General features: G+C 40.2%; 1 protein-coding gene across 5 annotated transcripts; it reads left to right on the forward strand.

Moving 5' to 3' along the window:
- The first annotated feature begins 2,079 nt into the window (after positions 1–2,079).
- LOC137132765 (neuropilin-2-like) lies at positions 2,080–90,849 on the forward strand. 5 transcript variants are annotated; one of them, XM_067515688.1, is made up of 18 exons: positions 2,085–3,169; positions 15,573–15,753; positions 26,133–26,314; positions 34,137–34,364; positions 36,617–36,772; positions 36,852–37,021; positions 40,386–40,541; positions 47,606–47,750; positions 51,463–51,638; positions 51,901–52,074; positions 53,133–53,277; positions 65,914–65,988; positions 66,806–66,970; positions 71,204–71,472; positions 71,615–71,711; positions 72,959–72,991; positions 85,210–85,272; positions 87,091–90,849. In XM_067515688.1, exons 1-18 carry the CDS (start codon positions 3,094–3,096, stop codon positions 87,417–87,419), a joined length of 2,820 nt encoding a protein of 939 aa, XP_067371789.1. In that variant the 5' UTR covers positions 2,085–3,093; the 3' UTR covers positions 87,420–90,849. The 5 variants fall into 5 exon arrangements, with proteins under 5 accessions (XP_067371790.1, XP_067371791.1, XP_067371789.1 ...); XM_067515692.1 differs by lacking the exons at positions 85,210–85,272; positions 87,091–90,849 and adding exons at positions 83,629–83,659; positions 83,774–85,188; XM_067515689.1 differs by lacking the exons at positions 85,210–85,272; positions 87,091–90,849 and adding an exon at positions 79,361–83,622 and having other exon boundaries at positions 2,080–3,169.
- The last annotated feature ends 17,757 nt before the right edge of the window (positions 90,850–108,606 follow it).

Genomic DNA, 108,606 nt, shown 5'->3' on the forward strand with positions numbered 1-108,606 from the left:
GCATTGGTGTGAATTCAGAATGATTCGCAGAGGTTATTGCTTACATTTCCCATCCCAATTCTTCCTGACAACTTTTGGATACTAAGATTTAAGAGACTTTCTTTTGGATCCTGTGTGAAGCAAAAACATGAGCTATGGTTTTAGATTATTTATATTATAATAATTCTTTTGGAAGACTAAATGCCTCTCCGTGGACTGAGAAAGTGTATTTTTGGTAATCTTTAAGCACCGCCGCAGAAACCTAAGTGGAAAACAGTGTGGGTCAGTCATTTTCAAAAGCAATTTTTACTCTAAATCATTGTAAAAGTAACAGCAGCAAAAAGAACTTGTACGGTACTCACAGAGATATACATCTACCTGTTCTGTTTCGCAAATTAAAAATGTTCCCAAAATGTCCATTTGACAGCTCAAAGGAATGTTCAGCTGATATTAGCATGTGAGTGCTCTGCTCTCTCATCACTTGAAAGATTCCAGTGGGCCTGGCCGGGTTTGGTTTCAGTGGAAAGGCACAGGACAAGGGGAAGGAGAGGGGAGAGACAGACAGGTTGTAGAGGTCAAACAACAGGAGGGAACCCAGTGAATGAGTAGGGTGATAGCAACAACTTTATCTCACTCTGAGATACACACACACACACATTAAACTGTCATGGAAACGTAACCTCCAGACCTCCAGAGGTGTTAGGAAACATTTGAATGAACATTTGAATGTGTGCAAATGTGTGTGAGTATTTCACACATCGCTTTCCTGAACTGAGATTAGCAATTTACCTGTCTACTGGTAAATGCAAAGCAAAACTCATTTTTAAAATGATAAAATAGCCCATTTACATTTCCTACCCCCATGATCTGGATAGGGCAAAAAGTTAAATGTGTAACCATACATCCCTGCTAAAGCTTTTTTGCTTTCAGAGACTCTCATGTCAGGAAAGGTCAAGGGGCTGTAATAGATGTCGCGTGAAAAAGCATCAACCCTAGGTGTGATTTTTCTCCTCTATCATAAAGCAGAAAGAGGTTTTCTTTCCATGAGATAGCTCCGTGCACAACATGCTTTTCACGCAGTGGTCAATGGTGAGTTCAGCTGTGTCATTATACCCTGTATGCGTGTGCATCTGTGTGTTAATGTGTGCTGGGTGTGCCCTGGGAAAGGCAGCGTGAGAGCCGAGATCTGGTTCGTTTTCCTTACCACAAGCTTTGGTGTCGCTACAGGCCCTAAAACACACCTCCCACTGACGTCCTCCCTGTATTACACCGCTGGGAGAGCGCAAGAAAGAAACAGAGAGAGGGTGTTCAGCGGGATGGATAAAGAGCAAGATACAGCACAGCATGGTTTAAACCCCAATTGTCTATTCACATGTGTACACAGCATTTACAGCTTATATATCTTTAGCTGTTTATCATTCAACCCCATCCTTGTGTGTGTGTGTGCGCGCGTGTGTGACAGCTTTGTATTGCAGTCTATCCTTCACCCTTGTTTAGATTCTGTTCATCGCTGACCCATGTGCCCTTGGCAAGCAGATTTTTGCCCTGGACTGCAGATAAGTGCAAGCAAGTGCACAAAACTTTTCGAATCTTTGCATCCAGAAGCCTATTAATACCACTGATGGGGAAACTATTAATACCACTGATGTATATCCATGACATGCACATCTTCTGCTTCCATAGAACTCTGTAGTTAATGTTGAAAGTAACTCATAGATTATTAGTGGTACAGTTGTGTTATTAGTTGATAATTACTAATTATATTTCTTCTAACTGATTAGTTAAAACACACTGTTGGTTAGTATTTAAGATGCACTGCAGGTAAACAGCATCAGGCTCATTTTCAAGCTCTCAGCACTGCTATGACGATCCCAAAGATGAGCTTTTTCTGCCCTTTTAACATCCCTTCATTCTCTTTAATAACAGAAAGATAAAAAAAGAAGTGCAAGAGGAAAGGAGAATGATGGGAAGGACATAAAACAGGAAAGGGGAGAGAACATCTTGGTAGAGTGGGAGCGTTATGTGGGAAGGTAAGAAGAGGTGAGGCTAAGAGAGAGAGAGAGCACGGGGAGTGAGAGGGAGATGAAACTGCTCTTTAATCAGTGAGGGGCTGAATGGAGGTGGGCCGAGGTGTCTACTGTAATCCGATACATGCGCGCGCACGGCGTGCCCGCACAGCGAGAGCGGGGACTGAGTGAGCAGTCTTACTCCCTGACACAAACCCGGTCGAGAGCGAAGGGGAAGGAGCGCACTGCCGGAGCTGCCGGGGGAGGGATAGAGAGAGACATAAACTGCATGTCAGCACGCGAGAGAGAGACAGAGGGTGCACAGAAAAGCGTGTTTCGGGGAGTAAGCGCACAGTTTGTAGGAAGAGAGCCGAGAGAGTTTTTCTCCCGATCCGTTTTACGCACGCACGCCGGAGCTGCCTCTTCCAGGAGATCCTGTGTTATCTTTTGCCTAAGAACGGGCCGTTATCGGGACAGTGTCATGCGAGGAAAATCTATGGGGAAACAGTAATTCCTGACTCACGTGCGCTTGCACCAAGTAGATACATAACTTGGGAAGTGAACAGTTCAAAAGGTTTTGGATTATCTTATCTAGCCGGAGAGGAAGGATTCACGTACATTTCCGAGACTTGATGGTTGTCGGCAAATGTTTCTGACTGCTCGTGGTGGTTTCAACCAGTGATTTCTACTGTTTGAAATTCATGACTTTGTGTGTCACCGGCGTTTGAGAGGTCTGTGTTCCTGCGCGCGCTATGACTGACGGTAGCACACAGTTCCTTCTACTGTGCGCACCGAGATGGATTTCGCGGTTATAAAAATGTGTTTAGATTACAACTTTCGCTGATTTCAGAGCGCGGAGATCAGTTTTCAAAAGAGAAAAAGTGCCACAACCTGCCACGACCTAAGCGAACTGCGTATTTAACTTGATATTGCTGGAAAGCCCGGGACAGTGGATTTCGAACACCAGTCGTGTTGCGCTTGAAAGAAACATAAAACTGTGGAAAAGGAGAGGAAAGAGGGACAGTGGACTGCGACGTTTCTTAAAATTAACAGAATAAAACAAAGGAGGATACGAGTTTTGAGTTTTTTCCACATTCGAGGAGGAAAGATGGATTTATTCATATGGCTCTGTGGATGTTTACTGGCTTTTCTTTTACCTCCAGCGGCTAAAGCAGAGGAGGGAGGTAAGTTTGCTGCCCGCTTCACACGCAGGTGTTGGATAATGATTTTTTTTTTTTTAGAAAGGGAAATTTCTCTTTACGGATGTTTTTCGAAAAAAAGTTGTGCTTGCCTTAATCAGGATGTGAGAATTTTCCTTACACATTTTATGACAGACCAGATATTCAGCCGTCACGATCGTGCCAGGAGAAATTGGTTTATTATTTTTTAATAAAATTAAAAGAGGGAGATTCCCGCTACAGGATGCTGTCCCCACTTAACACCGCGCCAGAACCAGTCGTGTTCTGCCCTTGTTAACACCAAAAAGTGAATGAACAAATTAATCACTGATGCTGATCACTGATTTTCTCCAACAAAAGCCTTAAAAGACACTGAGGAGTGTCTGTTTCTCTATGCGGACAATCTTTGTGTCATCATCACCAGTAATGTTTTCATCCTCCCACTACACTGCTGGCTTCACTCCGACCTAAAATAACTCGGTGTCTTTGTATCCATATTAATGTTTCTCGCGTAAAAAAATAAAAACCTTTAACCATCGCCTATACTGTAGATTTTAATCTTCGGCTTAATCAATGTATGTTCTCGAGAGAGCTATTCAATATTGATAAAACACCGTAATGTTTCTGTAATATTCCTACCGGGACTGCGCTCTGTGACATGACAACTCAATGGACTTTCAATTGTGACCTTATCGTTTTATCTATCAATCATGAAGTCTTCCTTGAAAGAGTTTTAGTGAACGACAGGCAGCTTTGGAAATGAAAGCTCCACATGACAGTATGTAGACGGAGCCGTGATTGGAAAAGTGACTGCCGGTCGTGCGGAGATGAGACTGCGAAAGTAACCGGGCTACGGTCTGTCAGTGTACCGGAGGCCAGCGCTCTTCATCCAGACAGCTCCGATTCACTTTCGCCTCCAAGGATGCAGAGGTCTGTCATTCCCTCAGTGGGGTTTACAGCTGCATTAACACCCATCAGCTTGTGCATATAGGAACAAGTTCTGGTGTGATGGAGGGTTCAAGCTGTGTGCATTGCAATCTATAAATGAGGGGAACAGTGCGATCAATGCGCTGCTCTGTTACCTGTAACTTCACTCTTTAGTTTATGTGTTTGTTTTTTTGTGCGCATCCACGCGATCCTCACGCACAATGTGTAACATTTATTGGTACCTGAACTCGTTTTTTGCGCAAAGAATCTCTTGTGACTATTTATTTAAAATATTGGTCTTAATAAGGTATTTATGCACAAAACATCTCAGAGGTTTACCAAGGAGCACCCCACTTCTTTACATAATTTAAAGGCCGCAATTATATTTTGTGATTTTAGACTGAGGGTGCAAATTATGCGAAAGATGGCACACACACATACACACACACACACAAAACCACGATGACAACATGTTAGATTTTTTTATCCTCAAGGTCTGCTTTCTGTTGGGAGATACCTTTGTGTGTTGTCAAAAAGGGAACTGAGAAAATGTAGCTGTGGAGAAGTTGGTCGTTGTACTTTTCATTGATTATTCACTGCTTATTTAGCAAACTAGCAGGGGCTTTACCAGATCTCATGACTTGGATTGGAGTGGCCCCTGTGCCAAATGTTGTTTTGGAGAAACACAGTGCACAAAGAGCACAACTGAGCCATTCTTTGGGACACATTTCACTTTGGTTGTAAGAAAACATGTGTCGGGAAAGTCAGTTTGGGTGATGCCACCTCTAAATGTTTAGATTTTAGAAAGTATTTGATAGCTGCCTACACAGTGGGGATCTTAGAGTCTGTTGGGGACCGAGGCATAAATATGTGCATTTTCAAAACGCTATATGAAAAATACAATAAAATACAACCTCCACCACACTTCACATAGCACAATAACTTACAGTAATACACCGCAGTGATTACTGGTACACTGTCCGAATTTCTTTGCATCTAAATTTCATAACTTAGCATTCATAGCTTGACAGTTAGCTTAGTCGTACACTCTTCATCAGTTACATACAGAAAAAGTGTTGTCCGAGTTAACCGGTTATTTGCAGCCTGTTAGCTAAGCTTACAAGTTGACTTCTGGTGACTCCAGCAAAGCTGGACACATTAAGCAGCTCTGCTAACTTTGTTAGCTAAGTTAAATAAAGGTAAATGTCAAAGTGAACAAAAAAAAAACAATGTGATACTTGTTTATATTATAATTATATTTAATCATTGTTATCTCCACTCACCACTATCTTCCGTTTTTCTCCAGTTTTAGTTTTTTCTCGTCGAGTTTTCGCTGGTTTTCATTGTTTCTTTAGACCTGTTTGGGATCACTGAATTACGCAGAGTGACAGTCGGGGCCCTCTTAGGGGGGATTGTGACGGGTTGTGTCATTGTAAACTTTGCACACAGTCAGTTAGCCCTTGGGGGCCCCCTACTGGCCTGGGGCTCCAAGCAGTTGCCTCTGCATACATTGTGTATAAAAAACCCTAGTAATTTTGAATCTGTCCTGTTCAGGCAGTCAGCAGCTGGTCATTTCATCAGCAGTTAAAAATGACAAAAACCTAAAACAGCAAGGATTAGCGAGGTTGTTATGGCATAGAAAAATTCACACAGGAACTAGTGCTGACTCTAGACATAGCAGTTTCTGTTCCACCTCCTATACCATTAGTCATCGTTGTTTTCTAACCTTAACCACTTCTTGTAACTGTGGTCATTTTTAACCCTAGAAATGACAAAAATTTCCATCGCCATAAAACACTCAAATGTGTCATTATGGCCACAAACTACTCATTTTGATATGAGGACTTGTTGATTCTATTCTATTGTTTTTCTCTGTTGACAATATGCACCTTCATGTTTCTGTGGATTCCCCTAAGCTCTCCTCAAGAGCTACACTAAGACCTAAACCCATACCCATATCCTAACCAGTATAGGCAATGCAGAATGAAGCTTCTTCAGCAGTTAACTTTTACAGATGACTCTGCTGTGTTCTCTCCGGACAGATGAACAAGAAAAACATTAGAAGTATATATATATATATATATATAGAAAGACAAGCGGGCGGCATAGAAGTACAGCGGGAGGAAGTGGTAGAGACAGAAACAGGCAGAGGGAAGAAGCAAAAAGAAGTAAACGAAACGGAAGAATGATTTTTTAGCCTCGTTGTTTGATCCTGTTTCTTCATTCCGTTTGATCACAGCTGTGCCTAGAAGGGAGATAAACGGACATAATTGGCCACTCAAGACCAGCTGTCTGCCTCTATAGTGTCTCCGCTGGAATATGCTGTGGATGAAACAGACTCACTGCAATACAGACGGAGTGTAAGAAGTGAGCTACTGTAGCAGTAATGGGAATTGCCCACCTTTATGCATTAAGGACTGGTTTATAATGCTGTTTTCCTAGAGGCATTCAGCCATCTGATGTGAGGGTAAAAATTCTTCTTTATTTTGGGAAAAAAAGGCAAAGAAAAAAAAAGGTTTAGGTTCACAAATTAAGCAAACTGTGTTTTTTGTCCACACGTTCAAATCTGATTGCATGAGCCAAAGCAGCAGTGTGGGATATAATGAAAAGATTTCCTACTGCATAACATTATGTGGATTATGAGTGTCACTTGTATCAAGCATTTCTTACTTTTCGTCCACAACCTCAACATAAGTAGATTTTCTGTTTGTAATAACCAAATGTTACATTGGTTGTGCTCTACAGTTGGCCGTCAATAAAAAAAAACCATCCATGTTATTTGTTCACACAATGGGGGTATGCCCTGTGTTAGCTCACAACATAATGAACTGACTCACAGTCAATAATGCAGTCATTCTATGTAATTACTTGGCGATTGAAAAGATCAGTTATCAGTCTGAAATAGTGTTGATATTATAACTGCATTTATTTTTTTCAGTGTCATTTTGTGTTTCTGTGGCTTACTCAGCGTATATGATGATTGACAAGCCTACTTCAGATAGGTTATAAATACACTGGCAAATTACGACAAGTCCAAATAACACCATAAGAAAAAATGAGGGAACAAATGCTCTATATTAGCAGAAATATGCTGCAACTAACTACGTGGGCAAAAGGGCAATTAGTGACTCTGTAATCCCCTTAGCCATTTACGTTTTCCCCACAGTTCCTTGTAATTCTTCATAGTTTTTATTCCACTATGAGTCGTTGTTCATTGTTACTGCATTGTCAAATATGTTAAAGCCTTTGTTAGCACTGAGAGCAGGAAATGAATAATGTAAAGTTTATTTATGGTGCTGTACAGACTTGTGAGGTTTCCCGGGCAAACAGTGAAGCTATAAAAACAGAAAGAGTAAACATTGAGGGAGAGTAAGAGAAAGAAATTGAGAGAGTAAAGAACTGTGAAGTGCAAGAGAGAGAGAGAGAAAGAAGCAGAATGGGAGAGCGAGCAAGAGAGGTATAATAGTGAAATAAGAGGAAAGCGGCAGAGTGTGAAGCATCAGTTGAAAGAGGCCACCTGCAGTAAACCTACCCTGGAAGAGCCTTCCTGAGCAAAAGCACATTATTAATATATGCTCTGACTATAATATAGACAAAAAGATTTAGTTCTCTATAATTATAATATACTTAAAGGGATACTTTGATACAGATTGATAGTAGTTTTATTGAAACCACAGGACAAACCTCAAACCATTCTTCCCTAAGGGGCCACATAGGGCCCTTAAAATAGTAATCAACTCAGACCAAAAGATTTCAAACAGACCCTGTACTGTGGTGCTTAACATTGTGTGTGACAACTGAGTATGCTAATCTCTGGCAGGTGACACTTTGCTGGAGACTTTCTTCAGAATGAAATTTATTTTAATTATCTTGCAGGTAGCAGGTGTTTTCCACCAGGTTTTGGGATTAAAGGTTATCCGTATGCATGTGGCGATTCAGAAAGCTGCTGTGTTTTTCTCTTCATTTGCTTTTCTTTTAAGCCACATCTAAGAAAAAATACACATCTCCCCAAAATACACATAAATTAGGCATTAAACTTAAAAAAAAAAATAAAATAAAACGAAATTTGTTAATCAAATGAGAGGACATTAGTGTTTCGATCATTAGAGTAATAGTGGGCTAAGAACAGAGGGGCTGCTCCACTGACATCAACAACCTAGTTTGCAGTGAGCGAATAAACATTAAGCCAATTAACCTTCCGCACAGTCTCTCTCCTCGCTTTCTCTCTGCCTCTCTCCTGTCTGTAAAAGGGAAAGGACAATTAGTGGGTCCAGCAGGATGTTCTAATTACAGTTATCATGTCATTAGTAAACTGTTCTAGTGTCTTCATTGGCCATTGGTAATGACTTGAGTAATTAGAGAAAATAGGGAGAACATTGTGTGTGTGTGTGTATTTGTGTGCGGACGCGTGTGTGTGTGTCATTGTATTATTGTGAAGAACCAGTGTCCTCGGAAGCAGGGGGAGACCATGGAAATCCTTCAAATGAGGATATTTGCCTGTCCGCGCTTGTTTTAAAACCTTCACCCACAGATAAATGTGTGTGTGAGTGTGTGAGTGAGCTTGTGTACTAAGCTCTCTGCTTTCTCAGTAGTCCCTGTAGAGCAGTGCCGTGCAAGGCCACAGGTTGTTTTCCCTTTTCTCTCTCCCTTCACGCTGAATCATCCTGTTGTTTTCCTCTTTTCATGGCACTTCACCTCTCCTTTAATAGCGAGCTCTGTCTCTTTCTCCACGTCTCCCCGTGTCAGTGTTTTCCCTTGCTCTGATTAAGCACCCTCTCTCACCTTCTTTTCGCCCCACTTCGCAACAGTGAAAAATCTCTTTGTTTCACTCGCTCATTGTTTTTTTTTTTACTTTGTGCCTATTCTCTCCTACTCTGTCAATCAATTTTTTTTCTGTCATCCTCATTTTCTCTGCTGCGAAGAGAACAAAGCTCAACAGAAATTCATTCTCATGGCTTGTAAAAATGAATCAATTCACATAAATATTAAAGGGCATATATATATATATACATATATATATATATGCCCTTTAATATGTATGCATTACAAATGCTGATTTCAGTTTTATTTTTACAAATGTCTGTTTTTATTTTTATGCTTTATTTATAGTACATTGGCTGATATGTCCTGGTCTTGTCTTCAGCTTGAGTGTAGCACTTGCCCCATTGGTCCAAGATGTGATTAATAGCAAACTTAAGGAAATCAGATAGCAACATGGGGCCCTTCTGCTCTTCGTGATATCGAAACCAGATAGCACAGGGGTCTTATGAAGACACTTATGACCAAAGACACATGTGATTGGAGCTGATGATGTTATAGAGTGACAGTGTCCAAAAGGAAGAGGTTAAAGGTGATTTTTAATGTTTTGGAAAGCACAGACAAACGATTCTTCTGCCAATCAGATCCAAAACATGTTTCTGCAGTTGAATCTGGAGGCCTAAAAAAACATGTGACACTAAATTGTGGCACACATCATTTACCACAGCAGCCCTCTTCACATTTAAGACTGTTAATAGTTTACTTGTCTATTAGGACTGACTGGTGAACCGTTCATTTAAAATTCTAGTGCTCTAATTGTTCTTGAACATTGTATCTACTTTTTTTACTCTTATGTGTTTTTTTTTGTGTTGCTCTCTCCTCTTTCTCCTTCAGTGAACGTTTTCAGTTATTCCTACTTTATGTTATTGATCTGAAATCGCTCTCTCTGTCTATGTCCACTGTCACATTTTCTATTTACTTTCTAAAGCCTCTCTGATCAGGTAGTCTTTGCTCTTGAGCTGAGAAGCTTCTTCCCATGTCAATGTTTCTTCTGTGTCACACACTCATCCTGTGTCTATGACTATGTTTTAATCATCTCTCAAATTTTCCCATCATTATTTTTGTTGCTCAGATCCTTTGTAGTCCTCCACCATTCCTCTCTGTATTTTGCACACACACACACACACACACACACACACACACACACACACACACACACACACACACACACACACATGCACTAACGGACCCACGCACGCACACTCACGCACACATATACTCCGTCTCAATCTCTCTGTGTGTAGTTTTCCACTGTGACTCAATGCAGGACACCTGGAGAAAAGCACAACCCCACCTGTTTGTGTGTGTGTGTGTGTGTGTAGGTGTACTTCAGTTCTATTTTCTGTCCAGTAATCTTTTGTGAGCTGCTGACTTTCTCTTTTCAGATGATGAGAGACAGATGTTCTGGCATTATACCTCTTTCTTTATTTATTTCTGTCGTCTTGCTCGGCCTCTTTCTGTCTTTCTTTCTCTCTCCTCTTTGTTTCTGTCCATTCCTGAGGTTTCCCAGGTTTCGATGACTAAAAGCTCCTTCGTTTTGATCCAAAGACAACAGTTCAGCCAGTTATTTGTGGTGTTTCTTATATTCCCAGAGTCATATAAAACTGTTTAAATGTAACTTTATTACTTCTGTTTTAGGTTAGTGCTGCTTTTATGGTATTGTAAATGTAAAAAGTGAATAAACATCAATGGGCAAATTTGTACTTTCCCTTTAGGTTTTTATGCAGATGTTCAGATTCTATTGATTGTTAAATTCAGAGACCTGTCTCGAACATGTCACACAATAATTAAAAACTGACACTCATTATACTGTTTTCAGTATTGGAGCCAGTGGAGGTAATCAGTTGATCTCTCAAATAATAGTCTTCCTTTTTTCGACAGTCCCTGGTTAGCAGGATTACTAAACCACTAATGTGTTCATTATCAGCTCTGGCCAAAGGAAAATGAATGCAAACTTCGGTCCAACACATTAGCAAAGTTCTCACAGACTAGCAATTTGATTGCCACAGGCTGAAACACGTCTCTTTGGAGTCACATCAGAGTCCCTACTCAGAGGGAAAATGAATCTGTAAAAGAGCTTAGAAATAGGGTCTAGGAATTTGCATGTGGTGCTTACAAATAAGGATCTAGTTTTGCAAAGAAGCTCCATGTTGAAGGGTGTCTGTCGTTCTGCAAGTTGGAGATGATTGTTTGTGTGCCCCTCTCTGTGCGTGTTGCTGTGCATGCATTTCCATCGCGGTTTTTATTCCATTTCAGTTTAGCTGCATCTGTATGTGTTTGTGTTGAGGTATGCACATGCAGGGAAAAGTTGCTGAATAGGTGTTATGAGGATGCAATACTGAACATGGCGGAGAGCCATAAATAATGCAGTGACCTGTCTCATAGGTTTGCCTGACTGCTTAGCACCGTTTACTGCTGCTTATCTTGCATATATGTGTGTGTGTGTGTCTGTGTGTGTGAGTGTGTGCGTGTGTTGTCTAACTGCATTGATGTCTAAGCCAGAAGGGGATAGGCCATGTTAAGTGGTTTGTGTTTGTGCAATTGCTCTGAATATGTGGTCTAAATACAACATGTCTATGAAGATCACACATGCTCATGTGGTTGAGAGAGAAACTGTTTTATTTGAAGTCTAGGGTCAGGAGGAGGGAAATGCTTGTGCCTTCTGTAATGAAAAGAAGTGTAATAATTTGTGTTGTTTCTGCTTATACTGGTGTTATCTTACAAAAGTACCAGCTTAAAACATATGTTTCAAGCCATGTAGTGGACTGTGATTAAGTACATGTACTGTAGTTGAGTGCTTTAGTGCAGTTTTGACATACAGTACTTGCCTCGTACTTTTACTCCCCTGCATTTCAGGCTTAAGTAATAAGAAATACAGTGTCTTTTATTGCATCTATTATAAAATCTATCAACATCTAATAATGTGTAACAATTCAACAAGTTTTGGAGCAATCTTGTTTATTGTAATTTGATAATGCCTAATCCTGGAAGGATTGAAAGTTGTGCAACGAAGCATAGCAGTTAGTAGTGGAGCAGGGAGAGTGTGCCTTGGGTGGAGCCGGGTTTATTGATTTTCAAGTCTCTTGATAGTCTTTATTTGATGTAGCTTTGAGTAAAATTTAATTTAAAAAAAAAAGTATAGAACTTTTACGATTTTGATGTTGTAGTATGTCTAAAAAAAGGTCTGACTTGACCCATCATCCACTATTAGGTGGACCTCCAAACATGCAGCTTGTTAAAGCAGGATGAGATATATTGCAACAAATGTAAATGATCATTTAAGGGGTGATTTAAATGATCCTCCAAGGCTAAAATGAACTGTTACTTATTCTACTGTAATATTTCTTCCATTATTAACACTGCAATCATCTTTATTGCCTCAGTTCTCTTAGTTATTCTTCTTCTTCTTGCTTTTTGACAGTCGCTCTGTCTCTGTTTCACCTCTGTGAAAATTCTTGACAAGAATTCAGGCTTTTTCCCAACTCAGCATCTCTTCTGTTTTGACTCTCTCTCCTTCTCTCTATTTCTCTCTCTCTTTCACAAACACACACACACACACAAACATTTCTCTTTTTTCCTAGTATAGAGGTCAGGGTGCTGGAGTGTGGAATACAAATTAGCGTTGCTATAGATTTACTTTTGGAGGCTGTATTTATACAGTTTTAGACATAAAGATAGCAGTTAGCTGTCTCTCCCATAAGAAAAATGTTCCACTCCCACAGGATATCAATTTATCACTGCAGGAACTCAACATTATAATGAGTGATGAGCTCAGCACATTTTATTGTGTGCGTGTGTGTATGTGTGGATGTACCAAATGAACAAACAATGTCAAATTAACATAAAATATGTTTAGTAGGGCATCGCAATCATCACTTCAAACTGTGTCACCTTCTGCCCTTTTTTGGACAGTCATTCTGTGACTTTGTTTGTGTTCACGTGCAGAGATTAATCGACCCTTACATCAGAGCAGACACAATACTTCTTACACAAACTGCATGTGTCTCTCTATCACAGAAGCCTTATTCATCAGACACTTGGAGGTACTGTCTTTATCGGCTACACGCCAGAGGTGAGAGAAGATGCGGAGGAGGGGAAGAGGGTAGCCTGAAAACATATAAAAATTGTAGAAATAAAAAGCATGTTACCTACAGAAACAGACTCACACACTTGTGTGGTGAGAATGTAGATTATTGTGCAACAATCTAACAATCCGTCGGCCGATAACTTAAAGAAAATTCGGTTAAAAGTTGATGCAAAAATGATTAAAGTTGTCCTTGATAAATAAGAACAGCCCTTCACTTCGTCTTGCAGGGACTGAATCTTATGAAAACGTATGTTTTTCCTTTAAATACCTAGCCCAGTAACTTTTAAGTCCTAACTTAAAAGTTAATTCAAATCAGTTAGATCTTAAATTTTTCCTTCTTCCGCTGCCTTTCTGCATATCCCAGATTTTTTGTTAGCTAAATGTCGTGCTATAAGTGGTGTTTGGCTGATTCTGCTGGGAGATTCCAGAGTGGTTAAACACTAATCCAGGTGGTGCTGAGATGAAATGCTTCTGGCTTGGTTACATAGGTCTTGTAACTCTACTCCTGTATTACTGTATGTCACCAGGGAGACTGGAAACAGATAGGAGATAGACAGGACTAGTTGGCTCACAGCATGACAGAGGAAGAAGTGACATACATATACAGGGAGGTGATCACTTATTGTGTGCAGACAGCTTGAGGTAGACACTAGATATAGATGCCAAAGTGTCAATCAGATTGTGTGCTGAACTGAACTTCACTTTCATCTTGATTGCATCTATGGTTCAGGTCATACATGCGTGTGCAGCCATGACAAAAAAGTGAGACCTTCTTTGCTCATGTTTGTTTGACCTTTTGTTTGAATTTGTTTTGAAGATAGTGTCTGATGAAATGTTGATGCTGTGTGTGTGTGTGTGTGTGTCTGTGTGTGTTGTAATGTCTGAGTGACTCCTCTGAGAGTAGGTTTACAGTAGCCCGTCTATTAATAGTGTTAAAACATGTTGTTTTCTGCTGAGTAGTTTGACTTGGCCATATCACCACACTCAGCACAGCGGGAATGAATAACACGTCATAGCCAAGAGCACGTACCAAAAAGTTACAAAACTACTCCACACACAGTTTACACAGTTTAGTTTTTTATGTGGTAGATTATTTTGCTGTTTCTTGTAGCACGCTGAATGACACAGCAGTACAGACTGTAAGGGGTTGATTGTGAGCTTATTTTCTTATTCTCTAAACAGGAAATTATTTTAGGGGCTGTTCCCAGGCCAAAGAACAGCGAGCTTTAGACAATCACAGATGCTATATCCTGGGCCATGATGGCCACTACGTAAACCAACAATGTTGTTGAAATTTCACCTTATTTGGTCCAAATGCACAAAAACTAAATCTACTTTGACAAACACTTAAAGTATGTACTGCACTTAATCAGGATTGGATCTGACTTTTGCCCTAGGTTGATATTATATCAATACTTAATTTCGGAGATTGGTTGAGTGTTATATTTTAGGGAATGTAAAATCGAAAACACTTGGGTCTCTTCCTGTAGACTGCAGTTTATTCTGTGCCTTTGTATTGGAAGTGCTTCAGCTTCTGGACTTCATCGTGTCTCCATCATGATGGTTTAAGTTAATTTTTGTGCATCTTGAGTTCAGCTCATTTAAATAGTCTGCACAGTCTATCAAACATTACAGCCAGAATAGTGCACAATAGATGCCATAGACTGAATACAGTGGAGCTGTGTGTGTTATGCCGTCGGGTGTTGCTGATATGGATGAGTTACCCATCTCTGTTAGGGTACATCTGCAGTGGTGAAAGAATGGCATTGTTTGTGACACGATGCAGACGTATGACTGCTGACAAGTGGATCCGCTCTGTGACAGTAACTGAGGCATCTGGGAAGTCATGTATGTATGTGTGTGTGTGTCAGTATTGTCAGAATGGAGTCTTTGTATGACATGATGCTGCATTGACCTTTGCTTCCCCTTTCACAGAGACACATTAACAGACACGCACACACACGCGCGCGCGCGCGCACACACACACACACACACACACACACACACACACACACACACACACACACACACACACACACTTCATTGTTTCTTATATCCTGTCTATGCAAACACAACTTTTATCTGGATTTTATCTATTTTGCCCCCTGTCCCAGTGTCAAATCATGCACAATGGACAAATATGTATTGAATTATTTTAATGAGTTCCAAAAGTGTGTTGGTATCCTCCTGGTCAGCCTCGATAAGCAAACAGCATTGACCCTGATGGTACTCTAGACTCTCTTGATGCTGAGGCTCCAGTTTTTTTTCCTTTGCCTTTCATCCTATAGTTCCTTTAATCTCTGCCATCTCATGGTAAGCTCTTCCCCTGTCTTAGTTATTTTTATCACATTTCGAAAAAATAAGCAACAGCCTTCTTTAATGTTGAACCCATCAAGTGTATTGGAAAAATATTACACTATTTCACTTTCACAACCTGTATTAGATGATTTCCATACATTGCACAAGATGATATAATGGACCCATAAAAATAAACATCTGCATCTTACTTACAATATGTACTGTGCTTTATATATAAGATGAGGTCACCACCTTCTCCATCTCTCTATCCTTGTCTAGCATCTGAGCCATGTGGTGGCTATTTAGATGCAAGTGATGCCGGATACATCACCACACCTGGCTATCCACTGGAGTATCCCCCTCACCAGAACTGTCGCTGGATCATCACAGCCCCAGAACCTTCGCAGCGCATCGTTCTCAACTTTAACCCACATTTTGAGATAGAAAAATTGGACTGCAGGTAAGGATAAGATGCATAAGCTGATTGATGCATTAGCCCCTGGTTTGAATATAGGCAAACAAAGGAGTTTGGAGTCACAGAGCAGACTAAAAGATGTCAAACTAAAGATCCTTTAGTGGTTAGATTGCAACTGAAGAACAAAGTTTAATTTATTTTCCTTCTCTCGAGTTTCTATCTTCACCAGTCTGTCTCTGTGTGACTGTTAGGTGTATTCGGTGAACTTCAGCCCACTCTCCTCCTGTTTCTCTGGCTTTAACTATCTGATAATAATCACAATGGGACCTCCCTTGGTCCCTTGTCACTAATTATCAACATTTAATTACAACACATTAACTGTTCCAGCATGGTTTTCACACTTTCACACAGATTAGAGGATTTGATGTCCATCATTGTTTTTGGCTGTTTGGCTTTTGTTCCAGAGTGAGACTGAATGAATGGCAGTAAGACCGCTTCAGATAAAAATAGGTGCAAAATAGATAAAAACAGCCATGAAAACATACATGCATGTTGGGAAGTAATGGAAAAAAGAAATGTCAAGTACACAAGTACACACACAAATAAAAAAGCATGTACTGATGTTTTATTTTCTTAAACTATCTTTTGCTGTTTGCCTTACTGTAAATGTATTTACTTCCCTCACTCTGTAGGACTGTAACGTCCTACACATACAGTTAGAGGAGACAAAAAAATCTAATGGACACTATCCGTAACTAATGCAAACCAGTCCTTAGTTATATTTCCATTCTGGTTCTTTTCCGTCTAGTTATTAGCAGCCGTATCGATTATAGATTGGCAAATTTCTTCATTCAGATACACCAGAATCATTTAAGATTTTTCTATGTTGGAATTAGCAGATCAATATTTCACTGAGTGACTGTTTGTTGAAAGGTTATAAGGCTTAAAAGAGCTGTGTTTTGCCCTGTTCTGTTTTATAGTCACACGATTTTGTGGAAATGAAAAAAAAAACCAAAACTTTGTCACACGCTCTCAGTGTCCCAGTTTTATTCTACAGTTCTTAGTTTTAGTTCAGTTAAATGAATAAAATGCATTTGTACAGAATCACCCAGTGATGGGGTCAAAGATTATCTCCTTTTGAGACACACATCTGCCTCTTCATGTCTTTTTTGAAATCTAATTCAACATCTTGAATCAAAAGATTTTTTGTGAGACAGTATGGTCACAACAGTGTTGTCCATACGCATCTTTTCTCACGCCTATAGTGCAGCTTTGAGAAACAGAAAACGGCTGTTTATGGAACGAAAGATACACTCAGGCACACACAATCATCTCCTGTTGGACAAAGAGTCATCTGTGTCTCTAGACACAGACTACATTGTGAACAGGGAATATGGTTCTGCTCTATATTTCTGGATTACATAACAACAAACTCATGATACATCAGTCTTTCTCAGACACACACACACACACACGCACACGCACGCATGCACGCAAACACACACACAGAGGGAGAGAGCACTGTTATGAATCTGCATGCCCCAGTCAAATATGAGTTGTTTTATTATGTAACTATGTTGAAGCAATCTAATCTATTATGTTTCTGATTGCAATTTAAGATGGGATCTATAATGCATCACATTTTGTCAAGCACTCTGCTTGCTCTGCAGACAAAATCGATGAAGAGGTGGTCAGAGAGAGAGAGAGGTATTCATTAAGATTCATATGATGTAGCAATTTAAGTGCAGGAAGATTAACATGAGTCCTAAACATGAAAAACAAGAAATCCCTGCTAAATTGAGTATAACCATTGACATTTTTCATAGCGACTTCCCTTTTGCCATCACATGACAGTGTGCCTAGCAGCTCAATCAGGGGCCTGGTGGCTCAGTAGGTAGAACACTGGGTTGGGATGCAGAAGGTTGCGGTATCGAATCCCACCCCATCTGATGAGGCCCTGCCCAGCCATCAAGGGCTACCTTGGTGCTTAGCCTGAATAAAATGGGAGGGTTGTGGCAAGAAAGGCATCCGGCATAAAAAACTCTTGCCCAATCAACATGCCGAACATGTTTCACTGTGGCAACCCCTGAAGGGACATGCTGTAGTTGGAGTTTTTGTACAGTATGTTCATTTGCATTGATGTTCACTCACTATGACGAGGTAATAAATACTTACTTAGGCCTGTTTCACATGAACTCTAGGGAATGTCCAGAAGTTGTCTGGAGTTTCCCTTTCAGACATGCAACTACCATTGGCAGATAGTTCTATAGGGTTCTGTCGAGAAAGTTATAATTTTCATTAAAATCACAAGACACATAGATGCAGTGACCAGGTATTGAGTTTTCCCACTGAATTTTATGGGCTACTCAACTTTTTTGCCTTTTTATCAAATAAAAGTTGTAGATAGTGCTTTTTTTGGTATCACCTTTGTCACAAATGTTTGTGCACGTGTGAATAAATAATTTTACCTTCAGACTGATCCTATCTGTTTTCACATGCTTCCTAAAATTCCACACCATTGATTTAACTGTGTGAATGACAGTTTTACTCAGACAACAAGTTAAGTTCTTTTGGTGACATTTTTTGTTTTTCCAAAGATGTGGAAGACAAAAGCCACTAAAATGACATGTATGTTTTCAAAGAATAGAACTGAAGCACATATGTTGATTAATACTATTACATATGATGCAGAATTATTTAATAGTAACTTAAAAATGCGTCAGGGATGGTTACGGTCGAATGCAGTGCTACACAAACTTTTAAAGTGCAGAGCATGTAGATTTTGGAGGCAGCAGTTGGTTTTTTACTTCCCAGTTTCCTCTTAGCACACTGCTGTCTCTGAAAGCAAGATCTCTATTTGGAGTGCTTAGAAACAACGTGTATACACACACACACACACACACACACACACACTAAGCTGCTAAGGGAAAAGTGCAGAGTCAGGGTCCGTTGAGGGCAGGCTCAAATCATTCTGACAGAACCCTCCTCTCCCTCACTCCCTCCTCTCCTCTTTCCACTGGACCCCATCTATCATCTTTCATTTGCTCTTGGACCTTCCTCTGTCCCACCTTCTTTTACCTCCTCCTCCCTGTCTTCACACTCACATCTCATCTGCTTCTGTCCTCCGCACATTCAGTCTCCTCTACCAGATTTTGTCCAATTTTTCTTCATCTATCCTGCCTGTCCCTCCTTGTCCTTTCCTCACACTCTTCCTTCTGCAATATGCCATCATTATTCAGCATTTCATGAGGAAATACAGACAGGAAGCCATATGCCACACTGTCCTCCCCTCCGCTCTCCCTCTCCTTTCCCTCTCTACCTCTGTGAACTGCATCTATTCTTATCTGTTTATCATTTCTAGACTTTCCTTCAGCCTTTTATCCTTCAGGTTATGTCTATCCATCACTTCTTCTCACCGTATCATCATTTTCTACTCACTCCAGTCCTCTTTTACCTCAGTTCGCACCCAAATCGGATGCTATTCTTAACACGAGAAACACACACATGCAGACAAGCACACACTTACTTAAAGTGTGGGGATTAAACACACATTTACATGGACAAATTTAGAATACACACACACACACACACACACACACACACTGAGCAGTAGGTTTGGGCTCTAAACTAAACTCATATATGGCACAAAAAGCAGACAGGCATGTAGGCAGTTTCACGGTTATGTGGCTTACACAATAAGTATGGGGTAAAGCAGTGAGTTAAAAAGTGATTTATATGACAAAGAAGCTGCAGTCAACGATAATGGCCTTGCTAATGATTTAGACCTTGTCTTTGTACTCTGCCTCAATCAATCATTTAACTTCATGCTAGGTCTGTTTTCTGTCTTCAACTCTTCTCTTCCTTTCTCAACTCTTCTCTTCTAGTGGTGTAATCTGATACTTGCTAATTTCAATACAAACTCTATCCACATACGATACCAGGTAACTAGATTAGGATAGAAATCCAGTATATATGTGATCACACAAGCTCACTCGACTGGTAGGTGGTAGTCCTGGGGACAAAACCAGGAGGAGAGATAGTAAAAAAGAGGGAGAGCGATGTGATGTGACACTAGCCTTAGGGCAGGAGGGGAAAATAAAAGATGGAGGTAGAAAAGGAGACACTATATGACAGAGTAGGAAACAGCATGTGGAGTGACAGTGGAAGTTCAGTTACCAGCTGTGGGCATTTAGCAGCTGCCTGCATGTTTGAATTAACATCACAGTGACTCTACCAGCAGGAGAGTCATGCGTCCTGACAACCATCCCAGCACAAAGCTGAGAAACAGTGTTATTAGAAAGCTACAGAGACCGTAGCCAAAAGAACACTTTGGAAACCAGGTGTATATTATAATAGTTTGAGATTTATTTTAGCTACTTTTTATTATGAAAAAGGAAATCCAAAACTTCCAGGCAGTGATTACTACGGATGCCCACAGCATAGAGTCTTGCATGCATGTACCCCCCTACTGCTGGGGTCACAAGTGTTTTGGCAGTTTGCAGTTGTTGTGAGTGATTATCAGCTGTTAATCACGTATGTCAGCAATCTGCAAGGGCAGCAGCACAAGGTACAGTCACACAATGACTGCATTACACTGGATACATTCTACAATGCTCCATGCAGCTCAGCTTTTTTCTGCATTTACATCTGTCCATATTAAAACGGGCATTCGTTCACCTGCTGAGTATGCCTGAATGAACGCAACATAGCCCGTTTCAGAAAACGAGCAAAGAAGAAATGGCATAGTATTTCCAGTTTTGCTCTGCACATTGCTTATATCAAACACACTAAGAGAGTTTTGGATTGGTTATAGTTTTGGTTTCAAGCATAGAAGAGTAAGAGGGAACAAGCAAAACAAACGTCTTTGTTCTCCAGACACCTGTTTAGATACAGATATATATAACAACATTTCTATCACAGCTCAGTTTTTCTCATACATTAACATTAAGCAACCGGTCTCAAATTTACACACTACAGATTTACACAAACTGCCGTTCAGTCTGGATGGACAACAAAAATGGAGAGACAAAGGTTCAGTTACAGATTTTCTCAGCTTAATTTAGTCGTGATCTCAGGCAACCAACAAAACAATTAAACCAAAAACTTACCTGAAACCCCAAGTTTGTGTTCTTCCGAACACAAAGACACTGTGACACTACATAAAAAAGCTGTGGCTGGTCTGCTACAAGAACATATACGTTTTCCTACATGTTCTTTTCCTATACATTTGTGAGAAAAAGCTTAGAGTGCAAAGCCTGTGCAGGACATTTTAGCCCCTCACAAGTTTACCTTTCACTCATTAGGAGACCAGAGACAAGAGAAAAAAAAAATCAGAAATTTCAAATTTGCTTAGGCTGCAAGGTGGTGATTTTAGAAAATCCACTCACACACTCAGGTAATGCAGGTAATGATGATAATATCAGTGCTGTGATTTACAGACATTCCCTGAGGCCTGGAAGGTGAACCAGATCAATGACTGTTACTGTAATGACTGCATGTGTGTGTGGTGTGTGTGTATGTTTGTGTGTGTGAACGACTGACCCTGATCAATGTGTGTTAAAACCATAATGAGGAATCGATTGGTTGTCTTGGAGACTACTGCTGGACTCACACACACACGCACACACGTATGCACGCACGCACACACACACACACACACACACAGTGTCCATCTGTCTGCAGTAATAGGTCTATTACTTGATACAGTGAAGTCAGTCATGCTCCTCACTCTACTCACACTCCTTTACTACTTGAGTGACAAACGGACTGTAGCAGCTTTTACCATACACACCCTGAAATGCACTAGATTCAGAGTGTTTTAATGTGTTTTCAAACCTGAAAGTCTGAACCAAGGTTCATGTTTTTGTTAAATTGTATACATTAGTTTTGGTATCCTACATCTTAATGTACTGCTGCAATAGTTTCCTCAATGCTTTAAAATACTCTGATATCCATTGTTGCTCATTCTCTCTGAAAAGATTTATTGCATTTGTATGCATTGCTTAAGTCTTTATTTCTTCCTTCGACCTAATGAAAATGAATATTTCGTTCCCTCATCGCCAGAGATGCTTCTGTGACTCATTTTTTAATAGTTTTTTGTTTCTTTTTTCTTCTATTGTTTTTTGGGGTGATAGCAGGGCCATGCTTAGGCCTGCTCTGTGTCATATCTGGCAACCCCAACTGGGGAGCTTTTGTGTGATCACACAGGTATATACTCACACACTTAAACTAACACAGCAAATTGAAGCACATTAGTGTTGGGATCCATTGACATGTGCACAGTTCAGTGGAAACAAAACCTTTTAGTTTGATTAACTGACAGTGGATGACGATAATTTTCAAATAATTGGTAGCAGTGACTATAAATAAATCATTACATTTAAGCTATTATTTTTCCTATTCTGTTTATTGGATGTGTATTGTGTTTATTCCTTTGATATATGAAAATAAGAGGTTGGACTAAAGAAAAAAGATCAGTTGCAGCTGTTGTGCCTTTTGGGAGCCTTATCAGTGCTGCTAGAAGTTTGAAGTTACTACATCCAGTTTATCTCATGCAAGAATTCAGTTGGATTGACAGGGTCATCTTTTACTCATAGTTGACTGTTTCAGTTCCACTGAAAAATGCACACAGTTGGTTTCACTTCCCATTCAGCTACAGTAAATGTACATGACAAAACAACACAATGGATAATAGAAGTTTTTTTTCCATATTGGAAAATCTAACACTGAGCAACAGTTCGTAAAACATAAATCCTACATTTAAGTGCCTAAAGTGGACCGACCCTTAAAGTTAGAAGTTGTTATTTATTTATATAATTTCTTTTGTTAACGCTGTCACACATCACTGTGAGTGTGGCCCCCTGTCAGCTCATGTGTTTGTCTGTAGTGCTACTGTTGTGAGCACCTCTGGTGTTTGAAAGAAATGTGCAGGTGTAAGAAGACAAGTCCCGACCTAAAGAGAGGGAGCGGGAATGTGTGAAAGGCAATTAAGACTAAAGCAGAGGGGAGAAGTAGGAGAAAGGGAAGGGGTGCATCTGTATCCTTGGTTCACGTCAGACAAGCTTTGGAGAGATTTCTCACCCTGACAACACACCCACCACTCAAAACACACATCATAAATCAGATATAATGTCAAGTCTAGTTTTAAGTTTACTTCTAATCCATCATGAATGCTTATCTTTTTTTAATCTGTCCCAGTCCTTGCTGTATGATTTAGAAAAAAACATTAGTTTTATCCTCATTTTACTCATGGAAGCAAAGGGGGGAAAATCCCTTACACAGCTTTTTAACAAGCAGATTTCAAGGAAAAGTGTGGGAGAGACAAATTCAGGATTTTTGTAATTCCCTACGGCAAGCTTCAGCAAATCACTGATTGGATGTGGAGAAATATATTGGGGGTGAGGAGAGAGAGAGAGAGAGAGAGAGATGATGGGAGGTTGTTAGAAGCCGTGTTCCTCCTACACAGATAGATTGGAAACCTCAAACCCTCATAGATCCATCTGACTGCATGGCCACAGGCTCTGTGTTTGTGCAGCTCTCCTGTGTACATGTCTGCTGACTGTGGAGCTGGGTATGTCTCTCTGCTTTCTACTAACAGCACAGAGCCACAGTGAGGGAGGGCTGAAGGGACACCTGTCCCTGTCTGTTTAAAGGGAGGAGTTGGCAGAGTAAACGCAGTGTCGTGTTCTCTCGCAGACAACATTCATGCTGTGCTGGCTATATTTGAAGTCTTTTTAACTGTGTTTGTGGAGCCACGTCTGCACCTGAAAGACGCAGTCTACAAAAAGCTGCTCCTAAATGGTCCCCAAAGTGAAGACAGCTGAGAAATACCAGGTTTGGGCTTTAAGAGTAGACAAGAAAAACTGGGCTTTTGAAAACAATTAGGCTGCTCAGATGTTATGTAACGGTGAATTTTAGCAGTCAACTTTCTGCTAAGGCCCATCACAGTGTGCAGTTGTTGCTGTTATGTTGACATTTTTACAAGCATCAAATAAAGATTTGATTGATGCTTTAGAAGAGCAGCACAGGAATTATTGCTCAGCAGGTTGACAGGCAGCATTGTGAGCTCTGTTCAAATCATTATCTTGTACTCACTCCATTGTCAGCAAAAACACAAAAAAAGACGTAAACAACAACAACAACTAAACCTTGAGTTTGGCTCCATTAAACTACAGAAAGGTGATGATGGAGAGCAGGAGCCACTGGAGATACCTGTCTATCTTGCTCACTCTCTTCCTCCCAGCACTGTTAATAAAGCTGAGTTTTAAATTCACATATTCACAAATTTCAAAATTCTCATCTGCCTCCTCTGCCTGTCTCACACACTGGTTGCTGGCCACTGGTTATTTGCCTGACAGCACATTACAGAAAGCTTCACAGGAAAGGGGGGCAGATATAGAAAAGGAGGAAGACAAAGAAACACAGAGAAAGGGAGGCACTGAAAAGTGAAACACTGAGAAATAATTACAGAAGGAGTAAGCCTGGAGGAGAAAGAAAAAAAGAGATTGTTGGGATATGAGGTAAACAAAATTGTCATTTCAGAGGAAAGGAGGAGAAATCTGTCACAGGGACAAGGCATTGAATGACAAATAATACAGAGGCTGTGACTCGTACATGCGCACATACACACATTGAGGACGCGTTCACTAGTCCATTACCCTAACCTCAACCTACACCTAATTTTAACTTTAATAGAAAATCAATCATTGACAACCGGAAAGGCCCCAAAATTTGCATGCACGCATGCACACACAGATATGAACACATTCTTACAATGCTGTGACAGTGGGTCATAACTGTTGTGAACATTCCATGCACAAAGTCACAAAGCATCATAGGAGGATGGGAGGTGTAGAAACCTCATTATGATAGGGGCTTGTTCACCTGACTGAACACACACACACAGACACGTGCACACAAACTTGAACCTATTAAACTTGAATCAAATCTTATGTGTTCCTTCATGGCAAGTAGCTGAAACAGTTCTTTTCAGGAAGGTATTTTAAAGCCAGACAGGTGTGTTTTTGGCATCCAGACAAAGAGGCAACACTCCTGCTGAGGGTCTGGAGATAGTGCCTAACATTTGTGGCCAGAAAACATGAAAGGAAGAGGAATACAAATAGCTTTAAGTCAGTGCCTTCCTTTTATAGAAGAAAACAATCCCTGAAACCCTTTCTGCTGATGTTCAGCAATTATGTGTGACTTATATACAGTAGTTCTGCTTTTACTGTCCATCTTTCATGGCTTTCTGTATGCATAAGCTGTGAAAAATGCTGCATCACCACCTTAAAGGAATAATAATAATAATAAACTTGAATGGAAAAACTTAGAAACACGCAAAACATACAAAAACAAATGTAGAATATGGCAGAAAATGTGTCACTTTAATTTCAGTTCTTAATAATCATGTTTAGTTAAGACCCATGATTAATGAGTCAGCCTAAAGTGTATCAAGTTTCTAAGCAAAGGAAAAGCAGGAAAAAGCTGAACTGCCCTACATTCATTTTTAAAAAGTGGAAAATGTGAATTTCCCTGTGGATTGAAGGGCCCTTAGGCTGAATTGCAAATAATATTGAATTAGGCAAAGGCAAGGATGTAAACTAGAGCCATTTGTTCCACATTAGTTTTTTTTTTCTTGCATCAAAGGTTGTCCATAGTTTCATTACATACACTCTTCTTCTTAACTTCAACCCCAGAGTAACATAAAGCAGAAGACACAAGGTAGATTTGATGTTGTGTGTATTTCATTACTTCTTTATCTTTAGTCTGTTATTTTTAAAGTATTGCATTCCGCTTTAGAAATATCATTAGACTTGTAATTTACTTTGAGGCAACAACCAGCCAGTAAGTTAATTTAGTTGTTTGTGCTTGGGAATCAGTACACCTTCTAAATTTGAAACTTCCCTACCACACATGTTTTCCTTTCACAAGCCAAAATCCAGCATGTAATCTCCCTTTTACATTTTTTACTTGTGTTTATATTTGCATTATAATGTATTTGTAATCCATAAAATGCTATTCTATAGACCACGAAGCTCATTGCAGTGACAGTATATCATCGTATGATTACAGTGCAGTAACAGCATTTTAAAAGATTTCTCTTTCTATTTTCCACCATCCAGGTGGCTTTTTACGCTCTCCACCATCTGTAAACTACCAGTGTCTTCTGCTGCATTCATTTGAATCTTAATGACACCCATGCTGATAGTCATTCTGTGTACACGCATCCCTCTAGACACTGATAGATGCCTTTTTTTTAATAGGCAAACTAGTGTTATTCCAGTCTAAAACAAGAGCTAACGACAACAAAATTAAAAACATCAAAAAACAAAGTAAAAGCAGCTTGTGATGATTTTTGATTTTTTGCTGTCTTTTACAAAACTCCCAATCAGTACATTGGCTGAGTATTTGTTTCCCCTTTGCAGGTATGACTATGTAGAGATCCACGATGGAAACTCTGAGTCAGCTGACTTACTGGGGAAGCACTGCAGCAACATCGCTCCTGCACCAATCATATCCTCAGGCCCCTCGCTCCACATTAAGTTCGTGTCAGACTACGCCCACCAGGGGGCAGGTTTCTCGCTGCGCTATGAAATCTTCAAAACTGGTAAGTGGACTCCGCTATTTCTGTCTTTTATGTTTTCACTTGCACTTATAAAATAAGGTTGCATTGGACCCTGATTGGCCGAATCTAAAAAAAAAAAACAATATTGCACATTCAGGCATGTTGATGTAAATGTGAAGACCATATTTTGATGTGCAGCCAAAAACAAACATTATCAGTCAGAATATTTCAATTGTTAACAAGAAAGGCTCTCGAACAATGAGATGCAGATATATTGGTTGAAAATTTGAAAAAAGGATATATATTTTTAATATTTTAAAGCAGTTAAAGTTATATTACACTGAGAGTCTTTTCCCCAACACTGTCAAGGGGACATTATCTCTGTAAATGATTCTCACACATGGTCAGGCTTAACAAATGTGAAGAAGATTTTTAGAAGGATCCACCTTTACAAATGGGCCATTAGTATCTGTACTACAAGGTACTCATAGAAACCTCAGCATGCTTCATTAGGCGACCAAGCTCCAGTTATCTCCCTGGAGTCATGAGAGGCAGAGAGAAGACGACAAGAGACACAGCAGAGGACCCTTGAGAGTCCTTTAGGCTGCCCAGGCGAAACATCTCTCCCCTTCATGGCACTTTGTGTGTGTGTGTGTGCCTGACATGGCTCCCCTTCACGCTGCTCTGGGTCAGCCAAAGCGAGACCAATTGAGATCAAGGGCGAGTGACACAGAGGGGTGCATGGTGTCGGCACCACAGCCATCTTGTCCCGTTCCCCCTGAAAGCATTCCACACATGCCTGCTTAATTGAGTCCTGAGCCCTGTAACCCTGACACACAATCACACACACACACACAGGCACGCACTCACACACAGACGCACAACACAGAGGGCTGAGGTTACTGACAAAACATGTGCGGTTGTTGGTGTTTCTCACCTGCTGGCAATGGTATATTGAGATTGTGTGTGTGTGTGTGTGTGTGTGTGTGTGTGTTTTGCACTTGACAGAATCCACCAGGACTTTAAAATAACAAGGGTGTCAGTGTTCACACTGTAGGACAGAGTCACACAGAGTTCGAGATTTGTGAGCGCACTTTAACCATGAATCACTCTTACAATGGTTTTGTGAGAAGCAATTGTTTCAAGTTGCTTTTATTAGAAGAACTCGAACTAATCTTATATTTTTTCATTTCATTCACAACACAAAGTGGGTTCATAATTGCAATATGCTTCTGTGCTTCTAATACACTACAATATTAAAAGATCAAAACAAAACCGGTGCTACTGCAGGATATCACATGATCACAATCCAATTACTTAGTATCTGATGGGCCAAATAAGACTGAAAAGTTTTTCATTATTTATACATTTATACTCAACAAATTCAGATACAAGCTATCCATCCATCCATTACCTTCCACTTATCTGGAGTCGGGTTGTAGTGGCAGCAAGATCAACAAGATAGTCCAGATGCCCCTCTTCCCAGCCACATTTTCTAGCTCCTCTCTTGGGATCTCAAGGTGTTTCTAAGCCAGATCAGATATATAATCTCTCCACCAAGTTCTTGGTCTACCCTCAAGCTCAATCCACTAGAACTGGCTCCTTTCAAAGCAAAGGAGCAGCTGCTCCACATATCTGAACTCTGTATCTATATATCTAAGGCTGAGCCTGGCCACTATACAGATGAAAATTCCTTTCACAATCTCTGTTTTTCAGTCATTACCCAAAGATCATGAACCCTTATGAATTGAGGGTTGGAACTTGTAAACTAGTAAAAAAAAGTGTCCCTTGGAACTCTGTTCCCTTGACTCGTTCTCAGAGACCTGTACCTGAGATGTGGATACCGCTTTCCCCAAACTATCCAACTTTGCCTCCTCCTCCTTGAGGGGCTTGTTTACTGGCTATAGAACATTCTGAAAGTGTTCATCGCCCAACAATATCTGCCTCCAGTCAGAAGTTCTTCTCCACTGCCATATGTGCGTTGCCATACTTTCCTTCCTGAGTAGTCTGATGGTTTGCTGGAACTTCTTTGAGGCCAACTAAAAGTCCTTCTCTGAACTCAACGCAATCAACCACAAGACCCCTATGCCAACCTGAAAGGCCTCCTTCCACCACACAGATGTGGTTCTTTGATCAAAGAGATACAAGCTATTTTGAGGTGTGTCTTACCCATGTTGCCATCAAACTATCGCAGAGAATATTATTGTTTTGTAGCGAAGCTGGTTTTTTAAATTCACAAATTATAAGACTCTATAGGGGACACATAGAGCGGTAGTTTGTCTCTGACTCAACATGCGTGTATTTATATTTGTATTTCGCCTTCTCTGGCAATAATGATGAAGCCATTTGGAACATTCAAGCTGTTGCAATACTGCTAACAAGATCTTGTTATCCTGGAAGGTGTAACTCAACGTCTGGTTGTGTGGGTGACTAGATTTTGTTTGCATGTGTTTTATATGCTGTATCACCCCAAGATAAACTGTCTAAATATGTATTCAGTTGTCCACATTCTGTTCTGGTTAACCTAAAAATAAGGCAAAATGGAAAAAACTCTGTCTTCGTCTCGTGTGTTTCCATGGCCTTCAGTTGCTGGCAGACACACTTGCACTATCAGACATAAAAATTGATGAAGAAACAGCAAGGGAAGGAGCACTTGAAGTGATGTAGTATTAAACACAGCTGTACTTTTTGTGATGCTTTATTTTTTAAATTTCATAATTACAGCTCTTTCAGATTATTGGGATGCAATGATGATTACCTTTGAATATTAAAAATGATATAAAATTTGATTTTCTCATGCAACCAGAAGCTTTAGCATTTATTCATGTCTGTAATTACTTTAGGAGATTCCACTGATTATTCAGCCTTTCATTTTACTTGGATTTGAATCTCTCTCACTGCAAGTGAGAAGCAAAGAGGCCTTATTTACTTTGTAGAGACCATTACCCTGGGCCAGAAATCCAACATTTCCATCTCTGAGAGATGAAAAATCTGAGTGCAAAATAATTTAAACATGAAAATCATTTTTAACATATCACCTTTTTTTGTTAAAATCTTTAAAAACTACAAACAAGGAATCACTGTTTAGAACAAGAACAGAACAGCAACCTTCATTGTCAATGAGCACATATACACCCTTAACACACTTTATCAATTATTCAGTGTGTTTCAGTGTCCCACGTTGCGGTTTTGCTTTTTTCCTCTCAACCCTTTCGTCCCCTTGACTGGATTTTGCTCTGCTCCAATCCCTGCCTGTTACTGGGGTCTGTTTTTTCAAGTAATGGGTGTGTGTGTGTGTGTGTGAGTGTGTCCATGTTGGAGGAGGATGACATCCACTCTGTCCTAATTACTGGACCTCTTAAAGATTAACAGTCCGGAAACAAGCACACATATACAGACTGAAACATACATTTTAACCTTGAAACCCAAAACATTATATATATATATATATATATATATATATATATATATATATATATATATATATATATATATATATATATATTTGTATTTCCTCTAAATTTTATACTCTCATTTGAAAATCGGGAAAATAACATATAGAGATTTAAATTATTGTATATTTTTCTAATTATTATATAGAATACAAATAAATGAATACACTGAAAATGTCAGGGCCTCGCCTAACAAACAAACAAAACAAACTAAGTAAGACAAACATTACACATGCCATACTTGTTTTTGTTTACAGCTCTGTTACTGGATACTGTAGTAAAATTCCAGCCAATACAAACACAGCTACTGGAGTGTGGCAGCCAATCAAATTGTACTGTCTGTGTGTTTTACTGTCTAGGCTTTGTACCTCAAGCTGTTATTGTGACCCAGAACTCGCCAGACACGCAAATACACACACACACACACACACACACACACACACACACACACACACACACACACACACACATGTCAGACATAGAGCATGTAAATGCGCTGATGCAGGCTGAAGGGTTACCCATAAATGTGGGGCAGCAGGGAAATGCACAGATTTGCCTACCCCTAACCCCTACCTTAAGACCCTAATGTTAAACTAACTTTCCAAATTAGAATTCAAATGTTTACCTTAAGAGCACAGGCTTCTGATCTAAATGGGATGTCAGGACTTATTGTAAAATAGTGTGAACGTAATTCTGTGATTATTTCAAGTACAAACACACACACACACACACACACACACACACACACACACACACACACAGACACACACACAGACACACACTCATACTACCTAGGCACTGTAATGCGGAAACTATTGTGACAATCCATCCAATAACTGCTGTTGTTTACATTCTGCCCAGTGGCTTGAGGCACTTCCTCTCTGCTCCTGTCCAACTACAAATCAAGTCAGTTTATTACACAGTGTAACCAATCAGAGTGCTTGCTCCTCCCTCCTTTGGCTTTCATTGAGTGAAGTGGATCCAGATTTTACCCAGTGATGAGGAAGAGATGGTAGAAGTAATGTAATTAATAGCAGAGGTACAGTATAAGTGCCTTCAAAATGCACAATGAGCCTGAAACAGAAATTCAATGGATTTCTGGATCCACAGTGAAGCATACTGTGCCCTTCACTCAAATAGTGCTTACATTGCTCTTTATTGGGCTAAAAACGATTTCTCACTATGCCAAATACAATACTAAAATGTTAAGTGTAACAGAAGAATGTACATTTTTCAGGTGGAAAATATTTGCATTCATGGTGTTGTTTGTTAATATTTGAATAAAGCTGGCAGTGTTTTGACTCATGGCAAACTGAGATCATTCAAAGATCCCCTAATTTCATCTACATGTCAAGCTCCATGAAAGTAATTTTCAAAATATTTCCCTGAATTACATCATCACAGTAGTGCTTAAGTTATGCTATTAGTGAACAACATTGGGGAAGCTAAAGTGATGATTGTCTTGTGACAGTTTGATTTCCATGTCAGCAGTAATTTGGTTGAATAAGGAGTTTACTATTGCAGGGAAATCCCTGCTGTGATTCAGTGACAGAGGTGGAATTATAATGTCAGGAAAGTTTCAGCACCTCGAGCCAACAGCTTAAATGACACTGCAGTGGAATCCAACCAGACATATGGAAAAGCCAAGCTGTGGGGTTTTCAGGAGTTATTGAGCTGTGTGTGTGGGCCTGTGGCATTTTTGCATGTGTGTGTTTGTCTGTGTGTGTATGCTTTGCGACCTCCACACATGTACTAAAATATGTGTGTTTGTGTGTGTGTGTGTGTGTGTATGTGTGGGTGGCTGTGTGTTGGGGTGTCAGGACTGGTAAAAGGAGGGAAGGAAATAATTGTGGGTTTGATCCCACTAATAATTTGAATGAAATGTCTGCATTCCAGCTTACCACACACACACACACACACACACACACACACACACACACACACACACACACACACAGATACACATTTATGTGCAATTCAAATGAATGAAAGCACCCTAGCTCACTTTACAAACACACACTGGGGCAGACCTTGCCCTGTGGCCCAGAGATCACACTGAGAGATAAGCAGTGCATAAGCAGCAGTGCTAGATAACCAATAATACACACACACAAACACACACTTTCCCTAACCTTTCCCCATAGTGAAACACGTGTTTCTTTCAGACTTGTGCAATTTAAACAGATGGGAAGTGAGTAGAAAAGAATAAGAAAAGAAACAGTGGGAGAGAAGGGAATTGGTGGAGCTGCAGAGGATGAAAAGATGCATGGGATGCATGAGGGGATGATAAGAGAAGGACGGCAGGAGGACCCTCCTGAAAAGAAAAGAGAAGTGGGGAATATACCACTTTTGCAAAATAAGAAGAGATGAATGTAGAAAAATGGTGAAAGGTACAAAAGAGAAATCAATAAATGTAGAAAACAGACATCTGTAGATTTTGTGGAGCACACTGCAAGCTGGTGTGAAGATTTCAAACAAAATTTAAATCAACTGCTTTTCAATAAACTTAGGTAGAGACAGGCATTGCACTGGAGGAGAAAGGAGGGCACAATGTTGTGTGTTCACGAACATGAAGTAATCAGAAGAGAATAAAATCGCTGCTGGCAAAATAAGTGGTCAGGCATTCATACACACACACACGCACACACACACACACACACACAGACTATCTGGCAACAGACTAAGCAAGGGGGGCAGATGCAAGGAGAACCCCGTGAGAGTGTGTGTCCTTATGTGTATGTTTTCTTGAGTCAGAGGTGACTGCGTGAGGGAAAAGGTCATAATAACAAGCAAATCACACTAGAAAGTGGGACAGAAAAACAGGCAAGACAGACAGTCTTTATCACAAAAACAAATGTAATGATAAACGGTAACACAGACATACAGGAGGTATTGCTGTGAAACATGGTTAGTGCATGTGTACATTTCTTATATGCTCAACTTGAACACATTAGGCATAAGTCAGTAAAATGGCCATTTAGTGTTAGTATTCCCCACAACTACTGCTGTGTGTGTGAAAAGTAAGGGAAAAAGAAAGGGGGATATGGTAAAAACAACATCAGTTTACTTAGTTGCACCTGCAGATGTCTATTTGATCGTGATTACCAGAGACTTGGTAACATATACAAGTGTTTGTTCCTTACAACAGTCAGGAAACAATATGGTTCCTATAGAGACTTCCAATAAAAGTGTTTTATCTTATTTAACTTTAAGTTTGGAGCTGATGTACGCTGTCAACACCTGCCGTGTAGGAGAAATAGCACACTGCAGCCAGCTATTGTCCTCCAGTAGTGTCCTCACTGCATCTCTTCATTCAGAACACTGCTCTGCTCGCAGACACCCAAACAGACTGGAGAGAAATGGGTTACACCATAAGCGGCTTAGAAAGCATGTGTGTGTGTGTAAGTCTGTCTGTGTGTTTGATCACATATGGCTGGATGGACTGCAATAATGGTCCAGTTGGTGCAACCATATTCACTCTATGATCTGAGTATTTGTGTGTGGGTTTCAATAGTAATAGTATTACAGTAATTCAGAAAAGACGATCCCGAGATTACCCCACATCACTGTGTGTGTATGGGCACAAAAGCTAGAACCTCTAATGATGATACAGTCAACAGATGTCTACATTTGCCCCTTTTGTTTTTCTGTTTGTTTTATACCATCACTGATGCACTTTTGTCTGCTATTTTCTCTTTTTTTGATATTAGGGTGGGGCTGAGGCTTTATTTATTTTCCCATGGCCGGTACGATTCAGTTTTACAAGTGCACATTAGACAAACAAGCATTTTTATTTTTCTATTATGGACATTCAAACTTTGCCTTTCTGCGCCCCACATTCTTACTTTGCAAATTACACAATGTGTTACTGATTTACCACTTCATTAGCTTTTTTGTCAAATTAAAAACCAGAATCCCACCATCCTTATTCCCTACATGACCATTTTGAACTTTTGAACACTCTTGGCAAGATTAGCATTTATATAAACCAACTCCTACTTTAGCACAGTTAAGATTCCGTAGACTAAACCATACTCACATTCACCTTTTCAATCTTTCCTACAAATCACATTAACTGTCTATAAAGTACATGCTGTGCAGTCACAGTTAATCTCACATAGCGATTCTGTCTAATAAAGAAAGCTGAGATAACAACACTGGGGATTGTGAAATTGTGCAGCATGTTCCGAGTCGTCTGTGAGTGCTCATGTACTTTCTTTTGAAAACAGCACCTCTGGGTGAAGTATAATGCCAGTTTAAGATGCTTATATCAGTTTCTAAACAGAGTTTAAGCCTACATTTCCCCAGAAGGGGTCAAGTTTAATGAGTTACATCAACTTCCAACTGCTACTTATGAACATTTTCTAGTTAACAGGTTTTAAAATAGGGTTTGTCGCTTTTTTTCACCCCAGGTTCTGATTGTTCCCGCAACTTTACCAGTCCTTCGGGTCTCATTGAGTCTCCAGGCTTCCCCGACAAATACCCTCACAACCTGGAGTGCTCCTTCATCATCATCGTCCCGCCCAGCATGGATGTCACACTCACCTTCCTCACCTTTGACTTGGAGAATGACCCCCTGCCGGGTGGAGAAGGGGACTGCAAGTACGACTGGCTCGAAGTGTGGGATGGACTCCCAGGAGGTGAGGCATCGATCAGATCAGGATGATCTAAAAAAAAAAGCAAAGGATGTGATGGGTGACAATTGTAATAAAAGTGTTGTTGATGACGATCCTGATGAAAACAGCCATCTCATGAGTTTGTACAGAGCTAAGTGAAAACAACGTGTACTCTGCTTGTGCCTACATCATTATTGACTGAGGTGGAGTAGTGACTATTTTAGCAGCTATGCGTTGGTAGATGAAAGCTAAGCTTACATGTTGGCACCTATTGTGGAGAAAAGCTCAACTTTTCAAGGGAAAAATAAAATAGGAGTTGCTGAGAAGAGGGAGAAAAAAAGGGAGGGGAGAGGAGGAATGGTAGAGGGTTGGGATATTTCTGGTCTAGCTGCAAGAAAAAAATGGAAGAGTTTAGAAGGACAAATCTGAGGCACAAAGACCTTGGATGTAGTTTCAAGGAAAAGAAGAGTAGTGGAAGGGCAGTGAGAGGTTCTCCACTGCTGGGAAGACAAGAACAAAGCAAGGATATGTCGAAATATGTAAAGGAAGGCCAGAGGAGCTCTGGTCTGCCTGCAAACAGAGGACTGGGAGAAAAGAGAAACAGGATGATCTGAAGGGAATTCAACAAGTTGGAGTGTGGAGAGGGAAGATTTGTCTCGGAAAATAAATATTTGCCTTGGGATTTTATTTTAGCTTATGATTATTTTATTTGTGGTTTGTTGTGTGATACTTGCTAATTCTAAGCCATCAGTCCGTTTATTTTACCAAACTGAACAAGATGAAACATCTTCTCAGATGAAAATCAGCCAAGCAAAAAGTGAACAACATTTTTTTCTTCAACCACAAATAGGAATTTTGCCTGAGGGAGGAAGATGAATCGGAAAGATGGTACAATGAAAAGAGGAAGGTTAAAAGGAGAATGGAAAAAATCCTTTCCCAGATGGCTTAAAGCTGCAGTATTCAATTTAAGCTAGCGATACTCAAAATTCATGAACTCTGCTACGCCCACCCCATGCCCTGCTACACTCTGCCCTGTGCTACAGATATGTTAGCTTTGCTATGAAATTAAAATAAAAGAGAATGCTCCAAAACCTAATAAGCAAGCAGAAATATTTGAAATTTTCTTATTGGGTAAACGGGCCAGCCTCACTCAAAAGCATGTTGGCAGTGCTCGATCACAGGAGGCTCTGACAGAACCTCTCCACATTAAAAAACGTTTTGGACCATATTTATATATATATATATAAAATATCACATATTGTTTCTTTAAAACAAGATGTGAAATGAAGTCAAGGTAATATTTCAGTATTAAGACCAACATAAACACAATAAAAAGGGTGTGGTAAAGAAAGAGAATGACAACTGGCAAACTTCTGGTCTGAGTGATAGCGAGAGACTGCAAGAAGGATAGGAAGGAAGGAAATAAAATGAAAGGAGGTTGAGACAGAATGACACAGGAGGAGAATGAAAGCTGACGGACTGAGTTTCACTTTTTGCAGGACAGAAAGAGAAGACAACACAATTTGTATGTGTGTGGTAGAACATACAGTATGGTTTTGCAGGGTTCCGATTTTTTCTTCTCCCTGTTTTCCTCACTACCATCAAGAAAAGAGTTATTACAGTTATTTGCTCAAGAGCCCTATTTCAAATATCCACCCATTCTAAAAAGGAAGGCAAAAATCAATAGCGCTGATCGATAGCCAGCTATTTTCTCGTCTTCTGCCTCCTCCTCCTCCTCCTCCACAAGCCTTCCTGTATGTGTGTGTGCATATCTGTGTGATAGAGAGAGGAAGTAGCAGGATGAATCTACTTTTCTGTGCTCCCACCCCTTCACACACAAACACACCCTAGGGCTCTAAATCACACTCATCTTTCTGTGTTGACACATACAAGTTGTGGTATTAGAGAGGAAGACAGTAGAGGAATCACTTAGATCCTTGGATTTACACACACATAAACACACACACACACACACACACACACACACACACACACACACACACACACAGTATACTGTATAGTACACTTCATAAAACCATGTCCCATCCAGAGATGGCGACAATGGATGAAAAAGAAAAGGATATAAGCAAATGTATAGATAAATGAAGTAATAATAATATTAAAATATAGTATGTAATATATAATAAAATAGAATAAAAAAACATATTGCCGCTTAGTTGAGTGAGACTGAGGTCAAACAATGAACTGCCATTTATGTTGCCGGTGGAATTTACACAAACTTCTGAGTAATCCACTCATTTACATTTAATTGACAGTGGGCCCTCTGATTGGTCGATACTGTGGGATCAGGGTTCCTCCTGAGATCCAGTCATCGACTGGGATCCTCTCTCTGTCTTTCCACACCGACATGGCTGTGGCTAAAGATGGCTTCTCAGCTCGCTACAACATGACGCACAAGGAAGTCAGTGAGAGTAAGTATAAGTTCATACCTTTTTTTAAATTTTAAAACTGGTGAAATGGTCAGAAAAATTTATTTTCCTTTTTCTTTAGCTTTCCATTGTAGTAATGCATTCGGCATGGAGTCAGGAAAGATCACAGATGACCGGATCACAGCCTCATCAAGTTTCTATGACGAACACTGGCTGCCACGACAAGCCCGACTTAATTACAATGACAATGCATGGACGCCCAGTGAAGATAGCAACAGGGAGTACATACAGGTAAGACTGTGCTCTCACCTATATTTAGGAAATAGGTGGATGTTGTGCTGTAGGATTCAGTTGTTCCTTAACTTTCATTCAAATTGTGGTAAATGTCTAGAATGAATAAGTCACTGCTCTGGTCATAAAGGCTTTTTGATGTAAATAATAACTCTTCCACGTGTTTACATGTGCTCATTTTCAGCAAGTTTTGATTATATGGCAAAAATTCAAAAGCCTAACAATCCCAAAATTAAAATTTTTATTCTTAAAAACAGAAGTTGACTCTGCTATAAACAGACTCCACACGTACTTTAGCCACATCTGTTTTTTATTTCCTTGTGTTGACATGTCACACATAATAACTCTACCACAGCTATATTTGTGTCAGTGTATGTGTGCGAATGCAGCAGAGGGTGAGAGACAGAGAGCGAGTGGGAGGTGTAGTGATATCAAGGTTTAGCAGCTAGAAGCCTGGGTAAGGCATTGTTTCCTGTATTCTGTCATAGTGCCAGCTTTGTGCCATTCCTCTGCCAAGCCTGAGTTATGAGGCAGCTTGGGTGAGGGGGAAAGGGAGTGTGAGGTTCACTCACCCCTTAGACAGAAATGGATTTAAACAGGCCAGCGAGGCACTTTTCAGCGTGATGCCTTCTGTAAACAACAGATTATCTTGTTGGGTGTCACCTTCCCATAGCTTCATGGAAGACTACAGCTTTAGTTTGTTCAGGGTCAGTAAACTTTTTTTTTATTGACTCTGAATTGTGAATTGAAAGTCAGGTCTTCATCTTCTTGTTTGCCTTCCTGTTAGTCTTCCTGTGACCCAAGACAATTAGCAACTAGAAACACTTTTGTGGGGTCTCATACCCCAGTCTAGGACTGTTCATTACTAGTTGCTGACTATATATGTTGATTCTCAGATTTGCTGAGTAAAATTTCACAACAATGCAAAAGAGTAAAGCTTTACCAGGCAAAGATAAACCATGATGTTTAGCAGCACATGACGTATTAAACCTGACTTTCTTGTTGGGGCCAGTTTCTCTTCTTTTAATTCACAGATTGCACATCCTCTGTTAACGTTACAGAACAATGTCTCAATCACAGATAGTAACACACAGATGTAGGATAAAAGCAGTGGGTCTGATTGTCAGAAAGTTTATGCCAGAAAAACACAGGAAGGGACTGTAGCCAGGAGGCAGCACAAGGCCAAGGTCTCATCAGTCTCACAATTCCTTCCTGTCTTACTTCCACTGCTGCTGACAGCTTACACTCTCCAGGCCACTTCGCAAATTAGCGGATTCGAAAGATTTTGTGATTTTGTGACATGATTTATTTGTTGAAAAACTCTTTCCACATTTTTATAAAGATGTTCTGAAATTACAATAGCTTTTGTAATCTCCTTAATCCATTAATACCCCCCTGGATTGTATTGTATTTTGGATTGTATTTTTTGTGGTAGAGCTTTACAACTTTATTTTTGACAGTTGGATTAAAATGCTGCCTTTATTACTCTTTTGCTGTCTTTCCATCTCTCTTGGCCACCAGTGTTGTGGTCAGGTCGTTGCGTTCCACAGTTGGTCTCAGCTGTTCCCCTGCGTTAACACCTAGCAGAGAGCAAAGCCCATGTGTGTGTGTCTGTGCATATGTGTTTGTGTGTATGCACACGTTAGCTCATGTCTTGACAAACAGCTGTCATAAATGCCAACGTGCCTCGCCCTTTTGCATCTTGCACCCCTTGGTCTCTTATAACTCTGTGTAAGTGTGTGTTTATGGATGTGTGTGTGACACTGTGTGTTTCTTGATAAGTGCACATGCAGCTAAAACATGCACAGCCATGTTGCCTCCAAAGCCACGCGTGGGGTTTCAATCTCTCTCTAGGGCACCTTTCCCCTCTGTAGCTCACAGGTATAGTGTGCTGCTCTATTCTATTCTATTGTGGGCCAGTGAGGTGTGCTGCAGACTGAACACTGGTGGCTCCGTTATTCTAACAGCTCTTTGATTGATGAGGAATCTTCCTTGGGAAGCCTCAGTTAGCACATCTCTCTCTGTATCTCCCATTTGTTCACCTTCTCTACTTTCTCTCTCTTTTCTCCCTCGCTCTGTACCCTTCCTTTTCTACTAATCTGCTTCCCTCCTCTGTTCCAGACTATCGATTAATTGTCTTTGTGGATCTTGGTCTGGCCGTAAGCTTGCAGGCTTGCGTGTTTGTGTGTGTGTGTAGCAAGTAATCTGAAACACCTGTCCTTCTGACAGATAACAAACGCAGCATTTTACCTCTCCCAGTGTTTTGTACTATACCTAGTTTGGAGACACAGCAAACACATCCACATATACACACATACATATGTACATACACAAACACAAACGCAAAAAAACAAGTTCTGATTAATCTACAGGTTTCAACAGCTCCACTGAAGCAGAATAAATGTTGTAACCTACAGCCAAACTTTTCTCATCTTCTGTTCCTCAGCAAACTGTCTGCAGCCTTGCGTTGTCTGCATCCCCTATTTTTTTCATTTTTTTCATTTAAAATGTCATTGTAATGACAGTTTTGGATCTCCAGTCATAAGGACAACATTATTAATTTAAGTCTAGATCTCTAAATACTATAACTTCCCAATACTACATGTTATACTGAAGATTAGTGAAGAGTAGTGAATACTTTCGGCTTTTAGCAATGTTGTTGTTCCTTGACTAGAGCCAAAATGAAATTTGCAGCCACAAAACGTTACAGGAAATTAATATTATAATCTCTAAAATTTGACTTTGGATCAGTTACTATATATACAATATATATATATATATATATATATATATATATATATATATATATATATATGATATGACATGATCCTCATTGAGGGTGATAAAATGTATTTATATGTATGTATGCATCTTTTTTTAATTAGTTACCGTTAAGACTTAGACAGCTGCATAATTCTGCTTGATGTGCTCGTGTTGGGCACCAACTGTGCATCTAGTCAAATGAAGCAGTTATAAGCCCACATCCAGCACACATTGTTGTCCACGTATAATGCAACCTAGCTAGCAGCATGCCGGACACGTAGCATAGCATCTACAATCAGGAAGGGGAGGTGATTAAGGCTATTGTATGGTAGGAAATTAAAATGAGCCCCAGGTCATTACTATCGATCTGCCGGAAGAAAGACACAGAGAGGAGAGAAACAGAGAAAAGGAGATAGCAAAGGGTAAGGAAGAGTGGTGAAGGTGAGAGTGCAATGTTGATTTGTTCAGGTGTATCTAACTAGTTTAATTTGTTAGGAGCTTCAGCATTTAGTCTAATGGCCCAGCTTGTTTTCATTCTTTAATGTTTTATTTATGATATTTTTACTCTTATTAAACCGTCTTCTCTCCTTCTGTTAAACAGGTGGACCTCCATACCTTGAAGGTCCTCACAGGCATCGCCACGCAGGGCGCCATTTCAAAGGAAACTCAAAAGACTTATTATGTCACCAGTTTTAAACTTGAGGTCAGCACCAACGGAGAGGACTGGATGGTCTACAGGCATGGCAAGAATCACAAGGTAGGTTCATACCCATGGACAAACAAACATATTGCTTTCGCCCCACAGCTGGGGTGGCTAAAGAAAGTATAGATGCTGCTAGGTGACACACATGCCTCAACATGCAGCCACATGGGAGTGGTAGAAAGAAATATGAGATGGAATATATGCAGCAAGAGTTGACCACAAGCCCAAAACTCAACCAGTGTGTGCAATTACAGCCGTTCCACCGCTACTCAGTTGGCTTCATTTAGAGGTTTTAGTCTCCAAGCTCTAAGTGATACTTTACATCATAGAATGCAACTACATTTACACTGTAGTCTGGTTTTCACATCCCATCTGGTTTCCATTAGGAACCGGTCGGAGCTCGGCCTAATGTTGACCAGGTTGGACATGTTTCTGAGCTGCTTGTCTCTAAGGTGTTAAGGCATGATGTGTCATAGGTGTGTGAGCCACAGTTGTGGGTGCCAGATACACAAGAAGCTGACAGCACTGAGGGTCTTTAAAATGGTTGCAACTGCAATTAAAGCAGACGAGCTTTCCAGTGGTTGTAGCTGGTTTTTCCATCACACATATTCTATCCCTGCTATAGTGGTCGCATATGTTTGTCCTGTGGTCTAATGCCACGTCTAGCTTTGCGCTATGAACTCATATTCCTTCATGAACACTAATGCATGCACACACTCACAGATGTATGCTGCACTTACAAATGCTCCGTGTGCTGTTAGGGGGAAATAAGTGGTTTCTCTGTGGATGCAGATCCTATGAGGCTTATAGCTGAAACTATCTCCCAGAGAAGTTATTGGTGGAATAAAACTGTTAATTATAAAGAAAGGGGGTCAGCAACATTAAGCTGAGGTATAATAGAAGGTGGACAAGGAAGCAAGTAAAGCAAGTTTTACAACTATTAAGCTAATACCTGAACAATCAATTACATCTGTCAATCAGTAATTCTCTGCTAATACCGTGCAATGAAACATTAAAATACAACATGTAAAACAGATAAATGATGATGTTTTAGATTGTTGGTGTTACAACCTATAATTCTGCCTGATTCTCCATAACCCTGGAAAGCCATGGCAGAGCTGATAGCCCAGATACACAGAGTGGTGTGTGTTTGTGTGTGAGTGCATCTGCATTTGAATGTGCATGTGGGTGCGTATGTATGTTTCTGTGTTTGTGGAGGAGTGGTTTTTTTAATAAATCAGCTGCAGTTTTCTGGTACTAATATCCCTCTCTTGACTTGCAAACACACGCACACTCACACAGACACACACATGCACATCACACAAATCCAAGCCAACTGGCAAGGGTCTTTTGAGCCATGTGGCCCCCTGGTGATTCAGTCTGTGAAGTAATCTCATGGTTCAGCTCAGGGTTGTCATTCATCGCATTGGATCCACTAATGCCTCATTGGTGCATAATGGATATTAATCAGACATACACTATCTACGTATATACACAGTTTCACATATTACAGGGAAAGATTGAAGAGGAGGTAGAGGGGTGTTATAGCAGAGGCAGCTAAAAACAAAACAAAACAAAGAAAACATGAGGAGAGTGTTCATTTATCTGCTGATGGAACAAGTGTGTCAGCATCTCTGTGCCTAATGTCCCTTCTCAGCTGACACACCTCAGACGGCCAGTCAGCATCGGCCTTGCCACCCGGACAGGCTCTTACAGGGTTGCAAGTGAGACTGTGTGTTTTGTGTTAGAAAGATGCATAAATCACTCAACAGCTACAGCCAAAAAGATCTTTTGGCAGAGTGTTTTATAGTTTGGGTGTGTAAAGTGCTGTGTCTGCATTCACAGGATAATTCAAGGCAATTGTTTTTTAGAATTGAGAACAGATTCTAGATCATTTCATCCAGGGATCAGTTGTAAGGATGTGATATTTTTCTATTTTAATTACCTTAAAGCCTTGTATCAAATTAGTTAATGTGACTTTTGATACTAGAAGTACATACAGTAAAAGTGTGTTAACTCCTTCGTGTTTAACGTGTTGAACCTGCTCTGTCCTGTCCACTTCTCCATCCATCTCTTCTTGACATTTTCATTCACTCACCCCTTCACTTGTTCTCTCAAAACATCTTCATCAATCAATTGCTCCCTCCTTGTGGCCTCTCTTGCTCTTTCGCAATCTTCATTCACCCTGTCCTTCCGCTCCTGCACTGTTTTCCACTGCTCCTCTTTTTTGTTTCCTCAACACTGCATCATCTCTGCTCCCTTTGCCCATATGTCTGAGAAAGTCATCATGAAGTAAACAGGCAAGTTTATGCTTTTTGTGCTTGGCTGCAGTGACAGTTGTGTATGTGTGTAAATGTGTGTGCATGCGTGTGTGTTAACTTGGAAGAACTTCTGAATTTGCGTTTTACGAGCAAGAGGCATTAAAAAATAGAAGGCACATGGAGAGAAAGTTCGACGATAAGTATGAGCACAGCATATATGTACTGTCTCTGCTCCTTCAAATCGTGCAAAGTGCAACAAATACTTGCATAAATGTGCACAAAAATAGATTTACAACCACACACAGGCACACACTCTGTTTTTTAAATATGTGGAACACAGCCAATAGGGGCAGTTTCACTGTCACACGACATCATAGTGATTTGTGTAATCTGTAATGTTTTTGATAATGTCATTATAGGCCTGTTGTGAACCAGATGGGACATATGGAATACATGTTAACTTTTTGGACAGAAGGAGGATGTGATATTCATACAGCATTTGGTCCTGCATTGTACTGACAGGCTGACAAATCACAGATACTCACTCAAGACACCAGGGCTAGTAGTTGATTTTTAGACAATTTGCATTTTAACTTTTCTTCTTTTTCTGCATTAAGAAATTGTCTATTACTTAATTTTACACTACTAATTGTACACTACAGCAGTCATTTCTCCCTTAATGATGAGCAGGTCATGTCATATCGTTTGACTGCTCATAAGACCTTGCACTATATATGGTCTGCATAACCCATATTTAACTCTGTATAATTTAATGAGAATAATTGGCCGTTTTCCACATGACAAGAGAAAACCAGTGATTTTCACTGACCCAAGGTCCGGAGTTAAGGAATGATTAGGTCTCAATCTTCCCTTGGAGAAGTTTGAGCCCTATGTAGTCGAGATGCATTTAAGCTCGATGTGGTACAAATGTCATTACGTGGCCCTCCTGAATTGCTGCAGGCAGTGCTGTCTGTGGTCATTACAACGCTGGACTTCGGCCAAAACCCAAACCTCCTATTCCCACCTTAATCTGTGGGAGGGAGGATGGATGAAGAGAGAGGAATGGAGGAGGGAGACGTGGGTGGAATGAAATGGAGGAAGAAGGATGGTGATGAGAGGAAAGTGAAGGAAAGTTGAAAAAAATTTCTAAAGAAAGGAAGAAAGAAAAACACAAGCAAAAGGTCAACCAGTCAAGCATCGAACTGATAGAGAGAGAAAGAGAGAGCGAGGAGGAACTGAATGGCGCAAAGAGAGGAAGAGAGGTGGAAACCAGAGGGAGAGAAGCGAGGTTCATAGGGGGGCGAATGATTGAAGGAAAGGGGCAGAAGGGGGAAGTGTTCACAGGGGAACCATGGAGCAAAAAGAAAGAGGGATAGATGGATGAATGAAGGCAGGGAGGAGAGGAGGAATAATGAGAATAGCAGACAAGGGTGTTGACCATAAGTCCCTCTGGATAGATCAGAGGTCTCAGCAATACACCCTGGAAAAATGTCAGGAGAGGGGAAAGAAAATAAAATGACAGAATCGAGGGAGGAAAGATACGAGGTGAAGGAAAGGCAGGAGGGAGGGTGAGGTCAAAGGAGAGCGGGAGAAAAGAGTTTGTGACAAATGAAGAAGGAAAACCTGAGAGCAAAAGAGAGAGAAGGGACAAAGAGGGATATTATAAGGGTACCATATGTCATTTGGTTTGTGAGATTTGTGGGCTAGACTGTCACATCCACCAGCACACATTCATATTCAACTGTCAAAGACAGGTTACTTCCCTGAAAGTCTGTGTGCGCGTGTGTGTGTGTGTGTATACGTGTGTGTGTGTTTGTGTCTGTGTCCTCAGACGATAAAATGGGAGGAGATAAGGGACGTTTTACTATTTTATAACTCTGTCCACACACATTCACACACACACAAAACACACTGAGCACGGACATTTGAATAATTCAGTGTGCCTGTCCTGTCTGTCTGACTGACTGTGGCCCTGCAGGTTCATGACATGACCACACACCTGTTTTTTTCCCTTCAGCTGAACATATTTTGTCATGCTTTTGCTATCCTGCATTTAAACTCTAGACCTGGTTAGTTGGCTTTTGACTACAAACCAGAATCAGCTCCCCTGCAAACTATTATTAGTGTATAGAGCAGGTGGGTGTAAGTGAAAATAGAAAGCCGTATTCGGTCCATGGTTTTAACGTCTTAACATAACATAAGAGATAAAAACAGTCTCTGTGTGTGCGCGTGTGTGTGTGTGTGTGTGCGTGCTTGTGTGTGTGTGTTTGTGTCTTTTAGACAGAGACAGGAAGGCATAGAGATAGGTGTAAAGTCAAGCATCTGCTCACAGTGTTCCTGGTGTCAGCTTCCCTCGTCTCTTAATGCAGGTGGAAACATTGGACCATTAACAAACCTGCACAAAACACACACGTACACACACACATAATAACCTGAGCTGGGTTGCAGGTGTAGTCCATTAGCTGATTGTTATTGAAGCCTTTTAGACAGAGCCTCTTAGGAGTGAATTTAGGAGTTTAAGACCTTAGGGATGCTACATATCCCCTTACACCTCCTGACTGTGGATTCTCAGTGCAGAGCCAGGAGGAGGAAGTGTGTTTAATCTGTTGTATTAAGCATTTATTTGTTAAGCAGACAAATAGTTTTTATGTCCTAATTTGGGTGGTTAACACTAGTGAAGGTGATGTGTTAAAACCAAGTCTTCCAACCTAAATGACCACACACTTTGATACAACCCACAGGAGTATCTCATAAAATACTCTAGCACCTCTGTAGCAGTGGGGTCTAGACCTTCATTTATCAGTGAGTTATCAGTTAATATCAGCCCATAGTTAAAGCCCAGTAAATAGCCTATACCAGTATGCTTATTGTCAGTAGGCTTTGTGAGGAGTGAAACTGGAAACATCTAGCAGTTTTAGTAAATATGACACACAGTGTAATGTTAGTTTAGCTTCTGATATTTGTAACATTATTTCTTTTTGGCCTTAAAGATAATCCTCTAACCATAACCATCGCAATTTTCATTATCGAGTTTGTAGCCCTTCAATCAAAGGGATTTGAGTTCACTAGAGAGACTGTAAAACAACAGTCATTAGGTGTATCTGTAGATCAAGCAGCAGCTGAAATGGAGTTTCAACTCTGTTTGGTGACCCTGAAAAAAACAGATAATAGAGAAAAAATGAACACCAGGTTCACAGCCGTGGTCAGAATGTATACAGTCCTCAGAAGTGCCTGCTACACACACACACACGCACGCGCACACACGCGCACACAAGCACAAACATGCCCAATTTAATTGCTGGTAAAGGACAGTGACAAGGTTAGACCTTCACATAAACACACATGTGCACACAAAAGAAATCTTAGTATGTACACTCTTATGTACACACGCAAGACATGAACAAAGATATATACGTGAATGTGTGTGTGTCTATGTGCATGTTTATTGTAAATGTGCTGAAGAAATGTTTCAGTGTGCACCAAGGGAAATCAGAAAGCACCCACCAGCCCCCAACTACAAAAGAGTGAGACTTCATAATTACACTTTTACACACTGACACACACTGGCAGCGACACACACGCACACCGTCACACACACTTGTAATTACACTCTGCTACCCCAATCCCATTAAGTCATTTGGGGCCTTAAGGCATTTTTCCATCATTTAACCAGTCACAGTTTCTGGTATTAAGGCCATTGTGAGGACACAAGTTCACCGGGGCTGACTTTGTATCATACACCCAGTAGGTCATGGGTTCAATTCCCAGCTGGTCCTGTAGCCTGCTCCTGTTCCTGCAAGTCAATAACCCCCTTCATCCATATTTTGTCAGCCTTGACGGTGCCTGCAGTTTAATGGATTGAAAACAACAGGGAAAATGAATTTACACACACACACACACACACACACACACACACACACACACACACACACACACACACACACACACACACACACACACACACACACACACACACACACACACACACACACACACACACACACACAAATACATACCCATTTAAAACAAAGCTAACATCTATAAATGAGTACCCAAGCAAGTAATTGCAAGGCCTTTGGCTCTGTTGAATGAGGTTCACTGCTCTCTGTTATAAACACTATGCTGTGTTTTCAGCCCTGATAGAACGAGTGTTAGAGACACAGAGTCAGTCTGCTGTAATGAAAAAAGAAAAAAAAAACAGGATGGATTTCTTTTCTTAAATGTACAGCACTATATCATCATGGCAGTGAGACAGAACGAGGTGTCAGAGGGAAAGACAGAAAAAAGGGGGGACAGAAAGTGAATGTTATGGAGAAGAGCAGAAGCCTCGCTGTGTTTTCCTGTGGTGAGAAGAGGGATGGCAGAGACTGATAGACAGACATGGAAAGTCCTGGTGTCAAGAGATGAAGAGTGCTCCTGGCCATGTGAGCTTGTATTTAATTTCCTTTTATAGGTATTTGCGTGTGTTTTCAGAGATAATTATTTGTGTGTGCACATTGAGGGGTGACAGAATATGTTTTTCTTTGCTCTCTGTTAGTGAACAAGTGTAGATGATGTTTTCCTGTGTGTGTGTGTGTCTGTGTGTGTGTGTGTGTGTGTGTGTGTGTGTGTGTGTGTGGTTAATTCAATATGAGACATGACATGAGAAGAGAATGCTCTCCCACATACCCTTGATTTACTTTAGTTTGTAAATGTGTAAGAAAGTCGTTGCACTCATTATGTTCGGTAGCCATTTTAACTCAAACCAAAATCATGTTTTCCTGGGTCACTTTCCTGGAAGACTGAGTTCACTTCCCTGAGTCCCTGCCACAGTCCAGTATTCCTAAATGTCCCCTATTCCTCTCTCTATATATACAGGTTTTCCATGCCAATACTGATGCCACAGAGGTGGTCCTCAACCGGATCCCACAGCCGGTCCTGACCCGCTTCGTACGAATCAGACCCCAGTCATGGAAAAATGGGATCGCGCTGCGGTTCGAGCTTTACGGCTGTCAGATTACGGGTAAGAAAGATGAGGTATCTTTTTCTGTGATTTTCTCAGACTTCTGTTGGTCTTTTGGGCCATGTCCTCGTGGGACTGACTCATGTGAAAACACAGAAGTCATCCTGCCAACTTTGTTAGCAGTGATAAACTGACTTATGCAACAGGTCATAAGGTGGGTCAGAGCAAAAATAACTCCCTCATTTCATGGAAAAGAACAGGGAAGTACAGACATTTTTTTTCTCTCTTTGCATTTATGAAATCTAATAATGAACAATTCAGTTAATTCGCAGTCCTTCAATCCATCCACTGTTTCTATTGATACTTTTTGTCCGTTTCGCTGCTCTGCTTCTGTCTCTTTCACATGCATGAACACACCCACTCTCATGTGCACTCACACTCTTGCCCTTACTTTTCATACATATTCTCCTTCTCTGTCTCCCACTCAAACATCACTCACACACACACACACACACACACACACACACACACACACACAAAGAAACACACTCGGTCCTAATAGAATAACACTAGAGTGTGATGTGTGGGTGATAACATCAGAGAGTAACAGGCTCTCAGCTTTCATCTGCAGCCCTTGCAAACAAACACAATTTCAACCAACATAATCAGCTCAATACTATAAATAGATAAAACTTAATTAGACTGTCTGTGTTGTGTGTGTGTGTGTAATAGAAATGGTAAAAGAAAGAGTTTCAATCCATTTCAGTGTGTGTGTGTGTGTGTGTGTGTGTGTGTGTCCCGGCTCCACTGTATCATTATTAGGTTAGGGCCTCTCTCTGCTGCCATCGTAGTGGCCATTGAGAGGGACAGATATGCTCTTATCTGGGAGGGCTATTTCAGCACCCACACAAATCACAATCACACCAAAACAATATGCTATTGTGTGTGTGCCTGCATGTGTGTGTAATAGAGAGAGAAAGAGAGGAGGACGAGGCACGTATCAGGTATCTGTGCCTGCGTTCTTTTTTTTTTTTTTTACCCTATTTTAACATCAGAAATTGGATTATATATCACACTACTTTTGCCATTCTTTCAGCAGCGAGAGCCCATTCAACACATCTTTTGGCCATTTCTGTTTCCCCATGCACTGGCCATCTCTGCTACCTTGTAATGTCTTCCATCCATCATGGGCCTGAGGAAAACACTGGCTTTAAAAAACAGCGATATGCAAAATCTTGACCGTTTCAGATTGGTTGTTGAGAAGGATGACTGACTTTGTTACTTCAGAGGTCAGCAGGGAGAAAACAAACTGTTCTGTTGGAGTTTCAGTAAAATATGAGCATAACTGGCAGAGAAAACTTTATAACCAAACATGCCTGCTATAATGGCCATGCAGTATCATTTCTGTTTCTTTTCCTGCACATAGACACATCAACAAGCACGCACATGAACACACTGCCAGGGGAATGTGATAATGCCCTACACAGGCCTATAATGGCAGACATAAAGTAGTCAGTCAGTGACATGTCATTAACTTAAATCACACTTTTATGTCTCTCGCTCCACTTTTCTCTCACTCTCTATCTATCCGTCTTCACTGTTGCTCTCTCTCTTCTTCCTTTTCATTCTGCCTTATCCTCTGTCCTTCTATTGCCTTTACCAACAACTTCCTCTCTACACTTTTTTCTCCCTCCCTCTCATTTTCCCATCTCTATCCCTTCCCCTAAATCTTCCCTGTACCTGCCTCATTCAACTCTCTCTTCCTCCATCCCTCTTAATCACATTCTACTTCAGCTGTGCAGCACCTATCAATCATTTATTTTTAGCACCTTTATTGTTTTTCCCTAGGCTTGTGTAGTAGTGTATGTGTGTGTGTGTGTGTGTGTGTGTGCGCTGCCGTGTGTATCGTCCAGGTAGATTCTCTGCAGTGTACTTTACAGCTTTTGCCATTTTTTTTTGTCAGGAGAAGCACCACTTTGTGTGTGCTTTTGTATGTGTGTGTGTGTGTGTGTGTGTGTGTGCATGTGTGTGTGGGCTGAACACCTGAGCATGTGTGAGAGGAAGTGTGTTTTAACCTTAACTGTTCAACTACTTTGTGCTACTAATTTGTGTGTGTGTGTGTGTGTGTGTGTGTGTGTGTGTGTAAAAGAGAACATTAAGGGCTCTCATGCTGGTGTGTGATATCTAGCTATTTCTGTTGCTATGATCTCCACTGATGATATTCTCATCGACTCCTGCTGCACTCCTGCATTAAAGCGCCTCCCGAAGCTCCTGTAACAGATGCAAAGAGAAGAAGCATAGAATAAACAATACAATAATAGAATTTTTGTCTGGCTAATCTGTTTTTGTATCTATTACAGAGCTTGAGGGATCTCATCTAGCATGGCTGGAGCTGTTGTTGTTTACTGCTAAATCATTATTTACCATGGCGAAGCATAGCCGCAAACGTCACGACATTAAACATTCATCTCCACGAGGACCCCAAGAATGTCACCATCAATCACCGTCACCCTTCACTGTCAATCTGCTTCCTCTCTCGTTCTCTGTCTGCTAACTTGCACCTCTCTTTCTCTTTCCCATCTTTTCTATTCACTTGCTCCCTTTTCAGTCCACGTTGCCGTTTGACCTTTTTGATGGCTCTTTATTGCCTCCTCGTCCTTTGACCCCCCCTTTCCAACCTTTTATCTTGTTTCTTCCTTTTTGCATTAATTCTCTTTTTCTTTGCCTCCCCTTCTGTATTCTCATAATCTGTTCACCCTCAGAAATAACTTTTTCCCGTATTCATAGCAATACCATATTTTGATGCATGTTAGGCTAAAACACTTATGTCAGTGTAATAAACAGTTTTCCTTTGATCTGCAACATGCTTTCATTTAGTTCTGCCATTTGGGTATTCTCTGGCTCAATTCCCCACAATCAATCCCCTTTAGTAGCTTGGTTAAAATTATGCATCAACTTAGCCTCTACAGGAAAGAAAAATAATGAATTTGTCTGATGGAAAGCAGTTCAGAAAAGCTGCAGAGTAAAACACACAAGTCACTGTGAACGTTCCTTTAACATAAGATCAAATGGTGATACCGTATTATTTCTGATGTTAAGTCAAATTTAATCATGACAATGTTTTACAGGTAGGAGTGCAGCAATCCCATCGGGCCAGACTGTATGTGGCAAACAAGGCTGGACTGTGTTCTCTCATTTAGAGAAGATCCCACAGCCTTTAGAGAATATTGATTATTGTTACCTTTCAAATGACTTTACATTTTCATCACTCCCATCCATTTATAAAGCAGGTTTTCAATTCAGCATCTAGCTTCCTGCCAACCTCTAATTTCATTTCACGTTTCCATTTCACAGGCTCGAAATATAAAATCCATCACAGTAAACATATGGTTAACTTTTTTCAATTTTATGTTGTTGCTGTGTGGCACTGCTATGGTCTTTGTTGTCAGTGCATTCTACAAAGCTCTGTCAACTGTTTTTATTTTAAGAAAAAACAGATTGATATTTTATCTTTAGTTTTGTTAGTTTTTGTTTTTTGACAAGCTCTTGTATTGTGTCCAACCCTGTCTCTAGAAAAATGACATCCCCATGCAAGTAAACCTTTGTAAGTAATGTAATCAGTGGATGACTACATCTAAGTGTAATGCATTTACATTTATGCAGATTTTAGCCCCAGATAAAAGGCAATAATAATGAGGTTTCTTTAATATTGGAAATTTTCCAGTGGTAATATAAAATATTTATATTCCTGTTTTCTTCACTTCCCGTTTAGATGCTCCCTGCTCAGAACTGCAAGGCATGTTGTCTGGGCTGCTGCCGGAGTCCCAGATTTCTGCATCATCCATGAGGGACATCCACGGCTCCATGGGGGCAGCCAGGCTGGTGGCCAGTCGGTCAGGCTGGTTTCCCAACCCAACACAACCCATAGCTGGAGAAGAGTGGCTTCAGGTGTGTTATCAGTGATCGTTTTCACTCTTATATACTGTATGTCCTTGTATATTTGCTCCTTTACTACAGAAACAAAATGTAATGTGAAATTGTATTATTACTGGTTCTAGCTCTGTCAGTTTCCGTGTCAAATATTTTAAACAAAGACTAAAAGAACAAACCAAAACCAACAACCATCAGGAACCACAACAGACAGGGGGATTTGGTATGTGTTATGCAAAAAGTGAGCTATCAGTAAGAATTATATTTGCCTGTGTTGTAGGTGGATCTTGGTGTCTCCAAGATGGTGCGTGGCATTATTACCCAGGGTGCAAGAGGGCTGGAGGGTAGCAGCAGCGCTGAGAACAGAGCATTTGTTAGGAAGTACAAACTGGCGCACAGCTTGACTGGCAAAGACTGGACCTACATCATTGACAGCAAGACTGGATTTGCTAAGGTGAAGAACACACATGCACACACTCACACACACACACACACACACACTGCTTTTAGCTTTGTCATTTGTAGCAAAAAAGGCCATTTTATCACAGCCTCAGCTCGGGTAATAACTCACTGTAATCACCTCATTCCTCATTTTCTTACCTCTGTCTTTGCTTCTCTCCAGGTCCTCTGTACTCTCCATCTCTGCTTTTCTGTTTTTCATCCTCTCGTTCACTCATCCTCTATTTGTCTCTCATGGGTGTTAATTAAGAATGTCTTTCCAGCATCACCACTCGGCGCTGCTGGCAGTTGAACACACTGTGAGACACAGCACTTTAAACTCAGTTCTGTTTTCTGAGACTCCGTCTTAAAATGCTTTAATAGTACAACTGAGTGCCTGGATTTTCTCCTGATGCTAAAATCCTGTTCTCCCTCATCTGCCTGTCTTTTTAAATGATCATCTTGGGAAATTCATCATACTTTTTGTTTCTTTTAATTGCAGACAATAGGAAGACAGATGATACAATTTAATTAATGAAACAAATATTACAACCTTCACATTGTATCTTTTTGAAAGGTTGGTTGCAGCGTAGACAGTTTTCAGCTTGTAATAAGACTTTTGCCAGAGGCTGTTTCAAGCCACCTCAAGAAATTGTTGAAAATAAAAGAAAAACACTTTTTCTTGTTATTTTTTATCACATATGTCATACTGTGCTAGGAAACAATGCTGATTAGGAAAGTTAGACTTTGGTTAGACAAGCTTACCACAGCACTTATGCGTTGGACCATTTGAAATGACATTGTACTTCTCCTGCTGCATTTACATGTTGCTTTTACTGTTTTGTATAAAGTCCTTTATAAAAGGGTGTCATCCAGTGTAACAGGCAACATAATGTTTCTTATGAGTGCATGCAGCTGAGCATAGGAATGTCAAAACTGGCTGGATGACAACCTTAATACTGGAAGGGAAATGCTTTATCCCTGCTTTGCTCCTTGTTGTAAAATAAAATTATGAACACGCACTTTAATAACTCTAACATGTCTATCAACATGCTTTTGCTTTTCTTGTAATAGATTTTCGAAGGCAACGGTCACTATGATACTCCAGAGGTGCGAAGGTTTGATGAGATAGTGGCCCAGTACATCAGAGTCTTTCCGGAGAGGTGGTCGCCTGCTGGGATTGGCATGAGGATGGAGGTCCTCGGTTGTGACCTGCCTGGTAAGTGCACACACATGTGCATGTAAGATAACTAGAGGCACAACTCTAGAGAGACACATATACACGCAAGACACAAATTTCTTGTGCATGCATATGTACTGACGGCTATGGGCTATCAGGTGTGTATGCTTTTAAAGTAAAGATGCTTTTACAGTAAAGATTAAGTAAAGATTAATATTACCCACACGCAAAACAGTCTATAAACTAATGATCCACCCGCTGTGATCAGGAACGATCTCCAAATTAAATGTATGGTGTTGAGGATGTTTTTTTTCTCCATTTCTGTAAATTACATAAGCCATATTATGATCAAATGCAAACAAGCATTTAGAATATGTGTGTTTGTGTGTGTGAGTGCTTTCGTTTCTGCTTTTCATACACAGTACAATGTATGTGTATTTGTGTGTGTGTATATGTGTATGTGTGTGTGCATTATGTACTGAGTGAAGTTAATCATCTTGCTCTATAGGAGGTTAGCAGCAGTCTGGACAGGGATTAAAATGTCTAGGTCATGGGACTTTTACTAGCAGTGACCAGCTGTGTAGCTGCACTATATTGTGTTCACAGCCTAATACGTTGATGAGTTGTAGTTTTAATGAAGGATTTGGACCATTACATGGTCTGCAGAAATGTTTGTTTCATGATCAATTCGCGATCTGTTCAGTTAAAGCTGAGAAATGTCATCTTTACTTTTTTCAACTGTTGGGTCTGAAATATTATCGGCTGAAGGAACTATAGAAACAGTATACAAACTTGGCTTCTTAGTAAATTACTGACAGCTACGCAATAATCTCAGTAATGAAGCATGCAACTGAGCAAAGCTTTCTACATTTATCACTTAACTTAAGCAATAATGATGTGCTACAGAACCTTACCAGAAGCAAATGTATTGACAATAAGCACGTTAAGACTGTAATATTTATTTTCAGTTTCCTGAAAAAAAGTCAAACCCCATATACAGTCTTATTGGAAAAGACAACATAATTACCCCTAGGAACAGTAACTGTACAATTAGCCTATTAAAATTCTGCTTTAATGGCCAACTAATTCCCTCCCCTCTAGTTTCTTCTTTCCTTCATGTGGCATCAGATCTTACAGTTTTATTTAGGTTGTGGCATGTGACAGGTGAAGACACAAACAGAAAATGACACGTACCTGTTCCCAGTGGACATGAAATGGGCTATTGCCTGTGTGTGTGTGTGTGTGTGTGTGTGTGTGTGTGAGAGAGAGAGAGAGAGAGAGACGGAGAGAGCTCAAAAGGGAACGATCCACCCTACATGTGTCAGGAGTAGCCAGGAGGCTGGTGATGATGGAAAGATGGGACATTCTCTACATCCTCACCAGTTACCATGGATGTGTCATGCATAAAAGTCAGACATAACACCGATTTATAGGTTAGCTCAGAGAAAGATTTTGAGATAACAAGCATGGTTATGTATTATGACACATTTCAGACAAAGGCATTGTAGTGAGGGGAACAATTGCGACACTAGTACTGAAACTTTTAACATATTTCCTACATTATCATTCAGCGTAAATTTAAGGCTATTAAAACGAGAACATCCATTTTACAGTTTTCCCATTGCACAGTGTCATTTCAAATTCTACTCTAATTTAACCTCCCTCTCAGTTAACAGCATCCCTAGTTAGAGGACATGAGAGGTTGCATGTTTAGGGGCCATTTTTACCAGTGGAAACATCCTATTTCCATTTGGTGAGTGTAAAATATTAGTACACTGTTATAAAAGCGGTGGATTTAATAAAGTAACAGCGGGACATAAACCTTGACACGAAAAAATTAGGGATGATTATGTTGCTAGTGCAAGTTGTACATCAAGAATGGCAGCAAACAATTTCTTTCTAATGCAGATACATTTTTGGTAATATGACCAGTCATGCTGATTGCAACCTATGTGACTACACTAGCAATGTTTGACTCTGTCCATACCCGTTGCTTGTTATTGTTCCTAATGATATGATGTGCATCATGTCTGTAGCTATTATCTCTATGATCACAGTACGGATCAACCTCTTGGCTATTGGAGTTCACTGATTGTCTGCTGCTCTCGCTGTCTATGTCTGCATGCCAGATGTTTGCCTTCTGGATGTAATGCGTGCATTGCACATGATAACGGTCTATTCCCACTTCACATGATCACCATTGTGACTGCTCCTGCTACCATCCTAGACACCAAACACACAACCACACACAAGGATTATTCTACATATCTGTGGCTTAGAGCAAGTGGATGCTGTTTAATTTCACTTTGTCTGTTTTTTAATTGTCTCCACACTAAGGTGACGTTAGGATAATAACACAGAAAAACGCATGATCTCACCAGCTATGCAGTCCCAGTGATTTTGCTAGTGCTATAAATGAAAGCAATAAAAGAGAAATGCACATCTGAGCAAAGACAAAACAAAATGTTTCTCTTCTTGCTTGTGTGCGCAAGTTGTGCATGAGTGTGTGTGTGTGTGTTTTGAGTTGTAATGAACAATAAAATATTCAACAGAGTGCATCAGCTCCAGTCCACTGAACACAGCTGTTTACACATAAGTCACAGGCAAACAAAATGCACACACATTCAAATCTAGTGGACCACTTCTATAAATTCAGAAACACAAACACAGACACACACACACAAAAGGAAATACATAGGAAGAAAGATATAAAGTCATACAGGAAAAGACCTAACAGCACCTTTCCATTTCCATTCAGATTAAATCCAATCAGGTTGTTTTCTTTCCTCTATATAACACTTTCCATCTTTCTTCCTTCAAAATGGTTCAAGCTCTGTTTTTTTTTTTTTTTTTTCATCAAACACATTTCCCATGAAGTTAGACTGCTTTAAGAGGGGCACTCTTGGTCTCTTTTAAAATTTTTACTATGGGAGTTTCTTCAGGTCACACAGTCAAGCCATAAGCCTCCAGTCTCAGCACTTGTGAGGAAGTGAAGAAGTGATTAAATGAACTGATAAATAAAGCCATAATGCACATGTACACAAAGAGGTCAGTCTACAATGGATGCATGCAATCAGAGTAGCCTTTCTATTATTCAGTGGTTTGTTTCAGACCTCTGTGCACTCTTTCTCTCTCCCGTGGAGCCTAGAAACACGGAGATCTACTGACAGCCACAGTCATGTGTAGGTCACTTGTAATCAGGTGCGGCTGTTGACATACTCTGAAATTTCTGACATCATGGCATCACTGATGTAAAGGTAACAGCATTAAAATAAACTTTTTGTGTTCCAAATTAGTGATCAGCAACCATAAATAATATATAGAGGATTAAAACACAAGCATCCATCTAAGAGGATGCTTGTGTTCCACTTAAATAACAATTCTGTGTACAGTACATGTATAATTAGGGGTCAGGTTGTTTAAAGCTGCAATGTGCTGCAGAAAGCATGCTTTCTCTATTGCACTGAGGATGTCCTTATATGAACATGAATGTCTTTCTTACTCTCTCTCTTCAATAAACACGCTTCATCAAATGACACACAGAAAGCAATTAGAGTGAGTAATCAGAGCTGTACATGTAAAAATCCACTCCAAAGTTTAGCGGACAGTCATAAACTTCAGCAGTCCCTCTAAGGTAAGTTATGTAAGCATCTTTCAAAATTCCACTATTTTTGTGTTATATATAGTGTATATACAGAGCTCACCCCTCTGCCCAGCCCTTCATCTCTGCTGCACTCTGTAATGTGCTGCACTGTATATTCAGGTAGTAATTTTTGAATAACAATAAACAAGAAGCTCCACAGCTTAATAATCATATAGTATTCATTGAAATGGTAAGAAGGGTAAGCGTCACTGAAAAATTGAATGAATATCTAAGTGAATATTCAAGCAATGCTGCCACTGCTGTGATATCAGTCTGACTTCGCTTTTAAATATATTTCTACTATATATATATAGATATGTATATCTATATATAGAGAGAGATATACATATATATATATATATATGAATGAGTAGATAACTTTATATATATAAAATTATGTACTCATTCAGATGCAGAGAATACAGAAAAAGATGTAACTCACATATCATATATCTACTAAATATCAGCTTTAACAAACCCAGAATTTGCTTTTCTATTACTGCTGCTGTATTGTTGTCATATTTTACAAAGAGCTGTGCTGATCTGGCCTCTGGGCTCTAAAACAATTTTCTCATATGGGAGAGACAATCTCAGCTCCCAATTACAATGAAGACATCTCAAATTAGGGATACAGAGTTCTTAGGGGACACACAGTAATGTAGTTTAGCATCTCATTACTGAGTAAGCTTCGCTGCTAAAACAGAAACAAAAGCCAGAATAATATTACAGGACTCACTCTAATCATTCACGCCAACTATGGAGGCAACATGTAATTTAGTTGTTGTAACCCGGACTATGGGATGTGAACCGAGAGCTGCCAAGTTGCCAGTTTTGTTCATATTTTAAATGGCTGAACTATCAAAACATCTGCTATGCTCTCATCTCTTTCACTCCACACCTAGTTGTTGGCAGGCGAGCAGGCACACATGTACACACACACACACAAACACACACACGTACACACCACCTGTTTGGCATAAAGAGGATAGTTTGCTCTTAGTTGTGTAAATACACAGTTTCTCATCTCCACTGAAATCTACAGTTTTCTGGGTGGAGTTGTAGAGGACACTGACAAGTGTCAACGCAGAGAAAAAGCAGCTTTGTGTCTGGAGTGTCCGGGTTGTACATAACAGCTTTATCTTCATTCATCTGCTGTTACTCTCTGGGTCATCGCTCTTCACTTACTGTAATATGAAATTTGGTTTTTACTGCCAAACAGACTCTGTCAGAAGTTACATTTCTTACTGCTCTGTTCCAACAAAGCCACACTGATTAACCCAGTAAGGGAGCTACAATTGGGACTACATCATCCGTGCCTCATTGCTGGTTTCTGCTGCCTTTAAAAAAGAAAGATTTCGCGTTCAGGTAGTTATAGCAAAACGGCTGACCGAGACTGTGTGTCAGTTAGATTCTCTTCACAACCTGTTATTAAGGAGTCTTTGAGTGCCCAGTCAAAAATGGCAGCCACTTTATGCAGCTGATTTGACTGCTGTCACACCATTCAGTGGGGTGTTACCGTTTTTTATCAGCCGAAAGAATTTGGTCAAACCTTCTGCCTTGTGGCAGGATGATGATGAGGTGACATATGGTGGCTGTAGTAAGTATTACAGCATCAGGAGTGACTGTTGGTGGCTTATTGCAAACAGAAGTGAAGTTTGTGGGTGTGAAAGCAGTGGGTTTTTAATTGGGAGAGCAGTTTGTTTTCCTTTTCTAACAGACATGTTTTTACCTTTGACCTAAATTACAATCTTTCCCTAAATCTGTCCCTGATCATTTTTGTGCTTAGAGTTTGGAAGATTGTAGCTCTGCGTTTATTTTGTCGGACGGACCCACCATAGTGCATGAACCTACTACTACTACTACCAATAGTAGCAAAGAATTGCCAAGCACATTCACTGTTTTTGCAAAACACATGTTGACAATGTAGGATCCAGGAAACACACACAAACACACACACATCTATAGTTACAGTGGCACCCTGGGGGGAATGTTGTTTAGACTTCTTGTTCTAGAACATTCTAGAGATGTTCCCCGGTTCCAGGTCTCCAGTCAGCTGTTAAGGTTTAGCCAAGTGTGTGTGTGTGTGTGAGTGTGTGTCCAACACTGCTGATCACTTTCACATGTGAGCCGTGGCTCCCGTCCAGGCACTTTCATGTGATTGGTGGGATGTGTCCTCAGTTACACCCTCTCATCTCTTTCCTCTCCTCCTCCGCCTCTTTTCTTCTCTCTTCCTTTCACCGAAGAGATCAACACGATTAGAAAAACACTACATTTACCAGCAGTGACAAGAACCAGATTGCAAAATATGTTTTAATGAATCAAATAACTAAACAGTGACAATGTAATGAATACATTAATTACATTGCAGAGAAGTATGCTGTAAATTGGAAGCATTGTAGTTGTAAAATGATATATTCAAGCATCGTGACAAATAGTATTCAGAGCACAAACAATGGATAGACATACAGTCCTATCAATTCGTTATTAATAATTAATGTTTCACTTCACTGCAGCCAAAGTCATTTAAGTAACCAGATAGCAACTCAGTGGCTTGTTCTTATTTATCATTTGGGCAAAAACTGACTGAAGCACCCAACAAGCTGCCAGTTTTAATTTATAAGTCGCAGACATGCGACCCTGCTCTTTTATTGAAACAAGTATAAGCACATTAAAAGGAATGGAAAGTAATGTTAGGGAGCGAGGTGGAGTGTGCAACTGGTTGTGGCTACTGCAGTACCAGCTCTGTCTCTGCCCCTTTGACTCCCTCCCCATCAGAAGAATGTAATCACTCCCATCTCCTGCCAAGGCTCCTGCTACAACCCCCCACCACCACGTACACACACACACACACACACACACACACACACACACACACACACTGCATATCTCCTATGTTCTTACCTTCCCTTCTCTCCTGACCTCATTGCCCTCGTGGATTCTTCCCCCTCCTTCTTCTAACTCGCAAACTGTTTCAACCACTCGCCTTACTTTGTTTTTTAATTTATTTTAACCCTCACTTGTCACATCCTTTCAGAGTTTAGGTGAAACGAAGCTGTTGCCAGTACTAGTGCTTCCTAGCTTTCGAATGGCCGGATGCTGTAAAATGTTCATATACAGTGAGGTAAAAATGGAACAGTTTGAAAATGTCAGAATATCCAGCAGCATGTGGTTGTCAAGGCACTAGGGTTCCCCAAGAGACGAAGAGGAAGATGAAAAAGCTCTTGCCCACTGCACTGCATGTTCCAGTGCCAGTCAAGTACTTGAAAATCATGCACACAAGCAAAGAAAGTGCTGGTCTACTGTATAGTGTCATCATGTTCTGTTCACTTCAAGAAAACCGTTAAGTTTGTTTCCTTCTCTTCCTCCTTGAGACATCACACATTGAAACACTTAGGACTGGGCACAGGTTCATTGTGGATGCCTGTGTGTTTATATGTGCCTTTGTGCAAAAAAGCTTGGATTTTTCCAATATAAATATTTAAACTTGGCTTGCCACTTCTTTGCAGTGTTTCCCAGATATCTTTTTTCTCTTTTTTTCTCCCTTTCCTCACCAGTCTATTTATCCATCCAGCCTATGTTACAGTTTTGATAGCTAATGAAAAAAGGCTTACAGATCCACCATTGTTCCTATCACTCCCTGTAATGGTAAGAATGTACTCTATAGTTGATTTTTAGTAGACAGTGAACATTTCCTAATGTCTATAGTGTTAAAAACCACATTGATAAAATGGGTCTGTATATTTTCAGCATTATTCAGAGACACAAAAAACATATTTCATCCATGACCCAAATTGTATGCACAGTCAGTCAATTTACCTGTAATTTCTGTCATGGCCATAAAAGTACTGAGTGGGCACGGGATGTTGTTTAAACCAGATGCATGTAAACCCATCACTGCCTGGTGATCTAGAAAGGTCTGTTCCTCTCTAGCGAACGTAATGGCATACTAAGCTTAATGAAAGCACTTAAATTCATTTCCTTTGTTACTGACTACAGTTCACTGATGTAGTTAGCCATTTATTGCCAGCAGCTTCTTTTTTTATCATCTCAGTTGTCGTACTTAGCTTGACACTTAAGGCTATAATTACAATCACGTACCTTGTGGTGCTTTGTTGCACAGTGTGCTAACGAGCAATTTACTGTCAGTAGTTTTCTGACAGAAAGAGCATCTTTAGGTCTAGTGCTTCTAGCTCATGGCTCTGCTTTTTAATTGTACTTTCAGCTCAAATATGAGTGGCCTTTTAAACCTCAGTCATGTTCCTAATGTTCTCCCACTAATACATTTTACTGGGTTACAGAAACTATCCTTCTCCGTCTAGACATTCAAACTTTGTGGTCCAGTGCAGCACTTTTCATAAAACCAGATATTATTGGTAACTCACTGTACAATGGGCTAATTAGGCATTTAGGCTGGAAAGTTTCCTGATGTAAAGAACTAATTTTCCCACCCACTCATCTACAGAAGAGGGAGTCATAATTAGTCAAGCTACATACAAATCAAACCTGCACTTTTGGTTTTTAAGTACAGTTGTCTGATTTGCCATTCAGATCACTGCTATGATTTTCCTGCAGAAACACTCATGTTTTCCACATTACTTCTCATTTGATGGCATATTTAACAGCTCCGTTCTTGGTGGGGCTATGACTGAAATTCAATTTCACTTACTATGATCCAAGTTTCTTTTTTTAACAAAGAACTCTTTTTCTTGCCAAATCATTACTTACTGTATGTAGCATGCAGGTGTAGAAAGCATTTTAATACAGGCTATTGATTTGGATGAAAATTGTTTGTACAAATAATGTTGTTAAATATTAATGGTGGCTCGTTTTATATTACTGTATATGGTGAAAAAGACCCACACTACACGCATTACCACTCATCCTGTTAGTCAATCACATAGTCACATTAAGTGAAAGAAATGCCACAACCACCCCCCCACACACACGGACACACACATGCACTCATGCACCACGTCACCAGTAATTTGAATAGCAACATCCTCTCTCTTTTCTTTGGACACACACATAAACACACGTACACATATACTGTGTCAGTAGTCATTATTTAGGCTGACAGAGGTAGATTTATACCCAGAGCTCTTTCCATAATTGAACAGTTTTCGTCTGGCCCTGCTCAGTCAGCAGCTTTACAATGAGCCCTGCGGCCTATGACAGTGTCTGTACATACATGTGTGTGTGTGTGTGTTTAACCAAACCGAACACCTTCTGCTGCTCAGTTTTGTGTGTGTATATGTATAAGTATATATATAAGTGTCTGCAGAATTCTGATTTGTTACATCCTGTGTGTGTTATCTTTCTCAATATTACTGCACAACTAAACGCACTGCTGCCTTGCACTTGTCCTCAGTCCAATTCAGTTCAACAAGTAAAATAAAAGCTGCAGAAGCTAATTTAATTGTTTTTATAATAGCTAAAATAACAAATGTTTAATATCTGTAATATCTGTAAACACAGAACCTGATCAAGATGGCGCCAGTGTGTATTGCCTGCCGTCTGCCTTTCTTGTGTTTCATTGTTATTTTTACACTTAGTGCCTTATGCCCAAAATGTGTCATCACTACTAATCTATGGTCGCCAGTGATATGTGGAGAAGCTACAGTTTTATGGCTTAAATCGACAATCAAAACTCCACCACCATCGCTGTCAGATATATCACTCGGTGTTCGACATCTGCCCCACATCTCTCACCATAACAAGGGACAGAAGAGATTCAACTCTGGGCATGATTTCCAAAGTTTGACGCTTGGCTGTTCCATAAAGTTTGGACACGCTTGCAGCGCTCCTTGGAGTACAGCTACCGCTCACTCTGGCCGGAAGTTTCTGACTTCAGGATGCTGTGTATTCATGTCGCCGGCCCCCTAGGATATGTGGAAGGGGTGCAGGGAATCTCTGTCGGCTTATTCGAGTTTCCCTGGAGCCTGAGGACAGCTGCTCAGTTCCCATGGCACTGCTCAATGCAAGATTACTGACAAACAACAACTATTTTAAATGACTTTTTCTTTTCTCATGCTCTGGATTTTCCTTGGCTGAGACTTGGTTGAAACTAGGTGAGAGCAGCGTCTTCTCTAAGCTTCTTCCTCTTGGTTGTTGTTTTTTTAGCACACTGGGGGTTTGAGGTCTAGGTGGAGGCCTGGCCACTGTTTTTATAAAATAACTTTAACTGCCACTTAATACCCACAGATAATTATTTAAGTTTTGAGTTACAGCTTTGTGGTTAACTTCTCTTGCCGTGTTCCGTGTGCTGTGGTTCACCGTCCACCGAAATTTAATACGGACTTTATAAAGAGTTTTCAGAGATTTTAGCCGGTGTCATCCCTAAATATGAAAGCTTCTAATATGTGGGGATTTTAACATTCATGTTTGTTGTCCTTCCAATCAATTAATGATTTTTAAAGTTTGCTGGACTCTTTCGACCTCACTCAGGCCGTACAGAGACCCACACATCAGTATGGACATACTTTGGATCTTGCCATCTCCTACAGGCTCTCTCTGAGTCTGGCATTTCTGATCACTTTCCTGTAATATTTGAGAGTGCAGCCCCCCCATCCGTGAGCAAACCCCAGATCCCAGCCTGCCGCCTTCATCAACTGCTGGAGAATTTGCTGCCGCTTTCACAGGCACTGAGATTTATGCCATGGGGAGTTGGTTTCTCACTCAGGCTCCGAGGATTTTCTCTCTTCTTTTAATTCTACCTGCGCTGCTATTTTGGACTCCGTTGCCCCTTTTAAGGGGCAAAACTTCAAAATCAAGAATAGAACATTGATTGAATGAGACGACATGCACTCTCAGGCAGCTTGCTTAGATTGTGGTTGTTTTCAAAGCACTATATTAATAAAGATTGATTGATTACATACTGATAACAAATATTAAATAAATGCTGATTATGTTGTGACTTCTTTAAATTATTAACTGACCTTTACAGTTGGTACAGAAATGACCCTCATGGATGAAAAGATGAGAGAGGAGGAGGGTGATGAAGCAGATGAGGAAAGGAGAAAGGAGAGGAGAGCATAGACACAGCAAAATTGAATTAGATGAGTGGGGAGGAGATGGAGATGTGTGTGGTCACTAATTAGGAAAATGGTGGTGAGAGGTGGAAAGGGTTATGTTCCCTTCTCCATTTCTCTCTCTCTTTCTCTCTCTCTCTCTCCCCCCACCCAATCCTCTCCATAGGGGAGGGCTAATTACAGTGGTAAAAGGCACCAAATTAAAACCGCGTAATGTCAGCAGCTGGGAGCTACTTATCCTATGTTAATGTCTAATTCTGTGTGTGGACATGTGTGTGACTGTCTGTGTGTGTTTCATGGACAATATGAGAAACCTATGTTTGAGCTTCTGCATACTTTCACAATGAGCACCCCGTGTAAACAGCTCAATAAAGTTATGCGCACAAACAATGCACATTAGAGGAACAGATTAACTTAGAAGTTGAACTGAACTTAAACTCCAAAAACTCAAATCTATGGGACAGCAAAGGTTAGGAATTCACCCTAAACACACGGAGATCACCATGCAAGTCATGGAAACGTCAAGAACAACCAAACAAACAGTAACTCAACAGTGGTCTTAGATTTACTGAGTTAGTGGTTAGAATGAACATAAAATAACACCAGACAGGGTTACGGTACAGGCAGAAGCACTGAAAGCAAAAGATGGTAGGAAAGGAGCAAAAGAAAGAAATACAGTTTTAACAAAGAGAAAGAAAGAGTTGCGGGCAGACAAGAGTACAGGATGAGTAGAAATCAAAATATCCCTCAGGGAGAGATGACAGAAGGAGAGCAAGAGAAAGAGTTATGGAGAAGAAAATTGCGGTTGTGGTAAAACAGAAACAACACCAGATAGGGTTTCACTTCTATGCTGGAGAGGCAAAGAAAAGGAGACATTGGCTTTGTGTGTGTGTGTGTGTGCATCTGTGTGTGTATGTGCGTGTGTGTGTGTGTGTTTGTGTGTGTGTTTGTGTGTGTGTTTGTGTATCAGCATGTGTAAAAAGAGCTTTTTGTGGTGTTTGTGGTTTTGCAAGGCAGAACTGAAGCTGGTTGGAATTATTGTGACAAATGACAGAGGGAAGATGGAGGGAATTTTCACAGCAGAAGGGTAAATGAGGGAAAAGGGGAAAGAAATATTGAAAGGGACGTATTTCGAAAGGATTGGCAGAAACTAAGAGAGAGAAAGACGTAACTTCTGAGAATAGTTTAGTTCCTGGTGTCAGACTTGTGCCACACAAATCCTGACCAACTTTGTTCCCTTACATCAACATATAGACAATTACACAGTGTACTACATAACTAGTTTGTGTGTGTGTGTGTGAGCTGGTAAAGCATTCAGGGACATTTAAGGAATCTTAACCAACAGTAAAAAACTGCTTATTAAGACCAGAAGGTCTTGGGGGTTATACAGACATACCTCACTGCTGACGTGTGAGTGTGTGTGTGTGTGTGTGTGTGTGTGTGTGTGTGTGTGTGTGTGTGTGTGTGTGTGTGTGCCTGTTTTTCTGTTTGATCTATCATACACTAGTTACACACTGCTGCGCGCCAAGGTCAGTTTGAGTGCAGCATCTATCATCATAGCGTTGTGTTATGTGTTGGGTGTGTGTGTGTGTGTGCCAACCTGCAGTGGGTAAAATGAGTGGTGTGGCACAGTCCTTCGCTGAGTGCCAGCTCACTGCGTCAGTTCACTTTGTCACTGCCTGAATCAAGACAAACTTCAGCCTTAATACACAGTCCTGCAGCAGAGTGTACAAACATCATTAGTTACTGTATTACGTCAAACTCTGCTTCTGCTCAAACATCTCAGCTACACTGTGTAAATTATTACAGTTTTACTGTGTGCAGTGAAGCAGCTGTAGAATAAATTGTGGATATTTAAAAAAGAAGAGCTTAGATTTGGTGTGTGTTGGAAATTAAACAAATTTAAATAGGATTAACTCCTGCCAATGCAGCGTGTGATGTGATTTATTTGTCACAGTCAGCTCATTCAATTCTGACCTTTTCCATTTTTTTGTCTGTTGACAGAAGCCACCACTGAACCGGACACAGTGACCCCCACCCTGTTCAGAGTGGAACAGACAACTACTGCAATGAGACCCGGTAAACTAAACACACAGACAGACAAACACTTAGTTTAAACTCCCTTCCAGCATCTCTACAGTCATTAAAAACTACATTTCTTTTCTTCGTGTCTCTACACACACTCTTAAGGTCAAACTCATGATGTCATTGTGCACCACGGTGCCTGTGGGCTTTGAAGTCTGTTAGATTCGAGAGTCCCACAGGAAGCTCTGTTTGAGTGAAAATAAGCTCTCACAGCCAGAAGATCTTGGCTCCTCATGCTCACACACACACACAAACACACACATATTGGGAATATGTTTTTACAGCTATAGGTTGGTAGCTGTCAGGCAAGCAGCTACACTGAAGTATATGTATAGGAATTCCTAGTGCATTTTATAAAGACCTACTCTCTGTAATCTTAAGCGTCATTATTAAAAAAATCCTTTTGCTTTGTATCTACGTGTTGCTTTTTCCCTGCCTGTGTATTGGTCCCTGTCCCTTCTAAACTTACTTTTTTATCCTCCTGTCCAATTCTTTTCTCTAAGCCATTCTCTGTCACACACAATCAGTCTATTATTGTAATATTCGGATTCCTCATGATTTATTGAGATGTCATGAGCCAAAACATCTAAACACAATGGGAAGCTTCCTTAAAGCACTTTCAAAATAAAGAGGAGCCTGCCATTATGCCATCAAGTCTCATAAATGGATCATAAGAAGCTAAAGAAAAAAAGGTTTAACTTTGGCATTTGGGTGAAATCACGCTGGAACTGCTGAAAAGCTGATAATAAGTTGTACTTACTGAAAGTCAAAACACACGCATTAATAAATGTCTCTGTTTCTCATCCCACAGTCACCACGCCGTCCTTGTCTGCCGTATGCGACTTTGAGCAGAGCTTGTGTGGCTGGTCGGCTGATCCCCAGTCAGGTGTGAGCTGGTCCCTGCACACAGCCAGCAGCAGCTCCACTGGACCGGGAACGCATGGAACGAGGCAGGATCTGTCACTGGGATCAGACAGTGAGTACTGATTTGTTAGGTATTAAATATATAGTTACACTTTCAAGAACAAACAGCAAGCAATACCTAACAAGGACCATATAAACGTCCCATCAGAAACCTAAAGTGAAGTCCCCAACCTCAGCGCTGTCTCTTACCTACTAACTGTGCTTTAGATCTTTTCAAAACTTCTCAGAAACTCCACAGGGTGACAACCCACAACACATTCTCATTCCACAGCGTCAAATATTGATGCTTCCTAAGGCGTCAAATAAAAGCAGCACTATTGGACGCTCAAGGAGCATCAACCTTTGATGCTTAAGGGACAACTATATATGCACACAAAAACTGTGTTAGGATCAGGGAAAACTACTTTAGGGAGAGGTTACACAAAGAAACGACAGTTACAGTTAGGCACTAAAGCTTCCTGGTAAGGTCAAGTTAGAATACAAACTACATAAAAACACTTTTATTTTACATTCTACATCATTGGTGTCAAATATTGAAACATTTGGGTTTCCATCTAACTACAGTGAAAGCTCCAAGCATTGATCATCGACACAAACAGGTACCTTAAGCCTCAGCATGTAACGCAGCAGGGATTGATGCTTTTTTACGCCCTGGGAATGAGAACGGGCTGGAACCCATGACATGGTTTCTGGGCAGGTCTTTTCCCTGTAATTAAACATTTGAAATTTCTGAACCTTCATGTGCCCATTACAGCCACATTGAGCTCTCATCTTTCTCAGCATTTCAGAACATTTCTTATTTTTCAAACACAGAAAAGAGAGCTTCATTATGTTGAGATGTTTGACCTTCTTCAGCACAAAGCCTCCTCAAACTAATTAAGAGCAAAGAAGTTGTCCTCTAGTGGAATATTACAGATCCCAAGGCTGGGAGGGAACCACTGACAGTAACAATGATGCAAGGATTTCACTCTGATCTGCTTAAAGTCTGTACGACAACTTAATTGGAGATTATTTTTTATTTTTTCCTAACCTAGTTCGTTACTTTACTGTCTCTGTACTGTGTGCTTCTTCTTTTCCCCTTTTTAGCATTTTTACTCACAAATGTAATCTCATTATCTCATTTCTCTTTGTTACCCTGATGTTATTTCCTTCATTTCATCTTTTCTCTATAGCTAATCCACTCTTTTTCACTTCATGCTACAGTATTTTGTTCCTGATTTTTTTTACTCCCATCTCACTTCATCGCTGCAATCACATCTTTCTCTCCTCCCTGACCTGTCTCCTGCTTCCCCTGGTGCTACTTGCCTTTTTCCACATCTGTCCATCTTTAATAAGACAGCAGGAAGATAACCAAGACTGTTTTATCCATTAAACACACACACTTTAACTGCCCTATCTTTCACACACGTACACACTTTCTGCAGTGTACTACACCCATAAGCCCCCCCCCCCCCCCCCCCCCACACACACACACACACACACACATTGCCAAGAGCAGTCAGATACTGTAAGTCAGATGATGGCTTTGACATAAGTGCTGCTTTAGCTCTTCATTTCTCCCTCAGGGTCCACACTGGCACATACACTTTTATACAGACTACTCAAGGTGGGACTGTGTGTGTCACACACACATACACACACACAAACACACACACCCACACCCACAAACACACACACACGACCTTGCCACAGAGCAAGGTTTTCTCTCCGTGTCTGTTTATGGTTGACTGAGCAGCTCCTTCATAAACAGACAGCGCTGTGGCATAAGGCAAGGCTCTACATCGCACTGCTGTGTGTGCCTGCAAACATTTTGCCTGTATAAATGTGTATGTATGAACCCTTGAAGTGTGTGTCTGTGCATGTTTCAGTGTGTATGTAATTGACTTAGCAGCATCCCCATCTCTGTGTTAGACAGCAACATGACATTAAGTCTTGTTCTACAGCAACATTAGTGTGGCACCCTGTCTGCTAGCTGTCTCGATATGCAAATCAAATCCCCAGCCCATGTCACTGAAAGCCTTTTTAGCGTTTTAAAAGAGACAATCTGACTCAAACTGAGCTTATAAGTTATTCTTTTGATCTCAAATAGGGCAGGACTGAAATTTTTTCACCCTGTGGAGATTTTCATGGAAAGAAAGTCTTCAAACAAGTTGTCGTTGAAAGAATAGTTGATAGTATAGTTATTGATTAGAAAGGGAAGGAAGGAAAAAGGTGGCATTTCAAAAAGACACAGCGTAATAACCGTTTTAAACATCTGATGATTTAGCTTTCAGCTGTTTTGATGTTATTCATGAAGTGTCATTCTGATTTCTCTGTGATCACATTTCACAGTCACTTTGCCTCTTATCACCACCTGAACCAAAGCATTTATCAATTTTAAATAGTTCAAGTTGTAATATGTAATACAAAATACACACATTTCTAAATATAATCCACTACACTGTGTTAATTCTGACATTTTAAAAGGGGCAACTCCCTATTTCAAATGCAGCGGAAAATGTGTGTTTGTTTGGTTTGAACGCCACTTTGAATTGTGAACACATAATGGCCCAGGATGACAACACTGTGATATGTGATTTCATCATTTTATCATTTTAACTCACAATCTCTTATTAACCTTCAGCAGACTTAGTTTAGTAGTTTAAACGTAACAACATGCAGATATCAGGAGGCATCAATCATACTGCATCAAATGCGTTTGGAAGTAAAAATAATATAGTTTTGCCTAAACTCCTAGTTCCTAATTGTTTCATTGCTGTGACAGGCCCTAAAACGGCCAAGTCATACTTAATGTGCACACTCACCAATTTTTGCCCACTTTCACTTTTCCCACTCAACCTAAAGTGTAAACTGAAGTTGCATAGTCACATAACAGTCATGCAGTTTATCCATATACTCATACTGTATACACCCAACTGCAAAGTGTTGAACTCATACATACACACAAGACACTTGCACAACTACAAACACCCAGACAATGAGTGACAGATGAACTCACAAACAAAGGCACAGATAGAAACATAAACAAAGATACCAACAAACGAAACTAACGCTCATGCAAACAAACACCAAAACGCAGAGAGAGACCCTCCTTTTCCTCCCATGGAGAGTTGTTAATTAATTCCCTCCCTTTGTACGTTCGCCAAGATCAAACGTGGGAAGATAGAAAAACACTGCAACTTTCTCTAACTGTACTTAATGAGCAGTGGTAATTTAGGTCCCTGTTTTCATTGCCTCTGAGTGAAGAAACAGTGTTACCTCAACCCAAATCCATTATTCATTAATTGTGATGTGCGGCAAAGTCTGTCAGAGATGTGTTTTTACCATAGAAAGAGAGAGATAGATAGATAGATAGATAGATAGATAGATAGATAGATAGATAGATAGATAGATAGATAGATAGATAGATAGATAGATAGATAGATAGATAGATAGATAGATAGATAGATAGATAGATAGATAGATAGATAGATAGATAGATAGACATTTTAACTTCACACCATATTTGTTCTGTTTATCTTTTGTCTCTTCTTCTTCCACTTTCTACTCCCCTCTCTCTCTCTCTCTCTGTCCTCATGAGGAGTCACACACTGTGTCTGTTTGTCGATAAAAGGACTATTTGCAGCTCCAGCGAAGCTTTTACTCTCCAGCCATAATAGACAAACTAGACAAACAGCCAAACACAGCACCAGGCTAATGACTGTAGTCCTATTTGAGGTGTGGAGAATCTAATCTGTCTCTCCCATCATGGTCATGTTTGCTCCTCTCGCCAACTTACCCCTTCTGTCCATTTACCCCCTTTGCTCTCTGTTCTTTGGAGGAATAAGATAATAATTTAATACACCCCCCACGCTGACTAAGGAGCAGACACAAGCAGACCAATCGAACGGGAAGCCAGCATTTAGAATGATTAAAGCTGTTTGTGTGTGTATATGTGTGTGTGCTGTATACATGTGTGTTCATTTGTGTTCATTTGTATCTATAGCCATTTGTGGCCATGATGAGATGGCAGTCTCATTTGTGGTTTGGCCTCATACGACAGAATGATGGTGGTACTGGCTTAACAACCACATACTCCTGCAGTACTATATCATACTCTATGTTACTGGCAAAAAGTGAACTTGCTTTCTGTCACAAATCAAAAAATGTATTAAAATGGAATCCATTTACAGAAAACCATATACTGTATCTTGCATTATATTAACCTGTGATCAAAAGGGCAGTGATGTGTCACAATACAATACAAAAATGTAACACCACTTCTCTGCCTCTTCCCTTCTTCCAGATTTCTCAGGGAACTACCTCCACCTTGATGCAGGTGCCCACACCCAGCGCAAGCGAGCGCGGCTGCTAAGCCCTGAGGTAGGACCGGAGCGAGGCCCACTCTGCCTCGTCTTTTACTACCAGCTTCAGGGAGAAGCGCAGGGCAGCCTTAGGGTCCTGCTGAGGGACAGCGAACAAGAGGAGACACTCCTATGGGGGCTTAAAGGAGACCAAGGGCCCCACTGGAGGGAGGGCCGTACCATCCTGCCTCAAAGCCCTAAAGAGTATCAGGTTAGCTGTTGTTATTGAAGTGGCACACCGCTACTCGTCTTATTTCCTTGCTTCAGACTCTGAGACGGTTGTTAAAACTAGTGCAAAGTATGCACTTAGATGCTAAAATGAATGTCCACCTGTGTCTCCTTCTCTCATCTAGGTGGTGTTTGAAGGTTTCTTTGATCATCCAACCAGAGGCCATATCAAAATAGATAACATCCACATGAGCGACAGCATAGAGCTGGAGCAGTGTACTCGTAAGTGCCATTACCGGTGTCTTTACCTTTCTGCGATTTATTAATACATCAGTCTCTTCACGCCACTAAGTTAATGCTATTTTTTCACCAGAGAGCGAAAAGGAAGAAAACCTCATAATGTTTACACACACTCCTAATTTATATATAAGGAAAGTAGTGGCCTTTAGGCATGGATTCTAATCTATGTTTCATTATATCTCCCTCTCGCTATCTCCTTCAGCCTTTTCCTACAACACCCTATCCTACCGTTTCTTTATTCTTTGCATTTTTTCCTCGCAGTGCCTATTTCATGCTTTCCAACCTCTATTTTTCCCCCTTAGCGTCATCCTCCATAAACTCTCTGCTGTCGCTGGGCCACCAGGCACCAAACTCACAGTAACGTTAACTAATTGCAGAATTCCAGATCTTGCCCTAACCTTAACCTTAGCCCAGCCTAGTACACCAACTTTAAAATACATTATATTTTTAATCTCTGCCATGCACAGTAATGTAAGTATTGTTATCATGGATCCAACACAAGTCTCAGATGCTGCAAGATTCACAGAGGATGCAATTCCTTTTGTCAAGCCACGCTTTTGTCCTCCTCTCTTTATATTCAACCCTTTTTGTAAAAATAAGTAAGGATTTGTAGATGGGAATATCCAATGTATTGGATATTCCCATCTACAAAATATTGGAACTCAGCAAATCTTCATCACTTAACAAGTAGTGCTGCAATTTAGCTGCATTAAAGGAATACTGTAGTTTGTGAATGTTGGTCTCGACACTTACAGAACATTTGTGCATCTGACTGAGCATCTTGGTTGCTAAAACATTTCCTCTTTTCCACTGTGGACCTGAATGTTTTTAACTAGAACACAACTACTCATAAGAAATGATGGCCACATGTTTACATCCCTCAATCTGTCTAAAAATGCATTTCATTGTTCACTCAGACTCATATGTAACTTCAGCAGTCACACTGGGCTACATCTAATCTAATCTGATCACAGCTGCAGCATTTTTAAGACAAAAGAAGCCTAGAAAAAAAGCCTAGAAAAAGAATGCTCACGTCCTTTCCTATAAATCATCTGAATTGAATCTCCAAATAAGCTTTATATTGTCGTGCTTTAAGAGTGACATTAAATCATACTCTTCAAGCACAATCTTTGTATATCACCAACAGCTACTTAGTCATCACTTCATCATACGACATATCAGTTATTAAACATTATCAATAACATTTATTTTTTCTTTCTATTTTGCAGAGCCTTTACCTGCCTTAACTCCTGGCATAACCAGTAAGTATTATTACTGTTCCAATAGACTACCTGTGCCTAATGTCTGTGCTTCCTGCTTGTTGCTAAGCTCAGCTTGTAGCACTGCATTGGCCCTGAGTATCCTTGTTAGTGCACAACAACAGTCACAAATGAGAATACATTTATTCTGAAAATTTGACCCTTAAATGATCAAATTAAAAATGTTTATTAATATGTAAAAACAGCTGGAGCTATTTTATTTTATTGAATTGCTAAATTTTGATATGTGGGAGAAAATAACAGTCACAACTTAATGGAATTTATCCTCTGCATTGTTCCAGCATGACTCCTTGCATGCTGGGCTGATACTGTTGGTCTTGTAGTTTGGTCTTTTGTATTTCCTAGCAAAGAAAGTTGCATTTTTCATACAAACAAAAGAGTAACGTGAGATTTTTTTCCACAACAACAACGACAGATCACAGCAGATTGCAACATCTGGGTATATGTATTCGCACATCCCCTAGGCTGCTATGATTCAAGTTTTTAGTAGTGTTTACTGTGCTGCGTGTGATCACTGGTATACAATTGCTTGTTCTCAGTGTATGAGTGTGGCCATGGATGAGTGTGGCTATTATATGCAGAGGCCACAACTTATAAAGTGAAATTGGTATCAAGGTTAATACCAATGCAACCACAAGGGGACACAGTGTCAGTGCCAGTGTCTTCCTATGGCTGTCCCAAGTCTGGATAAATGCAAAAGGGTTGTGTCAGGTAGGGCATCTGACATAAAACACGCATCAAATTAGACATGCGAATCATGACTTCCACACCCGATCTGACTTACATACCAGAACGGTCGGGGCCTGGGTTAACCGCTGCTGTTGATCTATAGGGTACCAGTGGAAATTGGGCTACTGTTGGTCAAAGAAAGACAGGAGGAAGGCGTGTTCGAAGGCGAGGAAAGTCAAGATTGTAGGACTGACAGTAGGGACGTTGAATGTTGGGACTATGACAGTTATGGCTAAAGAGGTCGTTGAAATGATGCAGAGAAGAAAGGTGGATATACTGTGTGTCCAGGAGACCAGGTGGAAAGGTAGCAAGGCTAGAAGCTTAGGAGCAGGGTTCAAGTTGTTCTACCATGGGTCAGATAGGAAGAGAAAATGGAGCAGGAGTTATCCTGAAAGAGGAGTTTGTGAGGAACGTTCTAGAGGTGAAAGGAGTATCAGACAGGTTGATGAGTCCTACCTGTGGTTATGCCCCACAGGTAGGATGTGAGTTAGAAGAGAAGGAGAAATTCTGGAGTGGGTTAGATGAAGTGATGCAGAGCATCCCCAGAGGTGAGAGAGTGGTGATTGGTGCAGATTTCAATGGACATGTAGGTGAAGGGAACAGAGGTGATGAGAATGTGATGGGCGGCTTTGGTCTTCAGGACAGGAACACAGAAGGACAGATGGTGGTAAACTTTGCAAAGAGGATGGAAATGGCTGCAGTGAACACTTTCTTCCAGAAGAGGCAGGAACATAGGGTGACATATAAGAGCAGAGGTAGAAGCACTCAGGTGGACTACATCTTGTGTAGATGTTGTAATCTGAAAGAGATCAGTGATCATCTGGAAAGAGGAAAGTGGACAAGGAGACTTTTTGGTGGAAAGAGGAAGGTCAAGAGTGTATACAGAGAAAGAGGAGGAGCAGCGTAAGGTGAAGGTAGAGGTGGCAAAGTCCAAACAAAGAGCATATGAGGACTTGTATGCTAGGTTGGACACTAAAGAGGGAGAGGTGGATTTGTACAGGTTGGCCAGACAAAGAGATAGAGATGGGAAGGATGTGTAGCAGGTTAGGGTGATTAAAGATAAGGATGGAAATGTATTGACAGGTGCCAAACAATGAAGTTGTGGGAAAGTGTAGTGGAAGCTAGGCTAAGGGCAGAGATGAGCATCATGCCTAGAAAGAGAACAACAGATGCAGTATTTGCTTTGAGGATGCTGATGGAGAAGTACAGAGAAGGTCATAGGGAGTTACATTGTGTCTTTGTAGATTTAGAGAAAGTGAATGACAGGGTGCAGAGAGAGGATCTGTGGTATTGTATGAGGACGTCTGGAGCGGCAGAAAAGTATGTTAGAGTGGTGCAGGACATGTATGAGAGCTGTAAGACCGTTGTTAAGTTTGCTGTAGGTGGGACAGAGGAGTTCAAGGTGGAGGTGGGTCTGCATCAAGGATCAGCTCTGAGCCCCTTCTTGTTTGCTCTGGTGATGGACAGACTGACAGATGAGGTTAGACAAGAATCTCCCTGGACTATGATGTTTGCAGATGACATTGTGATTTGTAGTGAGAGCAGAGAGCAGGTGGAGGAAAATCTAGAGAGGTGGAGGTCTGCTCTGGAAAACAGAGGAATGAAGCTTAGCCGCAGTAAGACAGAATACATGTATGTCAATGAGAGGGACCCAGGTGGAACAGTGAGGTTACAGGGAGCAGAGGTGAAGAAGGGGCAGGACTTTAAGTACTTAGGGTCAATGATTCAGAGCAACGGAGAGTGTGGAAAACAGGTGAAGAGGTGAGTGCAAGCAGGTTGGAACTGGTGGAGAAAAGTGTCAGGTGTGTTGTGTGATAAAAGAGTATCAGCGAGAATGAAAGGAAAGGTGTTCAAGACGGTGGTGAGACCAGCAATGTTGTTCGGCTTAGAGACTGTGGCACTGAAGAAAAGACAGGAGGCAAAGCTGGAGGTAGCAGAGCTTAAGATGTTGAGGTTCTCTTTGGTAGAGACGAGGATGGACAGGATCAGGAATGAGGACATCAGAGGGACAGCTCATGTTAGATGTTTTGGAGATAAAGTCAGAGAGGCCAGATTGAGGTGGTGTGGACATGTTCAGAGGAGAGACTGTGAGGACAGGGTTGGATGGAGGCAAATGATTCGCTGTGGTGACCCCTGAAAGGGAACAGCCCAAAGGAAAAGAAGAAAGTATCAAGGTTAAAATGATGAGATCAGCGTTCAGATTCAGTTTTTTTTCCCATCCCTCAACTCAGTCCCCATTCATTACTGAGTCTCTCTCTCTGCATTCAAAACCCTATAAGAAGCCTCTCATCTTCTGTGTCTTTACTTTTTCTTGTTCCCCTCTCCTTCACACCTTACTGTTTTTTCTTGTCCCATTTTTTTATTTTCTTCATTTCTAGTCTCTCCTCCTCCTCCATTACTTGCTCTATTCCTTTGCCCAGAAAGTTTCTGGGCCCACCTGAATGAAGACCTGATCACCAACTTTCCTTTTCTCTTCTTCCATTTTCTTGTTTTCTCCCTGATTCTAAAATTGGCTATTCTGAAGGCAGATAGAAAAGGGCTTAGGCAGATTACGCAACTGGATCTCTTACTTTCAGAGTCTGGGTGAAGACCTAAAACTCTGGCTTTTTTTTTTTTTTGGAGATCCACAAAATACAAATACTCTATTTATAAGACACTGGACCCAACTATGACATTGAAATTAAACAGCTCGGAGAAGAAAATCGATACTTTTATGAGGTGCAGTTTGTTTCTTTGTGCTTTGCTGTCTGTTTTTTGGTTTTTTGTGCTGATTTGTATATGTAAATAATATTTAATGGAGGGTTGAGGTTGAGGAAATTGAAGCATACAGTGTAGGAAATCAAATTTCTGAAGCTAAGCCAAAGAAAAATGGCTTTATTATTATGGTTACTGTATGTTCTTCACTTTCTGTCACAGATAAGTGTTGGATTTTGAGACTTGAGATTACTTGTGTGTGCTTGTGCGCGTATGTGTGATGCAGCAAAATATTATTTTTTTTGCCACAAATTAAGTACAGTAAAAAGATTCCTAAGATACATAATAAAATACTTTCTCTCACTCATATTCTGCCTAACAATTGTAGGTTTTACTGGACTTTTTGATGCCAAACAGGTGTTATATGACAACAGTGTCAGTTCTAATATACAGTACAGTTTTTTCATGAGCCCCAGGGAAGAGGGATTAAATTGCTTCTTTTGGAACACAAATTGTAATTTCACCTAAGAAATAAAGACTCTTCGGGTGCAGTTGACCCCTGTTTAAGACTTTAACCAGATGAGTATATCTTAAATGCCATTGTTGGTATTTATTTTTGTGTATCTTTTGAAGAATAGGTATGCATAAGCTGGCTGGCAGTCTTAATGGAATTTTTAAATTTCCCATCTGTCATTATCAAACAGCACATCGGTACTGTGATTTCTGGAAATGTTCTTTGAGTAAATATAAGGTTAAAGCTGAAATGTGAGCATTCAAGGCATAAACTCTTAATTATTAATATGAGAAACTGATATCTAGTAAGGAACATGCGCTGAAGAATAATGACTGACATGGAACAGAATACACCTTAGCAACTTTGCATCTTGGATTTTAATTGTATTCTGTTAAAAAAACAAGAATGACCAATAGAGAAAAACCTAATACAAACACATTAAAGGGACAAATTAGAGAAAGACATGTAAAACATGCCTCTTTAAATAGAGCCTGATAACATTATCAGTAGTTAAAAGTACAGGGGCAGTGTCACCTGAAACAGTGTGCCACACAGTTGAGTTTTTGTGTCCATGGCAACCGAGGATGCATTAGACTTTTGGCAAATGAAAGCTGGCAGCGGACTGACCAATCAGGCTACACACACACACACACACACACACACAAACCAACTGCTTCAATTTAACTACAGAGAGGACACATGCTCAACATTTCCCTTTTTAGCCCATTGCGTCCCAAAAAAGCATAGTAATGGTGAATGTTTGCAGCCCTGGAAATCATCTGTGCCTTAATCCACTGCTGGGAAGGCTCTCTGTGCAAGCTACTTAGAGTGCAGTTTTACAATCAAAGCCAATTTTAAACCCTTAAAGAGTACGTCTCAACCTACCAGAAAATAAGACAAAATAAAGCTCACTGGCTTCCTTGCAGTTCTGTATCTCTCTTTGCACCTCTTCTTCTCCTGTTTTGTTTTTCATCATTTCCCTCACTTTATCAAGTTGCATGCCCTGCCTCTATTTCTCCTTTCTTCTATTCCTTCTGGCTTACATTCTTTCTCTCCTGTTCTTTTATTCGGTCTCTCTTTCTTGCACAATCTCTTTCTTAGCGGGTTTCTTTTCCAGTGACTTGACAGAGTATTGAAGTTTCAGACAAACCCTTTAATGCAGGATTAAAGATATCATGGCAGGATTAGCTCTCTCCCTTCACTTTCCCTCCCAACCACCATCTCTCCTCTGACTTTCTTCCACCCCTCTCTATTTCACTTCATTCTTTTCTCGAATAATGCCTTCTCTCTCAATCTTTCTCTAACCCTGTAATTTTTGTCAGATTTCCTCTTTTTCCCTCTTCAGCTCTTTCTTTCTGCACTCGACTCCATTCAGTGTGATCTTGCCCCTGATAAACGCAGCTGTGTCCTATAATACAACCACTTAACACTCCATACCCTTTGTCCAGATCAGCCAGTCACTGCATAATCAAGGCTTTGCATTCTCTGATTGAATGTGAACGCATGGCATGAGCCTTTGCGTGTCAATGTGCAGCCAATGCTTGTGACATTTGCATTAGTCAAAAATCTATCTTTTTAAATAAGCATAATCAGGCATATATGCATCAGCATCATTTTTTTTTATTATTAATAAATGGATTTTAGAGTATGGAAATAAGTTATAAATACATAAATGTTACAGTGAGCTAAATGTGGAAGCTGATTTAACATAAAATGGTTAGTTGAATACCAGCACGACACAATTGTTGTGGCTCATGCTGCAGTAATTGGCCATTCGCTAACTCCCATTCATACTGTTTCTAAGTCTGTCAAGCTTTTTATTCTCACATGACACATATGCACTTGACAGTGACAAAAGCACGCTTTTCATTTCTAGCCTGCACTCGTCGGTTTTGCCAGATTAGCTTCAGCTCGTCAGTTAAAAAGACCCATCTCTCAGGGAAAAAAAAGTCTACGTCCTCACTAGTTGACGATCTTTTGTTTGTTGAATTACACTTTTAGTACTAAGTACCTCATACTAAGTATGATGAGAGACATGCAAGATGAGAGAAGCTTTTAAGTTTAGTTCATTTAAGTACACTGTGACCTTAAGCATTAAACACTGCTGCTACTGGTTAAACTAGTTAACTGGTTACTCTAGCAATGCAGTTCATCTTTTAAACAGATTTTTATAAAGGCCATAAAATTGGACAACCTTCCGTGTGTGTATTGTGATGCCTACAACCACATTCTTTAGCATGTGGAGAAATCCAAAGCTTGACAGGCGTGCTAGTTACATTTTTGAAGTTATGAATCAATGGTAACTGTCTGGGGGAGGTGTTTAGCGAACAGTCAGTCAGCTTTTCCAAAGCAGTCTGCATGTCTGCGTCGATTGTCCGCTGAGCAAACCAGTAATGTGTCCTCCTACCCTCCAGGGGGTGCCGTGTCTGGGATGGAGCCCACAGTAGAAACAGTGGTGGCGCAGCTCGTGCCTGCCTACTGGTACTATATGTTGGCGGGAGGCGGTGCCCTCCTGCTGCTGGCCACTGTAACTGTGCTGGTGATACTGTGCTGCCATCGGTACCACTGGGCAACCAAGAAGACCAGCAGTAGCCATCATCATTCAGTGATGTACCACAGCAGCCAACATCCACATCAGCAAGGTCACCAAAATTACTACCAGAACCAAAACCTCAGCTATAATCTGATCCACAGCCCCAAACAGAACCACCTGTACCCAGGTACTGGGCCGAGTCTCGAACCTATGCTCACCATCCAACTGGAGAAAGATGACAACTATGATTCCCAGTGTTGAAACAGCTGGACTAATGGGAATGATACAATTTCAGTAGAATGCTTTGTCTAAATGATGTGATTAAGGGGTGTAAAAGCACCCTGAATTTTATAATCAGCAGCAGTATTCAGCATAATCACCACTCTTTACTGATGAGAATCTGCACTGAGGTGACTCCACACAGCTCCTGTTGCTCATGACTGATCTGATTGAGTGACCAGGGTGCACTTTGGCTAAACCTTCTTGTTGGCTCGAACTGGTAGAATGATGAAAGTACAACTCCTGATGTCCCTCACCAGGAGGAGCAGATAAAAGAACTCTGATTCTGATGGGTGAAGAGAGCTGACAACAACATTACACTATGATGCTGCTTTCTTGAAGTCCTTGAGGGTATACTGGCTTCTACAGCTGCACCACAGTCTGAAATAAGATTGATTATGAATGAAGTGACAACAAAATCACAGGTAGACTGATAAATAGACTGTAGGCGAGACAAAAATACATGCAATGTGGAATGTCGATGTAATAATATATTTTCCTGTATCAGAGCACGATATGTCTATCTGCCCTGCAGCTTGGACACTACCTGCCTCCAAATAACCTGTCTGACAATGAAGGGATTTACACACATATAGAGAAGGGACACCCTGTGTTTGTGTGCTGCATAAAGAGAGGGCTAGTTCTTTGGGGCTGAATGAAGCCGCAATTTATTTGTCCGCTAGCCTTTGAGCGACAGAGAGTGACAGAGACAGATTACAAGAGAAGAAGGGAGAGGTGAGGGAAGAATTAGTGCTGCCCGTCCAGCCGTGACTGATAGACAGCTACACATCCACCCTGTGCTGCTCCTTCAGCCTGTGAATGAGGAACCTGTGTTGTGCTGTCCTGTGCCTGGTTTACACGAGGGACAGATAGGATGAGACGGCTCACAACACAGCCTGCACGCACACACATTCACACACTGTTTCAAAATACACACATATATGCACAGACACCTGAGCCTTTCAAGTCTCACATGTCTCCCTGGGTGCATTTTCCTTTACTTCCTGGATATGCCTTTGTTGAAGTGTGCTTTAAAACTATTACCTCTTTACCAAAATGAGGTTGTGCAATACGAGTTTGTTGCCTGGATCTCATGGATAATCTGATGCCTGTGTCTGTTAAAGTTCCAACTAAACATCTCTGTATGTCCTTCATACATTAGACTGGGTGAATGAAACCAAATGCAAACTCCAGTTATATGTATTGAATATGTAAAGGTGCAGGTATGAATTCTTCCCTGTCTGTGCAAGAAACATAATCCATAACATCTTGTGTGTTTTCATGAAGTTTAGAATGTTTAGCATATTGGCCTTGTTACGGGGAAAACAATTAATTTGGCTACAAAATTCTGCATTTTGCTTTTTAATTAAACAGGTGAGAACAAACATGCTGTGACTAAGAACAGCTTATTTTTTAGAAAATCACAAGCCAGTTCTTTAATTGCATTCACCATTAACGTTTTAAGGAAGAATGCAGCACTACCGTCAGACTACTCACAACATTGTTGGCGTTTTTGAAATCACCTGTTTAAATATATTTCTGCTTGGCTTTCTCCAGTATGCACACTATGATGTTTATCTAACGCTGCATATTCCTCTTCATTAACAGAGTACGGTGTGTACGATGAGTGTAGCACGATGCACTACTTAGTTGAGAGTAACATTAGCACTTTTCTTTTTAATGCTCATTAACTAAAGGTTGATTTCTTTACTTTCTTTACTGTGAATCTTAACATACTGGTGGTGATTAAATCCCAGGTTTTCTTTGTAGTCACATGTTGCAATAAGCCTACATGTGCTTCTGATGTATATTAGTTATACAACCTTTATTTTTTCAGCTTACTGATAATTGTTCTAAGACAACAGTTATATTGATTGTGAGATGATCTTAACTTTTCCTGACTTTCATTTCTTGTCAGATTAAGTCCTTTTGAAACAGCACATGTGTGTCTTTCATTGAAACGGTCCGGTTTATTTATTACGCAAGTAATTTTTCACTAAATTGTTCAGATTAAGTTAAAAATTGGATTATACAGATCCACAGTTGTCTGCTACTGTCCGACATCATTTCGTTCATCCCTAAATCCCTGAGCCTGTTTTTTTTTTTTTTTTTTTTTTAAATCAAAACCTACTTGTTCCTATTCTACTGGTTCCCTACATCGTAAATCCTCCCAGTAAAAACACAGGAGAGTAAAATGAGAGGCAGAAATGGTGGCAAGCAAAATCTCTCAGAGGAGAAGGGCCCATTAAGTGAGCCCCCTTTCCCTCCAAAGAATGTGCCCAGAGATAGAGAAAGATGAAAGAAGTTTCAAAAAAGAAGACGAAACTACTCTCTATTCTTTCTAAAGATAGATTTTCCTTTTACTGGGAGAGAAAGGCTAACAGGGTGGCAGGTTGGGGTTTGTATTGAAGGAGGAGGGCAGGTTGTTTCAAACACAAAAGCAGATGAAAGGACTCTTTTGGTAGAATAGACTGTGTGATGGAGATACACATTATATGCACTGCACACACACCAGCCACCAACACAAGCCTGTGTTTGAGAAAAATCCAGATTTCAACAAGCTATCAGCATCAATAGTTTAAATCATTGTTTCATGCATTTTCTACTCTACATATATACTTCACATATTGGCTTATTTTCATCATATTGTGTCTCTTAAAATTATGTTTTCTGCTTTAGTCAACAAGTATTTTAGTCAGTTTTTGCTTGCAGATCCATTTTCCGCCTCCCTAGACCCTCTCCCGTCCTTTTCAATTGACTAGTGAATGATTTACACATTATATGACTCATTCTAGCAGCCCTGTGCTGTAACCTAATCAATGTGGGTCCGAAATTCAAATAGAAAAATGATATATGACTGTATTTACGTTGTGCTATCCATGCACTTTTCTCTTTCATTCTCCCGTTCTCTATCAAACTTTTTGCAAGATTTGGAAAATGTGCTGGCATCCTTTCATGCAGTGCTTTTAAATCAACCTCCCCTCACTTCCCTCTCCCTTCTCCATCACAGACTACTTTGAAGCCCTTTAATATTTCTAATTAGTTAATGGAGCTGATTGCGTTCATAAAACCCTGCAGTAAGCATTTCTAGCCCTCAGGCCATCTCTGTTCTTTTTTTTTTCCCTTCCTCCTCCCGTTCTGTTTCCTGGTGAAATATTACAAGAAAAAGCACTCTAACAGGTCCTCGAGCCCCCACTGGAGCAGCGTACGGTGCCAAACAGCCATCTATGTCTTTGCCTGAATAAAAAAGCCCCCTTTTTATTCTTCTCTTTACTAATTGGAGAGTGGAGATAAAATGGGGCTACAGGGACTTATAATCTCCTTTCAGATCCATGTGATGATTCTTCTCAGGATTCTAGCCTGAGGGCTTTAAGCCAGGATCATTAGAAAGTGTTCAGCAGTCGTCCAAAGAGTGTCCGAGTGCTTTGCATTTTTTTATCCTGCTTTCTTTTTCTATCTCTCCCGTCACTTATTTAATGTTTTGTCATGGCCGGCAGTGATTTCAGTTGACAAGGAGAGAGGAGAACTTAGAGCACAGAGTGTCTATTGTGAGACTGTACATTTACACCCTTGGAAAAATAAAGACTAAGTAGATTCCCTCATTTTAATGAACAGAGTGTAGCCTTACACAAAGAAAACCATGTTTAGCATTTAAGGCTGTGGTTTAGTTTCCGTACTAACTGAAAACATTTTTTTTGACACTGAACATGAGAGTCAACATTATGTGAGTAATAGTCTCAATTTGCAGGTCAATCTGGAGTTTTCAAAACTTGCGTGCACTTGTCTGTGTCGAGGTGTCTGTTCGATGGGTTACCACATTTTTATTGTCTGTATTTCACTCCTTTCCTCTTGTTTTCACTTCATCCTCAGTTTTGTTGTCGTGGAACCACAGATCTTAGGGGTAAAGTTCAGCTGTACTGTGTTTGTGCAAAAATCTACCGTGATGATGTCATTTTTATCAAATGAATGATGTTGCTGTTGTTGATTTCTTGTTCTTTCATTTTTTTATTCACAGGAAATATTTTTCTTGTCTTTTAAAAACAGGAAACATTGTCGTCGTTCTAAAACACGACCTGAACATGGGATGAACCTTATTTAGCTTCTTTTCAAATGAGTTGAGTAGACTCACACAACCTGAATGAAACCAGCTCGGAAGCAGTAAAATTCCTTCAGGATTCATCCCTGGCGTTAGCCACATAACTTTTAATTGTATGCACTTTCTCTGCCTATGTAAGTGAAAGACCTCAACTTTATGATTTTATTTTTCATTAGCGCTGGATTTTTCTTGCTTGCACTTAATGAACCAGAGAGAAATCTATGAAACCTAAAATCTTAATTTCTCAACAACCAAATGCTTAGATTAAACACACTGTCTTGAGTATAGGGTTTGTTCTTCTCTGTAATGGTTGATTTGAAAATACATTTCTGTTGTTTATTCTCTCATTTGTTTTGGGAGTCAATTTGGGGTCAGAGATGACCATATTTAATCCATTTGCAGCTCTCATTTTACTTTATTCTTTACAGGCTGATGAGCTTTGGAAAGGTGTAAGGCCTGTATGTAAAAAGTGTAATATCGAGATGCCACATGCTAAAATTGTCTCATAGAAGAATGACTTTATCTAACTGAGGAAATGAGGCTCTATATCTTTGTTTCATATCTACTAAATTAGTTTTTCACTTCTTATCTTTTCAATATCTATTACGGTTTCTCTTCATAATGTCTTTTTGGTTACTTTGCCCCAGCAATAAATTGTTATCAGCTGCCCAGATGTCGCACCTTTTCATTTTTTTTCTCTCCTGGGGATTGTAATATCAATTTCCTTGAATAAGCCTGAATTGAAGCAGATTTGAGCTTCCAGATCCTTGAAAGCCTTGCACTCTGGCCTGCCTCAGAAATATTAAGTGGTATTTTAGCTTGTTGAATTTCGTGGTCTTGAAATAAAAAGAAAACATATTGTGTGGGGAATGTGAAGGTAATAAAAGTGATATTTTTCTATCAAACCATTTTGTTTGTCTGTTTCTTCGCAGCTTGCCCACCCCCACCCCCACCCCCACCGTCCTATCTTTTTGCTCATTCTCTACATCTCTTGACTCTCTTTTAATTTCTAAGCAATTGAAAAAAGCGGACTGATGCTTATCACATAATGAAACTTCCTGGCTTTATGCAGGTAGTCTGGACAAAATGCTTAGTATCCCAGGATGTTATTTTCCCTTGATAGACTGAGCACAGAATAAAACAAAATCTCTTGCTTGATCTCATTAGAAAGTTTCAACAAGATCACTCACTGTTTGGGCTTTTGTGTGCTTTGATTTCCATCTACAAATGTAGCTTGTGTGCTGACAACATAAGACATGGAGTGATGTTATCACAACAAGATGTGGACTCTAGTAGCTCCAGCTTGACTCGATGGTTAAGATTAATACTGGTATTTTCTTCTGTGCTTTCAACAGACCCTAGGCCCATGGATTTTGGAAAAGATCCCATTTTCAACCACAAGAGCCCAAACAACGGTGGTAAGATCCGCTCCGCTCCTCTCCTCTTCTCTCTGAAACCAAAGTGGGATTGCTCTTTAAGCTGAGGCATGCCTATAGCTCTCTGTTTCATTTGTGATTCACAAGGAAAAGGCCGGTGGCAACAGTGACAGTCTTTGCCCTGTGTATGTGTCTGTGTGCGTGTCTGTGTGTGTATGTGTGTGTGTGTGTGAGTCCATGTGGGCATGTTGGATTGTGTTTCCTCTCCTCCTCTTTCATGTTTCGCGGTGAACAAAGTGTGAGAGACAGCTTCCTCCTGGGCACGTAGGAAAAACATCTGTCTGTAACAATCATGGTTTAGTTTGTGGGTACATGTGTACTTGTATGTGTTGCTATCTCTTGTTTTTCACAGCCTATTGACAGATGATCCATGTAGAGTACTCTGCCCTCCCTCACTAAACAAGTCTATTTTCTGTTTACTGCTTTCCTGTGTGACTGTGTGTGTGTCTCTTCTTCCTTAAAACACTCTAAATACAGTACTTGTTCTTGGTTTGACTTATTCATGCGTATCTATTCATTAAGTGGATTAGCATGATTGCTTATACTAAATATATGCACACACTTCAACACACACTCGACATAGCAGAGAGCACCTTTACAGCAATTAATTTCATTATACTTCCAAATTTCTGTGGTCATTAACAAGTGGGGTCGTAGTTAAAAGGATTTTTACCATTATATCAAATCCAATACTTCTTTTTTAAATATACAAATCACTGATGTGTCCTAATAGGTTTCACAGTTTGTACAATAATGTATTACAATGTGCATAGTATCGTAATTGTCACTTATCATTGTCACATTGGAACCGCTAGACTCTCAGTTAAAGGAATTAAAATATTAGAATAGGCCAGTAGTTTTAGTATATCTGTGTATTCTCAATTTACATTTTTGTCAATGTGTTTTGAATGCATTCTACACATTGTAGGTTATTTGTAGTGTTTTCCATTAATTGTTTAGGTCTATATACATTTCTCAGTTATCAGACTGCTGAAAGTTGTAAATCCATTAAGGTAAACATCCACTTTTAGATGCTGGCAGTGGCCAAAATCAAATGTTTGCCATTTTTGTAGTAATGTCCAAATGTTGAGTGGGTAAATCTATCCACTATTTAGTGTCCCCAAAGTATCCCACAATGCAACACTAAAAGTAGAATTCATAGCAAGTACCCTACTTTCTAGTAAAAATCCCACAATGCAATTCTCTCCATTTTAGAGATGAGAAAATTACCTAATGTCAAAATTACCAAAATGTCAGTGGATTGATTACTATTGAGTGAACTACTTAAAGTACAAATCTTTAGGGAGTAGGGGGTGATTTCGGACGCAGTCTACTGTATGTCTACACCAAAAGTGTCCCAGCTGCATTTTTGAGACAGCTGCTTTAGTAATAATCTAACTGTCTAAACTGTTCATATGTCAGCTACATGCATATAAATGTGACTGTTCTCTCATAAGTCGTAAGCCACAAAGAATTTCTACACAAAACAGAGAAATGCATGTAATCTAGCTTCTCTTGCGTCATTGCTATACTACAGTACATAATAAAAACAGAAAGACAACTTATTCACTAGTAACACTGTAGGGTTTTTCATAAACTGTGCTCTTTATAAACAAAACTCTTCTAGTGTGCAAGTAAATACATGGCTGACATGGACCCAAACGCAAGTTTCACATGAGACATATACGCATTCTGTGCAGACAAACAAATTGTTGTACTTCCCCATAAAGTGTCGAAAGCCTTATTTCACACATATGACGTGATTTATGTGTATTGAAAAGTTTTTTCTTTTATTTCTAGAATACGTGTTTCCAGGGTGGCCATCCTCCTTCTCTACGCCCTCCTCCTCTGATGTGGATCCCTCCTCTGTCACACTGGTGTCAGAGAAAGACAAGGACAACGCCTGGCTGTACACGCTGGACCCCATCCTCCTAACTATCATTGTGATGAGCTCTCTAGGCGTCTTGCTAGGGGCAGTGTGTGCAGGACTGCTCCTCTACTGCACATGCTCCTACAGCGGGCTCTCCTCCCGCTCCTCCACGACGCTGGAAAACTACAACTTTGAGCTGTACGATGGGATCAAGCATAAAGTGAAGATAAACCAGCAGAGGTGCTGCTCAGAGGCATGAACGGAAAAAGGAGTTTGAAGGAGAACTGCTGAGAATGATGGGGAAAGATGCGTCCCATGATCCCTGCAGGACTTTGTTCTCAGTTTGGACAAAGACAATATGAAAAATGAAAAACCTTTTCCTATTTCAATCCCCTTTGCCCCATACCTAATATCCTGCAACTCCCTGATTCAGATGTCTACAGGGGTTTCCCCACCTTTTTGTGTGCCAGTGGGAACCTGTGATCTTGCTCTCCCCTACATGCTACGAAGCCTAAACTGGGGGGACATCTGAGTCCCATCCCAGTCTACCCTCCCTACAGTACCATATCTCCTCCGCCTGCAGGAGAGAGTCTGCTTGATTCTAAAAGCCTGTGAATGAATGAAGGAATGAATACATGAATATGAATGACAGATCTACTATAGAATATATCCCACCAGCCACTGGAATGAAGTTAAAGATGAGACAAACTCAACAAACCTGGACTTTTGGGCCACAAATTACAGCACAGTCTGGGTCGAAAGCGCTTGTGATGAGATTCTCAATAAACACAGGAATTTAATAAACTTCTGCCCATGGCTGGTACTTTGCAGAAGGGCAATGGCAAATTTGTCCTTATTTGCTTGCATATGAATGTGGCCAATAGAGCCGGTATGTAGAAATTAAAGTTCCAGTTTCTGACTGTCGGTGAAGACTTCGGCACCAGTGGACCATTTAAAGTGGATACTTCTGACTGAAATCAACACATATCAAGCGAATGCCTAAGCCCCCCCCCCCCCCCCCCCCCCCCTCCCCACTGAAGTTTAAAACAATATCAAACCACACAGCTCAAATGAATTTAGATTTCTAAAGGCCAAGAAGGAAAAGATGTTGAAAAAGGACATTTTCTTTTTTGTTTCTTTCTGAAAGTTTTAGATATGAGTTCTGTGAGTTTTACAAACATCCATTAGCCTGCCATATGGTGCTTGCTCGCTAGCTCCATTGTCTGCCCGCGGATCTGCGCTTTGTGAAACCAGTGGCATAGAAGAGTAATGGTGACTGTTTTGTTCTGTTTTAGACTTGTGTCTCTTTGAAAAAAAAACTAGGTAAAGTAAAGACAGCTTCAGTTTGTAATCGCCCTGTAGAGCTCTTAACGCCATTTTTAGACTTTCTTTAGCATTGTGTTGGACTTCATGGTCTTAATTGTTTTAGTCCTTTTATATTTTGGCACATTTTCCATTACAGATTATCAGTCTTTATAAGGAATAGAGGAAAGGTTAAGTAGGACGGAAGACAGAAAATCAGAGATCTATCTAAATCTAACATGCTGTTATGGAGTCGTGCTTTAGATTCAGTATTCTAGAGTTTGTCTTTGGTATATATCTATATTTTTTTGCTTTTCAGACTGTATGATGCCCATAATGATGGACAGACACTGTGTGAGCAAAATTTAAGTGATTGTTTTATTGCAACCTATGGATTGCCAAAGAGCTGTGTGTGTGCACAGGGGGTCTAAACGAGTATTAAAGAGGCTGGGTGGAGAATGGACTAAGAGAGATGAATGATCTGCCTTATATCCACCACTCTTAATGTCACCCCCTGGATGAAGGGCGCTCAAAAATGGAAGGAGAAAGAATATCTAAAACAAGGATTATAGGAATCGTACCATCACTTTCTTGGATACACAATCAAGCCTTAAGCTAACTACAGTATACGCTGTATCGGAGGACAGCCATTGAGGAAGGCCAGTGCTGCTGGAGAGACTGGTGAAGAGGAGGAGACACACACACACACACACACACACACACACAGAGAGAGAGAGAAACATACAAAAAGAGAGAGAGAAAGACGGGAAAGATGGTGGTTCTGTTTGCAGGCAGAAAGCGAGTCACTAAAACTGGTCAAATAAAGCTAATGAAGTTATTAAAATGACCTGCAACAACATTCAGGTTTTGAACATATCTTGTCAACACAAGAACCCAAAAGAATATTTGGTCCAATTTCTAAATTTTCTACATGTTGGGAAAAATGAAAGGCACCCTGTGGAGTTTATGACCAATATGGTCACTGTGGAGTAATGGTTTTAAAGTATTTCATGTGCACTGTATCTCCTGCACATAGACAAGTACAAGTTCTCTTTTGCTTGAGAGTTTAGTTGGTGTTAATGTGCCAAGAAATAAAGCTGTGACAGAGATTGCAAGCTGTATGCATGTGATTAATGTAAGACTTGACATTACTTTGCAAATGTTTCTTGTGTTTGGAGTAAACACTGCACAGTGAAAGGTGGTCCTTCTCGGCTTGTACACCGTTTGAGCTGTTTTCAGGGACCTTTCATTAACTTGCCAAAATAGTCAATCAAATCTATGAATGGGGTTGTATCAAAAGTTCAAGTCAAGAATTGAGGTTTGACTAACAGCAGACGGTTCTGTGCATGTAAACACATCCGATGAGATACTGAGCTGACAGGTGGCACGAACACACAGACATACACAGATTGGAAATATGTAAACAAAACATAAAACTTTCAGACAGACAGGTGGAGAGTGAGAGAGAAACTATCACAACACAAAGGCGGCGACAAGCAAAGAGGCAGACAGAAAGTCAGTGACCCACACAGACATCTTAAAAAATGAAACTGGAGGAGCACGTTCTGACCTCTCCCTGTCTGTATTTTTTTTTTTTCTTTTTCACTCTGCTCGGCCACAGCAGATGAAAGTCAATACTAAGAGGTCCTTTTGGTGTTTTCTGAATCTGTGAAATACCCAGGTCAAGTTGTTGTATTCTGGGGGGTAAATTGGGGGAACAAAGGAAGCAGAGGGGAGAAAACAAGTCAAGCATGTCACACTTGTTGTATCTTTGTTTTTTGTTTTTTTGTCTTTCCTCTCTCCTTATTTAAGGGCATTCAGCCTATTGAGATGAAATAAACAGAGAAACTACAGGGATGATAAACAGGAGTTGAAAGATGGTCTGAGAAGGAGAGATGGAAGGAGGGAACAATAGAGAGGCGATGCTGGGTTTTCTGTATATCTAACTGTGTTTTCATTGGACTGTTTTCCAAGTGCCTTGGAGCTCTCTTCTTCTTCTCTCTCTCTCTCTCTCTCTCTGTCTCTCTCTCACTCTCTCTCTCTCTAGTGATCAGTAACCTCTGATCACTGCGCTCACTATGGGAAACACAATCATGCACATATTGAAACAGCACACCACAGGCATAACACACCTCCCCTATTCTCTCCCTCTGTTTCTCTCTCTCCTTTAACACTTTTTTTCTGGAAGTCCAGAGAGTATTACCTCTTTTGTTTTGATGGACAAACACACGTCAACACACACACACACAAACACACATATGCACATTACATTAAGACACAACAACAGCACTGGCCAGATAACTCAAATTGTTGTTTGTAGACTTTGTACAGAAAAGTTTTCTTTTTTTAATGTTATTATTATTTAATAAAGGCTAAATAACAAGTGATTTGGTTGTGTGTGGGTTTGTATTTTCATTTTGACAGTAGCTGTTTGGAAGATGAGTGAGTGCTACTAGAGCTGAACGACTACTATGAACTGACCTGTACGGTAACTTTACTCAAAAAGGCACATTATAGCCCTGCAAAGCTTCCAAGAGGCTTCTGCATTTTGAACACCCCATTTGGATGTTTTCACACTATTTGGTGGCCATAATCTGTTTTTACAACCACCATAGAGCCAGATGGTTCATTAGGTTATTATTATTATGCAAAATGAAGTATGCACCACAATGTCATTTACTGTAGGCACAAAGAACATGCTTAGATGTGGGCCTCTTCTGGTTGGATGGCATTTACCTGATCAATAGGACCCATGTGAAGAACCATACAGCATCTTTCACCGTACAAAATAAGTATGTGTTTCTTCTATTACCTGAATTGTTGCTGTGACAGGTTCACATTTTTCTCTTGCACTGACATCCGCTGGGAAATTGTGTTTCTCTTGAAGTTCTTCTCCACACAAGTGTTTTAGTTTGATCTGATACAGTAGCTTGCATTAACTACAGTAGCAACATCATGTGCAATATGTTAATACCAATATGGACAGATTTGTTTCGTTCTAATGTAAGTCATAGTAACATGACATTTGAAATTTCATAAACCACATTTGCTCCAGTAAGTTATGCTTTGTTTTGTGCTATTTTGACTCCTTTGATATAAATCAACCCCTAATTCAAGCTGAATTAGGGGTTGAATTTAGTCAATATAAAAGGACTAGGACAACTTTACACCTTTCTTCTGTTTGAACATCTAACCAAAGGGCCTGAGTCCATACTCGTGTTTAGCACTGTGCTGACTTTCAGCTTGTGTAACTGTCAATTGTTCTAATCATAATCCAGAGACAAACCTCTGATTTTTCAATGTAAATTTTGAATTCTAAATTTAAAGTTAGAGATAAAAGACAAACTGTAAATAAATAAATGTTTTCTAGTGGCCCTGATCCTCTTCCACAAAATGGCAATGGGTATTAAACCTGCAAATGATTATTTTACCGTCTGACTTGTACCCATATTTTTGTACTACACTACAAAAAATACCTTTTTAAAACAATATATAATATGTCTGGCTGTTAATTCAATTTCTTTAGGCTTTTTCCCACTTAGCTTCCATATTTTAAACTTTCTGCTATACCTTTCCTTAATTTTCACGTTTCACTTTGACCTTCTCACTTGCCTGCAGTGTCCTCTGTCTTACTTTTTCTGTCTCAGAGATGTTGTGACGTTGGTACCCATGAGAGGCAGAAGCAAAAAGGATCAAAGATTCTCTTCATTTAATTGAGCTATGCAGTCTTGTTCCTAATTAACACATATCCATGAAAACATATAAACTGAAAGACCTAGACCTGCTGGAGATCAGCTGGAAGATTACTATCACACTAATTTATTTTAAAACTGTGAGAGTAATGACACGACCATATGTATGGAAATAAAAATGATGACATGGTGTGTGTGTGTGTGTGTGTGTGTGTGTGTGTGTGTGTGTGTCTGTGTGTGTCTGTGTCTGTGTTAAGGATTCCAAACCAAGTTTTTTTCTTTCCTAGGGCCAAATAACTTGAGTAGACTACCCTACAACCCTGACCATCTGCTCCACTTCACAGATCTTCCTAATTGGCTGGAACAGTATTCAGTGTAATGCTAAAGTTTGGTTTTTGCTCTTTAATTAGCTTTGAGAGGCATTATTAGTGAACTGTCTACATCAGCATTTCTTCACCTCTTTCTTCTTCTTTTTCCCATCACTGCTGCCCTCATTTATTTCTTGCTTCTTTATTTCACTGTTACTCCTCTCTTTAAGATACTGACCTCATTCTCACGCTTCCTCTGACATAAAAACACACAAATGTGTGTGCATTAAACAACAGAAGCAAGAACATGTCTGCACACACAAGGCAAATGTACTGTTAGCTATACATTATTTTAGTAGCAGTAAATGGTTACATTTCGTCTCTGAGATGGAGTCGTATCTTTAGCCTGAACATGAATCATGAATTAAGTATTTAATATTTCATTATGTTATGCTGATTTCCAATATATAATTTTTAATCATTAATTCATAGTTATAGCAGACTTTACTATGCTAATTAGCATTGTGATTGTCACGGTTAGATCGCCACTTTGTGTTCGGTAAGATGATCTCACAATTTGTGAACTAACAATGAGAATGATGTCATCCATTCTTACTGGGCAATGTTACATCACTCTGACATCAACGTTTGTCAGGACTAGAGATCATAAACTTCAGATTTTTTTCAACAGAGGAAAGAGCAAGACGGCTCTGAAGCTCAGTGCTGAGCCTGTTGGAGTGTCTGCTCTAGGCTGCTGGAGAGGCAGCTGCTTTGACAGAGATGGTCTCAGCTTCTGAAGACTCAATGGATAGCGAGACCCAGACAGACCCAGCTCTGTAACCGGGGATCAGGGAGGAAGAGACATTTGTGGTGGCAAATCGTGATGAGTACATCATAAAAATAATGATATACATTCATTCAATATACATTAAATCAGGTTTAATTGGTTTTCTAAAGTGCACATTTACTAGACCTAAAACTAAACAAGTCTTTATTCTGTTATCAATAGTCAAGTTCCTACCACCTTAGAAATGTGGCAGAGCAACAACCAGTCAGAATTTAGGCTGCAGGCTCACAAGCTCACTCAAAGTAACATGTCATTGTAAATGTCTGTTACCCTGTAACTGCACACACACACACACACACACACAAAATGAGACCAGCGTTCAAATGACAGTGAGGCCAGAGGAGCTCATCTCAAGAGACATGTTGGTTGGTAGAGTAAATTAAAAGGGGTTCTAGGTTATCGTTAATATTTCATAAAAGCGTCTGCCAAATGACTAAACGTAATTGTATTTTTCAAGCTACTACTCGAATTAAAATCTCATGATATCAATAATTTTAAATCTTAGCCCATACAACCTTACAGATGTTATATCTGATGGTTATTATTGGTGTGGGATCTGTTAACCTCACATGTGATCACACAGCTCTGGTCAGTGTGCCAGAATTTGTCTATGAACGACCAGAACATGTGTCGGGAATTATTTTATTATTATTTTTGGATTAATCATGACTTTCATGCTGCTTGTATTGTGCAATCATTGCCTACAAATTTGGCGTCACATCAGTGATTCTCAACCAGTGTCTGCGGCTCAGACATTCAGTTCAGGAGCCAATAGACTGAGCGACTGAAATAGTCAGCTGCTGCACATGGTTAGCAACAAGGCCTTCACCTCTGAAAGTGTGGGAGAGATCCAAAAATCTAAGAGAGCTTAGTCAACCATAGCTTCTTCAATAATGTCTTTTCAACTTATATAAACTCCAGGGTACGAACTGGTGAAATACTGTCACATGTGAAGCCAACACACATGAAGCAAAGCATTCAAATAAATGTATGAGTTTGTGAACAGGATAATGCATATCATCATTTTTGATTTTACAAATGACATCATGAGTTAGGTTGATGCCTGGGGACACTGGAAATAAGATTAAAAATTATCTCAGCTCGCCAAACAATGGCCATGCTCTGTCATGTAATTATACAGCAATAATGCTGACTAAGGATTAGGGTTATTTAAGGACTGTAATTCAAAAATCAAACGTGCTCAATACATTTGAAACAAAGGTCATGTGCAAAGTGGATCTCCAGCAAATCCTTTTGACCTCAGCATGAAAACTGACAGGCTTTTGTTATATGAATGGTTTATTGATAGAAATATATAAACATTTTTAGTTGTAAAACCCATTTAACAACTACAATAATTTTTTAAGTGCAATCCAAAAAAAATTACGTTAGTCAAGATTTCTTTGTAATACAATTCTTCTTGTTTTTTATACATCTTAAAAGTTAAAAAATAATACTATTCCTAATACTAATAATACTATAGACAGCACACACAGTGTCATGTAACACTAATAGTCAAGAAAAGTTATTTAATAGCCCTTTATCCAGAATCCCAGTTATGTACTGAATGTAGATCAACAGTAACAAATGCTGACTTCAGTGCTGCTGTATAATGCAGTCTAGGCCATTGGAAAGTTGAATGGAATGCTGAAGCATCATCTGCCATAGTCCTACAGGGGCATCCATGCAAGTGGAGGTTCCTGGGGGATTTTCTATGTCCAGACAACTAAAGAGTTTCTGCTCCCCCATGGCAACTTTTCAGAGATACACTATACAACCTTGTCTATGTGAAGACCACTTTTTGTGTTTGTGTGTCTAACAGTGTTAATGTAAAGTGTTACAAATGTAACCCTTACTTAAAACTGTTTCAGCACATTTTACTTTACTTTCCCAGAGGTTTGGGCCTGAAAGACCGAAGAGTCAGTAGTGGAAATGTGCAACATTTCATCCATCAAATATTCAGCTTTTTGCTGCTTGTTGTACATGCTGTCGATGATTAAAATGAAATTTTAGCTGTTTAGCCATTGGAGGGCTACAGCCATCCTCTGCGGGTGCAAAAGGTTCATCTTTGTTGGAGTGTATCTCCACAAGCTTTACATTGTTGTACTGCATCAATAAGTGTTTCAAGAGGTGTGAGGTTTACATCATACAACTGCCTGCAAACTATTTACATGTACATTTACAATGTTTTTTTCACCTTTCACTCCGGTAAAATCAAAGTATTGGGAATATGGGAATGTAGACACTTCCATCTTTCACACCAGCTAATATCGATGTGTGCAAGTATGATGACTATGTAATGTTACAGTAACTGCCCAGCACTGGTTAAAAGCATAAAGCGATTGGAAAGATGTGCATCTGAATCCAGCCTCTGCTTTCGGTCCACTCACACATTGTACGTTTCTGCCTCTGCTGTAGCTACGTGCACTCGTACATTTAGAGGCTTGGGTTTATTTTTGTGTATGTTTGTGTGTCAGACAAAGGGAGCGAGGTTATATCCCAGCACACAGTTTACAAGAGGCAGGTGGCTTAAAACCCGGGACATCATATAGCGTTACCATGGAACTCCTGCCTTTATTTGTGTGTGCAAACACGCTGCTGAGTTTGTGGAAGACAATTTGGTTTCTGTCTTATTTATACCTTGTATGCAATTTCAGAGAAATAGCAAATAGAACAAAATACAAACAAAATATAAATACATGCACCAGAGTTGCTCCTTCCCAAACTTACTTGTTTTAAACTTTTTCCATAATTACCAAAAGTAATACTATTTATTGCAATAATTATTTAGCAGCTGGTCAATTATTTGTTTCATTTTTCCTGCTGTCTGCCTGCTCCCTCTCTCTCTCTGCACCTGTATCACATGTTTGTCCTTCGCTGTCTCTTCTCCCAGCTAATTCCCTCAAATTGATAAACTTTAATTATTTGAATTTGTTTTGTACATACAAAACAGCCCTGTTATTAGGAAAGAGAGAGCAGGCCTGGAAAGCATTTTTAAAAATAATAAGGTGTAAATGTAATCTGCATGCCATGCAGCCTCTTACTGAATCTTATTTTTCAATTTGTAGAAAACCTAAAGTAATCTAGTGCAAAATGTCCTTTATTGACTGTATAAAATCCATTACGTGTATTTTTTTTAATCTTCCTCCACCTGGATGTGTGTCTGGGTGAAAGAGCTTTTTCGTGGTCTTGGCAGCTTCCAGTGCCCCGCTCTCTTAATGTCCCGAACTCACTGGCTGCATGCTGCTAAATCAAATTACTTTCATCAGGAATAAAAAAAAGCTTCTTTTTTTTTCTCGTTACACTAGTACAAATAAGATTGCTGAAAATCTAATCACAGCCTAAGGTTTAATGCTTTCTTATTTCGGGGTTTTCACTTGTTTGGTTGTTTGCCAGGTGCTGGCAACTGCCCATGATTCTTTGCCAAATTAAAAAGTTACACTAAACCTGAAAAACTAGTTTGATTTGAATAATAATTCGGTTTTTACTTATACATTCTTCTTTGTGTCTTTTGATCCATTCTGGGATCATCCGTTCATCATTATTCTTGATCCCCCCCCCCACCCCCTTTGCTTTCTTTTATCCATTAATCATTCATTTCTTTATTTAATATCTCTGCTACCCTTGCTTCTCTTTTCAATCATTTCAAAATTCTAATCTTCTTTCTCTCTTTCCTTAATTGCTTCATTCTGTTTTTTAAAAATGTTATTACCAGTGTCTTCACGGAGAGCTCCTTTCTTTTGTTTTAATTCCATCCCTCTTGATTCGTTTGTAAAACCTTTCATCAGTCTCCATTACAGCCACCACATTCTGTTAGGATGATATCAGTCTTTCCGTTCAGTAGCCTTTGACTTATCTTAAATGGCTGCTCAGCCACAAACACTTCAGCTTTTAGAGGCGGTTGTTGACATTAAGACTCATAAACTATCCAAGGCTGTGGTTTTTTTCCCCTCATCGCCCCTCAAGTGAGCGTGTGTGTGTGTGTCTGCGTGTGCACTGTGGGGTGCACGAAAAACAGTGTGGATGTATCGGGTTTTATTAAAAATGTTCAAAAGCACCACATTTATACACAAACTCCCTTCAGATATAGAACATAAGTAAACACACATGATAAGTGTGTGTGCATGTGTGTGTGTGTATTGCAGAAACAGAACACAAACATTAAAAAGTGCACATCATACTGTACTCTAGACGCTGGCATTCCTCCTGCTGACTCCTTATTCCTTAAATAGCAACAATAGCCCTCAATGGGGCTTCTAAGGGAGCCGCGGAGTGGTCTGCCACAGAGCCAAAGCTTTCATCTGGGTAGGTGGCACAAGTGTGTGTGTGTGTGTGTGTGTGTGTGTTGGAGGGAATATTGCTGGCACCAGTAGCAAAATTCCTGTGTTTTGTACTCTTGTCCTCACCCACACAGCCAACTTTACCGTACTGCGAAAGCGTGTACCCACACATCCCTGTCAATGTGTGTTGGATCAAACCAGCTCTGCCTACTGAGCAACATCTCGTTCTGTGTGCTCATCAGTGGCACATGAAATCATACTGTACTTTTGGTGTTTTATTTTTCTCAAAAAGGGTGACGGCATCAGCGGCAGCTACAGTGTTTTTTGGAAAAGAGTATCAAATGTGAAAATTCAACTTTGTAACAGCTGGTTTCATTTTACACCAGAAATGTTTGCCACTCTATTAGCAGCCCCACTTGCTGCCTAAATGTTTCACCGCCATCAAATGAACAGCCTGTCATTAGAGATCCTGCACATTCTCCACACAAACTGAACATGCAGTCTCTAAACATACATTTACAGGTGACCCTGAAGACACACAAAACACATCTTGGTGGTAAATCATTTATGTGTATGGATAAATGCTTGTCACAGCTAAGGAAACCCAGCTGTCCTGTCAGGAGTCAGAGAGCACATGAAACAAGTCAAACTGAGTGTTTTCAGCCTTTATAAATAATCTATGCACTAGTGCTTCTTACAACTTACTCCAGATGAAATTATCAAGGTCAATCTGCATATGAGCCTCATTTTTATGGAATTAGTGTTTCCTCCTTTCAGTGAAAAATTACTCTAATAGCCTCCACTGTGGCATTTTTTTACACTGAAAATGATAATTCTGCAAGTCACATGCTGAAACCAGAAAATTATATTTACTATATGATGGTAAAATCCCTTCATGATGGCAGACAGTTCTGCCATCATGAAGTGACTAATAATGTGTGTGCGTGTGTGTGTGTGTGTGTGTGTGAGTGTGTGTGTGTCTGTTTTGCCATCTTTATGTCTCTAAGGGATGAAAGTCCAGTACCATTTTCTAATAATGTCCCTATGGTTTCACATATCAACATCAATCACAGCTGTATGTCTGTGTGTGTGTGTGTGTGTGTGTGTGTGTGTGTGTGTGTGTGTGTGTGTGTTTGCATGTGCTGAGAGGTTGTCTGTGTGGCTTCGATGTGTGTGTCTGGGAGTGTGATTTTGTCTTTCATTACGTGTGTATTCATCGGCTGCTCTGGGGCAGTGTGTGCTTATTGGATTGGTGACAGACTGGTGTATTATTCATCACCTGATTGAGAATGACTGATGACTCCCTTTATGACTGCATATACTGTACTGTATGTGGTTATAGTACCTACTGAAAATGGGAAGGTGGTGTGGATAGTCACAAACATTCTTACATTTCTGTATCTCTTGCCTTTATGTACCGTGTGTGTGTGTGTGTGTGTGTGTGTGTGTGTGTGTGTGTGTGTGTGTGTGTGCAACGACAAGGAAGAATAGATACAGAACAATTCTGTCTTTGTGACCAACTGCAAAGGCAGAACAATTGGCTTAGACATTTATGTTATGCTGTGTATATGCTACACTACTCTGTAGAAGCTTATTCAATCCCCTCCATAAGTATTGGAACGACAAGGTCAATTTATTTGTACACAGAAGATATTTGGGTTAAAGATCAAATAATGAGCGAGAGAAAGACACCGTCCTTTAGTGAAATATGTCGGTTCTTATTAGATGGTCATCTGCGGGCATCAAAGGACTTGTTGGACAAAAGCTTAGCACTGCTGACAGGTGTTTCTTGATACGCAAGTGTATCCTGTAAAATTGATTTTCAAACATACAGACACACAAAAAAAAAAAAAACAGCACTTGGACTTTACCTGGAAAGACTGAATTTGTTTTCAGAAAAAAAGAGAAATCAATGTGAAGACCAGAGAGCTGTCTATGGCAGAAAAGCTAAACACTATGAGTTTGGGAATCAGAGGCATTGCACAAATACTGGGCCTATTATTGATGCTTAAATACATTTTACTGATTTTAAGTAAATCGTACTGATGATACTTAATTGGTGTAAAAGATCAGAATAATTGTTCTCAATTCTGCTTGTGGTTGAAGCTATATTCAGTCAGAGAAGATACAAAGATGCTACTCAATGCAGGAACACACTGTAGCTCGCCAGCAGAAAGATTTCCAATTCTGCACAGTTCAGCCCTTTCTGACAATATCCTCAGAGCTGCCCCACAACATTTATAAAACTTGTCCCTCTACAGCTTATACTCTGCACAAGATGGGTCTGAACCACCAACCAATTGACTAAGAGCGAGAGGGGGTTCATCCAATTCCTGCTGAGTTAAGAGAAGGTTACCAGACCCCAAACACCTTCTACACAGCATGGTTCTTTTGTGTGTGTGTGTGTGTAGGCGTCTGAGTGTGAGTGTTTGTGTCTCTGTGTGTGCATAGTGCATTTCATGTGCCTCCAATTGTGTGTTGTGTGTTTGTTTCATCCTTCTCTCTCCTCTCAGCATGTAGTCGTAAGTGACAGCTGGTGATTTTGAACTACAAACCCAGTGTGCAGCTGTGAATAAAAGCTCATTCTGATTTAAACAGTGGCTCCCAGCCAGTTTGGCCCCCACACCTTATGTCTTGCCCACTATTCTGCGTGCAGATGTTTTTAGTGAGAAAGCTTAGCCCAGCACCGAATGACAGACAGAGTTAATAAGTAGCTGGTACACATTGCGAAGCATTTAGCATTTAAAAATCCAGATATTTCTTATTGTTGGATAAGAAAAAAAAAAAAACAGAGATGACTATTAATCATTGCGATTTTTGTGTGTGGCTCCATTTCTGCTGGATCTAAAGTGCAAAGAGACTGACTGTCTGCTCAGTTAATTCAGCTGTAAAATGCTCTGTACAAACTTGGGTCATTGTAGAATAAGCGATAGTTTATAAAAACATGTATACAGTATAATTACTACGATGAGACGTGTCCAAACCTGCAGCGGAGTACCTGGAGAGTTGTTGGCTCATTATGTTGCACCTGACTACAATTAGACAGGATGCCTCCAACAGACAGACCACCTGAGGCTGTGCTCAAACACAAACAGACCCACACAAACATGAGTGCTCATGAACCAAACAGACTATGTCTTTTATCGCTACTGTATGTAACAGTGCAGTTAGTTTAGAATTTCTGTGGGTTTTGATCTGTTCTTGCAGCCATCACACAAGTGACAGCTTCACTGGTTTCTCTTTTTTTTTTTGCTGTGCTGTCAGCACAGTAATTTCTGTGATAAGCAGATAATGCAAACTGTGCACTTCCTACTGTTCCTGCTCCAAATAAAAAGCTTCCCACTGACAAACAGCAGTAAGGCTTCCATTTTCACAAGGTGAGCAAACTCCTGCTAACATCGGAGCTACACACAAAGTTGTCTGTGACCCACACACTCAGTTGCCAGTCTATTAGGCACACCAAGCTACAACAACATGTAACTAAATAACTAAAATAATCATAGTGTACATATGTGTATATGTATTATAAACAGGGAATGTGTGTGTATGTGTTGTTTTATAGAATTTTACCAAGTTAAACTTTTTAAAGTAAAACTATGAACAGTAGTTTTGGATTTAATGGAGAATATCAGTTGCACATTTTAACTACAACTAACTATTACACATTTCAATTTAAATACGTTATTTTCCCTAAAGCACACAGCCATATTTTAGCTTTTTGAATATTGCAGAATAGTATAAGCTGTTTTAAACAGAATGTGATCCATGAAGTAAACTACATTTTGGTGGGATACACATCTTAAATGCACATTACATTTATTTTTAATTAACATATTCTAGAACAAGATCATTTGCATTGTTTTAAACTAATGGCAACAAGCCCAACACATTATATGATGCTTCTGCATTGTCTTATACTGGAATTTCATAAACTAATAGATTTCATATCATTAAATTTTGTGAAAACAGAAACGATTTTACTCTGTCTTCACATTACTCAAGAGTCAGCTCCGCTTTGGTGATAGATAACTATTGATATGTGCAGCTTTAAAGCTAGAAAGGTTTTAACCCAAACTCAGTTGGTAAATGTGGTTGACACCATCTATTTCCAACTATTCCTGTTTGAAAACTGTGATAAATCTCTCATGGGAAACAGTTCTAACTGTTCCGTGTTGAAGGAGCAGCAAATCATCCATAGAGAGAGAATTTTTATTCATTTATTTCCCATGGCGCACTGAACAACTCATACTTACAGCTTTTAATTGACTGAACACCGCAATGATTAGGATCCACTGTAATAGGTAACTAATAAAGTAAAACAGAAACTGGAAGTATCATCATAGTATTAAGCACTGTAAATATAAAAAAAGAGAAGAAATGTAGATTTGCTGTGCATTGTAAACTGGACCTGAACCCAAACATGATCTCGAAATTAGTTTTGTGTCTGAACTGTATCCAAACCTTTGGAACCAACAGGTCAGGGTTGATTTTGGTATCCACAATGCAGAGTACATGAGATCATCCAAAGTAAAGACACACCACCCACATTAAAGTACTAACTTGATACGTTGGTTTTATCTGGGCCAATAAACGGCCCTTGAACACATCACAAATACTATTGTCCTAACATATGTTCTGCGCTAGTGTGGGGGGGAAGACTGGAAGACCTTGGAGTGCAGATAAAAAAAAACTGTAAACAAAGCAGAGTTAGCTTACTACTTCCACACCACTGTCGCTCACCACAGATGGTTTATAACTTCTTCTTATCGAGGATATGTGTGTGGTGTTCGGCTTAGCTAATCAGAGTGGTCTCTCTCGCCGATCTGACGGAGGCCAATTCAACATGCTGAACTGACTGAAAAAGTGCCATTGTTGTGGGACACAGTGCAAAAACCAGACCGGCAGACGCTACAACAGCCTGATAGTCGTCTATCAGGGCTGTAAGTTGTTGATGTTGCAGAGAAGATGTTCCATACTCTCCACACAGGTTTGGTTACTGTTGTCCTTCTACTCTGTAAACCCCCCCACCCCCTCGGCAGTAAGTCAATGTCCAAACATTTCTTCTTGACCTCATAGATTAAACAAAAGAGACGTTCTGTCTAATTCCAATGAAGTGATGTATTCTGACATAGATCAGACTTAACAATCGTATTATACAGGCTGTCTCTTCCTCGCGTTTTTTAGACTATTATGTTTCTTAATTGCGGTATTTGTTTTTAATGGCCTGGGTCTTATTTACATAGATCTGGCCATAATGTCTGTTGGGTATCATAACATTTACCTTAGCAGCTCTTGCTGACACATGGCATTGCAAAGCATCTGAAACGCACAGTAACTTGTTTTGTTCTCTCAGTCTGCTGCTGATCCACCCCTGAAGATACCGTTTGTTGTTTCATTACCTTTTCCAGAACTTTTATTTGACAGCCAACGAAAGATATGCACGTGAAAACGATCAAATTGTATTTATAAAGAATAACTCATACACTACCACAGATTAACATGTATGTTGCTTTAATGAAGGAACAAACAGGGAGAAATGACTGCAGACGACCTAAAAGCACTAACCTGCCAAGAAAAGACAATGTTATTCATTCATACAGGGTAGTAATGCTTTTACACTGAATTATCAGTTTTTTTTCATTTACCAATTTGCCTACATTATTCATGGTCACACACTTACCCATGTGCCTTATTTCTGCCGCTCACACTTGCGTCTCCCCTTTATATAAATTCCGTCTTTTTTGTTATTTCCACATTTTGGTCCTAATTCCTCTTTTACTCTCAAATACTTGTGTCCTCTCTCCCCTCTCTGTCTTTCTCTTGCTACAGGCTATGAAGGCCCTTTTTCTTATGAGAACCCTAGATCTCAGGCGCAGCTTTACACTGGCTGAATATTGTATCATCTATCACTCTGCATAGAGCTCCAGGCAGCATCAACCTCTGTGGACAAGAAACAAGATTTACTACATAAGACGACGCCCTGTGTGTGGTGGGACGAGAGACAAAGGGAGATGGAGATGCAGTGGGACAGAATAGAAGATCGAAACGTGCCAGAGAGGGAAATTCAGGCAAGGAGGAAGCAAAGGTGGTGACAAGAAGGAAAATGTTTTTTTTTGTGTGTGTGTGTGTGTGTGTGTGTGTGTTTTGACAGTTGTAATGGAAGCACACAAAAAAAGAAATGTATGTAAGAGGAAGAGAAATAAGAAAAAAATTATAAATTGAGAGAGAGGCCGGATGAGCTTGAGTTATTGAATTGAGAGAGAGAGAGAAAGTGTGTGTGTGTGTGTCTGTGTGTGTTTGTGTGTGTGTGTAAATGATAGACGTAGTGCTTAAAGGGTAAAGCCAGGCTGTGTGTCCATTAGGTGCTTAGTAATGACTGAGGTTCCGTGTGTGTGTATGTGTGTGTGCTTCTGTGTGTGGGTGCCTTCAGTAATCATCTGTGTCAGTGTGATTGATGATTGACCACAGCCCCTGATTAAACATTTAAAATCTTCCAGGACAGAGGAGCAAGCTGTGGAGAAGGGGGGTGCTGTAGGAGAGATGTGAAAAGACAGATACAGGGAGCACAGGGTCTTAATGATCAAATTTAATCATCAACAGAAAAAAAATCCATGTCAACACCATTTTTGTCCAGCCTTTCTTTTTCTAACTCAGTTCACACTTGTTACCTGGAAAAGATGGAAGTCCCACATGTAACAACACATGCTGCTTGTGGTTGTAAGTGCTACATCTTGCTAATGACTCACCTCAGGATAGTGAGTCTGTATATTTTCTTTTTACTTTTGTTAGCAGGCCTTACAATTAAAGGAATAATTCATGTATGAACACACATGAGATGAGTTTATTGTTTAAAGGATTTTAGTCCTGTGAATCCTAAAATAAATAAGAGTCCAGGATATTATCACTTCATAACTCTTTTTTTTTTCTCGATACCATTAATCACATCACAACACCTCAGATACATCTTGTGACCTTTTGCAGGATTCCAACCTTGAGAGACACTGGACTAAAGTTAAATTAGCTCCCCCTTCAGCTGCAGAAGTAAAATTTAAAATGCTTTTTGTACATTTTGGCATCAGCAGAAATAATAAGTCACATGAGACATTTTATGGCACGATTTGATCTTTGGAATATATTTTGCTTATTATAGTTCTGTACCTTTAGTTAAGTTGGTTACAAAACTTAAATTTCTCCCACCAGCTAATAATACTAACAATGGCTGACTTTCAAGGTTTAAAACCTTCAATCTCTACCTCACTGCTGACTCGGTACTGAGAGCTGTCAACACTTCTTAATTCATTCTCTGATACTTTAACACTGTTGCATGTTAATCTTTAATGTGTTAAGGTGCCAGGCAGAAATGTCTCATGAACTGAATGAACAGGCTTAGTAAGCACTGGAGCACGATTTTTGGCTTAAACCACCAACCCTGCAATTAGTAGAGGACCTGTTCTAAATTCCGATCCGCTGGAGTTGTGCCTATGATGAGAAGGGCTGGCTGTGGCTCGAAATGTAGAGCAGTCATCCACCAACTCCAAGGCTCCTTGACTCGTCCTGTCCATATGTTGAGGTGTCCCTTAGTAAAACACTGAACCCCCTAGTTTTTCCTTGTGGCTCAGGGGAGCGTTTGCATCAGTGACCCTTCCATAACTTGCTCGGCTGACACAGCAAACCTTAAACAGTTTGAATACAAAAAGGACAGGTGAAACAGTTGGTGCAGGAGAAACCTGATGATTCTGTGTTTAGCCAATACAGGCGAAAAAAGTTGGACATTACACAGAAAGCTAACAGGTGTGGGACAGAGAGGTGGAAACAGTGGAAAGACTGGAGGGAAGAAAAGACACAAATAAAATAGGTAAAAGTTACCGTGGATGACAAATGGGTTAAAACAAAATCTGTGTATATTACAGAAAAAGCATGAAGGACAGAGGCGTGGAGAGGGGGAAATGGAAGCGGAAAGGGAGACAGACAATCAAATTGTGTGTGTGTGTGTGTGTGTGTGTGTGTGTGTGTGTGTGTGTGTGTGTGTGTGTGTGTGTGTGTGTGTGTGTGTGTGTGTGTGTGTGTGTGTGTGTGTGTGTGTGTGTGTGTGTGTGTGTGTGTATGCGTGCGTGTGCATGTGTATACCATCCCCAAACAGACAGTCACTCCACTCCAACAGTCTGGATGCTTGAATGTTCTCAGGCTTTCCAATATAATTCAGCCGTTCCGCAATGTCAAGTTCACCATCGTGGCCCTGTAGGGCCCACCACGCCTCCCTTTCTCCTTGCTTCCATATATGGGCATCCTGTCCCCCCACTGTGCTCAAAGGGATTATTATGTTTATGTCCGTGCTGCATCAGTGACCCTGTGACAGAAAAAAGAGCGATTATTCATGCTATTTCACCCTGCTTTCTGCGACGGCAAACTGTCTCCAGGACTTCAGTGTTAGACAAACTCTGTGTGTGTGTCTGTGTGTGTGTGGAGGGAGAAACACAGATAACAGAAAAATGTAAACATAACAGATTCCCAGTAAGACACACAGTTTGTCATCAGTTTGTCACAGATTGTTTCTTGCAGAGAAATAAATTATTAGGAAGTTACTGCACAAGGAAGTAGTTTGTGACATAAATGCTTATGAAAAAGGCAATTTGTCCGTTTTAAAACATTAAACAGACAATGTATTTGTATACTGTTTGTTTGTCAAAGAGCTAAACTAAAGGGCCGATGGTTGTATCCCTGTTTTTACCAGACAAATATTGACAATCTTCTTATTTCACAGAAAACAGCAAGGAAGCATTTCAAAATGAAAATATTAGTTGTGTTGGTGTGGTTTGATTGTATTTAACTTGTTGGTCTACAGTTCTGTGTGCTTCGTGTGATTTACGCTCACTGCCAGTGCAGTGAATTGCATCTACATGTGCAAAAGAAAGAGCGAGAAACTGAGACAAAAAGCGAAGAGAGAGGAAGCTTGAAAAGAGGAGAAGACTGTGAAAAGAAAAAGAAAAAGTCAAAAAAAAAAAAAAATAAGTAAATAAAGCAGTGTCTTAGAAAAGTGGCCTGGCAATGGGACAGATACGCCCCATCACACAACAGTCGAGACATTAACTTCTCCACTCCCTCTGTTTTCTCCCACTGCCATCACTCTCTCTCCCTCCCTCTTTTCCTTCTTTCCATCTGCTCTGCAGCTGCACCTGGCCTCTTCACGTTCTCTCACTTCATTTCCTCTCTTTTACTCCTTTTTCTCATCAATTCTCTTTCTTCTGTTTTCCTGATCGTACCCTCCTCCTCTTCCTCTCTCCATTTTCCCAACTTAATAGTTCTTTCTCTTTTGTGTGTTTCTTCTTTACATCTCTGCTATTAGCACATTTAACATCTCCTTCCTCTTTTTTTTTTCTATCTTCAGCACCAAAGATAATCTCTAAGTCCTATTCAGTTTTCATCTCTCTACCATAAATGCTCAAATTCACTTGTTTCTTTTATAGACATTCCATTTGCATCCTCCCCCTCTCCCATCTGTGGGCTCACAGTCTCTCGGTCTTGGCCCAGCATGAGTGGTCCATGGCTGGGCACAGAAAGTCAGGACCATGGGGTGACTCTACAAAAAAAAAATCGTGAAGGGGTCTGACTCAGTGGCCATATGGCAGAGCATTGAGCGAACAGCAACTCACAGACAACACAGGCGCCCAGTGTGAAGGAATGGATTGTGTCCCTCGTGGCCGGTGGGCATGTCCACACCACTCATTTGTTTTCCCATGGAGAATTGATATTATTCACAAAGCTTCTCGGTTGGCCTCAGATCACAACCCTGAGCACATGAATAGGTGGGTGACGTGTATCAGGGGTGTCGGTGTGCACAAGTTAAGGAGAGTGAAGAGGAAGGTTAAGTAAACCCGTGCAAATTTGATGTGAGTTTCACTAAATATTTCATGGACCTGCACATCACTAAAATCTCTAAATGGACCTGTAAACTGTAATATGTGAGTTTGGGTAAAAGAACAATAAAGATCAGACAATACTTGAAGGGAAAATTCAATTACATGCCTAAAAACACCATAGAATATCACTTTAAATTCTTTATTTAAGTTGATGTACTAAGTACACAAGTACTCCACTAAGAAAACAATGCATTATAGCGTATACAATTTGATGCTGTTACAGTTTATTGTATCAGCATCCAATTTACATTTCCAGAAACTGTGGCTTGATTTCTCAAAACCCTAAACACAAAACTCCGCAAATCTCCTGCAAAATGAAACACAGCACAGGAAGCCATGTTCTCGCTTCTCAAAACGCATCAAATGAACACTGGTGTGATAGATTCAGAACACTTCTGTAAAGAGTGTTGTATTTTTTGGCTTCACAAGGCCATGTTACATATTTGAATAAATATAAGTGTGTGGAAATAAGTTTCCTTTTTCTTGTTTTGGTGAAGTGTAGTTTGTTGTGTCTACATGTACGTGCGTATACAACTCAAATGTCATCTCTTTAATGCAGCAAAACTCAGTACGTTCCCCAGTGTAAGTACAATGTGCAATGATACAAAGATACAAAAGCTCAAGTAACAACAGAAACTGCAGAAATTGTAAAATGCAATGAAACAGATCACCATCAGAAGCATCCTGCTTCTGATCCTGCTCAGGCCAGAGGACTTTATCCACGCTGTGATGTTCTCCCTGGTCAAGCAGCGAGATAAAAGGCCTGTTATGGCAGATCTCTGGTTTTTATCTCTATTGATGTCATCACATACATCCTCCTTTGCCCGGTGTTGTGCCACACAGTCATTGGGTCTGTGTTCATACACTTTCCACCATGCTAAAAAAAATTGAATTCTATTGGATATAGAAATGGAGAATATAGTGGAAGGTACATTATTATGTTTTACACAAGTGCCCTGGTTCCTCTTCCTGTAGGAGGATGAGGATGTTTATTTCCTTCTTTTGAGTTGTCAACTGACATCAAGTTCAAGCTCTGAAAAAGGGAGAAGGGCCACATCAGACAGAGACACTTAGTGACATATTTATCGTGGGATCATGCT

Source organism: Channa argus, chromosome 9 (assembly GCF_033026475.1).
Source record: "Channa argus isolate prfri chromosome 9, Channa argus male v1.0, whole genome shotgun sequence".
NCBI classification, from domain to species: Eukaryota; Metazoa; Chordata; class Actinopteri; order Anabantiformes; family Channidae; genus Channa; species Channa argus.

What these genes read in the sequence shown, in the direction of transcription:
- LOC137132765 (XM_067515688.1), top strand. Translation starts at nt 3,094, where the DNA reads ATGGATTTATTCATATGGCTCTGTGGATGTTTACTGGCTTTTCTTTTA. An exon ending in AACTACTGCAATGAGACCCG is followed by an intron (nt 65,989 to 66,805) that starts GTAAACTAAACA and finishes CTCATCCCACAG; the next exon opens with TCACCACGCCGTCCTTGTCT. An exon ending in CAAGAGCCCAAACAACGGTG is followed by an intron (nt 85,273 to 87,090) that starts GTAAGATCCGCT and finishes TTTTATTTCTAG; the next exon opens with AATACGTGTTTCCAGGGTGG.